At 42.8% G+C, this 144179-nt stretch overlaps 3 protein-coding genes across 12 annotated transcripts; 1 reads left to right on the top strand and 2 right to left on the bottom strand.

Annotated features, from left to right (window-relative positions):
* Positions 1-1568: 1568 nt before the first annotated feature.
* klhl11 (kelch-like family member 11) lies at positions 1569-53101 on the bottom strand. 2 transcript variants are annotated; one of them, XR_013573395.1, is made up of 4 exons: positions 52708-53101; positions 43049-47914; positions 5166-5207; positions 1569-1659 (listed from the first exon to the last, which is right to left on the bottom strand). XR_013573395.1 is itself a non-coding variant. In XM_078529466.1 (2 exons), the coding sequence occupies exons 1-2, from the start codon at positions 53082-53084 to the stop codon at positions 46330-46332; spliced, it is 1962 nt and encodes a 653-aa protein (XP_078385592.1). In that variant the 5' UTR covers positions 53085-53101; the 3' UTR covers positions 41202-46329. The 2 variants fall into 2 exon arrangements, 1 of the variants encoding a protein (XP_078385592.1); XM_078529466.1 differs by lacking the exons at positions 1569-1659; positions 5166-5207 and having other exon boundaries at positions 41202-47914.
* LOC144667893 (kelch-like protein 10) lies at positions 3409-23637 on the top strand. Of its 2 annotated transcripts, XM_078529468.1 has the most exons (4): positions 3409-3898; positions 6108-6725; positions 16562-16711; positions 23260-23637. In XM_078529468.1, exons 1-4 carry the CDS (start codon positions 3479-3481, stop codon positions 23635-23637), a joined length of 1566 nt encoding a protein of 521 aa, XP_078385594.1. In that variant the 5' UTR covers positions 3409-3478. The 2 variants fall into 2 exon arrangements, with proteins under 2 accessions (XP_078385594.1, XP_078385595.1); XM_078529469.1 differs by lacking the exon at positions 16562-16711.
* A 9914-nt stretch (positions 53102-63015) lies between the features above and the next one.
* Positions 63016-143620, bottom strand: LOC144667894 (ATP-citrate synthase). Of its 8 annotated transcripts, none has more exons than XM_078529470.1 (30): positions 143479-143615; positions 126611-126697; positions 120773-120948; positions 117414-117536; positions 115036-115098; positions 112611-112801; positions 110960-111039; positions 109819-109953; positions 108015-108129; positions 107142-107278; positions 102838-102899; positions 99695-99812; positions 97920-98074; positions 97105-97198; positions 88305-88334; positions 82832-82973; positions 81136-81304; positions 80199-80303; positions 77673-77869; positions 76768-76849; positions 75583-75693; positions 74808-74935; positions 74341-74434; positions 72584-72738; positions 71691-71841; positions 70024-70167; positions 68550-68663; positions 67850-67932; positions 66262-66338; positions 63016-64617 (listed from the first exon to the last, which is right to left on the bottom strand). In XM_078529470.1, the coding sequence occupies exons 3-30, from the start codon at positions 120929-120931 to the stop codon at positions 64523-64525; spliced, it is 3309 nt and encodes a 1102-aa protein (XP_078385596.1). In that variant the 5' UTR covers positions 120932-120948; positions 126611-126697; positions 143479-143615; the 3' UTR covers positions 63016-64522. The 8 variants fall into 8 exon arrangements, with proteins under 8 accessions (XP_078385596.1, XP_078385600.1, XP_078385598.1 ...); XM_078529474.1 differs by having other exon boundaries at positions 88305-88331; XM_078529472.1 differs by having other exon boundaries at positions 108015-108133; positions 109823-109953.
* Positions 143621-144179: the final 559 nt, after the last annotated feature.

The raw sequence follows: 144179 nt of genomic DNA, 5'->3' as shown, positions 1-144179 counted from the left end.
AGGTAAGGGGCAGGAGATTTAGAGGGGATTTGAGGAAAAAAAAAATCACCCAGAGTGTGGTTGGAATCTTGAACACACTGCCTGAGGGGGTGGTAGAGGCAGGAACCTCACAATATTTAAGAAGTATTTAGATAAGTACTTGAAACGCCATCGCATACAGGGCTACTGGCCAAGTGCTGGAAAATGAGATTAGAATAGATAGGTGCTTGATGGCTGGCATGGACACCATGGGCTGAAGGACCTGTTTCTGTGCTGTATAACTCTATGAGAACCAGTATTTTACTATAACTTCCTGGTTTTTGTATTCTATTTATAAAGCCCAACATCCCCTTTGCTTCATTAACCACTCTCTCCACCTACCCTGCTCTGATCAATATCCTAAGTCTCTCTACTCATTTTATTCCTTTGTTTTATATTCCCTTTCCTCCTACTCCCGACCTAAATGAATCACTTCACATTTCTCTGCATTAAATTTCATGGTACTTGTCCGCCCGTTCCACCAGCCTGTTCGTGTCCTCTTGGCGTCTCTCACTATCCTCCTCACAGTTCACAATAGTTCCAAGTTTTGTGACATATGCAAATTTTGAAATTGTGCCCTGCACACCGAGGTCCATATATCAAAAAAAGCAGCAATTCTGGTACCAATCCCTGGGGAAGCCCATTGTATCCTCCTCCAGTCCAAAAAAGAAGCCTCCACCACTGCAATGTTTTCTGTCATTTAGACAGATGAAGTAGCTTTTATCAATGTTTCACCGTTCCCTTTACTCCATTCGCCCTGTTAATAAACGCCGGTGAGTGGAATTCCAGAAATCTACAGTCCGGTTGGAATCTGGTAGAAAGTTTATCACGGGGAGAATTCTCTGCCTCTTGGTATTTGGGAAATGGGCGGATTCCCTCTCCCTTTCTGCTTTTTTTACACGATTTGAAGTTAGTTAACCCGACAGCCTGTAAATTGCAAATATTGTCTTTGTTATGTCATTTTAAAACGTACACTTTCAATGTTTACGTGATGAGAACAGTCAATAACAAGGTTACACACAGACCAAGGATGCCCACAAATCCACCATGTGAGTTGATAGGAGTAAAGGGTTAGTTGGCGGGCTCTGTCGGAGAATGTAAGCGGGTTACAGTACTGACTCGCGGCCCAGTAGATGCTGAATGATCACTCATTAAACCAAGGCAAGGACCTTTGATTGTCCATGTCACCAAATGGAAGTCCACCAGATCCGCTGGTGACCTTCTCCTTAGTGATGTTACAATTGGGTGTGTTCTGGAACCCTGAGCAGCGCCGCTAAAAACATAAATCGTGACAACCGCAGCTCACACACTGACCACATCCACCCAAACTCATTGGGAAAAGTTCTCTTCGCTTCTACTGTGAAGGCTTCAGTATGGAGGAACCCTCAACCTCAACCCGGCAGTTAAGGCAGAGCACCATGGAGAGGAAGATGAGCGCCATGGCTTGTACCATCTTCAATGAGCTTCGACTTGAGGGGAAACTTTGCGACGTGGTCATCAGGGTGAACGGCATCGACTTCAACGCCCACAAGAACATCTTATGCAGCTGCAGCTCCTACTTTCGGTCAGTAACTGGAGCAAATAGGCTTCCTCCTTATCCCATTCCACTTAGTGTGTGCTTTAGCCCTGAGAGTAACGATGCTGAAAAGAAGCGTTTCGAGGTAATTCACCCAAAAATATCAATTCAAACTCAACTAATTCAAATTGTAAAGTGACATTCAGAATTCATCCACATGATAAAATGCATTTTTTTAATGCAACGGGATTGCAGTAGGGTCCATCTGACACGGTGTTAATCTGAATACATAACTTGATAACATTTCACAGCAAGACCATAATATTCCCTTTCAAGACAATAAGGATATTGCCAAAACCCACTGCAAGATTGTTATCAATCCAGCCGTAGCCAGAGATTCTCTTTCCACTTCAACTCCAACTCCTACACCTTTCCCTCTGTTGTCCTTCAAGGATCTATCCTCAGCTCCCTGCTATTCCTTGTTCACATGCTTCACCTCGGCAACATCACCCCCAAAGACACAGCAGGTTCCACTGAGAACGCCCAACTGTACCTCATTACCCCACCTCTCGATCCTGGATTTATCACAACTGCTCTTGTCCAGCATCCAGTGTTGTTTGCGCAGAAATTCCCTCCAATTAAACATTTGCAAGACCAAAGTCATGGTTAGTTTGCAACCTTGACCTTGAGCTGAACTTCTTGCCCCCATATTCGCTCCATTGCCAAGACCACCTACTCCCAACTCCATAATATTGTCCCTGCTTCAGCCTATCTGTTGTTGAATCCCCCCCCCCCCACCCCCACCCCCACCCATCATACTCCTAATACTTCCAGACTCAACTATTCCAATGTTGTTCAAACTGGCCTTCCATCACCGCCCCCCCCACCACCACCCATCCCCCCTCTTCTGCTGCCTGTATCCTAACTTGCACTAAGTCCTGTTCAACCATCACCCCTGTGCTCAATTTTGAAATTCTAATCTTTGTGTTCAAACCCCTCCATGACCTTGCCCCTCCTCATCTCTGTAACCTCTTCCAACCTACAACCCTCTGAGAGCTCTGCATTCTCCAATTCTGGCCTCTCTTACATCATCAATTTCCTTCAACCCACTAATCAAAAAACAAAATAATGTAGATGCTGGAAACCTGAAATAAAAACAGGAAATGCTGGAAATACTCAGCAGGTCAGGCAGTATCTGTGGAGCAAGAAACAGAGTTAACGTTTCAGGCCAGTGACCTTTTATCACAGCCAGATCCATTATTCCATTTTTCTCTCCACAGATACTGCCTGAGCTGCTCAGTATTTCCAGCATTTTTTTGTTTTTATTTCTTCAGCCCACCATTGGTGGCCATGTCTTCTGCTCACTAGGTCCTAAGTTTTGGAATTACCTCTCAAAACCACTCTGTTTTCCTTTATGATGCTCCTTAAAACCTACCTTATTGATCAAGTTTTTGGTCACCTCTCAATATCTGTATGTGGCTCTGTGTCACATTTTGTTTGATAATGCTCTTGTGAAGGACCCTGGGATGTTTTACTAAATGCAAATTGTTGGTGGAGTAATGAAGAGTAACTGGTTCTGATAGAACCTTGCAACAGCAAGAAAATGGGAGAAAATAGAATGCCTACAAGCTATTCATTCAAGGAAGGCATCACAGCCAAATTATTCCTCAGCAGGAGGAACATCATTTGAGATTTATTGTGGATTTAAATCCTCTTGCACTGATTAGTTTTTAGTCTTTCTTATTTTAAGCACACTTGTGCCAAAGTACCCAAAGTGGATTAGTACAGCACAGCTCCAAAATGAGAGAGGTGAAATGGTTAGGTGGAATTGTACTTTTATTTATCCTAAGATTTCTCCACCTTTTGCTTTGCAGGGCTCTATTTACTAGTGGCTGGAACAGCATAGAGAAGAAGGTATACAACATCCCAGGGGTATCCCCCGACATGATGAAGCTCATTATAGAATACGCATACACTCGGACTGTACCAGTCACTGTGGAGAATGTTGAGAGACTTCTAGCTGCTGCAGATCAGTTCAACGTCCTGGGAATTGTCAGAGCTTGTTGTGAATTCCTTGAATCTCAGTTATGCCTGGAAAACTGCATTGGGATCTGCAAATTTGCAGACTACTACTTCTGTCCAGAGCTCCGACACAAAGCCTACATGTATATCCTGCACCATTTTGAGGAGATAGTGAAGGTGAGTGAGGAGTTCCTAGAGCTGTCAGCATTTGAGCTCAGAGACATCATTGAGAAGGATGAGTTGAATGTGAAACAAGAAGATGTAGTGTTTGATGCCATTCTCAAGTGGATTGCCCAAGACCCAGACATCAGGAAAAAGTGCATTGTCATACTGCTGCCCAAGGTACATTAGGAGCTAAATGTATCTTCATTTGTATCAATTAAATATTTTTGTTGTAAAAGAGAGACTGGCTGGAGCTATGGATTAACATATTGTCCCTTCATCTCACACCTGAGTTTGAGTCCTATCAAAACTGGGAGAATTACTTTTCTGTCTTGCTGGCTCTGTCAGTCCTGCAATGGGGCAATTTCAATCCAATTGCTGCTAAGCAGTGGTCCACAGCAGAAAGCGGGCAATAATTGGGAAAGCAGTTGGTTGATTTAGATGGTAATATACAATACAAATATAATATACAATACAAATATAATATACAATACAAATATCACATTTAGCTTCGAGGTTTTGTGGCCTATAAAAAATAAAAGGTTGTTATTTTACATTTGCTATCTTGGCCGGTTTGGAATCCCTCCCCACCATCACCACCACCCCTCCCCCTGCTCGCCCAACCCACAATACAAGCCATTCCCCAGTGGAGAGGGTTGAAGGGGTCCTCTTCTCGAGGATATGTAGCTGTCTTCCTCATGAGGAAGTACCTGGCAATGATAGGATGAGGAATTCAGCACTTGGAGGAACCAACCTTGAGTGCTGAATATTGGAGCTGGAGCCTGTTAACCACTTAATGACGTTGACATTATTGTGACTCTTTTATGAACATAAAAGTATGAACATATGAATTAGGAACAGGAGTAGGCCACTCGGCCCCTCGAGCCTGCTCTGCCATTCAATGAGACCATGGCTGATCTGATTGTAACCTCAACACCACATTCCTACCTACCCCTAATAACCTTTCACCCCCTTGTTTATCGAGAATCTATCTAGCTCTGCCTTAAAAATATTCAAAGACTCTGCCTGCTTCCACTGCCTTTTGAGGAAGAGAGTTACAAAGACTCACTACCCTCTGGGAGAAAAAAATTCTCCTCATCCCTGTCTTAAATGAGCAACCCCTTATTTTTTAAACAGTAACCCCTAGTTCCAGATTCTCCCACAAGAGGAAATATCCTCTCCACATCTAACCTGTCAAGACCCCTCAGGATCTTAAAGGTTTCAATTAAGTCACCTCTTACTCTTCTAAATTCCAGTGGATACAAGCCTAACCTGTCCAACCTTTCCTCATAAGACAACCCACCCATTCCAGGTATTAGTCTAGTAAACCTTCTCTGAACTGCTTCCAACACATTTACATCTTTCTTTAAATAAGGAGACCAGTACTATACACATAAAAGCAAAGTTTAAGAACAAAATTAACACTTAAAGCTTTCCTCTCACCAACCTCCAAGTCTTCACTCAGTTAGTCAGCTGCACTCCGTTTGCTCTGTAGATTGATAATAAATGGATGGAAGAATCTTCATTATTACATAATTATGTAAAATTTTGCAATAGTAACATAACAGTTCAAGTTTGACATTATATAAAGTGCAATACACCAATGTACTGTATGTGGCATTCAAAACTCTTACAATTAGAGGTTATGTTTACAATTTATGTTTACATTTCATGTCAAATATTCTCTGTTACAAACAGCCTGAGGGGTTTTGTACGGTTTCCAGCCCCTCGGTGTATTGTGGAGGGAGGACATTAGATTGTGGGTGGCCTTTCCCCACTGAGTTTTTTACCGTCACTGCCCGCAAGCTCCCTCATCACTCAGGCCGAAACCTTGGAATGTGCCAGTCACCATCTCAATGCATCATTTACCCAGTCACTATAATCTTTGATCTGTCTAGCCATTTTTTCCCCCTGTTTTCCTCCCCTGCTGTGGCCGAGGTGTGACTCTCGCTTGGGGTATGGCACGTCACCCAGATGGTCATTCCTTGTGGCTGAGCCTAGGTGGTGGGGTGAGTGCTGCAGGAGGTAAATGAGTCATCAAGAAAACCAGAGCCTAGCTCTCCTCCTGAGGTGTGCTCGCCCACAGGGCTCGTTGGGCAGACTGGTTTTACCCCCCTGCCTGTAGCCAGGGGGTCAGTGGGGACCGTTTTACCTTCATGGCTGAGATCACAAACTCACAGAGCGGAGATGAAACCGGAGTGAACCCTTTCGGATCTTTCCTCCTTATTGGAGCATGTGCATGTGTCATTTTTACTCCTTTTTCATGTCAGAGATATCAAAACTGGGCAATAGTGGAAATACTGGCATTTTTATAGCGCCTTAAGGACCGTCCCAAAGCGCTCTAGTCGTGTTCTTAGGACTGATGGTTATGAACTTTTCTCCCTTTCAGGTGAGACTGGCTTTAATGAACGCCGAATATTTCATGAACAACGTTAAGAACAATGACTATGTGAAGGACAATGATGACTGTAAACCTATCATTATTAACGCGCTCAAGGCCATGTACGACCTCAACATGAATGGACCCTCCAACTCGGATTTCCGCAACCCCCTGACCAGACCTCGCCTCCCCTACTCCATCCTCTTCGCGATCGGCGGCTGGAGCGGGGGCAGCCCCACCAACGCCATCGAGGCTTACGATGCCCGGGCAGACCGGTGGGTCAACGTGACCTGCGAGGAGGAGAGCCCCAGGGCTTACCATGGAGCCGCTTACCTCAATGGCTTCGTCTACATCATCGGCGGCTTCGACAGTGTCGATTATTTCAACAGCGTCAAGCGCTTTGACCCGGTCAAGAAAACGTGGCAGCAAGTGGCCCCCATGCATTCCCGGCGCTGCTATGTCAGTGTGACGGTCCTAGACAGCTTCATTTACGCCATGGGGGGGTTTGACGGCTACGTCCGGCTCAATACCGCCGAGAGGTACGAACCTGAGACTAACCAGTGGACGTTGATTGCGCCAATGCACGAACAGCGGAGCGACGCCAGCGCCACAACCCTGCACGGAAAGGTAACCCCGGGGAGTGGTGCCCATTTCAAATGGGGGCTGATTTTCCTCAACCTTTCAGAACCCAGGCTGGATTTTCATTCTCTAAACCCATTGAGCTCGAAGTTCTCCCTCCCAATGGGATCCGCTAACCGAACCCAGTATCTTCTGATTAGGGTCCCTCCCAGACCAGGCAGTGGGTGGGAATTGATCACTCCAGGCTACTCTGCCATCCCATTTCATCTGAAGCCCTAGCCAAAGGTGAACGAATGTGTTGTTTAAACACCCTTCCCTTCCCTTATAAAGACATTGCAAGGGTGACGTTTCCTTCATGCTCCCAGTTTAGAGATTCTGCACCGTCACAAAGTCAGGAATCTGGGTCTGAATCACCTCCAATTTGCTTTCGGGAGGATCTCTCACTTCCAACCTTCAGTTTGGATCTTGTGCCGTGAAGATGCAGATGCTGACGTACAAATTCTGATATTTCCCTGCAATGTCCCAGGCATCGCGATTACTCAGATCACAAAAGGGGAGGTTGGGTCCCAATCTGTCCCGATCTCATGGGCACGATATTTAGTTTCAGGGCTCCCCTCCTTGTTGATGTAAGTCACTCGCTGTGAAGTGTATGGAGAGAGAGGCCAGGATCACATGTGGCTCTGATGCTCTCCATGATGGACCTTTGGGGTAAAATTTCATCTCGGGTGATGGTACAAAACGGGCGATATCGGATTAGCCGCCCGTTCTACGCAGCGCCTGATATTTAGTTTCACTGACAGTGTAACGAGCGGCCGATCTGATATCGCCCCTTTTGCGTCAACGTCCCAGATGAATTTCCACCCCTGACTGTCGGGGTTCAGTATGTCCTGATTGGGTGAGATATCAGGGGGTAGCTGGAATCATGGAATTGTATCTCTGTATGAATCTGGGGAGTAAAGAATCTCATATGGAAAAGTAACACCTTTACTCAAATCACACGGTCCGTCTCCTGAAGGTCAGAAATGCTGGGGTTAAGCTCGTATTTCATGAGTAACATAATTTTTTTGTACTCAAGTTGAGGGTAACATTATTAGTGCTGAGAAATGGAACTTTTCATTTCACTCTAGCAGTTTACGAAGCCATCCAAGTCAAGCATGGTACAGTTTCCTCTACTCTTCACTCTGACTGAGATTTTCAATGTGTGCCCATGTCCATGGCCTATGGAATTGGTTTGAGATATCTGAAACTCATTTCACACGAGCCTTAGGATCAGCAAACTGAGGAGTCTTTGGCCCTTGGTCCGGGCTGGATTTGAACCCAGGTCCCAGAGGTTGAAGGTCAGTATTTAGCCCATTGCCCCACCTTCTGGCTGTATCAGTTCCGGGCCTGATGCTAATGGACTATTATCCCCTGTGTAATATTTATTGAATTCATGTAGTGATACTCCCACAAAGTGTCACACTGTATGACCAACTCTCTGACACTATCACCAGAACTCTGCAAACATTAGAGGTTATTCAGTGATGCAACTGGGTGCAATGATCAGAAAATCCTGCCAACGATTGTAATCTATCTCCAATCACTTGCTTCCTGTCAGTATAACTCCCTGCTGGAAGTGTGAAAGTTACCTGTAATACTCACACATGCCCCAGGGAGTTTACAACTAGGACTAGGGTTTCAGCTGTTTTGCAATTGTGATTTTTGGGAGGGCTCTTGATGAGGCCCAATCACTCTTTGAAGTCAACATTTATGTAGCAACATGAAAGCAAAATATCGCAGATGCTGGAAATCTGAAATGAAAACAGAAAATGCTGGAAATACTCAGCAGGTCATGCAGCATCTGTGGAGAGAGAAACTGAGTTAATCTTTCAGAACATTGGTTGTGTAAGACCATGCTGAGGTTTGGAGCTTGTTTCAAATGTGAGGATATGTCAAGAGATTGGGGTGAAATAATTAATAAAAACAGAAAATGTTAGAAACACTCAGCAGGTAAGGCAGCAAATGTAGAGAGAGAAATGAAGTTATGCTTCAGGCCAGCGGCGTTTCATCAGAAAGGGGAGGGGGAAGGGTGGTTAAAGCGATTCCTCTGCAAATGAACATTAGTGTTGCGAACATGTCCTGATAGGTAGCTGCCAACTAAGCAGCAATTGCCCTCTATTGCCCACTCACTGCTCTCTCGGTCCTCACACATTTTGGACCATAACCAAGGATGCAAAGCCGCCTCTATATTCTGAACCTTTCCCCCAATAACCATCTCCAGAGATGGCTAGAAAAGTTCAAGCTGAGATACTTTAACCTCCTTGTTGTTGAACAAAACCACTCCCTTTACTGTAAATTAACCCTCCACCCTTCCAAACCTACAGTGGCCTCCAACATTCTAACCCTCCAGTGACCTCCAACATTCTAACCCTCCAGTGACTTCCACCCTTCCAACCCTCCAGTGACCTCCACCTCCTCTTGAAATTGAGTAGAACCAATAACGCAAACACTAAAAATAATAAGTACTTATTGGTAGACAGAATTAATGAAGGGAAACAGTAACAGCCTGGAGATTAGTCATCAAAGAGCTAAGTTCCATACATGCAACCTAAATAAAGCTTTGGGTCCTCATTCTGATCCTGCAGTAGGAACTACTTTTAACCACTTTGAAAGTCTTTAAAACATAGTTGCAGATTTCTCCAGTGCTAAATGCAATGGCTGGTGTGACACTTGTTTCAATGTTTTTTGATGTTGCTGCTGAGCGTTAGTGAAATTTCACTAATACCCTGCTTTCTATTCTTACTGAACCTTGATGAGGCTTTGCTTCCTTTGGACAGATAAGATAGTTGATATAGTTTAACATCAAATAATTTATTAAGAACTATATACATGGTATTTAGGACACAGTCTGTGCTGCGTCTAGCTCTCTTGGAGCCTTTCGGTCATCTGACTACTGATGTCACAGTTACATCATTAATATCCTCACGGTTTCATTAACATATTCTTTAATCCATTACTCTACATCTCCCCCAAGTATAATCTCAAGTGGTTACATTCCTTTGTTAAATTATTTACATTACATTTTCCAACTTTTATAAACCTCCTGTACTGTTAATGATTATATCCAACTCCTAACCTTCACCCCATCCACATCACTGTCACAAAGAGCTTCAATCTCCAACAGTGTTCTCGGCTCCCTTGGAAGCAGTTGCAGACATGTGTAGTCACTTGTCTTTTCCCTATAAGACAAACATATTAATGGAGTGGGATAGCAGCTCCCTATGGTAACTGGGCTGTGATCTCTACGATGGCTTAACTGTAAAGGTTGTGAAATCCAGATATGAAAAACTGATCCAAAAGAGAAGACCTCAGGACATGGACAATCACACTTTCTTGAAAAGGAAGAGGACAAACTAACTTCTCCTCCCTCTTAGCACACTGGGGAAAGGCTTGAGAAGACGAAGCATCTTCAACTTTGAAAAATTTCACAGCTGTATCATGCACTGTATCATGGACCATGAGAACAATATTCCATTTTTGAGATTTGAATAAATCTGGAAGACGAGAAGAAGAATGACGAACATCCTGAAGACATCTCAGGATATGAAGAAAATATGACTTCCCTACTACTCTGAGTACTATTTGCACTTTCTGTAGGTAGTGGTAACATTGCCAGACTTGTTTTAGCATGAGGCTGCTCTGCTGTAGGCAATGGGATGACGATGTCAGCATAAGGAGATAAGGCTACACCATCTTCAACAATGGGAGGAATCTCCAGAACTGGATCTAGATGAAACTCCTGTATCGGACTCTTCAGCTGTCAAAGTTCTGTAGGTTTGGGCCTCCGCTTCTGCACTGAAGGACGATTTGAGTGGAAGCATGATTTGCTGATGAGATTCAAATGTGTGCTGCAACCTGCTTACACACAAACTAGTAAGCTCTGCACTTTGTTCAGTGGTATGATCCACCTGGCAATCAAGCATTTCTTTCTTGCTGGACAGCTCTGTGGTCAGCCAGTGATATACAATACGTTTCTTTGGTGGGTGCAGTGGGACAGATATACAAATTCCACTGCTCTGCAGCAAACACAGCTGACTCCATAAAAAAGACTTCAGAGACTTCGTATGCTTAGGCAGTGAAGTGAAAGAGTGTAACGATCTCTAGGATCTCCTCTTCCAACAGATCACTTATTTTTGCAATGGCCTCCTTCTCATGGCTTTTGCCAGGAAAGAGCCAACCCAGGTCAAGGAGCTCCTCTGGCAGATGGCTGCTGTCTTTTTCATTGCCTTTTATTTCCACACCTTCTTGCCTGTCTGCAAAAAGAATTGAGAGGTCTGCAAACTCCTCCTGTGGTCAACTGGATGGTGCTTCTGTGATAAAGAACGACTCACTGCATAATGAATAAACTTCACGTGCTGCTGCTGAGTCTGTCAGTTCTTCAAACAACTTTGGAAATTCATCCTTAAATGGTACTTTGCTGGCCTATACTGAGACCTCATCAAGCTTCTGTATAAGACCAAGTCTTAAACTCGCTGACCTGCTGAGCAGAAATTGGCTGATTCTCTAAAATATAGAGCATTCTATTAATTTCTTTTTCTTCATGACAAACGGCGGTGTTCATTTGGAGGTTCGTGCCCCCAGGCCTCTGAAGCTTCAAATTGAATGGTTGAATTTTGATTTCTTTAATCGATTTGAAAACCAGTTCGATCTGTCCAATAAGACAGAGATTCCTGCATCGATCTCAAGTTTAAATTCTGCTCTGTAGCCTTGAGCTTCCTACTGCATAGACCAGAACTGTTTATCGGCTTTTTGATCTCTCCTAGGGAATCCATCTGGTTGGAGAGGTATAGCTCCCATTTCTTGGACCTCCAACTGACTGGGAACATGTTCTAATTTTCTTTCCTTGAATCCTTGAATGTTGTTCTTGATTTATATAAAACTGTTAAAGTGACCTGTCCTGCCACAGAGAAAGCATTCAACTCCCCTTGCAAGGCAGTCTTCACGGCAGTGCTGTCTGTTTGCACCACATCTGGAGCACCTGACTGTAGATGGAAGAGATCTCCCCTCCCTTTCGCTGGTTTTGGTGGGCTTTCTCGTGAACCTTTCAGTGGACGGAGCTTCCAACCGTGGGCCTATGTACTGGACCGACCCCCCCCCCCACCCCCCGAGTCTTCACGCTGCCTCAAATTACACCCCAGTTTTGGTGTCTCAACTCGGCCTGTCTGGCAATCTGTTCAGCCTTCTCTAGGGTCAGATCCTCTTTTGACTGTAACGAGTCAGTCAACACATCATCGAGGATACCAACTACAATGCGGTTTCTAATCAATTGTGTTTTAAAGCTCTGTCACTGTAGGTACTTGCTAACTGATATAGGTGATTAATGAAGGAATTGATGACCTCCCCTGGCCTTTGGGTTCTCTGATTAAATTTTGCTCTTTCAATAACCAAATTCTTTTTGGAGCTGAAGTATTTCTCAAAGGCCTCCTTCACCTCTTCATATGATGCTGAGACTTGCTGCAGGGACATCATCAGCTATGGCTCCAACAGCATATAAAAGTGTACAGACCTGGTTTTTCTGAGGTTTCCCCTGAAGCCGTTCAGTACCTTTCGAACTGTCTCTTCCAGAGCTCCCATCGCTGTCCTTGCTGTGGACCTTCTATGTGTTGAAAAGGCTGTTGGAGGGCTAGTGGCTGTTCAGTGGCTAGCGACATCCTGTGTCTCTCACTGTCTCATCACCACGGTACTTTTTGGATCCAATCTTTGGCACTGAAAAGTCAATTTTCTTCCTTCACTGGTCTTCACTCATGGGCCATTGATCTGTGGCCATAGTTTGCTAGACTGTGGCCCCAGCACTGCCACTATGTTTTGATGTCATTCAATATTGCTGCCAAGCGTTAGTGAAGTTTCACTAATACCCTGCTTTCTAGTCTTACTAAACCTTGATGAGGCTTTGCTTCCTTTGGACAGACTTGAGATAGTCGATATAGTTTAACTTCAAACTTTTTTTTAAAGAACTATATACAAAGACCTCAGGGTAAGCACAGGGTATTCAGGACACAGTCTATGTTGTACGTAGCTCACTTGGAGTCTCTCGGTCATCTGACTACTGATGTCACAGTTAGATCATTAATATCCGGATGGTCTAATTAACATATTCATTAACCCATTACTTGTTAACACTAAGCCATATATTATCACCAGGTTCCAAGCCCTGTCCTCAGTTTGGTTTGATATCAGTCAAGATAGTAGTCTGGTTTTGCGATTAGTTTCAGCATAATTGGGCTAGGAAAAGGAGCAAAAAATTAGCCAGGGTTCCTCCTTCTGTCTACTTCGACAATATGTGTACTATATTTATGTGACTGTTGAATGACAATAGGATAATAGAATAACAATAGACCTCTGTTGTGAGGTCAGTAAAACATCCTCTGATACTTTCTAGATTCACACCTGAAGGATGAGAACTTGGGTAAGATGTGACGGGGTTTCTGATGCCTGATAAAAGATGTGTTAAGGCCTGTAGAAGAGAATGGAAATAAATGCAGGGTTCATAGTGGGAGACAAACTAAATTATTAATAATAGTTCTGAAGAAGAGCCATATTGGACTCGAAATGTTAACTCCCTTTCTCTCCTGATAGATGCTGCCAGATCTGCTGAGTTTTTCCAGCACTTTCTGTTTTTATTTCAGATTTCCAGCCTCTGCAGTATTTTTAGTAAATTATTAAAGCTGTCACATTTTTAAAATTAGTTTTAAAAATCTGTCCTCAAATAAATAACCTGGAATACTTATAAATATCTTCAGAGTTAGACTTAAGTTAAAGTGACTGCAGAATCCTGGAATGGTACAGCAGAGGAAACAGCCATTCGGCCCATCATATCTGTGCCAGCTCTTTGAAAGAGCTATTCAATTAGTCCCACCCTCGTGCTCTTACTGCATAATCCTACAAATTTTCCTCCTTTAATAGAACATTGCAGTGAAGCAAGGAGCAGAGAGGAATAGAGCACATTATAGCTCCAGAAAGCCAAGCAGGGGCTCTGAAACTGTGGCTGTGCCCACACCAGCAAATTCTGAGCTTGATTCCACCTAACACTCTGAGACTTAGCAGGGCCTAGTATCCAATTCCGTGGAATTCAAATATTGATATGGTAACTGTGTTTGGTTCCAAGTTATTTTAAGCAGATTTTGAAAATATGACAATGCTATTACTTAATGACATGCTATTAATATCTAGTGCCAGAGGAACAATAGTAAACTTATTTTCTCTTTATACTTGCTAATCTCCTGTGGGGTTGTGGAAGAGGAGTCCAGACCAAGTATAGTCTTCAGGTGAAGTGGGGTTAGAGAGTGTGGTACAACTGAAATATTGCACACAGGCAGAACTGGGGCCAAGGCACAGCCACCAATGGTGCCATAATTAAAATCAGGGTTGCACAAGAGGCCAGAATTAGAGGAGCACAGAGATCTCAGAAAGCTGTGAGGCTGGAGGAGATTATGGAGATAAGGAGGGGTGAAGCCATGGAGGGATTTGAAAACAAGGATGAGAATGTTAAAGTTATTATTTTGATATCATTATTGTTTGACCAGGAGCCAATTTAGGTCAGTGAGCATAGGGTCATAGGCAAACAGAACTTGGTGTGAGTTAAGACATGAGTGGTTTATAGAGATTAGAATGTGGAAGACCAGCCAGAAATTGGAATAGTTAAGTCTAGGAGTAATAAAGGCAAGAATGAGGGTTTCAACAGCAAGGACGAGTGCAGTCATAAACAATAATTATGGAAAAAAGTTGACAACAGGAAGTAATGTTTTATAGAAAGCAAGTACATGCAGATGTAAATCTTGAAAATATTTATAGACATTCTCATAGTCTCTCCAACCTGGGGACACTTTTATTGCTCTCCACAATGTTCTCCCCTCATTTTCGGAAAATATGATGAGTCTGGCTGGGGTTTTTCCACAGTACAGTCAGCTTGATATGCAAACCCTGACAATGAGTAAGGCAGATTACTTAACTTTTGGGGGCATCACAATAAAGCCTGATGGATTCCTTGGCCAACATCCACGCACATGCATGGAGAAAGCATTAAAGGGGACAGGTTGCATTGACAAAAAAGTACCTGGATGAGCACTTGGCACGTCATAACATTCAAGGCTATGGGCCAAGTGCTGGTAAATGGGATTAGGTAGGTAGGTCAGGTCTTTCTCACGTGTCAGTGCAGACTCAATGGGCCAAAGGGCCTCTTCAGCACTGTGTGATTCTGTGATTCTGTGACTTGGCTTGTATTGCCTTGACTATAAAATATAGATCAAATTGAGGTGTTTAAGAAAATTAAAGAGTTTGATAGGGAGGAGAGAGAGAAACATTCCTCTAGGGGCCGAGTCGAGAACAAGATGGAAAACCTTTGGAATAGAACTAGGCCGTTCAGGAATGATGTGAGGAAGCGTATCTTTACACAAAGGGAAGCAGAAATCTGGGATTCTCTCACCCAAAAAGCTGTTGAGAATGGTGGTCAATTAAAAAATGTCAAAAATGAGATTGGTAAGCTTTTGTTAGGGAAGATTATTAAGGATTACAGAACCAAATAGGTAGATGGAGTTAAGATACAGATCAGTCATAACCTAATTGAATGGCAAAACAGACTCTGGATTGGGGGTGGGGGGGTGGTGGATGGGTGGGGGGGTGGGGAGGTTGGTGGTTGGCGATGGTGGAGCTGAATGGCTTCCTCTTTTTCCTAAATCCGACAAAAGTAATCAGAGATCTGGAAAGGGGCCCCTGGCAACTTTTTCCCCTCCTTAGTCCAGAGGGTGCGAATCCATTGTTAGAAACTAAACTACTGCCCAGACTGAGATCAGCAAAGTTTGCACAGACCGTGGGCCACACCTGGGACCTTTCTAATCAGCAAGATTGAGTACTGCAGCAAGCCATCGGGTCTATTAACTTGAGCACTTTGAATTCTTTTCATGGTATCTAACTAGAATGTCAACTGTCCACTGGACACGAGCTCTCTCAATAATGCAATGTCTTAAGGAGTGGAGATAACCATGGGTTCATCCAGCGGTAAGTTCTCTCAGTATACTGCCTCCCACTGTATTTCTGGACTACAAGTTTCATTGATGCAAATGTCTCCATAAACAGGTAAATTTCTGCAGCTGGAGCTCAGCTTTTACTTTGACAGGATTGACAAAACAATGCTGCTAAGAGCAAAGAACATAAGAAAGATTGGGAGGAGAAAATATTAATCAGCTTATCAGGCATTCTCCACAAACTCTGTACAATTCCCCATATCAGGGATTCTGCACCAGCTATGGATCCTCTCCCACAGGCCATACATCTACATTCTACCCTCTAATGGACTCTGCCCACACTGAGGGCAAGTTGTATCTGCACTCCCTGATCCCAAAAAGAAATTGAACAGAACACCTGAATATACACCCAGCCTCACAACTCCACTGTTCAACCATGACCTGCTGAGGTCTAATTCTAGGCACAGCTGTCCACATAGGAACTAGGCTAAATGCTGAGGCTGAGTGTGCTGGGGTCTATAACAAAATAGTTTTACTCATCCCTGGTTGTGTTTAACCATCCATGTTTATGATAATTGGCCCTTTATACCTGGGTTCAGTTGAAACTTCTCTCTTATATTTGGCTTTTCCTCTGGTTTGCCTACCCTGCTTTTAAATGAATACCTACCTACAATCATTGGTTCCCTACATTATTCTAAAAACTTGCACTGTGCGTCCTTAATCTTCAGTTTTCAATAATGAGCTCTAATTGAAAGTGTGGCACACCAAGGCTCAATCTAGCTTCACCACCTCCTGCTTAAACAAAGCCTGGTGTGCCACATCTCACGCTCTAACACAATCCTTCCCGCTCACGGCCATCTAGCTGTGCTTTCCTCTTCACCTCAGGTCTACATATGCGGAGGATTCAATGGTAATGAATGCTTGTTCACAGCCGAGTTCTACACTCCCGAAACCAACCAATGGACAACCGTAGCGCCCATGAGGAGCAGGCGTAGTGGCGTTGGCGTTATAGCTTATGGTGAATGCGTATACGCAGTAAGTGAAAACAGCTTGCAATTATAGAACACTTCTAACATAGCAAAACACCCCAAGGAGTTTCTCAACTTGGGGTTAACAGAAAAGGGAAATTTAGAATGAACAAGTAGATTTTAAGGCGACTTCTGGTGTGGGGGAAATGTGGCAAGGGAAAAGAGAGTTCCAGATTTAGGGAGGCAGGATGACTGAGGGCACTGCCACTAGTGATAGAGAGCAATGCACATCACACCAGGGGTTAATAGCAGGCAATGCAAGATTGTACACAGGGCGGGAGGGAGTTGCAGAGAATGAGAGAGTGAGGCCACAGATTGGGGGAGGAGGTTGGGGATTTGAAATGGATGCTGAGGAACAGGGTAAAGCCAGTGGGAGACATGACTCCTCCCCAAACATTCTGAGGTCAGTTACCTCATGTGGCTCCCAGGAATTTCTGGCACCCTGACTTCAGCCCGGGAGACCACCATTCCAGGTCAGCCTTTAGAGTGGTTAAGTCGGCATTCTCTCAGTCCCAAACTCCCGCCATTTGGCTGTGCCGCTGCAGAAGGACAGGAAGCAAAGAGAGGTCAAAAAGGACACAGGAATAAATAGGTGAGCAGCATTTTATACGGAATGAACATCACATGTTTTCCTTATTCAGTTACGTTAATACAAAGGTCACTGGGGTTACTTGCAAACTCTCCCATTGTCCAAGTGACTTGTTTATTCTTTCTTCAATCCAATTTGCTTTGCCTTCTCCAAGTTTCACCAAGAAATTATCAGGCAACAAGAACCTCAAACTGACACTTCCATGATGTCTTGTAAACTTGCTTGAGAATGGATGCTAATATTCTCTCCCTGTGCCTAGCATCCAATCAAATGGATGAAAAAAAAGCAATTCTGGCAGCATTGAAGGTGCATGTTGGAGGCCAAACATCTGGATGTTGGACTGATAGGACAGGTGGAGTGCTAGCTAACAACTTGCTTTTATACATCACTTTTAATATTAGAAACATTCTAACATGCTTCATGGGGTGTGGGCTGGGGACCAATTAACAGGAGAGATGTCCAAAGGAACAGTTCAAAAGACCGGCTTGAGAAACCTTTTAATGGCAGGGAGGGTAGTTTCAAGGAGGAATGGTTTAAGAATGAAGTTCGAGAGATTAAGGTCAACAGCTGATCACAGAAAGGGTTGGGGGTGGGGGGGTGGGGAGCAGAACTATCTTCCTGACCCCAAATTCCTAATCTCACTCTTGGGCCTGGGGAGGTGGCAAGAGAAGACTGAAGTGATTTAACAGTGGGTGCTGTTTGAAGTCGAATTCTATGCCAGATTTCTGTACTCTATTAACTCCACTCCCATATCCCAGCAGTAGACCTGTTCACCAGGGGAGGAAGGGCAATGTGATAGATTGACAGGGAGACTGATTTTTCTAGGGAGGAGTGGAGTGAGATGTCAGCATTAACCAGTCCAGAATTCTACAGTTTGGCCAAGAGATGCAACTAACCACAAAGAACAGAGGGAATGAACGCACAGAAGCTTCTGCATATTCCTCATTCCCTAATACATTTATTTTAACCCTAAATACAATGGTTCACATTAAAAGTATTGTTAACAAGTGGAAACAGAGTAAGGAACAGTTGAACAAGCCCATGTCTTTTTGATTGATCTTAACCCACCTATCCATCTTGCACATCACTGAACCATAGGAATTACAACACAGGAGGACATTAAGCCCACCCACCCACCCTGTCTGTGCTGGTGTCACTGCTGGCTCTTCAGCTGCAGCTATCTACTCTAACCAATCTTCCAAACTCCTTTCCCCTGTCCCTACATGTTCTTTGTTTTCAGTTGTCAGCCTTGAGTAAGTGGCTAGCACTCAGAGTCAAAAGGTTGTGGGTCCAAGCTCCTTTCCAGACACTGGCGCACTGACACTTCAGTGCATTACTGAGGGGGTGCTGCACTATCAGAGGTGCTGCCTTTCAGGTGAGAGGCTGAACCAAGACCCCATCTGCTCCCAATAAGCTGACATGAAAGATCCCATGGCACTATTTTGATGAGCAGGGGAGTTCTCGTCAGTGTCCGAGTCAACATTTATTGCTCAAACAATATTGAAAACAGATGATCTGGTCATTTACTTCACTGCTGTTGTGGGAACTTGTTGCACCCAAAATGACTTCCATGTTTCCAACATTACAATAGTGACTACACTTCAAAAGTGCAGTGGCAGTGGCTTAGCGGTATTGTCTCTGGACCAGTGTTCCAGAGATCCAGGGTAATGTTCTGGAGATAAAAGCAAAATACTGCGGATGCTGGAAATCTGAAACAAAAACAGAAAATGCCGGAAAAACTCCAACAGGTCAAGCAACATGTGTGGGGATAGAAACAGAGACTGTTCCAGAAGAGAAGCAGAAACTGCTTCTCTCTCCACGGATGCTGTTGCGTTTTCCCAGCATTTTCTGTTTTTGTTGTTAATGTTCTGGGGACCTGGGTTCAAATCCCACCAAGGCCGATGGTGAAATTTGAATTCAATAAAAATCTGGAATTTAAAGTCTGATGATGACCAAGAAAACATTGTTGTAAAAACTCATCAGGTTTACTAATGCCTTTAGGGAAGAGAACCTGCCATCCTTACCTGGTCTGGCCTACATGTGACTTGAGACCCACAACAATGTGGTTGACTCTTAAATGCCCTCTGAACAAGGGCAATCAGGGAAGGGCACTGGACTTCCCAGTGATGCCCACATCTCAAAAAAATTGGCTGTGAAATGTTTTCGGCCACAGAAATGAAAACTTTCTCTTATTTTCTTCAAATAGTTATTAAATATATTTATTCATTGACAGGATGTGGGCTTTGCTGGCTGGGCTAGCATTTATTGCCCATCCCTAGTTGCCCTTGAGAAGGTGGTGGTGAGCTGCCTTCTTGAACCGCTGCAGTCCAAATCGTGTAGGTACACCCTCAGTGCTGTTAATGAGGGAGTTCCAAGATTTTGACCTAGCGACAGTGAAGGAACGGCGATATATTGCCAAGTCAGGATGGTGAGTGACTTGGAGGGGAACTTCCGAGTGGTGGTGTTCCCATTTATCTGCTGCCCTTGTCCTTCTAGATGGTAGTGCTCTTATAGCCACAGTATTTATATGGCTAGTCCAGTTCAGTTTCTGGTCAATGGTAACCCCAGGATGTTGATAGTGGGGGATTCAGTGATGGTAATGCCATCAAGGGAAGATGGTTAGATTCTCTCTTGTTGGAGATGGTCATTTCTTGGCACTTGTGTGACGTGAATGTTACTTGCCACTTGTCAGCCCAAGCCTGGAAATTGTCCAGGTCTTGCTGCATTTGGACATGGACTACTTCAGTATCAGAGGGGTCGCAATTGGTGCTGAACATTGTGCAATCATCAGCGAACATCCCCACTTCTGACCTTATGATGGAAGGAAGGTCATTGATGAAGCAGCTGAATATGGTTGGGCCGAGGACACTACCCTGAGGAACTCCTGCAGTGATGTCCTGGAACAGAGATGACTGACCTCCAACAACCACAGCTATCTTCCTTTGTGCTAGGTATGACTCCAACCTGTGGAGGGTTTTCCCCCTGATTCCCTTTGTCTCCAGTTTTGCTATTGCTCCCTGAAGCCACACTCAGTCAAATGTTACCTTGATGTCAAGGGCAGTCACTCTCACCTCACCTTGGGAGTTCAGCTCTTTTGTCCATGTTTGAACCAAGGCTGTAATGAGGTCAGAGGCTGAGTGTCCTGGCGGAACCCAAACAGGGCATCAATGAGCAGGTTATTGCTAAGCAAGTACCGCTTCATAGCACTGTTGATGACTCCTTCCTTTACTGATGATCGAGAGCAGACTGATGAGCTGGCAATTGGCTGGATTGGATTTGTCCTGTTTTTGTGTACAGGACGTACCTGGGCAATTTTCCACATAGTCGGGTGGATGCCAGTGTTGTAGCTGTACTGGAACAGCTTGGCTAGGGGCACGGCAAGTTCTGGAGCACAAGTCTTCAGTACTATTGTCGGTATATTGTCAGGACCCATAGCCTTTGCAGTATACAGTACCTTCAGCCATTTCTTGCTATCATGTGGAGTCAATCGAATTGGCTGAAGAGTGGCATCTGTGATACTGGGGACCTCCAGAGGAGGCCGAGATGGATCATCCACTTGGCACTTCTGGCTGAAGATCGTAGCAAATGCTTTAGCCTTATCTTTTGCACTGATGTACTGAGCTCCCCCACCATTGAGGATGGGGATATTTGTGGAACCTCCTCCTCCAGTGAGTTGTTTAATGGTCCACCACCATTCACGACTGGATGTGGTAGGACTGCAGAGCTTAGATCTGATCCGTTAGTTATGAGATCGCTTAACTCTGCCAATCACTTGCTGCTTATGCTGTTCGGCACGCAAGTAGTCCTGTGTTTTGGCTTCACCTGGTTGAGGCCTCATTTTTAGGTATGCCTGGTGCTGCTCCTGGCATGCCCTCCTGCACTCTTCATTGAACCAGGGCTGATACTCTGGCTTGATGGTAATGGTAGAGTGGAGGATATGCTGTGCCATGAGGTTACAGATTGTGTTCAAGTACAATTCTGCTGCTGCTGATGGCCCACAGCGCTTCATGAATGCCCAGTCTTGAGTTGCTAGATCTGATCGAAATTTATTCATCAGATGGTGGTAGTGCCACACAACACGATGGAGGGTATCCTCAATGTGAAGGCAGTACTTCATCTCCACAATGACTGTGCCGTGGTCACTCTTACCCATACTGTCATGGATAGATGCATCTGTGGCAGGCAGGTTGGTGAGGATGTGGTCAAGTGTGTTTTTCCCTCTTGTTGCTTCCCTCACCACCTGTCGCAGACCCAGTCTACCAGCTATGTCCTTTAGGATTCAGCCAGCTCAGTCAGTAGTGGCGCTACCAAGCCAATCTTGGTGATGGACATTGAAGTCCCCACCCAGAGTACATTCTGCACCCTTCCCACCCTCAGTGCTTCCTCCAGGTGATGTTCAACATGGAAGAGTACTGATTCATCAGCTGAGGGAGGGCGGTATGTGGCAATCAGCAGGAGGTTTCCTTGCCCATGTTTGACCTGATGCCATGAGGCTTCATGGGGTCTGGAGATGATGTTGAGGACTCCCAGGGCAACTCCCTCCTGACTGTATACCACATATGATTCTGTGAGTATGACTATGTCAGGCTGTTGCTTGACTAGTCTGTGAGACACCTCTCCCAGAGCACTCGCCCCCAGATGTTAGTAAGGACGACTTTGCAGGGTCGACAGGGCTGAGTTTACCACTGTCGTTTCCGGTGTCTAGGTCGATGCTGGGTGCTCCGTCTGGTTTCATTCCTTTTTTGAGACTTTGAGCGGTTTGATACAACTGAGTGCAGTTCAGAGGGCATTTAAGAGTCAACTGGAGTCATATGTAGATAGGACAGCAGATTTCCTTCCCTAAAGGGAAATTTAAGTGAACCAGATGGGTTTTTACAACAAACGACAATGGTTTCACGGTCATTGCTAGATTTTTAATTCCAGATTTTTATTGAATTCAAATTCCACCACCTGTCGTGGCGAGTTCATTCCCAGAGCATTACCCTGGGTGTCTGAATGACTAGCCCAGCGACAATACCACTCAGCCATCACCTCCCCTGGGAAGAGACTGGGAGATATGGTTAAAAGGATCGCTGTAAGAGACAGGTTTTTTGGACCTTTCCCATCTCTTCATAATCTTGAAGCTGCATTCATCACCTCAAAGCCTCTTTTCCAAAGAGAATACTTTCTTCTTAAAAAAAAAACTCTGTTCTCATAAGTTTGATTCCCAAATTCCAGAATTACCTTCGTTCGGTCCTTTTCAAAGGACAATAATTCTCTTCACAAAAACAGAATTACCTGGAAAAAACTCAGCAGGTCTGGCAGCATCGGCGGAGAAGAAAAGAGTTGACGTTTCAAGTCCTCATGACCCTTCAACAGAACTAAGTAAAAATAGGAGAGGGGTGAAATATAAGCTGGTTCAAGGTGGTGGTGGTGGGGGGGGGGGGGGGGGGGGAAGGGGGAGAGAAGTTGCGGGGGGTGGTTGTAGGGACAAGCAAGCAGTGATAGGAGCAGATAATCAAAAGATGTCACAGATAAAGGTTGAAGGTGGTGATATTATCTAAGCGAATGTGCTCATTAAGAATGGATGGCAGGACACTCAAGGTACAGCTCTAGTGGGCGTGGGGTGGAAAGACTGACAGGGCATTACAGGTATAGATTTAAAAATAATGGAAATAGGTGGGAAAAGAAAAACCTGTATAAATTATTGGAAAAAAACAAAAGGGAGGGGGAAGAAATGGAAAGGGGGTGGGGATGGGGGGAGGGAGTTCAAGATCTAAAGTTCTCTTGCTGCCTGATGATTAATTAGCTGGCCAGATGGAACAAAAGTCCTGCGGATGGCGCCTGGCCAACAACTTATTGACTTTTAAGATTGTCTGGGCTTGAAAGTAAGACTGAAATAGTAATCATTACAAACCACTTACGCTGCGAGGAAGTGAACCATTTTCCTGGTTAGTGAACAGCTGCTTTCCCCTTTTGAACGGCAGGTCGGAGGCTTCGATGGGGCGAACCGCCTTCGGAGTGCCGAGGCTTACAGCCCCCTCACCAACACCTGGCGCACTTTGCCCACCATGTTTAACCCGCGGAGCAATTTTGGGATTGAGGTGGTGGACGATCTCCTGTTTGTCGTGGGCGGCTTCAACGGTTTCACGACGACCTTCAACGTCGAGTGCTACGACGAGAAGACAGACGAGTGGTACGACGCCCACGACATGAGCATCTACCGCAGTGCCCTGAGCTGCTGCGTGGTGCCAGGGCTGCCCAACGTCCGAGAGTACGCAGCGCCCAGGGACAGTCTGCTGGGGTTACTGTCCCGCGAGGAACAAATAAAATACTCTGCCTCGACCAGTCTCTTAGCGGTATGATCTCTGCACTGACAACCCGATTACTCTTTTTTTGCTGTTACCAATAAAATATTTTCCTGAAGAATCAACAGTGTAATAACCATAAAGAAAACTTATTTTTAAATAAAATTTTAAGCACAGTGTGAAGATTGGTCTGCATATGTTCATTTGGTTACTGTGAGGACGAAGCCTAAAGGACCCCTGTTATGCAGTGAGAAGAGGATCACCAATATTTCGAGGAGGAAAAAAAAGGCACCTTTGTTGTAAGGGGTAAGTAACCATAAGCCACACAGCCTTTAACGCTGCATATATACCAAGAAGAGGGCTTCCATCCCTTGGCAACTCCCCCTGACGGACAAAGGTCAAGAGGCTGATCCCTCTAACGACAAAGATCTGAGCTCTCAGGGAAGACTGGAGAAAGTTAGACTCCTCCACTAAGAAAGGGGTCGGAGAAAGTGATCTCATTCGAGATTCAGAAGAGAGGTAAAGGAATGGAATAATGCTTCAAATTGCATTCTAGCTGGGTAGAACAGATGTCTAAATAAAAAGTAAATGTAGAACGGAAATCAGGAATTCTTCACAAGGAGTGAGCAACACTTGGAAGGAGGAATGATGACAAAAATCCAGTATCTTTGTAGTATTTGCTCTCAGGATGTGCGAATACTGGAATGTATTGATAGAAGCAAATTGAGGTGGCGAATCATGATCATCACAAGCACACCGGCAAAATAAAATGTTTATTAGTGGACTAAGTAAGCCACGTTGAAACTTCCTAGAATTCAATGCCAAAGAGATGCAAAGTGTATTTACCACTACTGGAAATTGCACTAATATTCAACTTGAGCTGAACTTTGGGAAATCCACAAAACATGTCAATAACAAGGAGAGAATGTCCGACTGTAGAGGCCACAAGGATGGATGATTTGGGAAAGGGAGATGCCATATTGGTACAGTAGCTGATGAGCGGTGAGGTAGTTTAAAAGGGGGCTTTACGTGGGGAGGCGGGGCAGATAGAGACTGGAAGTTATGTGATGAAATCTTCAGGTTTACATCCAAGCAGAGGGAAAGTGTGGGAAATGTGAGGTTGTCCAAATTGTCAAGAATATTAGAAAAGCAGAATATTATTTAAACGGAGAGAGACTGCAGAATGCTTCAATACAGTGGAATCTGGGTGTCCTTGTACCAGTCACACAAGGTTAACACGCAGATACAGCAAGTAATTAGGAAGTCAAATGGAACGTAGGCCTAGGGAAGTCTTGCTAGAACTGTACGGGGCGGTGCTGAGACTGCACCTAGAGTACTGCGTACAGTTTTGGTCTCCTTACTTAAGGAGGGATATACTTACACAGAAGCAGTTCAGAGAAGGTTCACTAGGTTGTTTCCTGGGACGAAGAGGCTGTCTAATGAGGAAAGATTGAACAGGTTGGACCTATACTCCTTGGAGATTAGAAGAATGAGAGGCGATCTTATTGAAACATACAAGATTCTGAGGAGGGCTGGACAGGGTGGGTGCTGAGAGGATGTTTCCTCCTGTGGGGGAATCTAGTATTAGGGGGCACATTTTAAAAATAAGAAGTCTCCCATGAGATGAGGGGGGATTTCTTCTCTCACAGGGTTGTTAGTCTTTGGAATTCTCTTCCATGGAGAGTAGTGGAGGCTGGGTCATTGAATATATTCAAGGTTGAGTTTGACAGATTTTTGATCTACAAGAGAATCAAGGGTTGTGGGGCAACAGGAGAGTGAACTTAAGGTCACAATTAGATCAGCCATGATCTTATTGAATGGTGGAACAGGCTCGATGGGCCGAATGACCTACGCCTGCTCCTATTTCTTCTGATCTTTGATCTGATAGCCATTACTGAACTTAAAAGGAACCAAAATTTCATGTTTTTCTGCACTGCCTTATTCCAGTCTAAAAGGTGAATTTGTACGCCAAGGGTTAAAAGACAAAAAAAAAACCCAAAAAGACTATGCTGGCAAGAGATTATGTTACTGGGCTAGTAATCAAGAAGCATGGACTAATGGTCAAATACTACCATGGCAGCTGGGGTATTTAAACATTATTATTTAAAAGAATCAGCAACAGTGACCATATAACTACTGGATTGTCTTTAAAAACACACCCAGATCACTAATATCCTTTAATTTGCCATAGGTCTGGCTTGTGTGTGGCTCCAGATCCACCGTAACATGACTGACTTTTAACTGCCCTATGAAATAGCCTTGGAGACCATCCCATTGCATTCGAGAAGGTGGCTCACCGCAACTTAATCAAGGGTAATTAGGGATGAGCATTTATGCTGGATTTACCAACAATGCCCACACCCTGAGAATGAATTAAAAAACAGAGGGGCATCACAACTTTTTTTATTCGTTCACAGGATGTGGGTGTCGCTGGCTGGCATCTCTAATTGCCCTTGAGAAGGTGATGGTGAGCTGCCTTCTTGAACCGCTGCAGTCTATGTGGTGTAGGTACACCCACAGTGCTGTTAGGGAGGGAGTTCCAGGATTTTGACCCAGTGACAGTGAAGGAAAGGTGGTATATTTCCAAGTCAGGAGATTCACAAGAATGATTCCTGGAATGAAGAACTGTAACTTTGAGGATAGATTGGAGAGGTCGGGTCTGTTTTCCTTGAAGAAAAGGAGACTTGATCGAGGTATTCAAGTTCCTGAGGGGTATGGACAGGCTAAATAGTGAGAAAATGTTCCCACTCAAGAGAACATCTAGAACTAGAGGGCACAGATTCTAAATAATTGGCAAAAGGAGTAAATGTGGTGTGAGGAAAAGTTTTTTCACCCAGAGGGTGGTAGGAGTCTGGAAGGAACTTCCTGAAAGTGTGGTGGAGGCAGGTTCGATCGAGGTATTCAAAAGGGAATTGGATTGCTATCTGAAAAGAGAGCATGCGCAAGGTTACAGGGATAAGGCAGGGGAGTGGGACTAGGTGGAATGCTCTTTCAGAGAGCCAGTGCAGACTCAATGGGCCAAACGACCTCCTTCTGCATTGCAAATATACTGTGATACTGTGTGCAACTTGGGAGAGGAACTTGCAGGTGGTGGTGTTCCCATGCATCTGCTGCCCATGTCCTTCTAGGTCATAGAGATCACAGATTTGGAGTGTGCAGTCGAAGGAGCCATGGTGAGTTGCTCAGTGCATTTGTAGATGGTACATACTGCTGCCAGTGTGTGTTGGTGGTGGAAGGAGTAAATGTTTAAGGTGGTGCACGGGGTGCCAATCATTTGGGCTGCTTTGTCCTGAATGATGTTGAGCTTCTTGAGTGTTGTTGGAGCTGCATTCATCCCGACGTGGAGAGTATTCGATCACACTCCTGACTTGTGCCTTCTAGATGGTGGACTTTGGGAAGTCAGGTGGTGAGTTACTCGCCACAGAATTCCCAGTCCCTGACCTGCTTTTGTAGCCACAGTATTTATATGGCTAGTCCAGTTCAGTTTCTGGTCAATGGTAACCTCCAGGATGTAGATAGTGTTGGAATCATATCTTTCAAGACTGAATTTTTCTTTTACAAAATGGAAGGACTTGGCACTATTTGTACATTTGGATGTTGACCTGGGATTTTTTTTTTTCGAAAAGATCATAAGTTCACTTTGGAACTGTCAACAAACAGGCCTCTTCGAAGAAATCACCTGACCTTTATTTTACTTGTGGAAGATCTTGTGGAAGATTGTTTGTTTTGAACTGTAATCACTTTAATTGATGGGGAAAGAAACTGAAGAAAAGCAAAGACTAATAACTTTCTGGAAATCACATGGGAGAAAGAAAAAAAATCTTGAAGTTGTGAACCTGCCGGTTTTGAAGGCAGCCTGGTTGGGGAACAAGCTGAGGAAGGTAGGCTACCCTAACTGGCTCTCAGTCTCTCTTTACCTTGTCTAAAATTGTATGTGGCTATCAACCTGTAGCCAGAGAACCCTCATCTAGGTATAACTGGTCTGCATTTGGACCTGCAAAGCTGAGACCAGTTGGTGAGAATTTTCAAACATCACCAGGACCAGTGGCCTGTCATCACATGAGAGAACTCCAGGTCGATAGTGTCAAGGTCCTGCGCACTTTATCCTTTATTTTATAACGCTCATCCTCTAAAGCCCATCTCTGCAGAGAGACTCTGTTTGTGCTTTACTTGTCTGTGTGTCTGTGTGTGTGTCTGTGTGTGTGTGTCTGTGTGTGTGTGTGCATGCGTGTGTGCTGGGGGAATTCTGTAGGAAGAGATAGTTATACTTCCCGATTACAATTGTTTTGTTAACCCAGTGCTTGCAACTTGTTAAAAAAAAAAGTTTTGTTTTATAATAAACAAATTGAAAGAAGCCTGGTTGAAGATTCTTTTATTCTGGGCACCAGTAGGAGAAATAGGTGATTGGCTATTTTGGTGAGAAAATTAAACTTTTAAATTAATGGTACAGCCTGCGGAGTAGTGGGGCTAGATCATACATGCACTCCTCCCATCCCGGTTGTAACATAAATTGGGGGCTCTTGCGGGATTTGAAATGCGGACAGCGGGCGATTGGACACGGAATAACAGCAATTGGTAAGGGATAAAAGGACAGAGACCAGGTCTCTTACACATTAGTAAATGAAAATAGCTATCTTTGATGGAAGTGATTTTTGAAATAGCCTGGGTTAAATTATGATTCTGTAATGATATTAACAATCTCTCAGTTGGTGAATGTGGCGGAGGAGTTACAGATAGAAGTTAGAACAAAAGCTAAGAAAGCAGAGCTTCGAAAACTAGTGGTCGAAAAGCTGAAAATGGAAGTGAAAGAACCAGAGGAACCTTTAGAATCAGAAAGAGACAAGTTTACATGGGCACAGTTTAAGTTAGAATAGAAGAAGTTGGAAAGGAAAAGGAAAAAGCAAGGGAATGAGAGGAAAGGGAAAAAAGAGGGAGTGTTTCAAAGGGAGCAAGCAGAAAGGCAGGAGTGAGATATGGCAATAGAAAGAGAATTAGAAAAGTGAAAACTTGATCTCCAGAGAGAGAAGTTAGTAATGGAAGAAAAAGAGAAGGAACGAGAAAGGGAATACAGGCTTTAAAGGCTGGACTTTAAAAAAAGAGGCCTCAGATGTAGAAGAAGGTCCTGATAATGAAAGAAACACCTCCAATCCAAAGCCCAGTGAGGACATGCTTAAGTTTGTACCAGTCCTCCCAAAGTTTGAGGAAAGGGTTGTAGAAGCGTTCTTTATTTCATTTGAGAAGGTAGCTAAGCAAATGAAGTTGCCAAAAGAAATCTGGACATTGCTCTTACACAGTAGGTTGGTGGATAGAGCTCATGAGGTTTATGCATCTCTGTCAGAAGAGGCATCTGTAGATTATGATGCAGTAAAAAAGGCTATTCTGAGAGCATATGAGTTAGTCCGGAGCCATACAGGTAGAAATTTTGGAACATAAGGAAACAGCTTGGGCTGACCTATATTGAATTTGAGAGGGTAAAACAAAGTAATTTTGACCATTGGGAACAGGCTTTAAAGGTAGATACAACATATGAAACCTTTAGGGATGTAATTCCCCTGGAAGAATTTTAAAAATCACTTCCTCCATTAGTTACAACCCATGTTGAAGACCAGAGGGCTGCAACAGTTAGACAGTGTCATGACAGTGGATTACAGCCCCGAATTACTTACGGGCATGTTAAACATTTTAAGAAAGAGGTTTTTTAAAGACATACAAGCAAAAAATGAGCAAAAGATAGCTGAGAATGTAAAGTAACCACTTACTGGAAAGTTCCTATGTACATTACGCTTGACCGACTAGTTCCGAGAGAACATGGAATATTGCACCTAAAAGGGTGTCAAGGCCTACTTTAGACAAAGACACTTGAAGGGAAGAAGTGAAATGCAAAAGACTGAACTTTAATCTCCTGTGGTTGTGGAGACAATGGAGGCTGATTTCCACATCTCAGCAGCCATTCAAGACCATCTCCTGTTGAGTTATATCTCAGAATGTGGAAATGATCTGAGTTGAAAGAAACAAGCTCTGGGCGAAGGACATGTTTGTTTTTTCCCTTCCAGGAATACAGAAAGAAATGGGTTAAAAAGCTAGCTGCCAGCTTAATCTGCATGTGCTAGTGTGTGCTGTGAGTCACAGCAGAAAAGGATCAACAAGGCATCAGCTGCAGATTGCAGACAAAAGGCTATTTTTCTCTCTCTCCCTGTTGATGGAGGCAAATCAGCAAAACCACAATCAAAAAGGAAATAGGATAGCTTCTTCAGCCAACCTGCAGAACCAAGTGTCTCTAAACCAACTGCTAAACTGCCAGTCATCTCTACTGGAATCACCCAACTTAACAGCCACAACATTTCGCCATCTACTCCTCACGGACAAGCCAAGGACCGATTTGTATTTTTTTAAACTTTTATTTGGACTCAACTTCTCACTTCTGATGTGTGTTTTTTTCTCAGCTTTTTAGTAACTAATAAACTTACTCAAAGAATTTCTTTAACTTAACAAAGTCTGGTTAAATTGGTTCCTTCTAAAACATAAATACACTTCGACTGGGAAAAGGTATCCATGGGGGAAGGGATTCCTTTTAAATTAACTTTGTAACCTTGTTGCAATCAACCAAGGGCGTTGAATAAAGAAGGGGAGCCAGTTCATTCCTCCTCATCCAGGAGCATAACAAAATTAGAGTCCCATTCAGGGAGTTAACAAATTGGGGGACCTTGCCCAGGGATCAGTCATAACAACAGGCAACAGAGATGGCTGACAATTATGAGCTAGTCCATAAATCTAAACCTTTTTTCCGTCACCCCTAGAAACCCAAGAAAAATAGAAGGTGGGAAGATGAAAGGAAGACAAGTAGCCAGGGAAAAGAAGGGACAGCTGAGAATTCCCCGGAAACTCCTCTTCAGACCAGAAAGGAGGGTGCTGAGGGAGGAAGTGATATTCGAAGGCCTAAGTGTTTCCATTGTAACAAAGTGGAACACGTTCATGCCAATTGCTGGAAGTTGTGCGGGAAATCCATGGGACTTATTGGGGTATGCAAGGGCAATTCAGGAAAAGGAATCCTGACTGAAAGTAAAACCAATCAAGTTGTAGTGTTAACTGCAGCTGTGAAAACAAGTGTGAACACTGCTGTGAGTTCAGGAGAGGTGAATAAGATACAGGAGAGTTATAAAGAATTTTTGTTGAGGAGAAAAGTAACCCCTTATCCCTCAAATGAGATAGCTAAACCTATAATATCAAGAGACACAGGAGCCATGCAAACACTTTTGCTGGGGGAAGGCATAACTTTTCCACCAGAAAGCGCATTAAAAGCCAAAGTTTTAATAAATAGTATTGGTGGGGAGTACATACCCCTACCTTTGCACAGGGTGCACCTGGAGTGTGACCTATTGTCTGGGATGGTGACGGTAGGGGTTGTTCAGAAGTTACCTGTGGATGGAGTTGATTTACTCCTGGGAAATTATTTAGTTGGAGTTAACGTAATAGTTTCTCCCATAATTACAGAAAGCCCAAGTGAGGTTAGAGATGGAGCAGTTACAGGAAAAGGTTCCAGGAATCTTTCCCTCATGTGTGATGACTCGAGCAATGGCTAAGCAAGATCCATCATCGGAGGTCAAAGTGATACCACAAACAGATATTTGGTTAGCTGAAACTTTCTTTAAAGACTTAGATAATCCAAGAGATATTTAATAAATCTTCTCTGGTTGGGGCTCAACAAGCCGATCTGGAGTTAAGTAAGATAGCACAATCAGCCCATACTGAAGCTGAGGTAGAGGAAGTTCCAGAATGCTATTACATTTAAAATGGGATACTAATGAGGAAGCGGAGACCTTCTCATTGGCCAGCAGATGTAGAGTGAATGACTGTCCATCAGGTAGTGGTACTGCCCAAATATCGTAAAGAGATATTACGGATAGGACGTGAAATTCCTTGGCAGGACATGTAGGGATATGGAAAACTCAAATGCAGATAAACCAACATTTTTGCTGGCCAGATTCTCACAAGGGCATCGTGTAGTTTTGTAAAACGTGCCAGATGGGTAGGTAAACCACAACGTCAGTGGTCAGGGTCAGAAGGGTGTGACTGCAAGTGAGGCAGGTAGAGGGATCCTGTGTTCAGGAACAGAGGAACCTCAACTCTTGACCTTGGCCAACAGGTACGAGGTACTTGCTCCCTGTGTGGATGAGGAACAGGGCTGTAGGGAGGATGAGCCAGCTGACCACGGCACCGTGGCACAGGAGGCCATTCAAGAGGGGGGAGCAAAAAGACAAGTGGTAGTTGTTGGGGATTCTATAATTAGGGGAATTGATAGCTTCCTTTGTAAGCAGGATCGAGAGTCCCGCATGGTATGTTGCCTGCCCGGTGCCAGGGTGAGAGACATCTCTGACTGGCTTGAAAGGATATTGGAGAAGGAGGGCGAGGATCCAGTTGTTGTGGTCCACGTCGGGACAAATAACATAGGTAAGACTAGGAAAGAGGAGCTGTTTGGGGATTATCAGGAACTAGGAACTAAATTAAAGAATAGATCCTCAAGGGTTATAATCACCGGATTACTACCCGAGCCACATGTAAATTGGCATAGGGATGCTAGAATAAGGGAAGTAAACACGTGGCTAAAGGAGTGGTGCAGGAAAGAGGGGTTCCATTTCGTGGGGCACTGGCGTCAGTATTGGAACAGGAGGGATCTGTACCGTTGGGACGGTCTCCACCTGAACCGATCTGGGACAAATGTTCTAGCGAAAAGGGTAAATAGGATGGTCAACTGGACTTTAAATTAGAAAGTGGGGGGGAGGGAAGGGTAAAACTCCAAGAAGTATGACTAATGGGAAACAAAGCAGCAGGTTAGCAGGGGGTGGATTCAACTTCATGGAAAATTATGAAAAAACTGAAAAGAAAGGAGAGCCCAGAAGAGGCTATTAAAGTCTCCAGAACACAAAATAGGACAGAGTGTTTGGAAAGGGCTAGGAATCTAACTTCAAGCACATCAGATAAAGGGACGACAATGAGAAAGGGGACGGGAAATACAGGACTGAAGGTGTTGTATCTGAATGCACGCAGTATACGAAATAAGATAAATGAGCTTCTGGCGCAGATTGAAATTGGCAGGTATGATGTGGTGGGCATCACGGAGACATGGCTGCAAGGGGATCAGGACTGGGAGCTAAATATCCAAGGATATACATCCTATCGAAAAGATAGGCAGGTTGGCAGAGGGGGTGGGTTGCTTTGTTAGTAAGAAATGAAATTAAATCGATAGCAAGAAATGACGTAGGGTCAGATGATGTAGAATCTGTGTGGGTAGAGTTGAGGAACTGCAAAGGTTAAAAAACCATAATGGGAGTTACGTACAGGCCTCCGAACAGTAGTCAGGATGTGGGGCACAAGATACACCAGGAGATAGAAAAGGCGTGTAAGAAAGGCTACAGTGATCATGGGGGATTTCAATATGCAGGTAGACTGGGAAAATCAGGTTGGTAATGGATCCCAAGAAAAGGAATTTGTGGAATGTCTACGAGATGGCTTTTTGGAGCAGCTTGTGGTGGAGCCCACTAGGGAACAGGCAATTCTAGGTTTAGTGATGTGTAGATTTGATAAGGGAGCTTAAGGTGAAGGAACCCTTAGGAGGAAGTGACCATAATATGATAGAATTTACCCTGCAATTTGAGAGGAAAAAGCTGGAATCAGATGTAACGGTATTACAGTTGAATAAAGGCAACTACAGAGGCATGAGGGAGGAACTGGCCAGAATTGACTGGGAGATGAGCCTAGCAGGAAAGACAGTGGAACAGCAATGGCAGGAGTTTCTGGGAGTAATTTGGGAGACACAGCAAAAATTCATCCCTAGGAAGAAAAAGCATACTAAAGGGAGGACGAGGCAACCATGGCTGACAAGGGAAGTCAGGGACAGCATAAAAGCTAAAGAGAAAGCATACAATGCGGTGAAGAACAGTGGGAAACCAGGGGATTGGGGAGCCTACAAAAACCAACAGAGGACAACTAAAAAAGAAATAAGGAGGGAGAAGATTAAATATGAGGGTAAACTAGCCAGTAATATAAAAGAAGATTGCAAGAGTTTTTTTAGATATATAAAGGGTAAGAGAGAGGCAAAAGTGGACATTGGGCCGCTGGAAAATGACGCTGGAGAAGTAGTAGTGGGGAACAAAGAAATGGTGGAGGAACTGAATAGGTACTTTGCGTCAGTCTTCATGTGGAAGACACGAGTAACATCCCCAAAGTTCAAGAGAGTCAGGGGTCAGAGGTGAGTATGGTGGCCATTACCAAGGAGAAGGTGCGAGGAAAACTGAAAGGTCTGAAGGTGGATAAATTACCTGGACCAGATGGATTACACCCCAGAGTTCTGAAGGAGATAGCTGAAGAGATAGTGGAGGAGTTAGTGGTGATCTTTCAGGAATCACTGGAGTCAGGGAGGGTCCCAGAGGACTGGAAAATCACTAATGTAACCCCCCTGTTTAAGAAGGGAGTGAGGCAAAAGACGGGAAATTACAAGCCGATTAGTCTGACCTCGGTCGTTGGTAAGATTTTAGAGTCTATTATTAAGGATGAGATTTCAGAGTACTTGGGAGTGCATGGTAGAGGGCAAAGTCAGCATGGTCTCATCAAGGGGAGGTCATGCCTGACAAATCTGTTAGAATTCTTTGAGGAGTTAATGAGTAGGTTAGACAAAGGAGAGCCAATGGATGTTATCTACTTGGACTTCCAGAATGCCTTTGACAAGGTGCAGCACAGGAGGCTGCTCAGTAAGATAAGAGCCCATGGTGTTAGAGGCAAGGTACTAGCATGGATAGAAGATTGGCTGTCTGGCAGGAGGCAGAGAGTGGGGATAAGGGGGTCCTTCTCAGGATGGCGGCCGGTGACTAGTGGAGTTCCGCAGGGGTCAGTGTTGGGACCACAACTTTTAACTTTATACATTAATGATCTAGATGAAGGAACTGAGGGCATCCTGGCTAAGTTTGCAGATGATACAAAGATAGGTGGAGGGACAGGTAGTATTGAGGAGGCGGGGAGGCTGCAGAAGGATTTGGACAGGTTAGGAGAATGGGCAAAGAAGTGGCAGATGAAATACAACGTGGGGAAGTGTGAGGTCATGCACTTTGGGAGGAAGAATAGAGGCATAGACTATTTTCTAAATGGGGAGAGAATTCAGAAATCTGGAGTGCAAAGGGACTTGGGAGTCCTAGTCCAGGATTCTCTTAAGGTTAACTTGCAGGTTGAGTCGGTAGTTAGGAAGGCAAATGCAATGTTGACATTTATTTCGAGGGGACTAGAACATAAAAGCAGGGATGTGCTGCTGAGGCTTTATAAGGCTCTGGTCAGACCACATTTAGAATATTGTGAGCAATTTTGGGCCCCGTATCTCAGGAAGAATGTGCTGGCCCTGGAGAGGGTCCAGAGGAGGTTCACGAGAACGATCCCAGGAACGAAAGGCTTAACATATGAGGAACGTTTGAGGACTCTGGGTCTATACTCGATGGAGTTTAGAAGGATGAGGGAGGATCTGATTGAAACTTACAGAATACTGAAAGGCCTGGATAGAGTGGACGTGGGGAAGATGTTTCCATTAGTAGGAGAGACTAGGACCCAAGGACACAGCCTCAGAGTAAAGGGAAGACCTTTTAGAACAGAGATGAGGAGAAACTTCTTTAGCCAGAGAGTGGTGAATCTATGGAATGCATTGCCACAGAAGGCTATGGAGGCCAGGTCATTGAGTGTATTTAAAACCGAGATAGATAGGTTCTTGATTGGTAAGGGGATCAAAGGTTACGGGGAGAAGGCGGGAGAATGGGGTTGAGAAACTTATCAGCCATGATTGAATGGCGAAGCAGACTCGATGGGCCGAATGGCCTAATTTCTGCTCCTATGTCTTATGGTCTTATACAATCAAACCGGCACCCTTAATTCCCATAACAGTTTTTGAGGAGCCATGTGGGACCATTACCAAAAACGAAAGCAGGACACCAGTATATCCTTACTATTATGGATATGACAACTCGATTTCTAGAGGCCATCTCTTTAAGAACAATTACGGCTAAGGTGGTAGTGAAAAAGTAAACCCAATTTTTTACTCGATACGGGTGACTGATGGAGATCTAGTTGGACCAAGGGTCCAATTTTATGTCTAAATTTTTTCACAACATGAGTTTGGGTATAAAACAGTTAAAATCCACAGAATATCATCCACACACACAGCAAGCTTTAGAGAGGTACCATCAAACCCTCAAAACAATGATTAAAGCATATTGTCACGAACATCCCCATGATTGGAACAAAGGACTAGATTTTCTTTTATTTGCTACCCGAAATTCTACTGGTTTTAGCCCTTTTGAATTAGTTTAGTGACACAAGACAAGACCTCCTCTGAAATTAATCAAGGATAAATCTTTAGGAGAGCGGGACAAATCCCCTATGTTAGATTTTGTGTCTGTGTTCCAGGAGCAGCTCACGGGGCCTGCAAAGTCTTAAAGTTTCTCAAAGATGAAGGGATGGGCAGATAAGCAATCTGTGACCCGAACATTACAACCAGGGGATGAAGTGTTAGTGTTATTGGCTTTACAGGGGGAGCCTCTGAAAGCATGGTTCAGTAGTCCATACAAGGTAAACAAGAGGGTTGGTAAAGTAAATTATTTGATAGACACCCTATATTGCAGGAAAAAGAATTGGGTATGTCATATCAATATGTTAAAACAATACCGTCGTAGGGGGGAAGATAAAAAGGAGCAGGTATGTCAGATAGTAGGGACAGTGGAGGACGAAAGGGACAGTGAGTGAGGCGGAAGGAGATTTACGTAACCCACAAATCGAGCCTCTTATCCTACTCGGTTAGCTAACACTGAAATATTATGACAGTTAGACACTGTATTTTCATACTTAAAGGTAGGACGACGAGGGGATCTATAAGGTTACTTACCGAATTTAAAGAAACCTCTAGGGACAAACCAGGAGGTACAACTTTAGACATGCATGATGTGGAGGTAGGGGAATCTTCACCTATAAAGCAACATCCTTATCATTTAAGTCAAGAGGAACAAAGCTCAAGTGACAGCAGAAATTCAATATATGTTAGAAAATCACCTAATTGAGCCTAGTCAAAGCAGTTGGAGTTCGCAACCTGTTGGGTCAACCAGATTCTGAATAGATTATAGGAAAATTAATGCAGCAACAAAAACAGATTCCTACCCAATCCCTCGTTTAGAAGATTGTATTGACAGGCTCGACAGTGCCACATTCCTCACTAAGATAGATTCGTTGAAAAGATATTGTCAAGTACCTTTAATGTCACGAGCTAAGGAGTTATTGGCTTTTGTCAAGCCAAGTGGGCTATACCAATGTTGAGAAATGCCATTCGGACTAAAAAATGCTACAGCCACTTTCCAAAAACGAATGAATCAAGTGATCACTAATATTACTAACTCTGTAGTTTACTTGGATGATGTATTGATTTACAGAAACACATGGAAAGACCACCTAAAACAGCTGGAAGCACTATTTGAACAATTACAGTTGGCAGATCTAGTAATAAACCTTGCCAAGAGTGAGTTCACGAAAGTGCAAGTAACATATCTAGGGTATATTGTCGGGCAAGGACAAGTGTTGCCAAGAACAGCAAAAGCACAAGCTTTGATGGAATTCCCTGTCCCTAAAACTAAACAGGAAATCATGAGATCTTTAGGGATGTCGGCTTCTACTGTAAATTTGTGCCAAACTTCAGCATAATAGCTGCTCCACTAATGGATTTATTGCAAAAGAAGGCCAAGGTAGTATGGTCAAGAGAGTGCCAGATAGCTTTTGAGAAGCTGAAGGCAATCCTAACTAATGAACTGGTGTTTGCTGCCCCTAATTTCGCTAAACCCTTCAAGGTGGTAATCGATGCTGGTGACTTGGGGATGGGTGCGGTTTTAATGCAGGAAGATGAATCGGACATAGGGAAGCCAGTGGGGTACTTTTTGAAGAAATTAAATTGGTGACAAAAGGGGTACTCTACAATAGAAAAGGAAGCCCTGGGGTTGTTACTGGCTCTTAACATTTTGAGGTATATATCAATCATGGCTGTAAAGAAACCCTAGTATATACTGACCATAATCCCTTGGCCTTTGTGGAAAAATTTAAGACTCAGAATGACAGACTATTCCGATGAAGCTTGCTAATACAGCCTTATAACTTAAAAATTGCTCATATTGCTGGAAAAGATAATATAATTGCTGATGCATTATCAAGAATGTAATTTTATTTAAAATTGTCTGAAAAACCAAGAAATTGAGAAAACTGTATAAGGAGTGAATGCTGAGTGAGTGCATGTTTGAATTGTTATATATGTTGTACATATCTTTTTCTGTATACTATGCGATGAAATACATTTGGAAATGGTATTTCATCTCTTAAAGGCAGAGGCATGTTAGAATCATATCTCTCAAGACTGAATTTTACTTTTGCAAAATGGAAGGACCTGGTATTATCTATACGTTTGGATACTGACCTGGGATTTTTTTTTTTAAAAAAGGTCATAAGTTCATTCTGGAACTGTCAACAAGCAGGCTTCTTCCAAGAAATCACTTGGCCTTTATTGTACTTGTGGAAGATCTGGTTGTTTGTTTTGAACTGTAATCACATTAATTGATAGGGAAAAAAACCAAAGAAAAACAAAGACTTGCTAGAAATCACATGGGAGAGAGAAAAAAAATTTAAGTTGTGAACCTGATGGTTTTGAAGGCAGCCTAGTTGGGGAACAAGCTGAGGAAGGAAGGCTGCCCTAACTGGCTCTCTCTCTCTACCTTGCCTAAAATTGTGTATGGGTATAACCTGTAGTCAGAGAACCCTCATCTGGGTGTACCTGGTCTGCATTTGGACCTATAAAGCTGAGACCAGTTGGTGAGAACTTCCAGACGCCCACCGGTCTTTACATGAGGGAACTCCAGGTCAACAGTGTAGAGACCCTGCAAACTTTACCCTTTATTTTCTAATGCTTATCCTCTAAAGCCCTTCCCTGCAGAGAGACTCTGTCTGTTTGTCTGTGTGCGTGCGTGCGTGCTGGGGAATTCTTTAGAAAGAGATAGATAGTTATACTTTCCGATTACTATTGTGTTAACCGGGACTTGCAACGTGTTAAAAAGAAGTTTTGTTTTATAATAAACAATCGTTCTGAGTTTACTGAAAGAAGTCTGGTTGAAGATTCTTTTATTCTGGCCACCAGTAAAGGAAATAGGTGATTGGCTATTTTGGTGAGAAAATTAAACTTATAAATTAATAATACAGCCTGCAGAGTAGTGGGGCTAGATCATACATGCACTCCTCCCATCCCAGTCGTAACAATAGTGAGGGATTCAGTAATTTTAATGCCATTGATTGTCAAGGGGAGATGGTTTGATTTTTGCTTCTGTGTTCACTATAGAGGATACAAAAAGCATTCCAGTAATAACTGAAAATCAGATGAATGGGAGAAAGGAACTTGGTGGAATTGAAATCATTGGAGAAGCAGTACTGAGAAAATTGATGGAGCTGCAGGCTGGCGAGTCTCTGGATCCCAATGGACAACATCCTAGGGTCTTAAAAGAGGTGGCTAATGAGGATGTCGATGTGCTGGTGTTAATTTTCCAAAATTCGTTAAATTCTGGAAAGGTTCCATCAGATTGGAAAGTAGCAAATATAACCCCCCTATCCAAGAAGGGAGGGAGGCAGAAAACAGGAAACTATAGGCCAGTTAGCTTGACATCTGTCAAGGGGAAGTTATTAGATTCGATCATTAAGGAGGTTATAACTGGGCACTTAGAAAAGCTCAAGGCAATTGGGAAGCGCCAGCATGGTTTTGTGAAAGGAAAATCATGTTTAACCAATTTATTGGAGCTTTTTGAAGGAGTAATATGCACAGGGATAAAGGGGAGCCTGTAGACATACTATGCTTGGATTCCAGAAGGCATTTGATAAGATGTCACATCAAAGATTATTATGGAAAATTAAAAGGATGGTGTAGTGGGTAGCATATTAGCATGGATAGAAGATTGGCTGGCTGGCAGAAAGCAGAGAGTATGCTTAAATGGATCTTTTTCTGATTGACAGGATGTGACGAGTGGCATCCCATAGGGGTCAGTACTGGGTCCTCAACTTTTTACGATTTACATCAATGACTTAGACAAGAGGAGTGAAAGCATGGTAGCTAAATTTGCAGATGACACAAAGATAGGTAGGAAAGTATGTTGTGAAGAGGACATGAGGAGGTTGCAGATGGATTATAGATAGGTTGAGTGAGTGGGCAAAGATCTGGCAAATGAAGTTTAATGTGGGAAAATGTGAAGTTGTTCACTTTGGCAGGAAGAACAAAAATGCAGAGTACTACTTAAGTGGAGGACGGCTGCATAATTCTGAGGTGCAGAGGGATCCAGATGTTCTAGTACGTGAGTCACAAAAAGTTGGCACGCAGTTACAGCAACTAATTAAGAAGGCTAATGGAATGCTATCCTTTCTTACGAGAGGGATTGAACATAAAAGTAAGGATGCTTCAGTTATACAGGGCATTGGTGAGGCCTCACCTCGAATACTGTGTGCAGTTTTGCTCTGCTTATTTAAGGAAGGATGTAAATGCATTGGAGGCGGTTCAAAGGAGGTTTACTAGATTGATACCTGGAATGAGTGGGTTGTCTAATGAGGAAAGGTTGCACAGTCTGGGCTTGTTTCCACTGAAGTTTAGAAGAGTGAGGGGTGATTTGATTGAAGTATACAAGATCCTGAACAGCTTTGACGTCGTAAGGATGTTTCCTCTTGTGGGTGAGTCCAGAACTAGGGGGCACTGTTTTAAACTTAGAGGTTGCCCTTTTAGGACAGAGATGAGAAATTTTTTCTCAAAGGGTTGTGTGACTTTGGAATTCTCTGCCTCATAAGATGGTGGAGGCGGGGTCATTAAATATTTTTAAGGCAGAGGTAGATAGATTATTGTTAGGCAAGGGAATCAAAGGTTATTGGGGTTAGATGGAATGTGGAAATCGAAACACAAGATCATCAGCTATGATCTTATTGAATGGCATAGCAGGCTTGAGGGGCTGAATGGTCTACTCCTGTTCCTATTTCTTATGCTCTTATGATTTGCTCTTGTTGGAGCTGGTCATTGCCTGGAACTTGTGTGACGCAAATGTTAGTTGCCACTTATCAACAGCCCAAGCCTGGATATTGTCCAGGTCTTGCTGCATATGGACACGCGACTCTTCAAACACTGAAGCAGACCAAGTAGTGCTGAACGCTGTGCAATCATCAACAAACATCCCCAATTCTGACCTTATGTTGGAGGGAAGGTCATTGATGAAGCAGCTGTAGATGGCTGGGACTAGGACACTACCCTGAGGAACTCCTGCAGCGATGTCCCGGGGCTGACAGGGTCATCGGAAGGAAAAAGTGAGGGCTGAGAGGATGGTGGTCCTATAGATCTTGCAATACTGTGCCACTATGTGTTCCACACTCTGGGCGTTGCAGATATTTTGCCTCATCTCCTAAGAGTTGGATAATCTGACCTATGCTAATCAATCCCAGATACGGTAGTGAAACAGGTAGTTGAGATTTAATTGTTATTATATCAACTGAGCACATTACTATCACCAGCCCCTGTACAGAAAGCAAACACACATAATTCATGGTAAACTTAAACTCTTCCTTTATTGACAAGCTACCGTATAATATTTTAGAAAAACAAAAGTGGATGACTATCACATTGCTGAACACACAGTAAACATGCATGTGCACATTAGAATTAATTTGTCAAGTCTGGGCAACCTTGCTAGTGAATGTTCGAAATGGAGTCAGGCAGAAAAGCACATTCCCTTCTATTTGAAAGATCCTCCTTCCACTATCCCCTTTAATTCAATGCAAGTCACAATCACACTGTGCCCAGCCAACTGCACAAATGCACTTCAGAGTTGGGAAAAAAATCCACTTAGACAAAGCTTTTTTTTTTAAAAAAAAAGCAACAGGAATACACAACAATGATGAAGACAAACTGGAACAGACCTCATGTTTGAGTACAAGACAGTACACAATGCTCAGAGTTCAAACCAGTCTATGTTAGAATTCAAACTCTTTCCTTACCTCACTCCCCTCCCTCTGTACATAGTAGCAAAACGCTCCATCTCCTTAAGCAGAGGGAGATAAAACCCCATACAATTCACATACACACGCACGGATAGTGAAATCTGCTTTGCTTGAAATGACGTGCATCTTAGCATCATTCCTCAGCGTGTTTCTGACAAATAATGGGAGTGAAATAACCAAGAAAGGGCTGAGTAAGTAAAAATATTTAACAAATAAAAATATACAGATCAGCAAAGGAAACAGGAAGTCAGTAAACTAATGAAAGAAATTGGTGCAGTCCAAGAATGTGGCAGCCAAACATAACTGGGAGCCATCACACTGTCCCCCCTACTTCCAACCTCTAAACAAACACATAAGGTTAGTCTTTGAACAAAGTACTGATGCAGATTTAGCTCTGCTAATTTTGCACTTTGGAACAGCAGAATGGGAAATGCCAGCAGCATGCGTGTCCATATTAAGCATCTTGTTGTTTATTAATAAATTTAAAAGAATATTAAAAATACTGTCCAAGAGAGGCAGCCCAGGGGGCACTGTATGAAGAGTGAGTCCATAGAGAAATCAAATGTTATAATATTCAACGAGCCAATCATAACGTGTGGATGTTAATAGAGGCAAGTTATTTAGGACATGCTCTGATGTTCTCCTCACTGGCCCAGGCCAGGCTCTGTACATCTCATCATTCAGTGCAGAAAGAGAGTAGATTTCACTCTACTCATGTGTTAACTTGGACACAAGATCACAGGGGTGTATAAAATGCCCAGAGTTTGCACAATGCGGTGCCATTAGATGACCAGATATCCCCTATGGCCGAGCTGCCAATATCAAGGACATGGTAGGAGTGTCAAGGGTTGCATCATATTAAAACCGGTAACTAAAAACCAATTTAAGTGATCCTCACTCCTAATAAAGTGATGCTTCTACAGCTACCCATTGTTTTCTTACATCATCGAAGGATGTTAAAATCAAAGGCAGTCTATCCTTGATCACCAATGAACTGGCATTTCAAGTCATGCTTGCTATTGGGATCTTGCTGTACACTCCAATGACAGCCATTTTTTTTCAAACAGAATAGTTAAAATTCACTCCAAAAGTGAACATGAAATGCTTTGAGGGATTTCTGAGGTGCAATTAGACACATTAAAAACAAGACTTTTTTCAAATCCACATTGTAATAGGATGTGATGTTATAAATGACAAGAGGCCACTGTACTGGACTGTTTGCAGGCAAGACTTCATGCTGGAGGTTAAACTTGAAGGAAACACAATCTTACTGAAGCTTGAACTTCCTTAGGGATTATAAAGTGAGGGGTAGCAAAACATTTCTCATTTTGTTCAGTGCTCCATGCTAAACAGGCAGAACACCTCTCCTATTAAACCATGCTGATGTATCACTTACCACTGCTTGTGACACTGCATGTGCTGAATCTAAAAGTAAAATGCCTCATTAGCACAGAGTATTTCAGTACATAAAAGGACACCAGAGCCTGGTTTCAAACTGCACAAAGCAATAATATTTGAGGTTGGACAAATGGAATTGGAATCTTTCTCCTCTGGCCCAGAACCTTACCTTTGGACAGCATAAGTTGGGCTGACAGGTCAGCACGTGAGCTAGATCACTTGTGCGGACAATGCTCATGCATGGCTTTTCCAGGGCAGAAATTCCCCACTCAACAGGTCACATCACAGTGAATGGAACTCTCTGAATAATACTCTCAACTGAGTCACCAGCATTAGCTCCAGATGGCTATGTGCCTGTCCGATAGTATGAATATAATTTGGTGCATGGAGGAAGAAATCCAAGTCCAGGATCACTCGAGTTGTGCATGAAGACTGACACAGTGGCCATGGAGTTCACAACGGTTTCAGTAAAAAGTGTAATGGAGAGAACATGAAGTTATGCATGCCTCTGTAAGACAATTACCAAACCCATCCTTCCAAACTGGCTCATGAATGTAGAGAGCATTCTGAAGTTACAGGTGGGCCACTGGTAGTGAAGCAAAATATTAGATTAATTCACACTACCAGTGTCTGACAAGCAGAGTATAACATAACACTAAAGTATACGGGCTTATGTACTATCCTATCTTTGAGAGGGTACATATACTAAACAAGCCTAGTGACTACGGATATTTGTGGTTATTATTTAATTTAAAATTTGAACAGAGGGAGAAATACCAGCAGTGTAAAACCTGGTTCCTTGGTGTCAGCCCTACTGTGGGGTTTAGTGTTAGGTTCCTGCGGCAGCCTGAGCATCACGATAAAAATGGCGAATGGTGCAGCACAAAAAACCTTCAGCTTTGGAAACCAGTTGCCATGAACAAACATTGGGACATCACCAATTGTACATCAAAGTGAATTTATAAAAGTTTCATTCAGGAAAAAAAGGAACTGTGCAGGCAGTGTGTCATCTGCAGGACATACTCCCCAAAAGACAACAGCCCTGTCAGACAGGCTGGTGAAAGAATGGCCCATAGCCCCAAAACAAAGGCATGACCATACACTCTTATTTGCATGTTAAAACTGCTTTGCCAAGTCATCTTACAAATACATTTACAAAACACAAATTAAATCTTCTACTTGAACTACTTACACTACTTAAAACAAAGTGACTTCTGATACAGAAATTAGGCTGGCCAGTTTAAATTTAGGCCTCTCCCTCCTTTGAGGATAGCTTCATACACAGAATGGAAATATATAGATCTATACAGGGAAAATACATCTCAGAATCTAATGGTCATACAAGTCAGGGTACATATATACACAGTGCAACATATATACACAGTACAGCAGAAAGTGACAGCACCATGGGAGACACTGCAACTAAAAGCTATGTTCTAACGACAATCTTCACTACACCTTGAAAACATAACTGATTGGTATGACAGAGAACTAGTTAACATCCTTATATTTCTATGTTTTCTAGATTTTTAATTAGCAACTGTGGGAACAAAGTGCTTAAATAGGTTACACAAAAGGAGTTGGTGGGGTAGTTTCTCCTTGTGCATTGTAAGGAACAAGGAAGAGCAAGGGGATTATGTTTCATCTTAATCAAAGCTCACAGTTCAGAAGTCTGAAGGGAGTCTTGATCAATTAGAACAGGGTACAAGAGTTCATTGAAATATAAATGTAACACAAAAATGCTACTGAATCCAAAGCAATGTATAAAAACTGAGTTCATCATAACTCCCAACTGTGACTAAGTGTAGGAAATAAAAGGGAGAAACAGAAAAGATGGCATGGGTCTGCAAATAATCATTCAGGGCAGTCACCCTGTCAGTCAGTTACCCCGTCCAATCCAAAATTGTTCAATTGTAACTCTGTCAAAACCCTTAAGTAGAAAGTTGGGCTCTTCCCCGCACAGCTCAAATTGAAAGCCAAAGATAAGATGTAATCGATACCCTATCAGGCCAGATACCAGGTTCCTGGACTAGTGAATCAGTCGGTATTCACTGATCTATAGTATGGTCAAAACTAAAAAGCCAATCATGACAGAATGACAAGTACTTTTAAAGGGCAAGCTTAAAATGGAAACCACCTCCAGGAGGTTTAATCATAGTGTGGTTTAATAGTAATGGTGCTCACTGTGTGCTCTGTTCAAGTTAACAGCATCAGTTTAAAGTGCTTTCTGCAATAACCAAAGTGCTCAGGGAATCCTATGCTGGTTAGTATCTGGCGTAGGTTTTCCAATTGTTGACTTGTGCCCATTCCTTTTAGTGGGTTATGACTGGAAAACCCAGAGCAAATTATCTAGGTCTCCATGTCAATTGTGCTATTTTATTAAAGTTTAGATCCAACAAATTTACCCCTAATGTTCCCCCAATAAGTTCTAGATCACTCCAAGGCTTGGTTCCATGTGCTCACAGGCACCATGCAGAATGGAATCTATCAGACTGGCTCCCCAGTTTTCCATCGTTATCATTTTTGATCAGAACAGATACAGAGGAAAGCTGTCACACAACCACATAAGAGTGGAGCGAGAAGAAGTGGCCATGTCCAAATAATTGAGTGACATCCTCAGGAAATTATTATGGCTCAACAGGATAGGTTCCCTCTGCTGCCTCATATTAAGAAAATTGGAATTTTTGCACATTTAAATAAACGTGGGGTTTATGGAACAAGAGATAAAAATTGGTCTCAACAAGGGATGAAGAAGTGAAAAACATAAAAAAGTGAAATGTTACATGGATAACACCAAAGCAAGATATTGATTGAAAACATAGTACACATCTACCACTTAGCTGGAGATGAAGTGTGGCATGGGAAGAAGCAACATTTTGGAAAAAAGAAACCAAAGAGTCTGGATGCAGTGAGCCGTCCTAAAGTGGTTTAACCCCATAGTTTCTGGAATATTTGTCTTTTGCATGGCAAAACCCAGAGAGAGAAAAACATATGAAGTTCAAGTCTCATTTGATATCTGATACAGCCCATTTGGCTGTGACACTGACCCTTATTTCCATTACAGAACAGTTGAGTATGAAGACTCTTCCCCCAACACACTGCCCCCCACTTTCAACTGCCTATATAATCTGTATTGTCACGGCAGTTTATGTTTGGAGGGGCAGGAATTCTAGTTAGCACTGACCTCAAAATTATATTAAGCGGAGGAGAATCAGACTTGTTCTGGAATTTTTGGAGGAGGTTTCTCACCAAAACCCCCATCCCCAGAAGTGCTTCTGGTTAACATTCGACTTGAGGTTGCAGCTGCCGCCTGAGGCTTAGAGATCGCCGATGCAACTGCTGCATCTGCTGCAGCCGTTCTCGCTGCCTGGCCAGGTTCTGTGGCATTGGGTACCTTTGAGCTCCATATAGGTACCTGTAAGGTATCCTCACATGGCAAGCGGTTGCTCGGCATCGTGGCTGGGGCATGGGAGGCAGCAGCATCCAGCGCTTCCTCTCTGAACAATAGCGGTATGCCTCCTTTCGATACTGCTTGTCCATGTCATCACTGTTCTTCCAGCCACCGATTATGAAGACATCATCACGGAAGTAGCAAATCGCCGCCCCCTCAATACTCAGCACTTCGGGTGGTAAGCTCTCCAGGATTTCATCAGCTGTCATGCTGGAGATTTTCTGCTTTGCTTCACCGTCTGTCACAGGGTAACACTTGGGGCAGCAGGAGGCTGTGTGGTAAAAGTTTGTGGCCGCAATAGCCATCTGGAAGGCGCAGTAGTTATCAAGGAGCGGCAGAGATTCCACATCCTGCCACTGTCTCGTGTCAGTATCATACTTTGCATTTATTGTCTCCAATCCATCCTCGTTATCGGTATCCACAGGGGTGCGGGCGGTGACATACACAAAACGATCTTCCACACTGATGGCTTTAACATCCCGTAATATTTTGGGAGCGGACTCCAGGTGGTGCCACCTGTCCTGTTCAGGTTCGTAAACATCAACATCTTTGAAACCCGGGCTAAAATTCCCATGTCCCCCGATGCTATACAAGTTCTGCTTAACTGCCGACAGGCCAAAGGAATGCTTCCTTGTGATTAAGTTGTTAACCTGCTCCCAGCTGTTTCTGTTTGGGCTGTACCTCTCCACCGTCTTTGCAAATCCAGGCTCCATGGAGCCAGCCACGTACACGTGGGAGTCTGTGATGGCCATAGCATGGCCATCTAGATGGTTGTGAATGTGGGGGAGATTTACCCATCGATCTTCATCAATGAAGTATCCTACGCACTCGCTCAGGTAATCCCCACCCTCTGACACACCGCCCACCACCATAATAATATCCATGTTTTGCCCAAAGCGAGGCTGGAATGACACAACATGGGACGCCCAGTGCTCCAGGTTGGCAGGCTGAAGATTCTCCGACCTCAGTGCATGACCTTCCACTGCTTCTGAAACGAGCCTGAGGCAGCTGGCATTATCAGCCACTAGCCGCTCAGATTTGATGATCCGGGTTAAGTACGTGGGCTTCATCTGAGGCAACCGCAGCAACTGGAACAGCTCCTCGAAGTGCTTCTCCCTCTCCTCCGGGTTCCGCTGCACCCACTTCACCACAGCCTCAAAAAGAACTTCCTCAGAGTCCACTGTGATTTCAGAGTCTGACAGCCAATCTCTGACCAGGTGGAAAGGCAGTGTGTAGAACTCATCATCCTGTACCACCTTGGAGAAGTCCCTGCGGATCATGTCTGCAGCTTTCAATGCCAGCTGGTCCAGGGAGTACATGTGGGCCAGACTGTGAACTGCCACACAGTTGGTGAGGTTTAGCTTTTTCTTTAGAAACTCCCCACAGAATTCCTTCAGTTGGAGCAAGAGGAACCTGGAACAAGGAAATGGCAGTTTTGGAAAATTTTGTAAATGCCATTAATGGAGAGTACATTGAAAACAAATACACCACATGCTTAACATTTTCTGAAATTAATTACTACAAAATTCATATTGCATGAAATAGGAGTTAGAGACCAAAGCAGTTTCATTCCATGCCTCCAGGAAGTAAGACCGGAGACATAAAAATAAATGAGTGCAAAGTAAACTGGAGGGCTATGAATAGGGAGTGGCAAGCGTGCTGGCTGCCTAATGGCGAGGTCTGCTTGGCTGCCACAGAGAAGCTGCCGTTTAGCTCTGGCAGTGAGTATGCAATGATTCGGTTTCAGCCATCAGTAAAATATCTGGCCTGTACAGTTCCTTCCATAGCATCACAGAGGTCTACGCACTCATCCTTTGTTCCTGAATGTGGGAAAAAGGGTTTATCAGGTTCACATACACAACCATTTTCGCCAAAAGTAATTCAGAAATATTAATACAGGGAATCAAAAAACACGCCTCATGTTTGTAGTGACAGTACAAACGACTCATACGATTACAGCCTCCTCATCTGCTGTTGACTGCAGGCTCCTTAAATATTTCCCCCCCACAACCCTCCTGTGCATTATCTTCTACTTCCAGTCCTAACAGACCTCTCACCTCAAATGGTTTCCCCAACCACACCCACATGGGCGCATGAGTGCCCATCCTTGGTCCTTTAGATGCTAACCCTTGGCAATTCTACCTGGAAGCATGGGGTCAACTTTCACATGTATTCTGAAGATGCCCAGCTCTACCTCAGCACCTGCCCTACTCATCCCACAAACTGTTATTACTATCTTCAATTGCTTATCCAAAATGAAGTATGCCGAGTTAGGTCACATTGTTTGTAAAAGGCAGATCTTTCTTGACTAATCTAATTGAATTTTTTTGATGTGGTAACAGTGAAGCAATGGATGTTATCCATATGGATTTTAAGAAAACATTTCACAAAGTACCACATAAAGGGCTGGTTAACAAAATTGTGGCTCATGGAATAGGAGGGTCAAAGTCAACTTGGATTTAAAAAGTTGGCTTAAGGACAGAAAACAGCAAATTGTGGTAAATGGTTATTCTTCACACTGTCCACCATCTACAAGGCACAAGTCAGGAGTGTGATGGAATACTCTCCACTTGCCTGGATGAGTGCAGCTCCAACAACACTCAAAAAGCTCAATGCCTTCCAGGACAAAGCAGCCTGCTTGATTGGCACCCCATCAACCAACTTTAAATTCGCTCTCTACGCCACTAGCACACAGTAACATTTATGTATACAATTTACAAGATGCTATACAGCAACTCGCTAAGACTTCTCTAACTGTATCTTCCAAACCTGTGACCTCTACCATCTAGAAGCACAAAGGCACCAGATACATGAGAACACTACACCAGCAAGTTCCCCTCCAAGTCACTCATCATCCAGACTTGTAAGTATAATCACCATTCCTTCACTATCAGTGGGTCAAAACCCAGGAACGCCCTCTCCAATAGCACGGTGGGTGTAACTACACAATACAAACTGCAACAGTTCAAGAAGGTGGCACACTACCACGTTCCCAAGGGCAATTAGGGATAGACAATAAATACTGGCCATGCCTGGGGTGCCCACATCTCAAGAAGGAAGTTAAAAAAAGGGGATGAGGAGTTTAAGAAAATGGCTTGCAGTAGAGAAAAGCAGGGTTGTCTTTGCTTTCCAGGACAATCCTGGACTAAAAAGGTTTCACAAATGAGAGCAGGACCCAATAGTGCTTTACATGGTCCGGGCAGATCTGGTAGTGAATGGCTAAACCAGCTGTCCATCAAATCCATTCAAGTTTGCTTCCCTTGGACTTTTTTTCATTCATTTACAGGATGCGGGTGCCAGCATTTATTGCCCCTCCCCATTTGCCCTTGAGAAGGTGGTGGCGGTGTGTTGCCTTGAACTGCTGCAGTCCATGTGGTGTAGTTACACCCACAGTGCTGTTGTGGTTGGGGTGGGTGGGGGGGGAGTTATAGGATTTTGACCCAGTGACAGTGAGGGAACAGCGATATATTTCCAAGTCAGGGTGCTGTGTGGCTTGCATGGGATCTTGCAAGTGGTGGTGTTCCCATGCATCTACTGCCTTTGTCCTTCTTGACGGTAACGGTTGTGGGTTTGGAAGGTGCTGTCTATGGAGCCTTGGTGAATTCCTGCAGTGCATCTTGTAGATGGTACACACTGCTGCCACTGTGCGTCGGTGGTGGAGGGAGTGAATGTTTGTGGATGGGGTGCCAATCAAGCGGATGCTTTGTCCTGGATGGTGTCAAGCTTCTTGATGTTGTGGGAGCTGCACTCATCCAGACAAGTACGAATGTCCTTTAGGGACAGAAATCTGCCGTCCTTACCTAGTCTGGCCAACATGTGACTCCAGACCCACAGCAATGTTGTTGACTCTTAAATGCCCTCTAAACAAGGGCAATTAGGGATGGGCAATAAATGCTGGCCTAGCCAGCGACCCCCACATCCCATGAATGAATAAAAAAGTATTCCATCACACTCCTGACTTGTGCCTTATGGACAGGCTTTGGAGAGGTAAGGGAAGCAAAGGTGAAAACTGTAACAGGGATTGGCCAGGGTGAGAGGGGAGATTATTTTAATGGGGAAGAAAACTGAGAAAAATTATTTGCTGCAGAAATGCTGTAGTGAATGCAGGGTCAAAGGTTGGAGAGGTTAGATTTGAAATCACAGCTGTAAATGAATTGGGAAAGATTTTCTTCCAAGGGAAGACACAGGGGGAAGAAAGATTTGGTGGGAGGTGTTTTTTTAATTCATTCATTCATGGGATGCGGGCTTCACTAGCTGGGCCAGCATTCATTGCCCATCCCTAACTGCCCTCAAGAAAGCAGTGGTGAGCTGCCTTCTTAAACCGCTGCAGTCCATGTGGTGTAATTACACCCACAGTGCTGTTAGGAAGAGGCTTCCAGGATTTTGACCCAGCGACAGTGAAGGAACGGCGATATATTTCCAAATCAGGATGGTGAGTGGCTTGGAGAGGAACTTCCAGGTGGCGGTGTTCCTATCTATCTGCTGCTCTTGTCCTTCTGGATGGTAGTGGTCGTGGGTTTGGAAGGTGCTGTCTAAGGAGCCTTGGTGAATGCCTGCAGTGCATCTTGTAGATGGCACACACCGCTGCTACTGTGTGTCAGTGGTGGAGGGAATGAATGTTTGTGGAGGTGCCAATCAAGCGGATTGCTTTGTCCTGGACGGTGTCAAGCTTCTTGAGTGTTGTGGGAGGTGCACTCATCCAGGTAAGCGGGGAGTATTCCATCACACTCCTGACTTGTGCCTTGTAGATGGTGGACAGGCGTGGGGAGACAGGAGGTGAGTTACTCGTCACAAGATTCCTAGCCTCTGGGCTGCTCTTGTAGCCACTGTATATGTATATTACTAGTCCAGTTCAGTTTCTGGTCAATGGTAACCCCCAGGATGTTGATAGTAGGGGGTTCAGTGATAGTAACGCCAAGGGGCGATGGTTAGATTCTCTTTTGTTGGAGATGGTCACTGCCTGGCACTTGTGTGGCATGAAAATTACTTGCCGCTTGCCAGCCTAAGCCTGGATATTGTCCAGGTCTTGCTGCATTTGGACATGGACTGCTTCAGTGGCTGAGGAGTCACGAATGGTGCTGAACATTGTGCAATCATCAGCAAACATCCCCACTTCTGACCTTATGATGGAAGGAAGGTCATTGATGAAGCAGCTGAAAATAGTTGGGCCTAGGACACTACCCTTAGGAACTCCTGCAGTGATGTCCTGGAGCTGAGATGATTGACCTCCAACACAACTATCTTCCTTTGTGCTAGGTAGGACTCCAACCAACGGAGAGTTTTCCCCCTGATTCCCATTGACTCCAGTTTTGTTAGGGCTCCTTGATGCCACACTCTGTCAAATGCAGACTTGAGGATGGGGGCAGTCACTCTCATCTCACCTCTGGAAATCAGCTCTTTTGTCCATATTTGAAGCAAGGCTGGAGAGTCGTATAAGAATATGATCAAAGATGACCTTATCTGTGATTGACACGATGGGAGTGGCGAGACCACGTTGGATGGCAAAGATTAAAAGATTTGCACTTTCCCCAATCCTGAATGCTCAATGATCGCAGAGCTCCCATGTCCTCTGATTACATGGCATTTAGTACATAACATCAGTGATTACATCTCAGAAGATGATTAACTGGATGTGGTGCGTGTTGAAATGTTATGATCACATCTCCAACCTCGCTGCCCTGATCCACACTACCCACCATGGCCAACAGTGACATGGGCCCCCCCATTACCAATGGCAGCATGGGCTCCACCATTCTCACTGTCTAATAGCGGCAGAGACCTTCCTCCCATCCCCATTTCCACCACTGACAGCATGGGCCTCCCATGCCCATTGGCCAATGACAGAACGGGGGTCCCCATTCCCAGCGGCCAATGATAGACCGGGGGTCCCCATTCCCAGCGGCCAATGACAGAACGGGGGTCCCCATTCCCAACGGCCAATAACAGAATGGGGGGGGTCCCCATTCCCAACGGCCAATAACAGAACGGGGGGGTCCCCATTCCCAACGACCAATGACAGAACGGGGGAGTCCCCATTCCCAACGGCCAATGACAGAACGGGATCCCGCATTCCCAACAGCCAATGAGTGAGGGACCCATTCCCAGTGGCTAATGACAGCACAGTCTCCACCCCCAGCAGCCAATGAAAGGGGAGGCCCCATTCCCAATAACCAATGAGTGTAGAGCTCTGGCTCTCCCGCCTTCACCTGTCGGCCAGTTCGAGGACCTCGTGCACGGTGCCGGTGCAGACTTGGATGGTGCCGGTGTACATGTACTGGATGACGGCCTCCACCGTGTCGGGGTCGGGCCCGGGCTCCGTGCTCCATTTGCGCATCTCCACCCGCTCCGAGCGCGACTCCTCGAAGTTGCCGCCGAGCAGCGGCTCGAAGTACTCGGTGGCGGCGGCCAGGACCGAGCGGTGGGCGCGGAACTCCCGGCCTCCCACCGACAGCGTCAGGTCGCAGAATAGGCCCCGCTTCCTCTGCTCGTTCTGCCGGCGGGACAGCTCCAGGCAGTGGGTCTTCGAGTCGAACACATCGGCATCGCCGCCGTCCGCCTCCTCCGGGCTCGGGGCCGCCGCCATTGCTGCCCAACCGCCGCCAGGACGTCACTGTTCCCGCCCTGCATCGCGTCATAAACATTTGCGCTTCAGACGTCATCCATTTATGTGCACTTCTCGCCCTCACCCGAACGTCATCCATTTATGTGCACTTCTCGCCCTCACCCGAACGTCATCCATTTATGCGCACTTCTCGCCCTCACCCGAACGTCATCCATTTATGCGCACTTCTCGCCCTCACCCGAACGTCATCCATTTATGCGCACTTCTCGCCCTCACCCGAACGTCATCCACTTATGTGCACTTCCCTCCCTCACCCGAACGTCATCCGTTTCTGTGCACTTCTCTCTCCCCCATTCAATTAAGAACAGAAATAGGAGTAGGCCACTGAAGCCTGTTCTGCCTTTCAATAAAACCATACTTAATCTTACCTTAACTCCACTTTATCCGTTAATTCCCTTTCCCTTCCAGGTACCATTCCCTAAGAGGGCATTGGTGACAATGGACTACCATTGGATTGGTCCATGATTATGCCTGGTGCAGTACTGCAGTGGTTTGCCATTGACTTCTGCTCTTACCACCTTCCATCAGGTCATAAATGTAGAGTTTTACAGCACAGAAACAGGCCCTTCGGCCCATTGTGTCCGTGCCGGCCGTCAAGCACCTATCTATTCTAATCCCATTTTCCAGCTCTTGGCCCATAGCCCTGTATGCTATGGCGCTTCAAGTGCTCATCTAAATACTTAAATGTTGTGAGGGTTCCTGCCCCTACCACCTCCTCATAAGAACATAAGAAAAAGGAGCAGAAGTAGGCCATTCGGCCCCTCTAGCCTGCCCAGTATTGAATAAGATCATGGCTGATCTGCCCCAGGCCTCAACTCCTCTTTCGTGCAAACTCCTCAGAGCCCTCAACTCCCCCATTTTCAAAAATCAATCTACATCCTCGTTAAATACTTTCAGTGATCTAGCCTCCACAACTCTCTGAGGTAGAGAATTCCAGACATTCACTACCCTCTGAGAGAAGAAATTCCTTTGCATCTGTTGGAAATGAGTGTCCCCTTATTCTGTAGCTATGTCCCCTAGTTTGAGATTCCCCCACTAGTGGAAACATCTTCTCAACATCTATCCTGTCAAGCCCCCTCAGAATCTTGTACGTTTCAATAAGATCACCCCTCATTCTTCTGAACTCTAATGAATAAAGGCCTAACCTGTTTAGCCGTTCTTGATAAGTCAACCCCTTCATCCCAGGAATCAGCCTAGTGAATCTCTTTTGAACTGCCTCCAATGCCAGTATATCCTTTCTTAAATACGGGGACCAAAATGAGCTCAGGCAGTGTTCCAGATTCCAACCACACTCTGGGTGAAAAGATTTTTCCTCAAATCCCCTCTAAACCTCCTGCCCCTTACCTTAAATCGATGCCCCCTGGTTATTGACACCTCTGCTAAGAGGAAAAGTTTCTTCCTATCTATGCCCCTCACAATTGTGTAAACCTCTATCAGGTCCCCCCTCAGCCTTCTCTGCTCTAAGGAAAACAACCCTAAGCCTATCCGGTCTCTCTTCATAGCTGAAATGCTGCAGCCCAGGCAACATCCTGGTGAATCTCCTCTGCACCCTCTCCAGTGCAATCACATCCTTCCTATAATGTGACGACCAGAACTATATACAGTACTCCAACTGTGGCCTAACTAGCATTTTATACAGCTCCAACATAACCTCCCTGTTCTTATTTCCTATGCCTTGGCTAATAAAGGCAAGTATCCCATATGCCTTCTTAATCACCTTATCTACCTGTGCAGCTGCCTTCAGGGACCTATGGACATGTATACTCTGATCCTCTGTACGTCCTGGGGTCCTACCATTCATTTTGTATTCCCTTGCTGTGTTAGTCCTCCCAAAATGCATCACCTGACAATTCTCAGGATTAAATTCCATTTGCCACTGAAGACGGGTACACTCTCCGATCCCGCAACTACCACATAGGCCAGTTGAAGAGAAGTTACACTCTCCAATCCCACAACAACCACAGAGACTCAGGCTTCCTTTTAACCAGTTTTATTCAAGCATATGCAAAGGAGCCGCAATCATTCCTAAGAATGAAGACCCAGATCCCAGATTGATTACATTTCATTACTTTTGTACTTTTTCTTATCATAATACATTTGAATACATCCAGTCGGTAACCGACCGACTCATGACTCAAGACTGTGTTTCATCAAAGCCCCCCTCTTTGTCCATTGTTCATCTTCCCAAATCTAAGCTAAAACCATCTGCCCCTTCCCTATGTGAGAGGGGAGTACACTTAACCTAATTTATGTCCTGCTTGTCTAGTCTGACTGTCAAGGCTGTGCAATATTCATCTGGTAATCTTAAACTCTTAATATGTTTAGCAGCCATGTCTGCCTGGAGATTTTAAGGGTTTTTCAGTAAATTCTTACCGTATTCTCTTTTAGTATTTTTAATTTTCCTCTAACAGCCACTGCACTGCCCATCTTACCAGCCCATCTATATCGTCCTGTAATCTAAGGCTTTCCTCCTCACTATTTACGACACTACCAATTTTTATGTCATCTGCGAACTTATTGATCATACTTCCTATATTCACGCCTAAATTATTAATGTACACAACCAACAGCAAGGGTCCCAGCACCGATCCCTGCAGTACGCCACTCGTCACAGGCTTCCAATAGCAAAAACAACCTTCGACCATCACCCTCTGCCTCCTGCCACGAAGCCAATTTTGGATCCAATTTGCCAAATGGCCCTGGAACCCATGAGCTCTTACCTTCTTGACCATTCTCCCATGCGGGACCTTGTCAAAAGCCTTACTGAAGTCCATGTGGATTACATCAACTGCACTACCCTCATCTACACAACTAGTCACCTTGAAAACTTCAGTCAAATTTGTTAGACATGATCTCCCTCTGACAAAACCATGCTGACTTTCCCTGATTAATCCCTGCCTCTCCAAGTGGAGATTAATCCTGTCCCTCAGAATTTTTTCCAATAGTTGCCCTATCATTGATGTTAGACTCAGGCTCGTGATTACCTGGTTTATACCCACTACCTTTCTTGAATAATGGTACCACATTCGCTGTCCTCCAGTCCTCTGGCACCTCTCCTGTGGCCAGAGAGGATTTGAAAATTAGTGTCAGAGCCCCTACAATCTTCTCCCTTGCCTCACATAGCAGCCTGGGATACATCTCATTTGGGCCTGGGGATTTATCCACTTTTAAGCCTGCTAAAACCGCTAATACCTCCTCCCTTTCAATACTAATTTGTTCAAGTATATCACAGTCCCCCTCCCTGAATTCTACACCTACATCGTCCTTCCCCATAGTGAACACAGATGAAAAGTAATCATTTAAAACCTCACCTACGTCCTCCGGCTCCATGCAGATTGCCACTTTGGTCCCTAATGGGCTCTACTCTTTCCTTGGTTATCCTCTCGCCCTTAATATATTTATAAAATGCCTTGGGATTTTCCTTTATCTTGCCCGCCAGTGTTTTTTCATGCCCCCTCTTCGCTCTCCTAATTACTTTTTTAAGTCCCCCACTACACCTTCTGTACTCCTCTAGGTGTATTGGAAAAATTTAAAGGCTGATGATTAACTTGTTTCGCCACGGCATGTACGCACCTTCGTGGCCATCAATCCTGAAGTGGGACTTGAACCTAGAACCTCTAGCCCCAGAGCTAGAGGCACTACCACTGTGCCACAAGACCTCCTAAATTTAATTCCCTGACTGCCCAAAAATCTATTGACCTCCATCTTGAATGTCCTCAATCATTGCGCATCCACAACCGTCAGGGGTAAAGAATCCCAAAGATTCACAACCTCTGATTGAAGAAATTTCTCCTCCTTAGCCCATTAGGTTCTACATAATTGTAATGAATTACAAGGCTTTCATTCTTTGGTATGGTATAGTCACAGGAGTAAAAATATTGCAGGAGTAAGCAATTTGACCCTGCTCTACAATTTAATATGATCACGATGGTTAGTGTAGATCGGTGCACTATTTCCACCCCACCCCCAATGCTATCCCTGCATCCTTTACTTCCCTTGGGAAACAAATCTATGGATCTGTCATGAACATACTCATTGACTGAGCGCCCACAGCTTTCTGGGGTAGAGAATTCCAACAATCACAACACTTTTGAGTGAAGAAATTTTTCATCTCAGCTCTAAATGGCCAACTTCTTATTCTGAGACTGTGACACTTTCAAAAACAACTTATAAAGTTCTTTAGGGTAGATAAATATGTACCAATTAAATCACCTCTTACATCTTCTAATTTTCAGACTATAGTTCTAGTGCGACTTGATTGTAACATATGAAATCCTGAGGGGTCTTGACAGGGTGGATGTGGAAAGGATGTTTCCTCTGGTGGGAGAATTTAGAACTAGGGATCAGTTTAAAAATAAGGGGTCGCCCACTTAAGACAGAGGAGGATAAATTTTTTCTCTGAGGATCCTGAGTCTTTGGAACTCTCTTCCTCAAGACGGTGGAAGCAGAGTCTTTGAATATTTTTAAGGCAGAGGTGGATAGATTTTTGGTTACAAGGGGGTGAAAGGTTATTGGGGGTAGCCAGGAAAGTGGAATTGCAGTTAAAATCAGATCAGCCATGATCTCATTGAATGGCAGAGCAGGCCTACTCCTAATTCACATGTTTATATATATGCTCATATGTAAATGCACAGTCTCTTCTCAATCTCTTCTCATAGGACAATCCCCTCATTTCAGTAATCAATTTAGCAAACTTTTAGTATATTCTAGTATATTCTTCCTTAGGTAAGGATTCAAAAACTGCACATAATCTGCAAGCACGGGCAATCAAGGCTGTTTGGAATTGTAGTAGGACCACACTTAAACTCCAATCCCTTTTGTAATAAAAATTGCATTTTGTAGACGCTTATTTTTTAAGTTTATTTGTTCACAGGATGTGGGTGTTGCTGCCAAGGCCAGCATGTTTTAACCATCCTTAATTGCAGTCCACATAATGTAAGTACACCCACAGTGCTGCTAGGGAGTTCCTGGATTTTGACCCAGTGACAGCGAAGATTGGCAATATAATTCCAAGTCAGGATGGTGTGTGACTAGGAGGGGAACTTGCAGGTGGTGGTGTTTCCATGCATCTGCTGCCCTTGTCCTTCTAGTTGGTAGAGGTCACAGTTTTGGAAGGTGCTATCAAAGAAGCCTTGGTAACTGGCTGCAGTGCATCTTGTAGATGGTACATACTGCTGACATTATTCATCAGTGGTGGAGGGAGTGAATGTTTCAGGTGGTGGATGGGGTGCCAGTCAAGCAGGCTTCTTTGTCTGGGATGGTGTCGAGCTTCTTGAGTGTTATTGGAGCTGCACTCATCCAGGCAAGTGGAGAGTATCCCACTGCATTCCTGACTTGTGCCTTGTAGATGTTGGACAGGCTTTGGGGACTCAGGAGGTGGGTTACTCGCTGCAGGATTCCTAGCTTCTGACCTGCTCTTGTAGCCACAATATTTACATGGCTAGTCCAGTTCAGTTTCTGGTCAAATGGTAACCTCCAAGCTATTGATTTAACTTTGTGACTAATGTACAAGGACACACTTAATTACTTAAAGCTGTATTATGAATGTTAAAATGTAATTCAAACTGACATTTTTAATGCAACAACCATGCTTTACTTTTGTAACAATCAGCATCTAAAAAGACTCCTGTCTCAGTATGTAAATTGACTAATTAATACCAACTTAAAAAGACCAGGTTACATTCATATTCTACACTATGGTAATTTAAAATGAATGAGAGAATCACTAGCTTCAGCCCTGGATAAGTATAATGGTTAGACAACTATTTAATTTGAAGTGGCAGGGCTAAGGTTATTGTCCTGGATGGTCATCATATCCTATATAAATCACCTACGAGGTTGATGCAGTGAAATTCAATTAAAATATCCAAGTTCATATTGGACAGATGAATGAAGGAAAAGAGGGGGAAGGGATATGGCTCTACATATAATACCAACACTGACTAGTTGCATCAAGTGGCCTGCTTCCATGGTGTAACTGCTGTGTGTCTATTCAGGAAGATTTCCAACAATGTGCTAGCCAGAAAAATGCATCTACCCTGCTGAGCCCCATAAGAATTTTGTAACTTTCAATGAATTCACCACTCGTTCTTTGAAACTCTGGAGAATCTAGGCCCAGTCTCCTCAATCTCTCCCCATAGGAGGATCCTGCCAACCCTGGAATCAGTCTGGTAAACCTTTGTTGCATTCAGTCTAAGGCAAATATATTCTTCCACAGGTAAGGAGACCAAAACTGCACGCAATACTCCAGGTGCAGTCTCACCAAGGCTCTATACTATTGCAGAAAGACTTCTTTACTCCTGTACTCAAATCCTCTTGCAATAAAGGCCAACATACCTTTTGACTTCCTAATTGCTTGCTGCACCTGCATGTTAGCTTCCAGTGACTCATGAACAAGGACACCCAGGTCCCTTTGGTCATCAATAGTTCCCAATCTCTCTCCATTTAAAAAATACTCTGCATTTCTGTTTTTCCTGCTGTACCCCACTAGTCAGTGTGCCAATCTGAAGACTCATTTATTCCTACTCTATTTTCAGTCAGTTAATCAATTTTCAATCCATACCAGTCTATTACCCTATATTCCATGTGCTCTATTTTTGTTTACTAACCTCTTGTGTGGGACCTTATCAAAAGCCTTCTGAAAATCCAAAAACACTACATTTGCTGGTTTCTCCATCTATTCTGCTAGTTCTCAAAAAAACTCCAACTGGTTTGTCAAATATGATTTCCCTTTCATAAATCCATGTCAACTCTGGCCAAACCAACATTATTTTCTAAGTGTCCAGTTGTCACATCCTTCATAATAGAATCTAGCATTTCCCTACTACTGATATCAAACTAACAGGTCTGTAGCTGACAGTTTTCTCTCTTCCCTCCTTTCTTAAATAGTGGGGTTACATTTTCTACCTTCCAATCTACAGGAACCATTCCAGAATCTATAGAATTTTGGAAGATGACTACCAATGCATCCACTATCTCTACAGCCATCTCTTCCAACACTCTGGGATGTACATCATCAGGTCCAGGGAATTTAGTAACTTTGTCCCATGAATTTCTCCAGTACTTTTTTTACTAATACTCATTTTAGTTCCTTATTCTCACTAGTCTCTTGGTTCTCTAGTATTTTAGGGAAATTTGTATTTTCCTCCATAAAGACAGACATAAAGTAAGTTTAGTTTCTCTGCCATTATAAATTCTCCTGTCTGTAATGGGCCCATATTTATCTTTGCTAACTCTTTTTCCTTTTTACATACCTATTAGAAGCTTTTACAGTCATTTTATTTCCAGCTAGTTTACTTCCAATTCTATTTTCCTTTTATCAGTTTTTTGGTCTTCTTTTACTGAACTCTGAAATGCTCCCAATCTTCAAACTTACTACTTTTTTGGCCCCTTCCTTTGATCTAATACAATCTTTAACTTCTCGTTAGCTACGATTGAATCACTTTTCCTGTTGGGTTTTTGTTCCATCAAGAGAATGTATATTTGTTGTAAGCCTTAATTCTTTAAATGCTCACCATTGCCTATTTACCATCATACCTTTTTTTGGAGTTTCCCAATCTACCACAGCCAACTTGCCCCTCACACCTTCATGGTTTCCTTTAAGATCCTAATTCCAGATTGAACTATATCACTTTCAAACAATGTAAAATTCTAACATATTATGGTCACGCTTCTTGAAAGGCTCCTTTACGAAGAGATTAATTAGCCCTCTCATTGCACACTTCTAGATCTAAAATAACCTGTTCTCGAGTTAGTTCCTCAGCACTGTTCAAGAAACCTCCTCATATATACATTCCAGGAATTCATCCTCCACAGCATTAGTGCTAATTAGGTTTACCCAATCTATATGTAGATTGAAGCTACCCATGATTGCAGTATTTCCCTTGTTACATGCATCTTTAATTTCCTGATTTATACTATGCCGAGCCATCTGGGGCGTACATTCACTTATTGTGAAACAACTTGGTTTTCATTCTAAAAAAAAATTACTTGGACATGACAAACATAACTAATGTGATCATAAACCCTCTTCCAAATACTTATTCAGCACTTATATTTTGAGCTTGTATGGTACTGGTATGACTGATGGGCATGACAGACTTATGGATTCATATCCAAAACGATTTATTGACAATGCTGTGACACATTGAAGCATCACACATCCTGATCAGACACTAAAGAACAAGAAATCAGTCATTGTCATGATTACCACTCCATCCTCCCTCAGAGGAGATATGAGAGGTATGGGAGAAAAATCCAATTACTTGTTTCAATTACTGGATTTGCTTGGAACTCATACAATTTCTCTCTGAAAATAGATCAGTCCTTCGAGTTCAGACCCAGGTAAATCAATCTCAGAATTAGCCAGTGAAGGTGAAAGGACATATCATGTGGAGATAGTTCGTTGGGAGACTCAGTGATGATCTTTAGCAAGGCTTTTGGTAAGGTCCCTCATGGCAGACTGGTCAAGAAAGTAAGAGCCCATGGGACTCGAGCAAAGTGGCACATTGGATCCAAAATTGGCTGAGAGGTAGGAAACAGAGAGTTTTCGCAGGGCTCAGTGCTGGGGCCCTTGCTGTTTGTGGAATACTTAAATGGTTTGGACTTAAATGTAGGGGGTATGATCAAGAAGTTTGCAGATGACACAACAATTAGTAGGGTGGTAAATAGTGAGTAGGATAGCTGTAAACTGCAGGAGGACATCAATGGACTAGTCAGGTGGGCAGAGCCGTGGCAAATGGAATTCAACCCGGAAAAGTGAGGTAATGCAATTGGAGGGTTAACAAGGCAAAGGATTACACTATGAATGGTAGGACCCTGGAAGGTACTGAAGATCAGAAGGACCTTGGTGTGTATATCCACAGATCCCTGAAGGTAACAGGCAGATAGATTAGGTGGTTAAGAAGTCATATGGGATACTTGCCTTTATTAGTCACGGCCTAGAATACAAGAGCAGGGAGGTTATGCTGGAACTGTATAAAATGCCGATTAGGCCACAGCTGGAGTACTGTGTGCAGTTCTGGTCACCATATTATAGAAAGGATGTGATTGCACTGGAGAGGGCACAGAGGAGATTTACCAGGATGCTGCCTGGGCTGGAGGGTTTGAGCTATGAGGAAAGATTGAATAGGCTGGGGTTGTTTTCCTTGGAGCAGCAAAGGTTGAGAGGGGACCTGATAGAGGTGTATAAGATTACAAGAGGCATAGATAGGGTGGATAGGAAGGCATTTTTTCCATTAGTAGAGAGGTCAATAACCAAGGGGCATAGATTTAAGGTAAGAGGTAGAAGACTGAGGGAAGCTGATGAGAAATTTTTTCACCCAGAGGGTGGTGGGAGTCTGGAACTCTCTGCCTGAAAGGATGGTTGAGTCAGAAACTCTCGTAACGTTTAAGAAGTATTTAGATATTTACTTGCGTTGCCATAGCCGCCGGGTTATAGGCCAGGTGCTGGAAGATGGGATTAATGTAGCCAAATCTTTGCTGACCAGTGCAGACACAATGGGCAAAATAGCCCCCTTCTGTGCTGTAAACATCCATGAGATCTCTCAACCTGTGGTGTACCAACAGATTAGACAGGCACTTAAACAGCCAGAAGCCCAGACTGCTGCTCTGTAGAAATGAACTGAGTTAAGTTCAAGGTTTAGTGACTCTCAAAAGTTTACTACAGTTTTGTTGGAAGAATTAATGTCAACTCTCCCAGAGCAAAGACCTGATCATCCTCTATTCAGATTCTGTTAAAAGTGTTAAGGATGCAGGTTTTTAAAAAATGGTCTGTCTCAAAGAGGCAGGAGTCACACCATCAACCTGTCTGAAGAAAGTATGTAGTGCAAGAAGTGAAAGTCCCCCCAGCATAGGCAACTTCAAACAAATAAATCACACAGACAACATAAAACCCAATAAATTACATACTTTAATTTATACTAAGATACCAGATAGGCTTTGTGGTTATAGGTTCAGGCCTGGGTACCTTGAGGTTGCAGAAGACACAATAAGACATTGCATATGGTTACAGTAAAGGTTTACCTTTGAAGACAGACTGAATTTCTAATGATTAATGACCCTCATCCCTTAACAGGAATTACATCTCATTCCCAATCTCTTAATTTTAAAATTACAATTCTGAAACCACAGTGAGCAGACAACGGTTTAGTACAAATGGTCCCTTAAATAAGCTTACATCAGCACAGTTACTACTTTGGATTTACACACAGCAATGTGGTCAGATGAAATGCCATTGAAGCTGTACAGCAGATCCCAGCAAGAGAAAGTAATCACGTGAGTTGGACTGATTGCGTTGCTCCAATGAATGTCAAACATGTTGCCTTTGGTGGCCACTTGAGCTACGTACAAGCCTGAGAACCACGACTGGCATTACCAGACAAACACCTGCATGATGTTTCACTGTCCACTGTTTCAACTGGAGGTGTTAATATGCATAAAAAAGGCAACATAAGCAAAAATATAGTGAACAAAGGAACATCATACAAAGATGTTAAGTACTCGTTGGCTAATATCAACAGAAATTTCTAGGCAATGAAGTTTAAATCCCATTAACCTGTAAACATCAAGCTGCTGACAATGCATTTCAGTCTGTAGATTTAGGACTTAACCATCAGTGATGCAATAGCACCAACAGCCCTTCCAAATCTCCAGCCCAGTAGAATTAGACAGGACAAATCAGCAGAGAAAAAAAGTGCAAGTGAGTGGAGTTGCCAGTGCCTCTCCAGGTGGATAACCACAGTTTGCAAGCTGCCTATGGCTTTAGTCACAGTTTGTTTGTCCTTCTCTCTGGTTACTTCAGACAGTTAAGAATTCTACAAACCCCCGAGTCTGAATTCCCAGTTTACTGATTTTGTAAAAAAAAACCCACTTGAACTGAGAATAGGCTTCAGCCCATTGAATGGAAATGTTGCTATCACAAAGCAACAAGAAAACCTTTGGGATACTTTTCCTGAAATTAATTTAAATGAAGGAACGATTCTACTTTGGGTTCTGCTGTATTCTGCAATGGCAGTGCAGACAAAGGACTCCCGACGACACCGATTCCTTGCTCACTTTGTATCCTACACTAGATTCTCAAATACTGCGTGACTTATGCACGCATGCACCCACACCCAGTCTGACACCAGGTCCCACCTACTTCCTAATGGACTCATACAGCAGCATGTATTTGGTTTTTTTTTAATTAAAAAGAGCTGCATCATTTCATGAAGCACATTGTTTGTACAATTTGTCAAGACGTGAGATTGCCATCCCCCTTCCTGTTCTTCTCTTCTCCCTCACCTACCAAGAATTTCAGTGCACAGAAGAAAAGCAATGTAAACACCTTTTGGGGTGGGCAATATTGGGATCAGGGAGATGTTTCTGCACTGAGACCCCTTTCCTCGCTAACCCAATGTTCACATGGTCATGTGTTCTGGTAAGACATACGAGATGTCATCCCACGGGTGACGGTATAGTCCTTGCTTCAAACGCTTCTGATCCAGATAGTGTCCTGGAAAATTAAAGTACATCAGTAACCACAGGAAATAATGCAAATGAAAGCCTTCAAATTTCAACTTAAAAGTAGATTTTTCTGGGAATAATTTGGCATACATCAGTTAGAAGATGATAGTCTGCATCCCTTCAGAGTGAAAACTTATAATGCAAGCAAACACCCATTTCGAGATGTAGGACCAAAGAATTGTATAGATTTTAAAACACAGAACAAAGCCATTCAGTCCTATAGGTCTTTGCTAATGTTTATGCTCCACAGCAGCCTCCCCTTCCTCCTGTATCTCGTCTCACCTTATTAACAATTCTGCTATTCCTTTCTCCCCTGTGCATTTATCTGGCTTCCTCTTAAGTGCATCTATCATATTCATTTTTATCACTCCCCGTGTGGTAACAAGTTTTGCATTGCAGCCACTTTTGGGCGCAGAGGTTTGCACTTTGAGGCGTACTCGCTCCCCTGGGTGGCAACAGGAAGGCAAGTCACTGTTGCCAAGGCCACGAGTTTCCTCGGGAAATAGGTGAGCAGAGCCTCCCTGCACACAGCCACCACATGGTCTGTTGGTGTGAAATGAGAAACTCCACGCGTGCAACTTTGGAACAAGTGAGCATTTGCAGCCGTTGCACTTCTGCCACCCACCCCACAGAACAAAACAGACGACCTGGACACTTCACTTCCAGTGGCAACAGTTGGTTAGGAGGTAGAGCAAGTCGTGCGGATGGAAGCAGAAAGTTGCAACGGGACACTCAGTTTACGCGAGTTGGGCAAATGTGCGGCAGATGGAGTTAAGCATGGGGAAGTGCAAGGCCAGCGACATTGGATGATAAAATCAGAATAGATTCTCAACAGGGAACAGACAAGGATCTGTGCAACAGCAAAGGAATTTAGAGGTTCGTGTACACAAATCACTAAAAACTGGCTCACAACTACAAAGTAATTAAAAAGGTTGGAATGTTGAACTCAAGGAGATTTTAATACAACAGTGCTTTAGTTGTACAAAATTTTAGTCAGACTAGTCTGGAGTAACTGCGTTCAGTTTTGGGCATCACACCTCAGGCAGGAGATATTGGCCTGGAGGGGGTGCAACACAGGTTCACCAGAGTGATACCAGGGCTTAGAGGGTTAAATAATGAGGACAGGTCATAAACTTGTCTTGTATTTCTTCATGCATAGGAAGTGGAGTGGTAATCTAATAGAGGTATTTAAAATCAAGGTATTCAATAGTTTCCTGTATACTTTCCTCTGGTGGGGGACCCATAACAGAGGCTTGAGCTTAAAATTAGAGTTAGGCCTTTCAGGTGTGAAATCGGGAAACACTTCTCCACACAATTTGAAACTTTCCCAAAAACTGTGAATTTCAGGTCAATTAAAATTTAGGAGGGAAACCAGTCAATTTTTGTTAGGCAGAGCTATTAAGGAATATGGGGCTAAAGCAGGTAAAAGGGGTTAAGACACTGGTCATCTGTCTACTTGCCTTGACTCCACGTTCCAGATTTCCACTATCCTTTGTGTGGAAGTGCTTCCTGAATTGACCCCTGAGAACAGCCCAACTCTAACAGAGTGTAATGGAGGGGGGGAGACAGGTGTAACTCCAGCTTATCTTTTGCCCTAACCATTTAAAAGAAAACACCACTTTAATTAACTTACCAATAAAGCCCATACTTCGTCCGAGAACAAAGATTCCATTCAGAGCACCAATCTCCACATACTCATCAGCTTCCTCCCTGCACACAACAAAGTCAAATTATCACGTTTTTTTGGGGGGAGTGAAAAGCAGACAGATTAACATTAACTAGTCTCTATTCAGACACTGGGACCTGCTGCATATTTCCACTTGGGAGGTGGGGAGTGAGAGCAAGAGCGAGGGTGAGAGCAGGGGCAGGGAACACGCAGCTGTGCAGGAAATATTCCCCACTCCACCCCAAGATTTAATATATTGTGTGTCATTGGTAGCACAATCGACAGAGTCAGAAAGCGAGTAGTTCCAGACCCACTTAAAGAGCTCAGCACATATTCTACACTGACATTTCCAGTGGTGGTGTCATTTTCAGATAAGATGCTTAGCTGAGGTCCATCCTGTCATATGCACTAAACTCCCATGCCACTATTCGAAGAAAATCAGGGGAATTCTCCTTTATCTTTTAAACGAAATCACCAAAAAAACAGATTAACTGATTGTTCATTGGGTCTTGCTGTGAACAAATTGCACCATTTGCCCACAAAACAACAGTGAATAAATTAAAACTTGCTTTGAAGCATTTTGAGATGTTCCCAATATTTAAATGCAAGACCTATACTTACATTGTTTCCCTGAATAGCAACTTAAATGGTACTTCAACCAAATTCACTGTGTGAAGCGCTTTGGAATACCCTGAAGCATGATGATGCTTCATATAAAGTTCAAGCTCTTTGTACAGAAAGTAATTGCTAAGCTCCTACCCGGCACATGTAATCTATCATGTAAGCTCCTTGACACTAATGTCCTATCAAAGTTCAGCATAACATTCTTGCTCTTGTACTTTATGCCCCTATTAATAAAGCCTAGATACTGTATGCTTTGTTAACTGCGTTCTCCACCTGTCCTGCCACCTTTAATTACTTATTCACATGTATACCCAGGTCCCTCTGCTCCTGCACATCCTTTAGAGTTGTACCCCTTGTTTTATATTGGGCGGGATTTTCCGCACCCACCCAGCGCCAGGATCTTCTGGTCCCGACGCAAGTCAACGGACTTCCGGCTGGGGCGCCGCCTCACCTGCGGGAGGTCCTGCCTGCGAGAGGGCCGGAAAATCCTGGCCATTGTCTCTCCATGTTCCTCCTACCAAAATAGATCACCTCACACTTCTCTGCATTGAACTTCATCTGCCACCTATCTGCCCACTCCACCAACTTGTCTATGTTCTTTTGAAGTTCTACACTGTCCACCTCACAGTTTACAATGCTTCCAAGTTTTTTATCATCCACAAAACTTTGAAATTATCCCTTGCACACGAAGATCTAGACCATTAATATATATCAGGAAAAGCAAGGGTTCCAATACCAACCCGTGGGAAGCTCCACTACAAACCTTCCTCCAGATCAAAAAGTATCCACTAACCATTACCCTCTGTTTCCTATTACTCAGCCAATTTTGTATCCACGTTGCTACTGTCCTTTTTATTCCATGAGCTGTAACTTTTCTCTCTCATTTGTGTGGCACTGTATTGAATGCCTTTTAAAGAAAGAAAATACCTACCTTGTAAAAGCACCACAGTTTCTTAGCAAGTCAACCATGGCAACACCAATAAAACCATCAACATTCAGGATAAGATTTGGTTTCTGAAACAAAAAAAAAATTAACCATTCAATTCTCAATCAATGTTCGATAAACACACAAGGGGCAAGACTTCAACAATCACAAGAATTCTGAAATGGTCAATTCTTCTCCAGCATGTTTGACTTCCAAAATAAACCACTAATAAGTTTCTTGAGAGCTCATCCAGCCACCTTGTACTGCAGATTCCATTCAGGAACAAGTTTTCAAATAAAGAGAGAATCAAAATCTACTTTCTATGGACACCTGCCATGTTGCCCAAATAGTTTGGATACAAGCTATTTCATGGCATGCATGTCCAGATTCCTCATTTAAAGAATCACCATTTGGAAATGAAGTAGTTTCCATAGTGTACCAACATACACAGCACAAAGACACAAGGAATGGTTTAGAATTTTAAACTATCAAAAGTTTGAAATAAAATCCAGCAAAAAATTCTGCAAATGCACCAAACTGAAGAGAGAAGAGATTGTTTCAGGTGCTTGATATGAGTTTGCAAAATTAATTTTTAAATTTCTCGAGCTGAATTAATGTTTGCCACTGAATCCTGGTAGAATTGATCGCTGTGGGAGAGACTGGTTACTTGCTGGCCAGGTTTCAACGCACCAGTATAGTTCCATACCTTGGAGGTAGTAATCTTCTCCACTTCTAGTGCATAATCAAGGAGAGGAGTAGCTGGAAAATTCTGCTTCACAAAATCTTTTAGGATCTGCACCCTCATGTCTGGATTATTAATCTGTGATCAGAAAGTTTGATTCATTAAACACCACATTACAGTGATTTAAATGTGCATTACTTACAGGTATCTCTGTATTAGCTAATGGTGTTCCCAAAGTGCCAGGCTGTCATTCCCAGCATATATTTTCATAATTACTGAAACTCTCATCACTTTTTTGTTACCTCTATATGTAACTATTCCAATGCACCCTAGAATAGCTCTGACGAACATAAACACCACTGGCAGTACCCAAACCACAGCCGTGAACCCCAGAAGCTCAAGAAGACCTGCACTTACAGGATATCCACTGTGTGTGGAGTGTTTCAGTTAGCAAAGGGCTGTTCTTTGATAAATCCCAAATCAGTTCACTAAGATCAATCAACAAAACAAGATATACGCAAACTATTGGGATTTAATTTATACATGTCCCCTGAAATTCAATGATACGGACTCAAGTCAAAAAACACTTCGGACACTCATGGGAACAGTACAGCTCATTATTTGCATGGGGGGCAAGTATTAAATAGATGCAAGTTTCACCAATTACCCTTAATGACGTACACTCCCAAACAGCACAAAATGAATTGTTGGTACGGTGGTGTAGAACAGTGGTGTCCAACATTGAAGTAGTACAGCATGGACTTGTGTCTCAGTAGCAGACAATTCTTTGCTCCTCTGACATCTAGTGGCTGGTTACAGAACAGCAGTAGAACAGCCAGGATTGTACCTCCCAGCCAGTCACTTTCATGAGGGGAAGGCAAAAGCATTACATTTCCTTTTAATAACGTTCACAGAATAATTGCAGTCACTCTAAGACTGCATTTCTCAGTTTTGCAAATATTCACTACAGCATCCTTTAAATGAAGGATCACAGAAATGTAAGTCACCAAGCATTAAAAGTACATTTCAGCTGGCCTGACCAGTAAGCCCAGGTGAGGAGTCCTTACACTGCATCAACATACCCTCTCCTTCACTGAGCAATAAGTAGCAACAACAGGCTTACCATCATGTTCATGTGAGCAGCATGAGTGAGGCTAAGGTAATATGTTAAAAAAAAAATTGAAGCTCAGACTGTTTCTCCTGAATTGAACTCCTGACTAAAAGACCATTCCAAAAATGCTTCAACAAGCACCAAGAGCCATTTTTCACACAGAAACCAAGACAGTGAGTGGCATTGTGCTATTTTATCACAGAAGGCTTCACAGCTAAGCTAATCATAACCTCATGTGAAAACGTATACCAGCAGACAGACAGACACACTAAATGCAATTCTTTCTTTAAGGCTCAGCACCAAGATTCAGTTCCGTTGTTTTGTCTTTGGTACTGTAAACAGCACAAGTGCATTGACGAACCAAAGTTAAACAGCGTTGGGACTCACCGACTTCACCCTGTGTCCAATTCCCATGATCAGCCTCCCTTCTTTCTTCATCTTATTGACAAAGTCCATCGCAATGAGGCTGCTGTCAAAGGCTTTGCTGAACTGCTTGGCAGCTGCATCTAAAGCACCTCCAAATCGATCCCCCTGTGAAAACAGACACATGCGGTACAGCAGATATATCAGTAATTTGGGAATATCGATTTCTGCATTAGCACTCTGCAGAGTAACTGTTACTAAACTAATGAAAAAAGTACTACTTGTAATGTTTACTCAGCAAACACGCAAAAACACGGTTGCCAAAATATTTGAACTTTAGCCTTGTGCTGGCAACATTCCAAAAGGCAACATTCCAGTATATGATGCTCAATGGAGGTCACACGCAGTTCTTCTTTGACAAGGCTAAGTGCCAATGAAGCCACAAGGCCGTTGTCTTGTCTTTGGTACTGGATGCAACACAACTGCAGCGACCTGCCAAAGTTAAACTATGCTGAAATTTACTGACTTTGCCTGATGGCCAATATATTATGGTGTTTGGGGGAAGCACTTATAAATGGGCTCACATACATGTACTGATAATATGCGTGGTGGGTGTGAATATTTTGCATCTGATATTACAATATCAGGTACAGAAGGCTAGCTACTTGAACCAGCGGAGCTTAAAGATTTTGCCATTATTAACATTGAGTTTGAATGGCTTTCGAAAAGATCACAATTTCTCTTTTGTTCTCCCTGGTGATACACACAACTCTTTAGCATCACTTCTTAGTAGAAAGAAAAATAATAAAAAAAACTGCTCCTGTGCCTAAACAGTGTTAACAGAATCTGTTATCTCTTGTAAGCAACCAGGGCTTATTTGCTCACCGATTTAAATCCACCCAAGGTACAATCACAGGACCGGATTTGCATCAACACAACTTGTTAGCTTGAAGCATGACTGCTTGCCTGGTCACTAACAGATGGTTGCCCAATTGCTGACCTGGGGGTCATTGGAAGCATATTCATGGCCATGGACTTGCCTGTTGATAACCAGTGCAAACAACATCCCCAACTCCCTGTACTCCCAGCTCTCAGTTGCAGCTGAAAAGAAGTGTTCACTGATTGTAGAGCAGAGGGTGTACAGTTAGGAAGAGTCGCATGTAAATGGGTACACGTGGCTTTTAAACGGTATTCTAGGTGGTGCGGGGGATGTGGTGCAGGGGGAGTAAATAAAAATTGCTAAGAGAAACAAAGACTATTACTCTTGGAGTAATTTAATACAATCAGTACTTCCTATTTCACAATGCACAATATGAAAAACAAATGTATCAGCCTGGAAGATAGGTTTCCCTGAACGAGTTGTCAGTAAAAAACATCATTATCCTGCTCAGTAATCTGGCACATTCTTACTAACTGGCAGGGATGCAGCTATAGCTTGGGGTGAAAATTTAAGTCACTGAAGGAGCTGACAAAACACAGGTACAGTTAACTCTCACTGCAAACGTTCAGGTGCGCACTGACTCCAACCTCATGAAACACACACCTGCCACAATTTAAAAAAAAACTAACTTCTGCACCAGCTGGTTGTAAAAACAGAAAAGCAAAGCAGAACTGAGGACATGCAGATTAAAAATGTACAATCCACGTTCTATTGTTTAGCACCAAGATAAATGCACTCTGCGGAGACTCACAATAGTGAGGAGGCCAGATGTGAGGCTGGAGATGAGGTCTTTTCCTGCTCGGGCACAGACAATGGTGTTGTGAGCCCCAGAGACAGCTGGACCGTGGTCTGCTGTTACCATCAGGCACATCTCGATAAAATGGCATGCATGTTTCGGCAACCTTGGAGAGAAGGGAGAGAATAACTTCACATGGGAACAAGGAAATAAACATTTATCTAACCCACCTTCAACTATTGGGTTATTTGGGATCCAGACAGCAACTCTAAACTGAAATGTTTTATTAGTTTTGGAACTTAATCCACAAATCATCACTCCGAAAAAGTTAACACCTGTCATTTTACTTCTATGGTTTTCTTTTTAAAGTTCCCACTTTTCCCCACTTGGTGGTCTCTAATCAGTGCCATCTTTCACCTTAACACATTCTGCTCTGAAGACAGGTATAACAGAGTGATGCAGAAGAAAACATTTAGCATTTGAAATACTGTGTTGGATCTGTAGATTATCAAGGGTTATCGCTCATCCCAATTAGTCATTCTCATTTCAATATTGGTGTCACAAACTGGGCAAATGTTCACTTTTGCCAGGTGGCTCCAGTATTTTCCAGTTCTGATGAAGAGTCATACGGACAGATGCTGTCAGACCTGCTGAGTTTTTCCAGCTATTTTTGTTTTTGTTTCAGATTTCCAGCATCCACAGTATTTTGCTTTTATCCCAGTATTTTCCTGTTTATAAATGCACAAGGTTGCATTTCAACTATTATCAGTGTCATTCAGGAAGTATCCCAACACTCCCATTTTTCTTGTTCTATCCAATCTTGTGGGAACAACTTGAGATGGGCAATAAATATGGTCTAGTCAGTATCAAACAATATTGCTGCCAGGCGGAATAGGTTCACATCTCACCTCCTCTGGAACCAGAGCAAGCCCAGGACACCTCCTAGGCCCATGTCCTCCTTGAAGATTTCAGTGATGGGCATTCCAGCATAGATGAGCTCCTGACCCCTCTCGTCACAGATACTGGTCATGAAGGAAGCTGGTTTTCGGATTAGACCTAACTCCTGCGATACATGTGTAAAACAAGTACAGAAAATCAGAACAATTATTTAGTTTGGGGTGCTTAGACAAAAAAATTCTCATCTGGCTGCCAAAATTCATTATTTTTTTTTAAATACAAAGAATTCCTTAACTCAATGGGGATCAAAAATACCCAGTCAACAAAAATTCCCAGTCAGTGTAAGTTTGCTTTGGGAGATGGGTTTCAAGGAACGTTTGAATAAAGAAAAAGCCATAATTTTGTATAACTCTTAAAGAAAACTTTTCAAATTGATCAATGTGGAGCCTTTGGGGATCAGCAAGTCATTGGATTTCTGTCCATCTGGGACTGGACCACATTTATCAGCAGCAACAATAGGAATCACCGGCCAGCAAATTAAATACAGACTACAATGAACAGTCTCAAGAATTCAGTTTTCTATAGTTTTTAATATAATTTTCTGCAAACAGGTCGCTAACACTCTTTTGGAGGTTAAATTTCACAGTCATTACAAATATTTTAAGGTGATTATCTAGCTCAAGTTAATATTTTAGATGTAATTTTAACTTCTGGGAAGATTAAGCTTTAACTGTAGAAAATGGGATAAATGCAACTAAAGCAGCTTGGAGTCTATTACACTTAAAGGTTGGGGTGACGTTGACTTTAAGAGGTTAACAGCTAGAAAGGAAAGATCCTAAGGCAGGAGGTGGGCTTAGTCAGCTACTTGTAATGAAGTACAGTCCAGAGAGATGTGTTTTGTTTTGGGAGCTGGAGCTAAGCTAAATGAGATGAGTGGAGCTTAAGAAGGTTCTCTGGCTTCAACTTATCTGTGTATTTGGTGGGGGAGGGGGATTTGGTCCTCTTGTGGTTTGTGGCTCACAGAGAAGCCCCGAGGGAAGTTCGGTGCAGTTCGGGCTCAGGAGAAGTCCTAGGGAGCTGAGACGGTGGCGGAAGGTCATTGGTTCTGTGTTGGAGACAGCATGAGCTCAGGGAAGCCCAGGGGACCATTCATAGCTCGGGGCAGCCAGGAGAACTGGAGTTCGGAGAAACTCAGGGGCAGTGCCAGCTTAGTGAAGCTAGCTGTCTGTGAATGAGCTGGGACTGTGCCGGTAATTAGAGGCAAGAATGCAGCTTTACGAATCCCATGGAACGCCTTCTTAGGTGAAGAGATTGAACCACTGGGAGGCGAGCAGTTGTTGAGGCAGTCTGAGTCAGAATGGCTTTTGAGGGAATTCAGAGGCTAGATCTTCAAAGGTGAAGAGTTGAAATCCTTTGTGAGGGAGACAGAGTTTTGACGAGATTGAAAGACTCAGTGGTCACTGATGTCTGGGTGGATTGCTGAGAAATCCATGGGACCTGTCTTGGCTGCATCTTCCACTTAATATGCAGTGTGGTTTGTTTGACCACAGTTTGCCTGTTAATTCTGAATGTTAGAGTATAAGATAGTTATTATAGATTGTAAAGTTTATTTTGTTTAAAGCCTCAAGATTCCAGTTTTATTCCAAACTGTGCCTACTTTAAACAAAAAGTCCCTAACTGGATAGTAACAAACATCACATTAATAAAGTAGAGAAGCAGCAGAGAAAAAGTTTCCAAACCAGAGTTGCTGGATGTGTTGGCCACTTACCCTTGCCCAGGAATAGTCCATTGGCACTGTTGGAGGAGGAACTTCTTGTGCAGGTACGATCACTTTCTTAGCAACAAGGTCATCATAAACAGTCCTATCAAATTGAAGAGATTTCTCAAACTGTAGTACTTGAGAACATTGTGATGGCATTCAATGGATTAAACAGTTCAGCTCACTCTCAACCAGCTAGCTACTCTACAATCACTAATGCCACAAGTGCTTAAAAAGGTCTGTCCACTCAATCTCTTCTTTTCAGAATACCAACCCTATCCTCTCCCTATTACAACACCAGTTGAGTCCAGTCTCTTGGCCTCATACACCCTTCACCAGTAACCCATCTCCAACTATTGGATCGCCCTTGGTGCAAAGAAATAATTCCAAACATAGGTCCTAAGTTTGCCCTTGGCATCTCTGGACCTCCACCCCTTTTCTCAATGCCCCAGCATGTCTGTAAATGACGCTCTTACTTGATGATCTCTCCCAGCTCATCAAAGTTCCTTGGCACGATGGCCCCAATCTCTCTCAGGGCCTGGTTCTTGGCTATCGCTGTTTCAGAATTTTCATTAGCACAGGCACCAGCGTGGCCAAACTGCACCTACATGGAGGAAGAAAAATAACAAAGTACCTGTTACTTGGACAAGAAACAAGAATTCCCACCACGCGCAATATTAAACGCCTTCAGATCAGATTTATCTCTGGCCACAGCCAGCATTCTATGAACTTGCTTCGTATATTGCTGGCATTTCTGCATGTTTTAGAAAGCTTATTTACTAGCTACATGTTTGCATCTTGCTACAGGAGGCTTTTTTCCACCCCTGTGAACATTTATGCTCATTAAGGTCAGGAAATGTTACTGCTGAAAAATTAGGGTCTCAGGATCTGAGTCAGCATCAAATATTCAAAGGTCAAAGTCTGAAGGAGTAAAACTTCTACTACTACACTCCACAAAGGAGGTCAGGTACACCAGAGACAGGTTAAAGCTCACTCTACCATGCGCCAAACACCAGGGTAGCCCATAATGCATCTTCCACTATCCATGTGATTGTGACTCTCAGCTTGGTGCTAATTTTGGGCTTTGGGCCAATAACTATATGGATCTAGGTTGACAAAGTCTCATCACATAGGATATTATAAAAGAGTTTTCATTTCAACCATCTGGGCTGGATTTGAACACAGGTCAACTCTTTTGTTTTAAAAAGATGCTTCACAGTAGGTTATCTGGAATGACTAATACACGCTTACCTCAGAGGCAAACATAGTTGCACAAGTCCCAATGCACCAGATGACAACAGGCTTTGTAATTCGTCCTTCCTTAATCCCTGAGCAGATCTTGTACTCCTCAGTTCCACCAATCTACAGAGAGATTTAGGTTAGATTGCTCTCTTGCTTGCCTCAGCTAATTCTCCAACTAGGATGTGCAGTGTTAAAATTCTTGTATTCTGTTTTTAAAACTTCCAATCACTGGATACACAACTCCCAGTGATAGTGTCACCAAGCATCAGTGCGTGGATAAGAGTTGGGGCTGGTGTCCAACTCCCCAGTTTTACAGACACAGAATATCAGTGGCAGTGCTCACTCCTGAGTCAGAAGGTCCCACTCCAGGTCTTAAACATCTAGGCTGACACTTCAGTGCAGCACTGATAAGTGATGCGTCGTCAGGAATAGGGATCTACTGGAGATGCTAAACCAAGGCCAATCTGCCTTCTCTGGTCAACATGGCACTATTCATTCTGCCAATACACCAATAAATGAAATGAACTGGTCTTAGTGCTGTTTGTGGAATCTTGCTGTACACAATATGACTGCCATGTTTTCCCAAAAATAGCAACTGCACTTCAGGAGTAATTTGTTGGCTGTGAAGTTCCACAGGACATCCTGAAGACGTGAAATGTGCTTCGTTTACCATTACAGGTTCCATTTTCCTTTCGGTCCAAATTCACAAAACTATTAGAAAATATGTTACCCTTTATAAATCAATATTTCCAAAATGCTGGGGGATTTGGTTTCAGTGCATCTTGTAAAAACTTTCCCACGTTCTCCAATCTCCCGTTCCCATTGACCCCACCAAAAAAGAAATTAAAAGTGAAGAAAATGAAAATATATGAGAATCAGATTTTTAAAAGAGACTTATAATTTTCCTTAGTGTGTAAAGTTAAAGAAAAATCGTAAAGGTCTATGGCAGATAAATAAAAGTATTGCTTCATCAGAAAGCAAAATATCCTCCTAAAATAGAGCATCATATCCCATAACCCAAACATCACCTCTGCCACAACTGATGTACCATTGCCCAATAGCAATCAGACGGTAATTATCAGCAAGACCTTAGTTCCCTTAATAGCAACAAACAATTGACAACAGCTTAGATAGCCAGCGAAGAATTGGAACATCGCCTCAGGACTTAAACCAATGACACCCGGAGCCACTCACCTCTCCAAGGACAACAATCATCTTAACTCCTGGTGTGTCCTGGTAACGCAAGACATGGTCCATGAATGTAGATCCTGGGTACCTGGTGAGGGGAGGGAAATAGCACCCTTTGTCATTTTTCCATGTTAATATTTACTCAATGCAAGAGATATTTTTCAATTGTTAATAGTTTTGAAAGAGATTTAATTATAATCAAGGGTGTTTAAAAATGTGATGCAGTTCCAGGTGAAATGCGATCTCAGGAACTTACACAGTAAAGGCAGTGGCACCCAGCACATTGAACAGTGAGCTGAATATCACATTCAAACAGAGGAATGGGAATATTTTACATTCTGCAGACAGGTGGTGACTTTGTTTTATTAGTGAGAGTATTTGTCATTTGATGATGGATTTGGGGACCTTTTGCAATTAAACTGTGACATTCACATTTTGTGGGGTGGATGAAGAAGCTCAATTAGTTATGGGATGTCAGGCCAGATCACTTGCATTGGGCATCAGCAGAAGGCAGAAGTGGGTGAGGAGTGGGGGGGCGGGGGTGGCGTGCGGTGAAGTATTGTCAACAGTAAGTACTGAAAGAACACTTAGTACATTGGCATGGCAAATTCAAGAGTCAGTTTTACTCTGCTGCTGCTGGACATCATCCAGTGGTGAAAGTCTGCAACAATCCACTCATTGATTTTGGAAGTTAGTCAGTCAGTTAAATTATAAATTACCTCATTTTTAATTAATTGAATGCCAATTTCACAGTAGCAGTATTAACAGAGAATATTTAACAGGCAGGCAGTAAGCTGCGGTTCGATTGCAAGCTTTGACTGCTGTCCCCACAGAAATCAGTTAGCAAAGGGCCCTCAATGAGGGGAAAATCCCACAGCTCTTCAAACAGCCATCCAGCCCACAGTTCTTACCGATCTCCACCGATAGCAACCCCTTCATAAACACCATCGGTAGTTCTGGAGATAATGTTGTTGAGCTCATTAGACATTCCACCAGAGCGCGAGACATACGCCACGCTGCCAGGACGGTACAGCTTGGAGGCCAGGATGTTATCCAGCATTCCACCAGTGTTCCCAATCTTATAGCAGCCTGGCTTAATGCCACCCACCTGAAAAACACCCATTATATAAACTATGAAACGCAAGCTGGAGCCTGTTTTAAAAGAAAGCAGCACTTTCTCTACTCAAGTTTTATTTTCCTAACACAAAGGGACTGATTCATGGAATGCAGCTCCAGAAGTACTCGCCAGCACTCAATCGCCATTTCCTCACGCAGGCCTCGGCAGCAAGGGTTGGCCAGCTATTTGATCAAGAGGGATGTCACCATCAAGTCCTCACCCAATGACCGCTCATGCAAAATTTCACCAAGAGTTCCTGGACAGTGATCAGGATCAGGAACCCTGGATGATTTTCCCCCTTGAGGTTACTTTGAATTCTTGCACTTTGAATGCTGCCTCAGCGGAAATCAGTTAGCTGCACAAAGTTGTGAGATATACACACTGGTACAAAGTAATGCCATTTGTATCGGGAGGCGATGGACTGCACCCAGGGTGTATGTCACTACTGTAATGAACATTGTCTGATGTGGCTGTAGAGGCCGATTTGAGAGTGGCAGTCTCTTCCACAGCTGGCACAGATGAATGCCACTGGCCCAAGGTCGACTGATGTTTTTCCATTTGAAACATACAAATGACTGTTTGTACAGTGATTCTACTCAAGTGAGGAACCATCAAGGAGATCAAAATATATTGAGAATATAAATTAAATGAAGGAAAAAAAAAATTTGAAAAAGCAACTGATGTGACTTAAGCCAGTCTGTGTGAAGGAGCCAAACATGTCACTTAAATGCGAATGATCTTGTTGGGCTTTAAACCAGCATGGTCACATCATTTGACTCAGAAACATGAAGTCAGCTCTCTCCAGTGGGGTCACAAGTGCCCAAAAATATCATGGAAAAGGAGGATAAAGCACAGCTGGATTACAAGTGCTGAAGTCTAAACCCTAGAAACCATTTCATACCATAGCCTACTTAATGAAGCAGACCCCTTTTTTCTACATGCCATCTTAATTAATCTCCCCATACTTGTCTCATTCCCGTCACCTTTTACCTTTCACCATTTATTCACTCCTGCATTCCACTATCACGTAACTTTTAAAGCTGTGACACCTCTAACTCCCTTCAGTTTAGGTGAAAGCTCAATGGCCTGAAACTTTAGAGCTCTCCATAGATACGGCCTGACCTGATGAGTATTTGCAGCATTTTCTATTTTTCTTTCAGATCTCCAGCATTTTGCACTCGATTAATCTCCTGCTTAGTGTTCCAAGGATATTTGCAGCATTGACAGTCAGTGTCTGGATCTGGGGGCATGCTCTCTAGATCCGGGCAACCGCCCAGCATTGTTGACAACTCAGTGGGGAGGCGCACTCAAGGGCAAGAGGCTGAGCCAGGGGTTGGAGAAGTCCCAAGTGTTACCCCTACCCACCAACCAGATCTTAGCCTCAGGTTCCCCAGCTTAAGGGAAGTGGGGGTGGGGTCAGATTGTTCTTATTCACTCTCAACCCACCCAAAAGAGAACCTGCAGGCAGAGGAGAGTGAAGGTCAGTTTTAATTAGTTACCACCATCTTTCTACAGTCTGGTTCAAGCTAGAGAACCAATTCACAATGCAGCTGGAACAAAGCCATGCCACTAATGAACTGGACACATGCATCAGTGAAGGAATTCTCATCCAGCTGTGGCATCAGATAGTTTCTTGGACCTTTGGGGGTAGAAAAACAGAGCACAAATGTTTTCAAAATAAAATGGTCAGGAGGGAGTAATTAAACTTCACACTGAGTTATGTTCTCCTTTAAACACTGCCACTCCATTTGTCTCTTGCACAGCAAGTCTGTATTTTTAATGAGTCTCCAACAGACAAAGCTAGAAGTCAATAGAAGTAACCCTCAATGAGCATTCAAATGAAGGAGTGGGGCTAGGTTACTATTGATTCAGCAGCTCCCCTTTGTTCGATGGGATGTAGTGTTAAACAAAATGCTACACACTCCTCTCAGAAGCAAAAAAACCTCATTCTTGAAGGACGCATACACATACTAATGCATACCAACAGAGCAGAGGATTACAGGACCAAAAAGAACTGGATGTTTTTGAACGGAAATAATTTGCAGGGCTATGGGTGGGGGGAGGGGGTGGGGAGGAAGGAAGTTGAGTAGCTCTACCAAAGAACCAGCATAGACATGTTTGGCTGAATGGCCTCTTTCTATGCTGTAAGGTTCAAGAAATATCCAGCAAGGAGGACATCTCACCACCCTGCGCAAGGTAACACTGAACATCAGGAAAGATTTTTAAAACACTACAGAAAAAATGCTGTTTTAAAGAAGCTTTAATCTCAATAATCTTCATACTCAGTTCCAAACAGATGTTCAAAGGTAGACTTTCTTACTGTAGCTGGCCCAATGATGGTGACACCTTTCTCATCCGCCATCTTGATTAATCTACGGGTCAATGCTTCAGGGATTCCTTCAGCAATGATGGCAATTGTCCGGATCTACAGTACAGAGAACAAGCACAGGTGGATGAAGTACAATCATTGCAATCATTCCATCTTGTATAACAGCAAGAATAGGGAGGAAGAAAGCTAGATTAATAAACCAGCTTCTTGAGTTATTAAAAGCCTCGGTATTACTCAGCCATACAAACTGGAATTACCCAAATCAATCCGTGGCCTGTACTCCGTTATCTGATCTCAGCCAAAGGTGGCAGAAGCTCCACAAGGAGGCAGGGAGGAAAGAGGAGACAGGAAGAATAAAGAGCTTCAGTCAATATCCACCTCCTAAATATTCAGGTGACACTTGTTCTCTAGCCTCACAGGTGTCTGTGGAACCATAGCTAGAGTCAACAAGCCTGGAAAGGGAAGGAAACAGAAACAACAGGCCATTCATCTCTGACCTGATCCACTGTTCAATTTGATCATGGCTGATCACTAAAGGCTTGGCAAAAATAAAAAAGGCTGGATTAAAATTAAATCTCATTACATAGCTTAGAACCCATTACCACTTTGATTAGAATGTTCACTAAATTAATAAAAATTATCCTCAACCCTCCTGTACAAACTCTCCTGTATGGGCTGTACATAAATACAAACTTCATATGTTACAGAATATATGGCTTTTATTATGGAACATATAGATGAGCCAGCATAGGTATGAAGGGCAGAATGACCCTCTCCTGTGCTGTAAGATTTTAAGAATTTACTGTAAAGCTCATTTATACCTCTTATCTGGGGACAAATGACAAAAGCAGAATGTTAAAATGTCCAAGCTGATGAGCAAGCTATATATTTTAGTTATGCTATTTGAATGTCAAATGAAATAACAAACCTGGGAGAAGCTCATGGTTTCCACAGTACTGTCATATGCTGAGCGTAATGAGGCAAAGTTAATAAGAACATCCACTTCTGGGTGCTTCTTCAGGGCATCAGCCATGTTCTTGTAGACAGGAATGAGAATTTCCTTGTGGCCCCAGTAGAATTTTTGCTTGTGATCACCACTATGGAGTGAGAATAAGCGTGGGAGAGAGGGAGAGAGAAACACACACACACACACAAGATTAGGAACCGTCAACACAAAAGGCAGACGCATTCCAGTAACCTCAAGCTTTTATAAATTTTTGTAAAGGTTCCAATTCAAACTGGATGCAGAGAAAAGTTTTTAAAAATCTTACGCAAAGTATTAAGGCTCTGATTTCACTGTTGAGTGAGATTCTTTTGTGAGAGTGGCCAGGATGAGCAACAAGCCCACAAATGAGACCCAGAGAGATTTACACATCCAGACCAGCTGCTGCCTGAACCCAGCAGAAAACAGCCTGGCCAGTGGGCAGAAGTTGGTTGATGGGGATCAGCAGAAACAAGACTCAGCAATCAGGTAACTGGTGGTGGGTGGTTGGGGGAATGGTAGCAAAGATGTAATGACTGCACTCAAAAGAGGAACGAAGACTTGTGACTTCTTGAGGTATTAAGTGACTTGCCCTTTCATTGGATGCCATTTACACAGTTAAAACATCCAGAGCAGTCTCACTGTCCAAACTCTCTAATCCCAAATGCTTGGGCCAAGGCATTTCGAGGTTTTGGAATTTTCTGGATTTCAGAATAATGTTAGAACACTAACTCCTGCCACCAATGAACAGGAAATGGAAATGAGGAAGTCAGCTCTGACTCCAGCCACTGGCACATGCGCAGTTTCTCCAGCCCTTTTCGTCATCATTGTGTCCCCCAGAACATCAGTTGTCCCAACCCTGCCACTCCCCTTGTCTCCTTGGCCCTTTCCTACCCTCCACACGCCCCTTGCCTCGTCAGCACCCACACTCCCCTCCAGTGCTCTCATCGTTCACCCAATCACTCCTCACTTTCCCCGTGGCTCCTCCCTCTCCCTCCACACTTCTCCATTCCACTCCCCGTCTGTTCTGGAAGTGAGCCAACAGCAAGGGGCATGGGGGGGTGGGGGAGCAGTGAGATGCAAGGAGACCAGCGAGGGAAGCAGAGTGGAAAGTGGCAGGGGCTGTCAGTAAACTACTTTTAAAAGCTAATGAAACTGATCCCATTTGTGTCAATTACCAGTTCTTAAGCAGCATTAAGCTGGGACAGTGACTGCAATGGAAAACTCCTAGGGCTATCCAAGTTAACTTGGAGCTGGAGTGTTGATGCAGGCAACTGGCTGAGACATCGCTGTCCGTTAAGTCGTAGACTCAGACACAGTATCAGCAAACGCGCAGGAAGGTGCTCTCCTTAGTGCTGCAGCACAAACAAACACATCCTTGACGTAGTGCCTAGAACAGTTCGAGATTTACCTTCAACAATCATTAGGACCATAACGTTAACTCTTTTGCAGCGCCACAAGTGGCCAGTCCTGGAGTTGCATGTGCACACAACAAAACTGGATAACTGGCATTTCTGGATTTTAGAGTTCTGGATTGAGAGGTTACCGTGTTTTCCCAATACCACATTGCAATCCAACATGTCAATGCCTAGCATGCATTAAACCTATAGAGTGAGCAAGGGCGATGGAAAAACACACTTACGTGAATGGGTAAACCATGGCTGAGACAGATGGTTCATCCCGTGAACAGACGTAGTCAAAGTCCAGCATTCCTTGCACAGCTCGTGTCTGCATTCCCCAAATAATGGACTTTGTGTGGCGGCTGAAGAGGGTGGTGGCTTTACCTGAAAACCAACAGCACAAGTTAAGTGACATGCCATAACTTGAATCAGGTTTTCACCATGGATCTTGAAAAAAAAAAAGGGAAGTGGATCCACAAAAGGCAAAGCAGGAGGGCTGGAGAACGGGAAAGGGGGCTGGAGGAGAGATCAAAATTCTACCTCAACAGGAAACCTGATTGAGCTCAAGATTACAAGATCATAAATGCAACAAATTGGTTGTCACAGGGGATGCTTCAAAACCAAATAGCTTCTTGGGCCCAAAGCCATTTCCTTCCCTTCCACCTCTCTTCTTAAAGTACATTCTATCACCCTTACCCAGCCCAAGAAAATACACAAATTTTAATTACAATTTTGTCACATTTAGAGTGCAATCTCACATGATTTGGGCACATGAGTTGTATTCTTTGAAAATATAGTTGTGTGAATGTTATTCCTAGTTTTAAACTTCACATCTGGACACTTCCATCCACCAGAGCTATACTGAAGGGTAGAAACAGGACTAATGTCAAGGTATCACTTATATAATTGAGTGAATAGTAAGCTTTTGATTGGTAAGATATTTGAAAAGCAAACCTGTCATTTCTGATTAGGTAGAGTTTACAGTTGGTTTGGATCAAGGATGAGGGGATGGGGGAGTGGAAGAAGGAGTTAGGAAAGGGGCAAATATTTTTCAAGATGCCTCTCAATACCCTGACATCAACCAACCAACTGGCCAGGGGTATACAAGCTTTTTAACCTTTGTGGGTCGCTTGGGTTTGTACCATGGAGCCTCAGGGGCTCCCTTGTAATTTCTAAATCCATACCATTAATTTGTGTGCATCTCAAGTTTTTATTATTCACAAAAGACAAGGGCATTACTGGCAAGGCTAGCATTTATTGCTCGTCCCCAAGTAGATGTGACTGCTCTGATTTAGGATTTATCGAAAGAGGCAACAGTGCTATGAACAGCCCTTTCCAAATTGCCAGGCCCAGGAAATTCAAAACAGGACAAACCAGTGAGCGAAATTATAAATGAAAACAAAATGGAGTTTCCTGGGCGGCTGGTGCTGGTTTGCTGCAGTTCACAAGTTGCACGTGACCCGCAGGTTGCAATTTGGACACCCCTGCAGGTAGATATTGCTATAAAGTACATGTAGGCTTCCACTATCTCACACTACCCCTTCTTATCATTCAGGTCTACGTGAAATAGCTGAGTGAATGCACATTAATATTCCAGATAAAACTTAACTCATTCCGTTGTCTTTAGGGGTAGTACATAGAGCCCTGAATTTAATGTAATTTGCAGTGTATTTCAAAGTGCCTGCATTATCCAGGGTATCCATCTTCAAGCAAGTCAAAAAAAGCATGAGCATTAAAGGTTAAAATAAAGGACTTTATTTTATATCGTTGGTTTCAGGACAGAACTGGTCCCATGGTGCCACCCTCACCTGTTTGCACAAGGCATTATCTAGCACTAGCAAGCCAAGCATTAGCTTTAAGCTCTACAGAAAATGCCTCTGTACTGCCAGAGAGCAGCAAATTGGACGGTTCACCTTTTTACCATCAAAAGAAATATAGGCAGTAGCTGAAGTTTTGAAAACCCAAAACCACCCTCAGATAAAAAAAAGCAGATCATCACAGGTAAGACCTTGGGTGAGAGGTCATCAAAGAACAGAATTCAACAAACCCTTTGAAATGCTCATTTGTTTAGTGTAGGGAGGTTTCTTGAAGATATTAAATTTAAATTTGAGAGTGATCAGGGAGAAAAAATAAAATCAAAAGGACTTCTTGCCCAGAGTGCTGGGTACCCAACAGAAAAGTCATTCAGTGCTTGTTATACTGATCAGCCACCATGCAATTTACCTGGTTCACACTGACAGCTGTAACTCAGAGCACTGAGGACAACACTGTTGTAATTGCACAAGCACAAGATAACCCCTGTACAGTTATTCAGAAGTCTGAATTGCCACTCTGTGTACCATTGTCTTCCAATCAAGATGCTCATAACTGAGCTTCAGGTCCTGGCAGGCTGACAGCAGTGCCGATGGAATAGGTTCCTTTTTGCTACCACTGGGCCTTTGCCTCCAGCGCTCTGGAAGAAAACCATCCTTAGGCGCCTGGATATGGGAAGGGTTGCTGGGATGAGATAACCCAGCATCAGGTTCAAATGAGGGGACCTGTTAGTATTTCTCATGGCCATTCTTTATCAGAACTGAAAACTGATAGGTAAGTGAACCACTTTAATTAAAGGGGTACCCTGGTTTTGCAGGGTTCTACTAGAATCCTTAGAGACCAAATAAAATGTTTAAATATCTGTTCCCATTAATTGTCATACATTGAAAATACTGATCCTATAAAATCTTGGTGTTCTGATTTATCCAGTAATGAAGCAACAGCACCAAAATCAGCCCTTTCCAAACCCTACCAGGCTGATGAAATGCATGGAATAAAAGGAATGGTAAAAAAGAAAAAGTAGCAACGTAGATACAAAATTGACTGAGTGATAGGAAACAGAGAGCAATAGGTATTTTTCAGGCTGGAAGGAGGTTTATAGTCAAGTTCCCCAGGGGTCAGTATTGGGACACTTGCTTTTCCTGATATATGTAAATGATCTAGATCTTGGTGTGCAGGGGGACAATTTCAAAGTTTGCAGACGTCACAAAACTTGGGAGAATTGGAAACTGTGAGGACAGTGTAGAACTTCAAACATTGGGGGAGTGGGCAAACAGATGGCAGATGAAGTTCAATGCGGAGAAGTGAGATGATACACTTTGGTACAAAGAACACAGACAGTATAAAATAAAAGGATACTATTCTAAAGGGTACACAGAAGCAGAAAGACCTGGGTGTATATGTACATAAGTCATTAAAGGTGGCAGGACAGGTAGAGATAGCTGTTTCTAAAGCATACAGTATTCTAGGCTTCATTAATAGGGGCATAGAGTACAAGAGCAGGGAGGTTATGATGAACTTATAAAAGACACTGGTTAGATCTCAGCTGGAGTAGTGTGTACAGCTCTGGGCCCCATACTACAAGGATGTGAATGCATTGAAGAGAATGCAGAAAAGGTTTATGAGAATGGCTCCAGGGATGAGACACTTCAGTTATGAGGAAAGATTGGAGAAGTTGGGGCTGTTTTCCTTGGAGAGGAGAAGGCTAAGAGGAGACTGGATAGAAGTTTCCAAAATTATGATGGGTCTGGACAGACTAGATAGGGAGAAACTGTTCCCGCTCATAAACGGATCGAGAACCAGAGGGAACAGTTTTAAGTGTTTTGCAAAAGGAGCAAATGTGAGATGAGAAAAAAAACTTTTCACACAGCGAGTAGTTAGGGTTTGAAATGCACTGCCTGGAAGTATGGTGAGGCAGGTTCAGCTGAGGTATTTAAGAGGGCATTGGATGATTGTTTCTATTTAAATAATGTGCAAGGGTTACAAGTAAAAAGCAGGAGTTTGGCACTAAGTTAAAATGCTCAGAGAGCTGTGTAGACACGATGGGCCAAATGGCCTCCTTCTACACCGTAACAATTCTGTGCAAACAGGACAACCAGCAAGTAAGGTATATATAAAGCGACAATAGAAATGAGACGTCTGGGCTTCAAGGGTCATACTTTGGACACTCCTGCTAGGTAAGGCTGAAAGAAAAAGGTACAGAAGCAGGGGAGAAAATGTATAATGAAAGAACTAGAGTCAAGAATGCAAAGTCCTGTCACAGGAAGGCAGTCAGCAGGGAGAACGGACAGCAAAACAAACTTGGGAAAGCTGTGAAAACTGTTACATGAAGATGTACTAGTCCCGCATGACTGTCCCCAAGAGAGGACTTAGCAGACTTGACTTTCGCTCTTTTGTTATACACTCTCCCCTGCTGCAGTTCCTTTTGTTCAGCCTTACAGAGCAAGTGGTGTCTGAAGCCCAGACAACACAGCCCTTTTACTGTTTATATACCTTATTTGCTGACTGTCCTGTTTATATTTCATCAGCCTGGGGATTTTAGAAAGAGCTGCTCTTTGTCCACAATTAATTAGGACAAAAAGGCATGAAGCTAGCCAAATAAAGCAGAAAGATACTTGCATAAATCTGCCCAAAATAGAGGTGACTTTAGAGGTTAGAGGTGACTGAAGTGGAAAGTAGAGGGAGGGAGACAGCTGTTCTGTCTTACATTAGAGCTCACTTAGCTTCCAGGCTGATAGTGGGCTTACTTTCTAAACGTTAACTTGCCTTCTCTCTGTATAGATGCTGATGGGCCTCACGTATTTCTAACATTTTATTCTTTATTTCAGATACCCAGTTTCTTAAATCTATTTCTCGACTGCCATTCACCAATTTTCCTGAAAAGGGAGTGTAGATGGTGGGGGTAAAAGGGAATGAGGAACTGTAGAGGGAAGAGCATTCCATGACGGTGCTTAAACCAACATGCAGATACAGAGAGTGTTGCCAGTATCAGCAGTGATGCAGGTGGGTTGATGGCCCAAATCACCTGCAGGGATGAAAGAAGGGGAAATTTAAAAAAAAAGTATTTCATCGTCATCTGAGCTCTTCACAAAAGTTCAAAGATTTCACCCTGGTCATATTTTCTCTCTCTCACTCCATAAAAGGTCTGAAGGGAGCCACAGGCTATCGAGTTATATCAGGTCTCATGATATGGAGGTAACTTTTAATTTTAAACAGGGAGCTGAAACAAACAGCAGTTCAGAAGACTCTGCTCACTGTTATCAATAGGCAAAATTAATATCAGATGGGCCAGCATTAATACTGTACGCTCAGTGCTGACAAAGTTCTTCAGTACTCGTGTTCAGAAAACAAGGCCTTTTGGGCAGGCTTGCTTTGTGTAAAGCTTGCAGGGGCTCTTGCAGCTGCAGAAGCAGAAGTGGTTGTGGAGATCTGGCTATAAAAGGCAGTCGAGAATTAGTCAGCCATTGCTGCAGAAATGCCAAGCTCACACACAAGCTATTTTGAGTACTTTGGATCCCAGCTGTGCCCCCGTTGAATGGGCAGAGCTTAGACCCAAAATATTGAATCATGCTGGAGTCGCCTTGCCGTATATACTCCAGTGACACCAGCCTACAAACAGCAAGCTGCAAGGAGTTAATGCTTCATTATATTATAAACTCAAACAAAAAAGGTCTGCTCCATACTGTTTAAATGCAAGGAAGGAATATGTCAAGGAAGATTTGATCCCTTTGATTCCCAGTTCTCTCAGGTAAATAAACACCCCAGGGATTTACCCACAAGTTAATTTTATCCCTAAAATCAAATGAAGCAGAAACACTACAGCTCTCTGCTGGAAAGCAGCATAGTAAATAGCAACCAAACACCTTTCATGAACATACATTTATCCGTCCGTAGCCCTCCTACCTCTTTTCTTTTCTTGCCTTGCCCTTCCTTCTGTCAAAGAGAGATCACCAACAAAAGAAATGCATCACATACAGTAGGATTTTTTAACATATCACTACCTGATACACCCTAAATGGGGCACCCTCTCCCTTCTGAGAAGCGATACCCATTTTCCCCTAACTGTGATGATACGCTAAAGAAATGAGGACAATTCCACCACAGCAACACAAGACAGTTTAATCATCTGATCAACTGTTCCCTCTGCTTCCAAATCAACCTAAATTAAACAATCCAACTTGGAAGTGTTGTACTTAGGGTGGAGAATTGTGGTCTGACAGGGAGCTGGGCAAGTAATAAGACATGAATCACAGAACCTTAAATAGCACAAAAGGAGACCATTCAGTCCATTTTGCCGGTGCTGGTTCTTGGAAAGAACTATCCCATTACTAGCCATCCTGGAAAGTCAACCAATTACTTTTAGGGATATTCCCTCAGAGAGATTAAGTGGAGCATGGTCCACATAGCATAGATTGTGTTATCTGCATTCTGAATGGAGTTTAACCATCTCTGAAGTTTAACTGAGGTTCAGAACAAGCAGGCATAACCATAAAATTAGAGCTAGCCCATTCAGGGGTGATATTAGGAAGTACTTCACACCATGGATGTGGAAATCTGCAATTCTCCCCCCTCCAAAAAAAGCTGCTGAGACTGGGGTGCAAATAAAAATCTCAAAACAAATAGATAAATTTGTTAGGCAAGGATATTAAGGATTTCAGAACCAAATTAAATGAGGTTAAGATAAGACTCTGGCAAGCTGCATAACTAGGGTGGCAGAAAGGGCCTTAAACTAAATGGTGGGGGCAAGGGATCACTTGAGGGGAGATGTGGTAGATTAAAGGGGAAGGCCAAGGCAATAGAGCAAGGTACAGGGTAAAGATAAAGATAAACAGAGCGTGGCAGGAGGGGAGTGTGTGCAAAATTATTGCGTGAGCAGATAAGACCACAGTTCGCGAAAATAGTAAAAAGACAGAACTTAAAGTTCTATATCTGAATATGCGTAGCATACATAATAAAACAGATGAATAGACAGTTCAAATAGAAAGAAATATGTATGACCTGATAGCCATTACAGAGACATGGCTGCAAGGTGACCAAGGCTGGGACCTGAATATTCAAGGGTACTTGATATTTCAGAAGAACAGGGAGCTAAAAAAAGTTGGTGGGTAGCTCTGTTATTTAAAGGTGACATTAGTACAATGTGAGAGGTGACCTTAGTTCTAAAGGTCAAGATGTAGAATCGGTTTGGGTATAAATAAGAAATAGCAAAGGTATAAAGTCACTTGTGAGAGTAGTTTATAGGTTCCATAACAATAACTACACTGTAGGACAGAGTATACAGGAAGAGATAACGGGTACTTGTAAAAAAAAAGTACTGCAATGATCACGGGTGATCTTAATCTACATACAGACTGGACAAATCAGATTGGCAAAGGTAGCCTAGAAGATAAGCTCATCGACTGCTTTCAGGACAGTTTCTTAAAACAGCACATACTAGAACAGGCTTGTCCAACCAATGGACTGCAGGCCAGATTGTGGATGCCCCTCCCCACAAAGCCACTTTACATAGCCCCCCAGAGCCAGTTTTCAAAATGACAGTCAGACAGGTAATTAGAGTGTAAGATTCTGCAAGGAGCTGCTCCTCCAATCACAGGCCGCTCCTCTTCTGCATTTGCTGCTGATAACTTCTTTCTCACTAGTGAGCCTTTGTTTGGGGTGGGGTCGGAAATCAAGAGTACTGGGACCCGGTGGGGGAAATAAGCTGGCTGGCAAGTGAGCATGTACCTATCTGCCTTACTCTCAGCCTCAGGTTTCTCACTTACTCTCACCATCACATACCCACTCAGAGCACCCTGAGACTGGGAGTGAGCCTGGCACACACGCACACTGACCCTCTTACACTCTGGTAATTTTTATAAATTACTCTTAACTTCACTCACTTTTCCAGAACTGCTTTATCCAATTCAGGGTCACAGTGAGTCGGAGCCTATCCCGACAGGCAATGGGCACCAGACAGGTACACCCCGGACTTGTTTCATCACAGGACACACACACACTAAGGGGCAATTTAACCTTAGCCAATCCACTTAACCACCACGTCTTTGGATGGTGGGAGGAAACTGGAGCACCCGGCAGAAACCGGCGCAGACGCGGGAAGAACGTGCAAGCTCCACACAGGCGGATACCCGGTGTCAGAATTGAACCCTGGAGTTGTGAAGCAGCAGCGCTAACCACTGCGCCACCATGTCGTCCTTAGCTTACTCTTTATTTAAGCTTAACTTATTGCATGACATTGCTTTATTTTTGCTCAGTAATTGTTTCTCTTAATACTTCAACTTCTTTTTGAAATTCAGTTTAATGTTGTGCTAAACCATCTCTTTCCAAAATTGACTCATCGCCCCTTGATTGAGAAAAAAAATGGAAACGTGGCCCCACAAACAAAAAGGTTGGACAAGTCTGTTCTAGAGCCAGGGAGCTGGCTATTCTAGGCCTGATAATGCACAATGAGACAGGATTCATGACTTCATGGCAGTAGTGTTCAAAGCATGATTGAATTTCGCACTGAGTTGGAGGGTGAGAAGAGTGGGTCTAAGACAAATGTTTGAAATTCAATAAAGGAAATTACAAGGATATGAAGGCAAAAGTGAACTGGGAAATTAGGTGAAGAGATAGGTCAGTAGAGATGCAGTGACAGACATTTAAGGAAATATTTCAGAATACTCAGAAAAGATACATTCCAGTGAGAAAGAAAGTCTCTAAGGGAAGGACACACCATCCATGGCTAACTAAAGCTCAAGATGGATTAAATGAAAGAAAAAAAAGTGTACAATGCCACAGAGTTGAGTGATAGGTCAGAAGATTGGACAGAATTTAGAGCATGAGAGAAAGCTAGCTAGAAATATAAAAACAGATAGAAAGAGAATTTCTACAAGTATTTAAAAGGGAAGGAGGAATTAAAGTGAACACTGGTCCTCAAGAGGGTGTGTGTGTATGGGGAATTAATAATGGGAAATAAGGAAATGGCAGAAGCGTTGAACAGATATTTTTTGTCTGTCTTCACCGTAGAAGACAAAAATAACATCCCCGAAATATTTGTAAACCAAGAGGTGAAAGGGAGGGAAGACCTCAAAAACAATCACAATCACCAGGAAAAGGGAATTCGAAACTATTAAAACTAAAAGCTGATAAACCCCAGGGCCTGAATGCTTGCATTCTAGGGTCTTAAAAGAAGTGGCTGTTGAAATTAGAAAACAGCGAATGTAACTCCTCTATTCAAAAAAAAGGAAGAGAAAACAGGAAATTACAGGCCAGTTAGCCTAACACCTGTCATGGGGAAAAAGCCATAATCTATTATTAAGGAGGTTACAGCAGGTCAGTTAGAAAATCTCAATGCAATCAGGAAGAGTCAACGTGGTTTTGTTTAAGGGAAATAGTGTTTGACTAATTTATTAGAATTCTTTGAGGAAGTAACAAACAACGTGGATAAAGGGGAATCTGTAGATGTGGTATACTTGGATTTCCAAAAGGCACTTGATAAGGTGCTACAAAGGTTACTACCCAAAATAAAAGCTCATGTTGCAGTGGTAACATATTAGCATGGAGAAATGGTTAGCCAACAGGAAGCCATGTGTAGCAATAAATGGGTCATTTTCAGGTTGCCAAGTTATTACTAGTGGAGTGCCACAGGGATCAGTGCTGCAGCCTCAATTATTCATAATCTATGTCAATGACTTGGATGAAAGAGCCAAATGTAAGGTTGCTAAATTTGCTGATAGGGAATAGAGTATAAAGTAGGAGGTTTTATTACAATTGTACAGGGCATTGCTGAGACCACATATGAAGTACAGGGTACAGGTTTGGTCTCCTTACCCGAGGATATAATTGCATTGGCAGTTCAGAGGAGGTTCACTCAACTGATTCCTGGGATGAAGGGGTCATCTTATGAGGAAAGATTGGACCTGTGTTCATTGGAGTTTAGAAGAATGAGAAGTGATCTAATTGAAACATACAAGATCCTGTGGGGGCTCGACAGGATGGATGCCAAGAGGATGTTTGGGAGAGGCTAGAACTAGGAAAGACAATTTAAAAATAAGAGGTGTCCCATTTAGATGGAGATGAGGAGGAATTTCTTTTCTCAGAAGGTCATTAATCTGTGGAATTTTCTTCTCCAGAGAGCAGTGGAGCAGGGTCGTTGAATATTTTTAAGGTCGAGTTAGATAGATTTTTAACAAGGGAGTCAAGGGTTATTGGGGATAGACAAGAAAGTAGAGTTGAGGCCACAATCCTATCAAATGGCAGGGCAGGTTCTATGGGCCAAATAGCCGACTCCTGTTTCTAATTCGTATGTATGACATAGCTCAACCAAGATCCAACTGCATGGCAGAAAAGGCTTGAGGGCAAATTGCCTCCTCCTGATCCTATTGTCTCAAATCGCCAGAATGCATGAGGAAATTGCCAGAATGCATGAGCAGTACCCTGATCACACATTAATCACAGTTGAGCAGACAAAGTTTATTCAAGATTACATATAATTGAGCTTTTGAGAGATGGGCATCAAACTGTGCCATTTAAATGCCATTTATACATTAGAAGACCAGCTTTCTATTTTCCAAGTTGGTCTCTCAGAGTCAACAGGTAACCAGAGGCACAGCACAAATGATTCTGCAATTTAAAAAATATTTCATATATAAATAAAACACAAGTTGCCAACACTGAGCTGCTGCTGGACGTCCCTCGGGCTTGTATTGCAATAGAATCATGGGCAAGGAAAATTCCTGCTGATTACCATGTGCTGCCCTCCCTCAGCTGATGAATCAGTGCTCCTGCATGTTGAACACCACCTGGAGGAAGCACTGAGGGTGGCAAGGGAACAGAATGTACTCTGCATGGGGGACTTCAATGTCTATCACAAAGAGTGGCTCGGTAGCATGGCTACTTATCGAGCTGGCCAAGTCCTAAATGACATAGCTGCTAGACTGGGTCTGTGGCAGGTGGTGAGGGAACAAACAAGAGGGAAAAAAATACTTGACTTCATCCTCACCAACATACCTGCCGCAGATGCATCAGTCCATGACAATATTGGTAGGAGTGACCACTACACAGTTGTTGTGGAGACAAAGTTCCACCTTCACATTGAGGACACCCTCCATTGTGTTATGTGGCACTACCACCATGCTAAATGGGATGGATTTTGAACAGATCTAGCAACTCAAGGCTGGGCATCCATGAGGCGCAATGGGCCGTCAGCAGCAGTAGAATTGTATACAACCACAATCTGTAGCCTCATGGCCTAGCATATTCCCGACTCTGCCATTACCATCAATCCAGGGAATCAACCCTAGTTCAATGAAGAGTGCAGGAGGGCATGCCAGGAGCAGCACCAGGCACACCTAAAAATGAGACGTCAACCTGGTGAAGCCATAACACAGGACCACTTGAGTGTCAAGCAGCGTAAGCAGCAAGAGATAGACAGAGCTAAGTGATCCCACAACCAACAGATCACATTTAAACTGTGCAGTCCTGCCACATCCAGTCATGAAGGGTGGTGGATAATTAAACAACTCACTGGAGGAGGAGACGCCACAAATATCCCCATCCTCAATGATGGAGGAGCCCAGCACTTCAGATAAGGCTGAACCTACAATCCTGTACACAAAAAGCAGGACAAATCCAACCCGGCCAATTACCGCCCCATCAGCTTACACTCAATCATTAGTAAAGTGATGGAAGGGGTCATTAACAGTGCTATCAAGCAGCACTTGCTTTGCAATAACCTGCTCGCTGATGCCCAGTTTGGGTTACACTAGGGCTACTCACCTCCAGGCCTCATTACAGCCTTGGTTCAAACATGGGAAAAAGAGTTGAACTCCTGAGGTGAGGTGAGAGTGACTGCTTTTGACATCAAGGCCGCATTTGACAAGAGCGTAGCATCAAGGAGCAATAGCAAAACTGGAGTCAATGGGAATCGGGGGGAAAACTCGCCGCTGGTTGGAGTCATACCATCACAAAGGAAGGTGGCTGTGGTTGTTGAAGGTCAGTCATCTCAGCTCTAGAACATCACTGCAGGAGTTCCTCAGGGTAGTGTCCTAGGCCCAACCATCTTCAGCTGCTTCATCAAGGACCTTCTTTCCATCATAAGGTCAGAAATGGGGATGTTCGCTGATGATTACACAATGTTCAGCACCATTCGCAACTCCTCAGATATTGAAGCAGCCCATGTCCAAATGCAGCAAGACCTGGACAACATCCAAGCTTGGGCTGACAAGTGGCAACTAACATTCGCGCCACACAAGTGTCAGGCAATGACCATCCCCAACAAGAGAGAATCCAGCCATCGCCCCTTAATGTTCAATGGCATTACCATCACTGAATCTCCCACTATCAACATCCTAAAGTTACCATTGACCAGATACTGAACTGGACTAGCCATATAAATACTGTGGCTACAAGAGCAGGTCAGAGGCAAGGAATCATGCGACGAGCATCCCACCTCCTGACTCCCCAAAGCCTGTCCACCATATACCAGGCACAAGTCAGGAGTGTGATGGAATACTCCCCAATTGCCTGGATGAGTCCAGTTCCCACAACACACAAGAAGCTTGACACTACCCAGGACAAAGCAGCCCGCTTGACTGGCACGCCATCGGCAACATTCACTCTCTCCGCCACCGACGCACAGTAACAGCAATGTGTACCATCTACAAGACGCACTGCAGGAATTCACCAAAGCTCCTTCGACAGCACCTTCCAAACCCATGACCACAAGCATCTAGAAGGACAAGGGCAGCAGATAGATGGGAACACCACCAAGTTCCCCTCCAAGTCACTCACCACCCTGACTTGGAAATATATCATCGTTCCTTCAATGTCGCTGGGTCAAATCCTGGAACTCCCTTCCGAACAGCACTGTGGGTGTACCTACATCACATGGACTGCAGCAGTTCAAGGCAGCAGCTCACCACCACCTTATCAAGGGCAATTAGGGATGGGAAATAAATGCTGGCCCAGCCAATGAAGCCCACATCCCATAAATGAATAAAAAGAAAATTAAATTGCTTAAGCGGCTCATCTACATGCCTAGTGATGGAGGTCACATATCAGACAAACACAAGAAAAAGTCTTCAGTGCACCATGGTGAGTAAGGCTGAAATCAGTCCAAGACATCTGCTTTTGAGTCTCATCTTGGGAATGGACCAAAACAGCAACTCTAGCTTATCCAACCTTGAACAATTCCTTCTGCTGCAATTGAGTGAAGTGGACCTCACCCATTGGCTTAAAGCAGCTCCCTTCAAATCCTGACCCATCCCCAAGAGGAACAGAGCAATTACAACTATTTGCCTTACTTGTACAGAACCAGGAGCAACGTCAAATAAAATGTATTTGCTTTTACTTTAATATTTCAATTCATAGCTTGCCACCCTGGTTTTGCACAAGGAAAACAGAATTTTAAGGAAATTAAAACACAATCATCAAATATATAATCATGCCAGTTCAGTGCACCTCTAAGCACCAGGCTCCAAACTACTTCTGTTTAACATCGATGCTCTTTCCATATTTAGCTCAATATTTCCAGTATAATAAATTTGATACTTTAAATCCGAAGTGTACAAGGGAGAGGTTCTTGGATTGCATAAAACTTTGCACACATTATCTTGTTTTGAAACCCACACATCTCCAGGCAATTACGACCCGTATGCAGTGAAACATTGGTGAATAAAAAGTAAAAGAAGGATGCAAGGAAATGGAAATAAAAATCAGCAAATGGTATTAGCATTTGTGGAGGTAGGATATTTTGGGGCATGGTTCTTTTGTCAAAACTGGAATACCAATGAAAAGCATTGGAAGAGCAAAGGGAAAGAGAGAAGAAAACAAAAATAAATTGAATCCATAAAGTGTTTAAATGGAAAACAAAAGATGTCTAAATGGCAGAAGTGATCAGCATGAGGCAATGGGAAGTGCAATGAGCAAAATGAGAGAAGGTATACATGAGGCAGAACATGCATATAGCTTCAGGAAATGGGGAAATGGGGTAGGTCAAATGAGAAGCATGGATTCGCAAACCTCTATTGGCTATTGTGACCAAGGAGCCTGGAAGAAGGAAAAGGCAGGTGGACACCAAGTATACTGACTACTTTGGTGTTTCAACTAAGGGTCCCCCCCACCCAAGCACAAACCTGCTCCTTCCCCACCCCAGGCCTTTAGAAATGTCAGCACCTCCTGCCAGAGAGAAAATATAGTTAAGGTTCGAGCAGTTAAGTCGGCAATAAGGCCAAAGGGCTTTGCATAAAGGTACGATGCTGTTCTGCGATCTTATGTTCAGCTTCACTGAAACAGTGTAGAAGGTGAACAACAGAGGGGCCAGAGTGGAAGTGGGTCAGGAAATTGATGGGGCAAGTGATAGAGATCAGGGTCTCACTTTCAGACAGAACAAGGGTGTTTGGCAAAGTGAACTAATTTCTCCAACGTAAATGACATCATTCTGTGATAGGCACAAGACAGTATACTAGGTAGGAGAAAGCACACTTGCACCAATGGTGGTGATCTTTTGGCAAAAGGCTGCATGGTGTATGTGCACAGGAATCAAATGCTGCCTTCAGCATTCTTAAATAAAATGAAATGGAACTAGCTATAGGAGCAATTCATTCATCAAATGCAATAATTTGGAGTCTGGCATTTCCCCTTTAGCAGAAGCTTGTCTCCTATGCAGAGATATACCAAGGTTTTGGTTACAACCGGACATTTATGGATACATTTATTGAATTACCCTGTGGAATGCTGTGCTTCAAGCACATCGGTGCTCTGTTGGCATCCTCAGACTTTGAATCAGAAAAAGAAGCAGTTCTGCTAGGGGCTGGGGTCTGGAAGGAAATTAAAAACAAAGTTAATCTACAGCTTAATTTAGAGATTCAGCACTCCTCAGTCCATCATCCACTGTAATACAAAGGAACAGACAGCATTCAAATCTCACCCCCCACCAATAAATACTTGACACGTGTTCTTTGTCTGGGGAAGAGTGCAAAACATTTCATCTCTTTTAGCTTCTTCCTCTTGGAGAGATGGTGACTGACAGCAAGCAACCTGTTCTGTCATTCAATAAACAGCTGATATGTATCTCAACACTATTTACCCGCCTTGCTTCTGTTACCCTAATACCAGTGCCCAATAAAAATCTGTAATTTCCAGAGTTCAGCTACCCTTTGTGTGAAGTACTACCTGATAACACCCTAAGCTCTAATTTTATCATACCCCCTTGTTCAGGATTTACTCACCAGTTTCCCTCTTTCTACCATCAAATCCTTTAATCATCTTAATCAACTCGATCACCCGTTAACCTTCTGCACTCGAGGGAATACAAGCCTAATCTACCAATCTGACTTTATGCTCTCTCCCTTACCCACTGTTCCCAATAATACAAATACCAATAAGCAGGACAGTCAGACTCCAGGTTACAGTACTGGCATTCATCCATTTTAATTCATTTCATAACCAAAGCAAGCTACCAACAGATAACAACAAACCAATCCTTTAAAACACATCCCTCTAGGGTATCATCTCCTGGTTTTAAGCTCCCACACTTACCGAGGGACTGCCGCTTGCATTTAGCAGGAAGTTAGCAGTGTGGGCAGCCATTGGTGGCTGGTCAGGGATGGTCCGGTGACCAAGTGCCATTCCCACAATTGCAGTCATGTGCGTTTCTGTTCCAAAAACATAGATTGGAATTCCAGTTGTCTTCCCTGCGAACAGAGGTTAAATAATTAGGATTAGAACAGATGGGACTAGATAACTTTGTGGCACAATATGCGAATGAGTCTGCTGTGAAGATATTGTCTATAATGTTATTGGAAATTATTTTTAAAAATAGAGTTTAGTGGTATTGTGTGTGTGTGTGTGTGTGTGTGTGTGTGTGTGTGTGTGTGTGTGTGTGTGAGAGAGAGAGAGAGAGAGAGAGAGAGAGAGAGAGAGAGAGAGAGAGAGAGAGAGAGAGAGAGAGAGAGAATTTGATTAAAGCCAGCTAGCCTGGGTGCTTTGATGTATAATAGCTTTGAGCTGTTAATTAGATAAACGTAAGGAAAGTAAAGGGGTAAAGTGCAAATTTGCATTTGTTAAAAGAAACCATTCAAGGCTGCGGGTGAAATTTTGCACCTTGCTAGAAGATGCCAAGCAATGTGTTTATTTTTTCTTACTAATAAAATTGGTGGGGTGAAAGGATGCTATTGTTAGAAGAGGTAAAATTAAAAGCCTAGTGATACAATGGAAAATTTACATTCAAAGAGAAAGGTATGTATAAAGGAGAAAGGAGATTGTGGGTAAGACAGAGGCATTTTAAAGATCCAACAAGTGAAAGAAGCCTCAAGTTGTTGCCTGCAAGGACCCAGAGCTGAAAGAAACTCATTTTAAATGCGACTGTCCAGGGTGTGCTTTGCCAGGTGTTTCTTTAAATCTGAGATTTATTGTTGCTTTACCAGGGGTGTAACAGAATCAAATTAATTAGGGGGTTTTTGTAGTTATAGTCACAATTTTGTAGATGTATGTATGGGTTTATAACCTTTGTATTAATAAATGTTTAATTTAGTTTTATAAAAACCCTCTTGAGACTCAGTGGTCTTATTACTACTGAATTCAAAGCATGTATGTTAAAACATACAAATTGCAAAAATGGATTATGACAGTTGTTTCAAGTTTCCCTCTGGGATTTGAACAACTCAGCCTTTACCATCAGATGTGTCATAATAGAGCCACTTCATTGTTCTAGAGTGGGTAGTGGGTATGGGGTAGACATAATAGATTTGATGGGAAAACATCCCACTTTAGAAGAGTCAGAGAAACAAGTGAGAAGAAATCCAATCTGTTCTCACTCATCTTCCAAACTGGACTGGACAAAAATTGGCACTGACTGAACATGGATAAATTTAAACAGGGAGTATAACGGGCCCTTTGCATGTTCTATACTTCCTGCAGGTGAAGCTCACATATTATGGTTAGATGAAACCAAGCCATTACTGCAATTTCTTTTCCACCTCCTCCCTTTCTCTAGGTTGCTCTTAACATCCTGGTTGGTCTTTTTACCATCCACAGTGTGGACAGGTGACCTACTCTAGTCTCATCCCTTCTAGATTCTATAGCAACTAAGCAACTTTGCAAAGGTGCCTCCTATGTGTATGTAAAGTCAGCCAGATTTGTTTGGAAGATCTGTTAAAGGAATCAGTCACAGACCAACAGGTTGAAATTGGAACATGTGGCACTGAATTGACTAATGGCTTGCTAATTTTATGTTGGATATATTGTTTGAAGTATGTAACTACTTCATGGGTAGGTGCCTTGGATTTCTTTTTAAACAAATTATCAAACCTCACCAACTTCACCCATGACACGGAGACCCTCTTGGTAATTGGGTCCACCTCTCCTGACGAAAATAGAGACGTTATGGTTCTGCAATGGGGTTTGGTAGTCCTTGATTGCACGTACTATGCCCTATGAAAGGAAATGAAAAGATTAACAGACAGGATATCAGGGGGTTTCATCTTCAATATAAAACCCACTTAATTAAGAAATTTCACTCGGAAAGATTTGTTTGACTCCTTTGATTCCTCCAAGTCAAGAATGCTTAGTTGTTTTCCCAAGAACACAGGGATTCCCGTCATATTATTTTGCCTCTCGTCAGACGAGGCCTTTCAGTGACTTATGCTGAAGCACTGGGATCAGTACTTAAGAGCAGGAAGGGTATCAATTTTTATTCGGAAGCATGTCAGCCAGTCAGATATGGGCCACTTGGGAACATCGGCAAACCAGTTTCACCATCAGGAAGCCAGTCTGGTGACATTCCAAGGAAGATTTTAGACTTGCTAGAAATGATATAGTAGTGCAGCACAGACATTGAAATCCTTAGTAATGTTTCGGAAGCTGCCCTTCACATTGAAAGATCTTTTCCCTTTCCTCACATAAGTCACACATGCATCTTTCACAAATCCATCAGTTTAATCACTGCCTTTGAAATTTATTTTCATTCTGGCTGTTTGGCGTTAGCTTAAAAGGGTTGTAACCTAAAAAAAGACAGAAGGAATGCCAAGGGGCAAAAGGACATCAGCCCAATAATTAATAGTTACATCAATGAGAGCTGAATGAACAGCTGTGGAAGCCAGCATCAAATCTATTAGACTTGATATTTTACAAAGAAAAATAATGAGTCAGTTCCATTAATCCCAGCATGAATGGATAGCACAGATAGTGGGAGAAAATATCCTGGAATTATCTAAAATAAACGAATTTTATGATAGAAGGAGTTGAGATTCTTTCTAGATGAAGGAAGTTGGGTCAGGGGCTCCAGAGGTGATTCACCAGGATGTTGCCCGAGATGAAACATTTAAGCTATGAAGAGAGGTTGGATAGACTTGGGTTGTTTTCATTGGAGCAGAGAAGACTGAGGGGTGACCTGATCGAGGTGTACAAGGTTATGAGGGGCATGGACAGGGTGGATAGGGAGCGGCTGTTCCCTTTAGTTGAAGGGTCAGTCACAAGGGGCCATAAGTTCAAGGTGAGGGGCAGGAGGTTTAGGGGGGGATGTGAGGAAAAACTTTTTCACCCAGAGGGTTGAGACAGTCTGGAATGCACTGCCTGGGAGGGTGGTGGAGGCAGGTTGCCTCACATCCTTTAAAAAGTACCTGGATGAGCACTTGCATGTCATAACATTCAAGGCTATGGGCCAAGTGCTGGTAAATGGGATTAGGTAGGTAGGTCAGGTGTTTCTCACGTGTCGGTGCAGACTCGATGGGCCAAAGGGCCTCTTCTGCACTGTAAGATTCTGTGATTCTGTGAAATATCCTCTCATCTGTATTGACCGTGTGATTAATGAATGATCAACCAGATCACAAGACAGAATTATATTACACCAAAAATAATTACCAACTAGCAGAAACTTACAAAATATTTGCAGCCAAATTAGATATGCTTCACCAATTCCATCCTCCCCTCCCATGCCACTGTTTCAATAACATGTCCTCCCTCCCATGCCATCGCAATCGCACACTTCCCGCAAAATATTTGCGGTCAAATTAGCACACTTAACCAATACCATCATCACCTCCACTCCTCCCAGGCCATCCCCATCCCATGTTATTCCATCGTTCCCATTCCTCCTTGCTCCCAGAAACATGATAGGGTCCCCCTTGTCCTCACTTATCACCCCACCAGCCTCTGCATTCAAAGGATCATCCTCCGCCATTTCCGCCAACTCCAGCATGATGCCACCACCAAACACATCTTCCCTTCACCCCCCCAGGCGGCATTCCATAGGGATCATTCCCTCCGTGACACCCTGGTCCACTCCTCCATCACCCCCTACTCCTCAACCCCCACCTACAGCACCTCCCCATGCAAATGCAAAAGATGCAACACCTGCCCCTTCACTTCCTCTCTCCTCACTGTCCAAGGGCCCAAACACTCCATTCACGTGAAGCAGCATTTCACTTGCATTTCCCCCAACTTAGTCTACTGCATTCGTTGCTCCCAATGTGGTCTCCTCTACATTGGAGAGACCAAACGCAAACTGGGCGACCGCTTTACAGAACACCTGCGGTCTGTCCACAAGAATGACCCAAACCTCCCTGTCGCTTGCCATTTTAACACTCCATCCTGCTCTCTTGCCCACATGTCTGTCCTTGGCTTGCTGCATTGTTCCAGTGAAGCTCAACGCAAACTGGAGGAACAGCACCTCATCTTCCGACTAGGCACTTTACAGCCTTCCGGACTGAATATTGAATTCAACAACTTTAGATCTTGAACTCCCTCCTCCATCCCCACCCCCTTTCCGTTTCTTCCCCCTCCCTTTTGTTTTTTTCCAATAATTTATATAGCTTTTTCTTTTCCCACCTATTTCCATTATTTTTAAATTTATACCTTTTATGTCCTGTTAGTCTTATTTCACCCCACCCCCACTAGAGCTGTACCTTGTGTCCTGCCATCCATTCTTAATTAGCACATTCTCTTAGATAATATCACCACCTTCAACACCTCTTTGTTCTTTTGTCTGTGACATCTTTTGATTATCTGCTCCTATCACTGCTTGCTTGTCCCTACAACCACCGAACCCCGCCCCCCCCCACTTCTCTCTCCAGCCCCCCCCCCGCACCTTAAACCAGCTTACATTTCACCTCTCTCCTAATTTTACTCAGTTCTGTTGAAGGGTCATGAGGACTCGAAAGGTCAACTTTATTCTTCTCCGCCGATGCTGCCAGACCTGCTGAGTTTTTCCAGGTAATTCTGTTTTTGTTCCTTTACCTTCTGCTGTTCTCTTTCTCCACCAGTGCCCCCCCCACAATCTTCCTGCCCCCTACACCAGCCGCTGGCAGCCACATGCTTCACGCACTCTGGTCCTCCACATGCACCAGGCTTCACCCACCAAATCAACCCATTGACCAAGCTGAAAAGTGCAGACAGAGAAAAATTGTATTATTGTAGATTCAAATAGTCTGGGGGGGGAGGGTGAGGAACGATTCATTACCTTAAACGTTGCTGCTACGTTCGTGAAGTTAGCGATGCTGCCTCCAATAATGAGGATTTTTCCTGAATAAAATTGAACAAATTTATTCAGGCAAGATAAAGGAGTCAGTTAAAAGAAAACTGATATAACTACCTGACAATCTACAGAGCTCCTTGTGCAAAGATGACTGAGTGTTTCACAGCACAAAGGACAAAGATGGACATCAGCCAAGAGGAAGGACAGTGTGAAAGTACAACTGGTTGGGGGTCAGGAAGAAAGTGACATGCAGAGACTTTTTTTTTTATAAAACAGAAGTAGTTTCAGAGGGTAGAAGTGCAGTGACAAATGGTGAAGCCAAGGAGAGACAGAGACAGACTAAGCAACTGGTGGAGGCACCAAGGATGAACACAATAATATAAAAGAGATAAGAGGGGTAGACGATACAGTTCGGTGAGTCTGCTTTGTCTTTCAATACAATCAAGGCTGATCTTGGACTTAAACTCCACTTTCCCACCTGCTCCCCATATCCCTGGATTCCCTGAAACACCAAAAATCTATCTCAGCTTTAAATATATTCGACGGTGGACCATCCACACCCTCTGGTGAGAATTCCAATGATTCACACCCCTTGGAGTGAAGAAATTTTTCCTTATCTCAGTCCTAAATGATTGCCCCCTTATCCTAAGACTGTGCCGCCATGTTTTTATCTGTGCAAGAACACATAAATCACCAAGGTAGGTTGCAGCAGCAGTGTGAAGGGATCTGAAAATGGTACAGAACTTGATAATCAATCTGCCACAGAGAGCCAGTGGAATTTGGCAAGGGCACAAAAGTGATGGAAGTGCAAGATTCAGGAGGAAGATGGCAATGTGAATCTCAGAATCGGTACAACACAGGAATCCATTTGGTCCACAGTATCTGCACCAGCTCTCCGAATGAGCAATTCACCTAGTTCTATTCCCCCATAACCCTGCACACTCTTCCTTTTCAGATAAGAGTCTAATTCCCTTTTGACTGCTTCAATTGAACCTGCCTTCATCACACTCAGACAGAGCATTCCAAACTCTAACCACTCACCACGTGAGAAGTATTTCCTCATCACTGTTGGTTCTTTCACTAATTATTTTAAATCTGTGCCCTCTCATTTTCAATCCTCAGAAATGGGAACAGTTTCTCCCTCTATTCTGTCCAGAACCCTCAAGATATTGAATTCCTCTTTCAAATCTCCTCTCAGCCTTCTTTTCTCCGAGGAAAACAGTCCTAGCTTCTCCAATCTATCTTCGTAATTGAAGTTCCTCATCCCAGGAATTCTAATGAATCTTTTCTGCACTCTCTCCAATGCCGCCTTCTTAAAGTGCTGCAACCAAACCTGGACACAATACTCCAGCTGAGGCTGAACTAGTGACTTATACAAGTTCAACAAAACCTTTTTGCTCTTGTACTCTATGCCCCTATTAATAAAACCCAGGATACAGTGTGCTTTATTAACTGCTCTCTCAACCTGTCCTGCCACCTTTAATGACTTATAGACATATACACCCGGGTCCCTCTGCTTCTGCATATGTACACCCTATTTTATACTGTTTCACTATGTTCTTTCCACCAAAATGAATCACTTCACATTACTCTGCATTGAACTTCATCTGCCACCTGTCTGCCCACTCCACCAACTTCTCTATGTCCTTTTCTATCACTATCCCCCTCAGTTCAAGATTTCTGAGTTTGGTATCACCTGCAAACTTTGAAGTTGTGCCCTGTACATCAAGATTTAATTCATTAATATATAATCAGGAAAAGCAAGGGTCACAACACTGACCCCAGGGGAACTCCACTACAAACTTTCCTCCAGCCCAAAAAACATCCATTAACCACTACCCTGTTACCTGCCACTCAGCCAATGTTGTATCCATGTTGCTACTGTCCCTTTAATTCCATGAGCTATACCTTTGTTTCTAAGTCTGTTGTGCGACACTGTATGAAAAGTCTTTTGGAAATCCATGTACACCACATCAACCCCCTCTTACCTCTTCAAAAGAACTCCAGCAAGTTAGTTAAAACATGATTTTCCCCTCAAGAAATCCATTCTGGCTTTCCTTACTTAACCTGCATTTGTCCATGTGACTGCTAACTTTGCCCCAAATTATTGTTTCTAGAGGTTTCCCCACCACCAAAGTTAAACTGACTGGCCTGTAGTTGCTGGGTTTATCCTTACACCCTTTCTTGAACAAGGATGTAACATTTGCAATTCTCCAGTCCTTCGGCACCATCGAAGTCTAAGGAAGACTGAAAAAATATGGCCAGTGCCTCCGCGATTTCCACTCTCACTTCTCAGTCTCCTTGGGTGCATCTCCTCCGCTCCCGCAGCCAGTGCCTAATCAACTTTGAAGTACAGATAACCTATCCAATAGCTCCTCTTTTTCAATTTCAAACCCCTCTCATGTCTGAATTGCCCCCTCTTTTATGATCTGGGTAGCATCTTCTTCCTTCATAAAGACAGATGCAAAGTATTCATAAGTTCCCTTTATCGTCCCTCATCACTTGACTCCTCCTTTTACCATCTTTTTACTATTTGTATGCCTATAGAAGACTTTTGAAGTATCTTGTATGTTAGCTACCAGTCTCTCTCCATACTCCCTCTTTGCTTCTCTTATTTACTTCTTCACTTCCCTTCTGAACCTTCTATATTCAGCATGGTTCTCAATTATAGTTTCTACCTAACAACGGCCATAAGTACACTTTTTCTTCACGAATGAATTTATGTATTTTTGCAAAGGCAGAGAAGATTGATAGAACAGAAGCCAGAGCTATACTGGGGCTGGGAGGAACCAGAGGGCAGTTTTGATTTTGCCCAGCTGAGCTGAGAGTGACTGCCCTTGACATCAAGGCAACATTTAACCAAGTGTGGCATCAAGGAGCCCTTGCAAAACTGAAGTCGATGAGAATCTGGAGAAAACTTTCTGCTGGTTGGAGTCATACCTAACACAAAGGAAGATGGCTGTGGTGTTGGAAGTCAATCATCTCAGTTCCAGGGCATCGCTGCAGGAATACCTCAGGGTAGTGTCCAAGGCCCAACAATCTTCAGCTGCTTCATCAATGAACTTCCTTCCATCATAAGGTCAGAAGTGGGGATGCTTGTGGATGATTTCACAATGTTCAGCACCATTCGCAACTCCTCAGATACTGAAGCAGTCTGTGTCCATATGCAGCAAGGCATGGACAACATTCAGGCTTGGGCTGACAAGTGGCAAGTAACATTCACAACACACAAGTGCCAGACAATGATCATCTCCTCTTGTCATTCAATGGCACCACCATCGCTGAATTCCCCCACTATCAACATCCTGGGTTTACTATTGACCAGAAACTGAACTGCAGCAACCATAAAAATACTGTGGCTACAAGGGCAGGTCAGAGGCTGGGAATTCTGCAGACAGTAACTCACCTTCTGGCTCCCCAAAGCTTGTCCAAAATCTACAAGACAAGTCAAAAGCATGAAGGAATACTCACTAATGCCTGGATGAGTGCTACTCAAACAATACTCAAGAAGCTCGACAAAATCCAGGACAAAGTAGCATGCTTGTTGGCACCCCATCCACCACCATAAACATTCACTCCCTTCACCAGCGACACAACTCAGCAGCAGGATGTACCGTATAGAAGATGCACTGCAGCATCTCACCAAGGCTCCTCCAACAGCACCTTTCAAACCTGTAACCCTAGAAGGGCAAGGGATCACCACCACCAACTGCAAGTTCCCCTCCAAGTCACACGCCATCCTGACTTGGCACTATATTGCCATTTCTTCACAGTCGCTGGGTCAAAATCCTGGAACCTCTTTCCTAACAGCACTGTGGGTGTACCTACACCACAGGGACTGCAGCAGTTGAAGGCTGCGGTGCCCTCAAGGGCAAGTAGGGATGGGCAATAAATGCTGGCCTAATCAGCAATACCCGCAACTCACAAATAAAAAAAAATTGTCCCATTCTCATCTTAATGTTGAAACAGGATGGGAGAGGAGAGCAGTGTCCTGAGGATCAATGTAGAAGGTGGAGAAGAGCTGACTTCCACCAGCACACATGTGGAAACCGATTATGTTTCCTAAGACAATGTTTCTGAAGAACAGTGTAGACATAGTATTGAGGAGAGAACCAGAGGTACTGGATAATAAGGGAGCCACTGGAGGTTTTACGTGTACAATGCAGTGAGTGAATATAGGATAGGGAAGTGCCACAATGTTACAATCAGTTGAAGAACTGTGCTCCCCTTAAATGTTGTATTATGAGCTTACTCAATTTCAAAATGATTCCAATCACTTTTGTTCTCACCCTCTGGATGTTGCTCTCTGGTCATTAGAGACAGAATGGTCTTAGCATAGTCGTACGTCTGCTGCTCGCTGGGGGCACCAGAGTACTCGCCATAATTTGCCAACTCGTTCACTCCTCCAAGGTCACAGATTGTGTCACTGTGGTCAAATAGTAAGGAAAACAGTTAATAACCAAACCAACACAAAAGCAAAATACTGCAGATGCTAAAATCGGAAATAAGAGCAAACTATACTGGAAAATCTCAGATCAGGCAGCATCTGTGGAGAGTAACAAAGTTAATGTTTCAGGTCTGATGAAAGGTCACTGCCCTGAAACATTAAGTCCGTTTCTCTCCACAGATGTTGCCTGACCTTCTGAGTTTTACCAGCAATTTTTGTTCTTATAATAGCCAAACCATACCTGACTGCAATAAAAAGTGTTCTACCCTTGCAGTTAGTTGAAAAATCTCAAAGGAAAACGGCACTCGTCTTCCTCCTCCTCCTCCTCTTTCCTTCCATTCCCAAACACACAATTAATCTTCTACAAAATTGTGGAGTGTATCATGTCTTGAAAATAGGATCACTTGGATTAAAAAACATTTAAATTTGTTCAGAACACTTCCACCATTCACTGCCAGACAGACATGCATTTTGACCAATAAAAATCAAGATGTTCAAATAAAAGCAGAACACTGAGAAAATTCCCTAAACATTTCCTTGTTTTCTTGACTGACCTACCAATACGGTGAAATTCAGCTCCCATTTCCTGAATTTACTTGTGACAGGAACCAAGTGCACCAGTGCTTAAGAGGGTGGAGCAATGGTTTTGATCGTGTTCTAAAGCTAAGGCTAAAAATTCTGCAGCTGGATTTAGTTAATGGAGAGTAAGCAATACCTGTACACAACAGAGGCACCTCCTCCAGCCACCATTGTCCAGATCCTGCCCTTAGGATTGAGGATAGTCAGCTTCAGACTGGCTCCACTCTTTGCATCAAGATCAGCAATATAAGCTTCCTGTAACGGTAAAGGCATCAAAACGCAAAATAGTAATTTATAAATAATTCAACTGCCAACCCTCAGTTTGTTTAGTCAGCAGCATGGTTCTCACATTCAGTGTCCCAATCCAGTGCAACTTTCACTCAGCAGTAACAGATACACAACCTGAAGACAAATGCAACATGACCAAAATAACCACTGGACCAGGTTTACCTGAAAGAATAACAGCACCTGACGCACATCTTTATAAATGTTCAAGTGAGGAATTCACTTTGTGAATTCTCAATTGCCACAAGATGGTGGCCAATTTGCCCCACTCTGCCATTAGTAAGCTTTATGAAGTTGCTGCATTTACACATTAATTGCCCATGAAACTTCCCACAGAATGTTAAGTCTAGTAATTAACAGTGCAAATACCTTTAACATGATAATTGATAAGAAGTACCAATCAACCTCGCTGGTCCAGAAAGCGAACAATTAAAAGTGTGGAGCCTCATTCCTTCGGATTGTGAATTAAGATTTTTTAAAAAGCATTTTTTTTCTTATTTTTCCTCTCCCAATTCAATCTTTCTTTTCCTCCCTGATCTACGCCGAATTAACTAGGTCTAATTCACCCTCCTCAGTCTTCCTTCTGTTTATTTCTCAATCCTTCAATCTATTGGTTAAGGAGATGCATTTTGTCCTGTTGTTCAACAAGGTCCCAGATACCTTGTTGTGTCATTTTAGCAACCTGGTGGGCAAAGAAAAATTTTAACTTAAACACGTCTAATTAATGCTGCAAGACGCCACACTTTAGCAAAACCTGGCCCATTATTGTTTTTATTCTTTAGTCATTCAACAACATGGCTCCAAGTGACAGATAAAATGCAACCAGGAGGAAAGAGCTCTACAGAGGCATTAGGGAGATCAAATGCAGACAAACCGTGCAGTCATTTTTTCAATGTTTGCCTCATCACCACGACACAAGGGAAACTTTAAGCAGGACGAAGAGTCACAAGTCTGACTCCTCGATCCAGGGGATTGGGGAAACTTGGGATATTTTGCTTTGAAAACTAACAAGAGGGATCCTCAAACCCAAGATAATTAGCAAAGCCTTAAATTACTGCCAACTGTGGGCCACATTTTGTCAGGATTCTGCTGAATGAAATGGATGCTTCATGTCACTATGCTTCTAAACTATTTCATGCCAATTATGCTTGCTTGCGAAGGAGAATTAACAGATGCTGGTGCCAGGTTAATAAATATTAGATGGTCAACACCCCTCAGGATCAGCCTGACCAAAATGGAACAATGTCTGGATACATGCCTTAAAATTAGCAAAAGCCAATCTGCACTAGCTCAATCTATATTTTCAAATGGCAGATCTCTTGAGCCAACAGATAGCTGCAAAGTTCAATGGAAATGCCCCCTCAACAGTTGAGCCTTACCGCAAAGGAAAGAGGATGTGGTTATGAGGCCATGGTAGACTTGTAAACAAAGGGGAAAATTGGTAATTGTAACTGATTTGAATGTTAACAGGGTCGACGACCAAGCTGCTTTTACGTCGTCATACAAAGACAGTTTCCATTTTCCTATAAACAAGTCATCTGTACAAGGTGTACAACGCCACTAGTTTGTTGGAACAGACTCGAGAAACAACTGCACAGTGAAGCCCACATCTCAATTTGAAAAAAAATCTCAAAATGTGTTCCACACAACAGTACTTGCCTCAGGGTAAGCTTCTCTCCCAAACGGTGGTGGGAAATCCACATCTCCCCATTTACTCTTACAGATGTAGTCAGCTGTGGCATCTATCTTTGCTGCCATATCAAGGACGAACACACCAGCATCGGTTATAACTTCAGTGAATTAAGAGAAGGTAAAAGGTATTCCAATGAATAATCACAAGGAAACACTAGAAACCATCACATTTCTCTCAGGTTTCAACAATAGTGCTAATATAGACAATCTATTCTATGCAAGTCTGGGTTAGAAATTTTTGCTGCCATGTTCCTCTTTGCTGCCCATCCTCCATCAAAAGACTCCTGGATTTCAGAGAATCAGAAACATAGATGTGGAAGGAATTAAAATTAAAACTTAAAAAGGTATCATGAGGCAAACAAGATTAATTAACAAGGGATAGCAGGGGACAGGACAAGACCTGGACTACAGGTTTACAACACATGAAAAAATAAATTAGTTCTAATTTTAGCTTTAAGATTTTACCCATACTTTGAGAAATTGCATTGTTCAATTTTGTCCAATGCCCCTCTATGAAACCCGAGATTGGTGGCTTGGACATGACTTCTAGCCATGGACATGACTTCTAGCCATATGTTGCAAATTCTCTCAAGTTCACGCCATCAATGCTTCTAGGCAGAGACCAAATCACATTCCTCTTCAATACTGAAGAGGACAACAGGATTTTAAGCCCTCCATTTATGAGCTCTGTTAATCTGGAAAAATGAAGTGCACTTTACCATTTGAGAAACTATAAGTAAATTCATGGCAGGACAATCAGCCAACACCTGAAAGGAAAATAAAGATTTGTTGGGGATCCTTCATCAGAACTGGAATGTCTTGAAACGCTAACCTGTCCCTTTTTTTTTGAAAAACAGGACTTCTGATCTCATTTTTGGAAGGAAAGTTCCATGCATCACTCTTCCATGTTTACACTCAATGGCAGTTGATCCCTGTAGCTTTGCTGGGTTCTACTGTACTATAAAAACCCAGAGCCTAAATCCATGGGACCAACTCTCTGCATTTCTTTGAAATAAACCATGGGCCAAGATATGCACTTACTTTAGTCAACTTGGTTTAAGCCACCCTGCAGAATAGGATACTAGATATCAAATTTTTTTTTACCTAATGGATTAATCTCGAGGTAGGTGAAGTACAGTTCTTCATACAGTGCGAAGAGTCCAACAATGAAAGAGGCCAAAATGCTGAAAAGATCAGAAAACCAAAATGTTAAAATGACAAAATGGATTACAATAACACAAATTAATTTATGATTATTACCTAAACTACAGGTAAGGATACGGAGTGATATACAGCAAAAAGTGGATAGCGATGGAAAAAAAATCAGCCATGAAAGGTAGTAGAGGGTCGAGGGGCTTAATGGCCTACTCTTGTTCCTATAGTCTGTGACTTGGGTTTGTGCAAATGGTTTCACCTGCAGAGAGTTAAGCATTGCCATAACCTAGTGGCTGCACAATGTGAAGATTTGCCACAGCTTTATGTCAGGCTTGCGGTCTTCACAGCTATTTTTCTTTAAACCATCTTGATACAGATGGATCGAAACCGATTTTACCAAATGCCGTATTGCCACATTCTGCCGCTTTGCTTTCAGAGTATGACCTTTATTTTGCTATTAACACCTGCTTTAGCTTGTAATACTATCATTACCGCTCCCTTTGTTTTGTGTCCCACAACATCTTCGTTATTTAATCTCTCCTGCCCTCCAACTTACCCCTGACCTTCTATTTTGCTCCACCTGCCCTTTCCCCTTTTAGTAACAGCATAAAGCCCATCACATTTCTACCTCTCCAGTTTCAAAGAAGAGTCATATTGGATTTGAAATGTTAACGCTGTTTCTCTATCCACAGGTGCTGACAGACATGCTGAGTTTTTCCAACATTTTCTGTTTTTATTACCAAACACTACCTCTTTCTTGGCCTAGAGTTTAAATTAAAATATTCTGTATCTTCAAGTCCACTATGAGACACACCAGGCCTCAGTAAAGAGCAGTAACGTTTGAAACTTGCTCCTTGGACAATTGGGATGCGTATAAGCAACAGCTAGTAAATGCAAAAAGAATGCGAGTGTTGGGAAGTTGTACCACCTGGAATGATAACAGGCAATCCTTCTGGCTTTGCCCTCATGATACAATCTACGAGTGCATTTTACAACAGGGCAATCAGGAGAAAAAGAAAGGATAGAAAGAACTTGCATTTATACAGCACCTTTCATGACCTCAAGATGTCCCAAGGTGCTTTGCAACTAATGAAGCACTTCTGAAGTGATGTCACTATTGCAATATAGGTAATGTGGCAGCCATTGCACACAGCAAGATCCCAAAAACAGTACTGTGAAAATGACGAATAATTTTTAATAAAATGATATATCCTCAAAATAGTGTCGCTGGATCTTTTGCATCCACGTGAGAGAGCAGACAGGGTCTCAGTTTATCATCTCATCCAAAATACTGCACCCCTGACAGTTCAGCACTCACTCGGTACAGCAGTGTCAGCCTAGATTTTTGCACTCAAGTCTTTAGAGTGGCGCTTAAACCCACAACCTTCTGACTCAGGAGTGACACAGCATTGTGTTCAGCTGTAGTGCTTTAATCACCACCATAGCTTGGGCCAGTCACCTCAGCACAGACCAGTAATTGAAGCTGGAATCTAACCATTTAGTACGGCTCCACTTCACATCTAACGGTGGAAGTATCCAATGGGGAAATGTGGATGCCATCCATGTAACATGAAGAAAAGAGAGTTTTTGTTGAAGTTACCTTTTCCTGTTTTCAGGCACATGATGCAGCAGGTGGCTACTAATATCCTGCTCACTCAGCTTTCCGTCAACTTCCACCAGGAATTTGCAGGCTTTAGAGTCAACATCACCAACATCAATCCCACCCTCATGATGAAACAACACATAGTCGCCTTCCCGAGCAGCATAGATGCAAACGTAGAACTCTTCTTCCTGAGCAAGAATTACAGAAATGTTACAGCACATGAACAGGCTGCATAATCTTTGCCTGTATTCTCTCTAGAGCCTAGAAGATTGAACAGTGACCTGATTGAGGTACTTAAAATGTTAAAAAGGGTACTGTAAATATTCTATGATTCAATAGGGAGAAACTACCTCCTCTGGTGGGGGAAATCTGGAACATGGCAACCTAATTTATAATTAAAGCTCTGTCATTCAGGAGCAATATCAGATAACACTTTTACATATAAATGCTGGTAGAAACCCAGGACTCTCCTTTACGAGATTGCAGAAGCCATGGGGTCATTTGGTGTTTAAGACCAAGACTGATAAATTTTTGTTGTTAGGTGAGGTTATAAATGGATATGGAGCAAAGGCAGGAAAATGGAGCCAAGGTGCAGACCAGTCATGATCTGACTGACTTGCAGAGCAGACTCGAGAGGCTGAATGGTCTACTTCTGTTCCTCCAGTTCCTAGGTCACCTACCGCCTAAAGTCTGTACCAATGTTTCTCTCCAAAAGCCCTTGATTTAATCCTAATTTCCTGCTGCTAACCATGCCCTTTAAAATTCCTCTTTTCAAGCAAGAAATTTTTTTTTTTTTTGGAAACAATTCCACAATTGTTCATCATCAAAAATTACACACTGTAACCAGCTTCTGTGCAGCATTTTGCCTAATCTCTCAAATTCTCTTATTGTACATCCAATCAGGAATATACATTTAAAAGCTTGCTGAGTCGAGCCACGTAAAGCAGGCAACAGACCAGTTCTCCAGTCACGGTATCACCATAGCCAGGATTCTTCCCCAAAAGTTAAGAAATTCATCTAAAATGAATGAGGCAGTTCACAACTTCTACCTCAATCCTTGAACTTGCACTTTGGTGTAAATATCTGGTACTTTGGGAAAGGAGATGGAAATCCTAAGTGATTCAGAAAGCTGAACCGCTGGGAATGGATTAATGGAATTCTGTACTTGATATATACAGGGTTAAGGCAGTGAAGGGCAGTTTTCTGTAGTAGAATTCTTGCACATTCAAGAGAAAAACACAAGAACACAATAGAAAGTGGTCATATGGCTCATCAAGCCATATGCATAACATCATGGCTGAATTTCTGCAGCAACTCCACTTTCATGTAATTACCCCAAATCCCTCAATTCCCTTAGTGTCCAAAAATTCAATCAATCTCAGTCTTGAGTTCAGTCAACCAAGCATCCACAACCCTCTGGGGTAGAGAATTCCAAAGATTCACAACTGAGTGAAGAAATTTTATCTCATATCAGTCCTAAACGGCTGACTCCCTTATCCTAGGCTCCCCAACTGGGAGAAACAGCCTCTTAGCATCTGTCAAGCTCTCCACGAATTTTCTACGTTTCAATGAGATCATCTCATTCTTCTAAACTCCAGAGAATATAGGCCATTTTACTCAAGCTGTTCTCACAAGACAGCCCTCTCATGCTAGAGATCAATCAAGTGAACCTTCATTGCAACCCTGTGCCCACCACTTAACACCCTTCATTATCTGAGAGAACCAAAATTATACAAAATACTCCAGGTTTGATCTCACCAAAGCCCTGTACAATTACAGATTTACTTAATCATACTCCAACTCCCTTGCAATCAAGACTAACATACAATTTGCCTTCCTAATAACTTACTGTACCTGCATGTTAACTTTGTGATTTTCATACAAGGACACCCAAATCCCTCAGAACACTAACATTTACTAGACTTTCACGCTTCAAAAAATAAAATAAAATAAATTCTGCTTTTCCCTATTTCTTTCCAGTTTTCCATGCTACCGAAAGGATTGAGAAATCTTGTGAACCAAGAGTATGCCTACTCAATTCCATTCAGGTGTCATCACTTCTAAAACGTGCATCTACTGATCAAACAGGACACCTCAGTGATCAGACATGAATAAATTGCAGTACTTTATCCTGATGCAGAGTTTTAACTGCCATTCAAATTCTAAGCTCCTGACAGCTTCCTGCTCAGGGTCTTCAGAAGCGCCCCTGTCAAGACTGTCAGAATTTTTAAACAAAAAAAAACTATTGAACTGTGAGCAGTATTCAACGCCAGGATTAAATAAAATATTCTTAACTCTGTCCATGTGCAAGTTAAGGAATGCAGAGAGGTGCTTCAACATGATGAGTAAACCCCAAATTTCTTGCTATTGCTCAAGTAACAAAAGGTAAAGTAATTTCTTTAAAACCCGTGGTTTGACCAACCTGTCGGTGAGGTACAAATGGCTCAATCAGGAAGTTTTTCAGAACACCCTTTGCCCGTCCAACCTGGTTAAATTTTAAAAAATTAAATCAGCAAGGAAATGTCAAAAACCTACTGTATTCTACCAGGGACAATTAACGTGTATGTATATAAGCACTTTATGTTGCTCAGAAATGTCTTGCAGGTAACATATTTTGAATCACAGTCACATTGAGGCCAACAGTGCAGCTTTTTGGGGGTACAGCAAGATCCCACAAACAGCTATGAGATGCTGGTTGTGACAGAAATATTGTTGCACACATTAAAATTCATTTCTACTGCAATGCTTCTCCACTTACCAGCAGGCTGTATTAACAACTATCAATCTAACAGCATTGAGGTAGCACGAACCAGAGTCTGTAGTGACACAGCAGCTGAGAATCAGGTTTGATCCTGTATCTCATTCAAGCAAAGCCACCCACACTCCACCCAACAGGCTGAGAGAATCACTGCTATTGTGCATGTTTTAGCAAACTGGTCCAAAAGTCACAGGTGGAGCACAGGTTTCCCATCTACAGCACTGTCAAGAAAAAGAAGGGAGTAATGGCCAAAAAGATAAACTCTTCGAAAAAATACTCTCAATCTTTGCAGTATTTCATCCAAAAGGTGAACTCATTTTCTGATTTATCTCCTGCGTATTCCCAGTGCATTTGGTTTTCATTTCAGATTTTCACAATTCATCATTTCCTTTGTCACCCCTTCAGATCAGGTGGAGTAACACAAAACCCTGGAGAACTAATCTTAAAATAGACTTCAAACAGACATAAATGCTTAAACTTATTGATTTGCTGTACAATGGCTGCTTGTGATACAACAACTGATCTCAACAACTCTTCTGTCCCCTCTGGCTGCTGGTCATCTTCTGTATCAAGCATTATTTCATAGTGTCTATCCTAAACTTTTACCTTTGCAACACCAAGTCTGCAGCCCTATACCTTGTCATATCTGAAAGCATTGTTCGGAGTTTACCGCTCTCTCTCTGGCATAAAGCAGTTGGGCCAAATGGCCCATTTCTGTGCTGTAGATTGTATGTAATACCACATTAAGCTAGGCCAGTTCTGCATCAACTGGTGGGGAGAAAGTAATCCCACTGCAGTTACATCACATCTCAGTTCCATTACGTTGATTTTATAGAGCGTGATAAACTATGGAACAAACCTTGGAAGTTTTCCTCTATGTTTAGATATGAGCACAATAATTGAACATCTTTGGAAGAGGCTGCTGTAGTTGGCATTTTGGTAAATTACATTTCACATGTCAAATACATCAAACAAAATGCAAGCAGACAACTTCATTACGGCTGTAATGCTGGAAGCAGGCAATTGCTTTACATTCCCTAATGGACTGTCTCTTCGGTCTGGCATTTAACAGACAGCTGTGATTGTATTCGAGAGGAAGGGCTGCTCCAGGGCAGCTCACCAAGCAGCAAGCTGTCTGCGTCAGGCATGTTGTAAAGCCGAACTTTCACACTGCTTTCAAATTCCAGCCCAGGAAAGTCAGCGGAGCAGTGACAGCTTCCAAAACACTGAAATTCACCAAAGGCTTCAGTCAAACAGTGTTTTCAGCACCTTACCAAGTATGCGTCTGAATTGAGCTAAAGGCAAACATATCCCTTGCTTGAGTTAAGAGTCTGGAATGCCAGGTTTTCACAGTATAATAATTATTGTTTGAATTGCTCAAGATGCTCTACCAAGGGGGCAATAAAGAGTGTGCCTGCAAATATGCACCCAGTATCAACTACGACAGATATGTAACTACCTGAATTGGGGGCTTGGCAAGGGAGTGAAATGCAGCCTGAAAAAGGAGGAGCTTTCCAATATTTTTAACTATATTTATCTACCCTAGCAGTGTGGGGATGCAAACACCAACTAACATCATCTTCCATCTTCAACCTGCTTTCCACTCCAAAAAAAAACTGGTGTCAGTGCCTTCAAATTCTGATGTAGGCCCATTACCAGAGTTAATTTTAATAACAGTTTTTTTTATTACATGAAGAATTACTGACTTAAATCAGCCCACCTATCTGAACCATAATCTATATTAATGCTGCAGGTTGCAACTCTTTATTCTAACACGGTTTCCCTACTTGTTGAAGGATGATGTCAGCCCAACCTTCTACAAGGACAAGATAACTCCACCTGGCAGGTTTCCTTGCTGCAAAGCTGCTGCAGCAATTTAATTATCAAACGGAAGATGAATCATCTTAATGAATCAGCGCTGTCATAGAAATAGAAAAGTTAAATCTCCTCTCAGTTAGGATCAATCAAGCAATACATTTCCCTGCAGTCATGTTGTTCACACACCGCTCCCTCCTGCCCCCCACATCAGTTACAGCACTCACCGTTGTTTCCTGTCCTAGTCGTGGCTTTAACCATTCCTTTACCCCATTCAAATCCAGGTTAACTCCAACCAAGCCCAGCTTCCCACGACGTTTAATCAGCTGATCTGGCTTCACCACCAGGCGCTAAAAAGTGAGGGGGGGAAAAAAAAAGGTAAGGTTGAGGCAATTAAAACAACATTTCTAATGAAGCACTTGGATATTAAAGGAACTGAGAAAAACCCTTCTGATTTTAATGAAAAGATCCCTTCAACCATTGCAGTTAAATAGTTTCCCTTGACAGAAGGACTTGCATTTGTAAAGAACTTTTCCTATCCTAAGATATCTCAAAGTGCTTCACAGCCAATGAACCACATCTCAGCTGAGTGTAAGTGGCAGGGGATCTTTTACAAATCTGAAGAGCAGGGGAGCAGTGTATTTATCCCTCAACCAAATCACAAACAGATTATCGGGTTATGATTTTATTTGTTTGAGAGCGCTTAATATGTGCAAGTTGGCTGCTGCACTTCCTACGTGACAGTGACTATATTTCAAGAGTATTTCATTAGCTGCTTTGGGATGTCCTGAGGTTGCGAAAGGCACTATGCAAATGCAAGTTTTTAAAAAAATCTTTCATTAAATGGATTTTAATTTGTGAGAGAGAGATTAGCCAGACCTATCCAGAAAGGCCTCAACTGAAGTACAATTCATTGAAGATAGGGCAGTCATTTGCTGCTACACATGAAGGCCGTGAAAGATTCCAATGTTAAAAATGGATCTTTATAAAATTTTGATTTACGTGCTTTGTAGCTAAATCATATGGTAGCACCAACTTACAACTCAAACCCCAACAAAAGCTGCATCCACTGCAAGTCTCATTAGGGCTCCTTTCCACGACCATCTTCCTGCCCTGACAAAAACAGATTTTTTGTATAAGAACCTAGGCAATTTTGCTGTTTGGTTATTTGGATTACAGCCCAGATCCTTTAGATTCCAACTTGTGGAAAATGATGTAGAAACAAACTTAACCTTGAGAAGGTCTCAGCTTCAGAATTGTCAATATAAATTGAATTATGCTTTCAGACTACAACATGATGTTTCTGCCAAACTGGTCGGGCTCAGGAGCCGCTTAATTGCGAAAGTCAATTTTATCAAAAGATTTATGTAAAATGACGTTACTGGCTGTCCAGAGTTTAAACAGAGAAAATTTAATTAGTCAAACTGATTTCCAAATATCTGGCTTGCCAGTGCATGATACGAAACTGTTAACCTTTAGAAGCTTTCATAAGTCACTGCTGCATGCTTAATTTGAGTACAGTAGGCAGTGATCAATTGAGCTACATATTTCAGAGAGCAATCGACTCTGGTTATGGACATAGGCTGGTGTGCAAGCTAGAGTTCAGTGGTTTTACGTGCACACCTATACCTACAGATTTTCTGGCCTCAGCCAGAAGGGGTGGTGAACGGGAGAGATAATAAACATGCTAAAGAGGGACAAGACTTCTGCATGCTTTTCCACATTTTCAGCTACCTTCCTGGTACACGTTGTACCTCAACAGATTTATTTTATTTATTTATTTACCGGCCACCCTTAATTGCCCTTGTTCAGAGCCAGACCAGGTAAAGATGGCAAACTTCCTTCCTAAAGGAAACAACAATCTACAGTGGTTCCAAGGTCATCATTAATTTTTATTGGATTAAATTTTCACCACCTGCCTTGGTGGGATTCGAACCCAGGTCCCCAGAGTATTACCCTGGGTCTCTGGAATACTAGTCGAGTGACAATACCACAATGCCACCACCTCCCTTGAGCGGAGGTACAACTTGCTCAAGACAGAAACTGAGTTCAAAAGAAATGCTCAGCCCAAAATGGGTAGCATTACTGAACAGTAGGCATGCAAGCTGAAAGGGACAAGAACAAGACCAGGAATTAGCTGAACGCACATTACTTAGTTAGCCTCAGCCTCCTTGTACTTGGGAAGAAATAGAAGTCAGTCAAGGGTCCTGCTCTTCTTGAAATGCCAGTAGCTTCTTCGTTTTGTTTTTTCCTCAGCATAAGGGCAATGCCAACAAGGCTGCCTTTATTCCCTATAACAACTTGCCCCCAAAAAGGCCTCAGTTTTACTCGCCACTTCAGACAGGTGTTAAGATTCTAATTAACACTGTGACTCGAGTATTAGGTCAAACCCATTGGGTTGGCAGCGCCCTTTCCTGAAGGGCATTCAAAGCAGTCAGATTTTAATTTTTTTTCCACATCTTCCTAGTTTACAAACAGCCAGATTTATTGAATTCAATTTCACAACTGCAATAATGAGATATTCAAGAACAGCACTTGATCTGTCTCAGTTTAATAGTCTAATTTATCTGGAATGGCCATTTAGGCGAGATACCAGGTGACATCTGGCAGCAGTGGAACCAGCAAGTCAGTGGCTTTTGGGAAAAGGGTGAAAGGCAAGGGAAACCATGTATGTAATGAACACCATATGCTCATTACCCACTACAGAATGCAAACATCTGCTTATTTGCAGAAACAAAGGTTTTGGAGCATTTTCATGAAGTGGGTTTTTGTTTAAAATTCCTTTCATGGAATCTTCTGTATGAAACACTTGAACTTCCATCCGCACCAACAGCCTCTCGAGCTTTAATATAATTAGTCTTTAAAAGAATGCATGGGAACCAGATGGCATAGTATACGACGTACTAATTTTTCACCTCAAAGTACTGTCACTCAAGTCTATCCCAGATCTTATAGGATAAGTGCCCCTTCTTCCTGTTGACTACAGGGACCCCTCATGAAGTGAGTCTGTGCAGGGCTTGGATCTAAATCATGAAACAGTCCGTAATTTTAATATTTAATACTGTTACTCAGCTGGTTGTTGTGGGAATATGGGACAGCTGTGGTACAGGAAGCAGAGATAGATTGCTTAGCAGAGTAGAGACCCCTTTCCTCTCCATTTAAGTGCAATTATGCATTTGACCTGGAAGCATTTGACGTAGATACTGGGTGCCTGAAAGTCCAAGTGTCTCAATCCCAGCACTGTATCTGTCACCTGGGGAAGTACCATGAAATAATAAAACTGGACAAGGAGGGAAAAGATTCTCTATCCTTTCGACTTAACATTAACAGGAACCCTTCCTAAATTAAACACTCCCCCAATCACATACAATTCAAATCCTCCATAAGCGAAGCATTACAATTATGGATTTGAGGTTTGGGGATCCAAATTCCTTCTGTAAATAAATTCTAAAATTGACATGGAGTTGTGCAATTATTGCATATTTACAAGATAACTGATCACTGAAGCCGGCTCACTCTCTCGCATTTACATTTCTAAAACCAATTCATTTTACAACATCACTATCAATATGTCCTACACAGTCACCTCAGTCTGTAGCCAGGGGTGCTCTTGGACTAGAAGGTCCCAGTCGGTTTCCTGTCGCAGTCTAGCATATTTGAACTTGTTCTGGATTGGAGCCTTTGTGCAGATGAATTTGTAAAGGAAGTCTTTACCAGTCTGCTCAGATATGGCTTTAGCGGACATGACTGTTTAGCTGGTTACTGTAAAAAAAAACATTAAAAGTAAATCAATTTTAAACAAAAAGGAGAGAAAAAAATGTACCGTGACTTCAACTCCCATGTAGCGCATCTATTCCAAACAAAGTTCTGCTCTTTACAAAATGCTGTCAACCCATGGGTGAACACAGGTTGGATCAGTAGAATGTATTGTGGACTTGGATCGCTACAGACTGTGATTTTACTGCTCTCACCCTCGAGTCTTTGCAACACAAGATCCACAGATTCATCTTCTCAAGAATATCTTCATGATTGTTCCAAGTTATATCATTACGATGAAAGCAGAAGGGGTTTATTTGACTCAAGACTGAATCTGTAGTGGTGCATTATAGTGAATGCTGTACACTAAGCACTCAACATCCATGATCAGAATCATGTGAAATTCAATTTAACTGCTTCACCAGAATGCTTTTTGATCAATAAGTTAAACATAGGATGGTCAACTGTGCATATCCAGGGTCCAGTTACACTCCCAGCAAAAGCGGCCATATGACTTCAATTTTAACCTGTCCGAGAGATACTTTGGAGGTTGCTACACACTGCTAGACTTGACATTGCACTTCAGTCAAACACTATTTTTTAAGAAGTGCCCAATTAAGGTGCGCCAAAATATTAAAAGATTCAAGCTGCTAAATTTATTATTTCAAGAGTAAACCAGGGATGCAGCTTGCAAGTGCAGGGCTACCCAATTGCTACAGTATTAATCACATTTAGATGCTTTGGTCTGAGAATTGCACGGTGCAGCTATTGGTCTGAGATCACAATGTAGTGATGTCTGTGAATGTACAGTTCATTGTTGTGTAATTCTCTTAAATTTATCCCCTCAGATTGTTCCCACCCCCAGGAAAAGACATGTAGCCCCCAGTACTTCATCTCAATGCTTCTCAGTTCAATGATCCCAGTGAGTTTTAAATTGAAGTGAACAGGCAATATACTCCCCCACATTAATGTCCAAAAGATGCATGGTTCAAACCCGACTGTAGGCAGCCCTATTGAGTAGGGGCAGAGCTCTGGCTCAATTCTAGATTGGCATCCAAAGGGATCCTTGCATTCACCCAATGTGAATAATCCCCAGCACCCCACCTCCTCCCCACCCATCATCGTTCAGCTTATTTGAACCTAGAAAATGTCCGTGCACAAAGCACTAACCATCCTATCGACTAATGAAGTTGATTAAGGCTCATGGAAGGAAAGCTCATGCTCATGAAACATATAAGATCCTGAGGGGATGAGGCAGGGTGTGTGCCGAGAAGATACTTCCCCTCGTGAGGGGGTCTGGAACTAAAGGACGCTGTTTAAAAATTAGAGGTCGCCTATTTAAGACCGAGAGAGATTTTTTTTTCTCTCAGAAGGTAGTTAGTCTGTACAATGCTCTTCCCCAGGCAGCAGGGGAGGCCAGGTCATTGAATATATTCAAGGCCGAGTTAGATAGTTTTTTGATCGACAAGGGTCTTGAGGGTTGTGGGGGGGGCAGGGAGGGGTGCAAGTACGCACAGGAAAGGAGTTCAGGTCACAATCAGATCAGCAATTATCTTATCAAATGGAGAAAGCTCGAGGCCTTCTCCTGCTCCTAATTGTTCTTAATGTCATGGCCTGTCAGACTGTGGGTTTAAGGGAAAATCGTGTTTAACTAACTTAGTGAAAGGTGCAAAGCAACATGAGGAAAAACTTCTTCATGCAGCAAGTGGTTAAGATCTGGAATGCACTGCCCGAGTGTGATGGCGGCAGGTTCAACTGAAGCATTCAAAAGCGAATTAGACAATTATCTAAAAAAGGAAGAACGTGCATGGGAAGAAGAGGGGAGAATGGCACTAAGTGAATTGCTCATTCGGAGAGCTGGTGCAGAAACAATGGGTTGAATGGCCTCCTTCTGCAATGTAACATTTGTGAATCCTTCCACGGTTTCATTCTACTCTCAAAAGGGAAAAGCATGAAGATAAAGTTTTTTTTAATATATTTGCTGAATCAACTTTTCCATACCTCTCTCTGGTAATTAGCAGACAAAGTGTAAGTGTAAGCAAGCAGACAGGTCATTAATAACCAAAGCACTCAGTGGTATATAGTACAGGGGGAAGTCAGTGGAGGAAGAAAATACTATTTGCTGTCACAGGAAACTGACATTCATCAGACAACGCACACACTGCACAAACATATAAATTAGAAGCAGCAGTAAGCCATTTGGCCCCTTGGAGCCTGATCCACCATTCAGTAAGATCATGGCTGATTTGATTGTGGCCTCAACTCCCACCTACCCCTGATACCCTTTGACTCCCTTGCTAAGTCAAGTATCTCTGCTTTAAAAATATTCAATGACCCTGCCTCCATCACTCTCTAAGGAAGACAGTTCCAAAGGCTCTCAACCCTCAAGAGAAAAAATTTCTTCTCATCTCCATCTTAAATGAGCAGCCCCTTATTTTTATCTGTGTCCCTTAGTTCTAGTCTCTCCCACAAGAGAGAACATCCTTTCAGCATCCACCCGGTCAAGTCTCCTCAGGATCTTATATGTTTCAATAAGATCACCTCTCAGTCTTCCAAACTCCTGTGCATACAGGCCCAGCCTGTCCAACCTTTCTTCGTAAGATAGCAACGCGCACCCCACCACCACCCCAGGTATCAATCGAGTGAACCTTCTTTGAACTGCTTCTAATGCATTTATATCCTTTCTTAAATAAGGAATCCAAAACTGTACACAGTGCTCCAGATGTGGTCTCACCAACACCCTGTACAACTGTATCAAAACATCTCTACTTTTATATTCCATTCCCTTTGCAATAAACAACAACATTCCATTTGCCTTCCTAATCACTTGCTGTATCTGCATGCCAACCTTTTGCAATTCATGTACCAGGACACCCAGATCCCTCTGTACCTCAGAGTTCTGCAATCTCCCCCCATTTAAATAGTATGCTGCTTTTCTATTCTTCCTGCCAAAGTGGACAAGTTCACATTTTCCCACATTATACTCCATTTGCCATATTTCTGCCCACTCACTTAACCTAACTATATCTCTTTGCAGACTCCACTTCAAAACTTACTTCCCCACCTATCTTTGTGTCATCAGCAAATTTAGCAACCATAAATTCGATCCCTTCATCCAAATCATTGATATAAATTGTAGATAGTGGAGGTCGCAGCACTGATCCCTGTGGCACTCCACGCGTCACATCTTGCCAACCCAAAAATGACCCGTTTATGCCTACTCTCCATTTCTTTTTAGCTACTCTCCGTTTCCTTTCAGCTGAGCAATCCTCCATGCATGCTAATATGTTATCCCCAATGCCATGAGCTCTTATTTTGCATAGTTAACCCAGTTAATTAATCACAAATGTGCTTTGGCAATCATGGAATAAAAAGATAAAAAGGCAATTTTGACACAGATCCTACGGTCTCCAGATCAGAGACATGCTACAGGACGCTTGGAAGTCCCAGTGCAGTCACTCCGCAGCAATTGCCTGGGAAGTCTGAACTTCCAACGGACAATTCCTCTGCTCCCCAGGATCCTCCGAAAAAAGTTTCCTACTCGGAGTTAGAGTCAGAGACTTTGGATGGTTCTGGCTTACTTACCCAGATAGTTACACAGGAAATATTAGCCAGAAGAATCCTAGTGTAACTCCTGGGTAACTATACAACTGAGGCTCCTGCCATCCACCACAACCCCCACCTCCCACAACTGACCTGACCAGCCACCACCACCCGACACTCCACTGGCCTGGCCTTGCCAACCCCTTGCCACTCTACCCCCTTACTTCGCCCACCCTACAACACTCATTCACTAACACACTGCAAAGCTGCTTATTGTCTCAAAGATTACAGTGTGTTAGCGATCACTTACCAGAATACGGCAGCAAAAACAAATGGTTTCTGCATGGATTCTCTTCACTGGCATCTCCAAGCTTTCCTGCACTAACCAAGCTCAGCAGGATACCCCAGCAGAAGATTGGCCAGAAAAATTAGAGGAAGGTAAGCGGATGCTTTCTTTGGTTGGATCAGGATCAAAACAGGGGTGCCGACCCTGATCGGAATATTTGGGCTTTTTAAAAATGTAATTCAGAGTTTGACAGCTAAAATAAACTTAACAAAATTAGGTATAAGTTTATATAATCACAAGACTATATAAAGACCCACTAGTTAACATTTCTCACACTGCTGCTGGTTCAGAAGTAGATAACCAAACTTTGAAATGTGAACTGAAAACAAGTTATTTTTACCACAATACTTCAACATAAAATTTCCCCAAAGAAGGCATTTCAAATAAATTCACTATGTGAAGCATTTTAAGATGTTTCCATGAGATATAAAAATATTATTTATATAATTGTAACATTTGTGCATGTCAAACAACTGAGGCCAGTTGTTTAAAAAAGAATTCTATGAAATTCGATAAATATCTTGCCTCCAAAGAGAGAGATAAATGTTGCACTGCATTGCGTGTCCGTCCTTGTAGTATCAATATTATAGAGCTGGGAGCATGCAGTCATAGCTGTTTAGCCTTGAATGATAAGGAGATACATACTCCCCTCTTCCAAGTGGCTACTGCTAAATCATTCTGCTGGTTTGTTCAACTTATCAGTCAAGTTACAGAAGCCACAATCATTCAGAGTATCACTTCCAACAGCAACAGTTGTGTTAAATACTTGTAGATAAAAGGAAAACAAATACTGCTAAGAGGAATAAGACAGAACTGAGTCAGCCTAAAACACAGAAAATGGGTTAGCATTTTGTATAAAGGATGCACAATATCAAATAGTTTACACCTGAGCACAATTGGTGAATACTAAACTGGTTATTACTAAATTGGTTGAAGTCAAGACCAAGCTCAAGGCATTCAATCACCAAGTTATACACCTTGTCCTTTTTCTTAAATATTTTGATTTTATATTTCTAGCTAAATAACAAAACTTAAGTAATTTGGGAAGCAGCGAAAGAGCTGATTGCATTGCAAGGGTTCTTCTCCAGTGCTGGTCAAGGATTTGAGGCACTACAGCATCACCACTGTGGGGGGGGGGGGGTCTTATTTACAGCAAAGGGGCAGTATTTCATGCTAGCGAATGAAAATTTCCATTACAGACACCTGGTGTCAGAACTAAGCAATCCCAGGTCAGATATAACAGGCTAGGTCTCCCTCAGGTCCAACAGTTAGCTCAGTCCCTAACTCAAGATCAGCCCCTACTGCTGGCTGGCTTTTCCCCCTCCATTTGAGATTGACTATCCTTTAAGATAAAAGCAAAAAACTGCGGATGCTGGAAATCCAAAACAAAAATAAAAATACCTGGAAAAACTCAGCAGATCTGGCAGCATCTGCGGAGAGGAACACAGTTAACATTGAGTCCGTATGACTCTTCAACAGAATGAAGAGTCATACGGACTCGAAATGTTAACTGTGTTCCTCTCCGCAGATGCTGCCAGACCTGCTGAGTTTTTCCAGGTATTTTTATTTTTGTTTTGACTATCCTTCAGCCTGACTGGCTTATCAAATTTCTAATATGTCAATGATTAGCAAAGGGTATTCAAAATCATGAGGGGTCTGTCCAGAGTAGATAAGGAGAAACTATTCCTACTCATGAAAGAATCAAGAATGAGAGGGCACAGATTTTAAATAATTGGCAAAAGAAGCAAGAGCGATAGGAGAAAAAACTTTTTCACGTACCGAGCGGTAAAGGTCTGGAATACACTGCCTGAGAATATGGTGAAGGCAGGTTCAATTGAAGCATTCAAAACGGAATCAAACTGTTACCTGAAAAGGAAGAATGTGCAGGGTTACAAGGAGAAGGTGGTGAGAGAATGGCGCTAAATAAATTGCTCATTCCGAGAGCCGGTACAGACACGATGGGCCGAATAGCCTCTTCTGTGCTGTAACAATTCTGTGATTTAAGGCTAGATTTATTCTGTAGGAAGAACTTGAAAGAGAATACTCAAGACTAATTTCACATAAGCACCTTTATACCAAGACAAAACATACTTCCGTTTTGATTTTGACACTAGTCAGAGTCCTTATTAACTCACTGTGATACCCAATCTCCCATCTTGGCTAATTATTACTTCCTCTTTAGCCCAGGAAAGCAGAGATTAATTGATGCACTTCACTAGCCGATATTAGCTAACAGCATCGACCAAGGATGTAACCTTGGATCTTCCGTTTATATATGACCCAGTACCACAATAAGTTGTCAAGACAGCTCAGTGAACCAGCATTCACCTTGCAATTGCTCCCTTATCAAGAGGGAGAATGCTCCCTTATCAAGAGGGAGAATAAGCAGTTATTGGAGCAAACAGAACAGAACAAAAGTAAACCAGAAAATCTCCTTGTCCCCAGGGCCATTGCCAGTTTAATAAGGCAAGATTGGCTTTTGATAAGCCAATGTACCAAAGGGCTATCTGTTCCTTGTTCACAGGCTGCTGACCCTTGTTCTGCTATTCACACATTCTGCTTTCTACCTTTATGCCACTATCAGCACCTTGTTTAGCCCTTACCATGGCCTTTAACACTCCCTTTGCCTTGTGTCCATGACATCTTTGTCAATCTCTCCACAGCCCCCCCCTATCGCTGGCCTATCCAGCTTCACCTGCTCCACCCCCCTTAAACTGTATAAATTTCATCACATTTCTACTTCCCTTTAGCTCTGAAGAGTCATACAGATGCGGAAACGCTAACTCTGTTTCTCTCTCCTGACCTGCTGAGTTTTTCCAGCATTTTCAGTTTTTATTTACCCGATTTCCAGCATCCGCAGTATTTTGCTTTTACCTATTGTTACACCCTGTCAAGTTACATTTTATTCTGCCCTACCTTCTACCATGTAAATGCTTCAACAAATAGCTCCAAAGCACATGTATTTCATTATGCAGTATAGATTTGCCATTACTTATTTGTGCACAATGATGTAAATAACGCTCCAATCAAAGGGAATGGACTGAACGGGGAGCATGTTAACCCTTTATATGCAAATGACCTTATTGTAACTTTAAATCATAATGATGTCGTCCTATGTGTTATTCCTTGGGTCATCACACAAAGCTTGCCAACTAAGTGAATGATCAGACCACTACTCAGTCCCTCAATGAAAGACTAGATAAAACAGACATCCACAGCCAAAACAGCCTTGCAACACTAACATGACAGAGCATTTGGGAAAGCTGATGGACTTCTATACAAATATGAAAGCAAAATATTGTGGGTGCTGGAAATCTGAAATTAAAACAGAAAATGCTGGAAAAGCTCAGCAGGTCTTGCAGCATCTGTGGAGAGAGAAACAGAGTTAACGTTTTGAGTCCATATGACTCTTCTTCAGAGCTGGACCTTTGTGCAATTCTACCAGCATGAGTCAGAGCTTTCAAGACAGAAGAAAACAATGGAACAGGGAAATCTGATATACGACAAGTGTGGGTTTCAAAAAACAAAGCAAAGATCAAATTAAGCTTGTGGTATTTCGCAAGGTGGTAGGGATGTGGTTTAGGAAGGCAGAAATCTTATATGTTTACATGAGGAAGAAAAGTCACTCAAGGACCAGGGGATCAATATTGCAGCAGTAATAATCCTACTGTTAAAAGGCAGGTTAGCTGTTAGAGAGGGCTTTAAACTAAATAGTGGGAGCAAGGGATCAAATGTGGAAAGATGTGGTATATCAAAGAACAGAGACAAGCTAAGAGAGGAAAATAATATGGGGAATGAGGGTCGGAGAATGGTAGGAAGGGACAAAGAGAAAAAAAACCTAAGAATGCACCAAGAATCAAGTCTAGATATCACAAAGATAACAAAGAGACTTAACTAAAGGCTCTACATCTGAATGCGTGTAACATTCATAAAGTAAACAGATTGATAGTGCACATTGAAATAAATAAATCTGATCTGATAGCCATTACGGTGATGTGGCTGCAGGGTGACAAGAATTGGGTCCTGAATGTTGAGGGGTATATGATCTTCCAGAAGAATAGGAAGCAAGGTAGAAGTGCAGGGGTAGCACTGTTAATCAAGGATAGCATTTGTGCGATAGTTAGAGATTACCTTGGTTTAGGAGATCAGGATGTAGAATCAGTTTGGGTGGAGATGAGGAAAGAAGTCACTTGTGGGAGTAGTCTACAGGCCCCCTAACAGTAACCACAACACAGGACAAACTATACAAGAAGAAATATTGGGTGCTTGTGATAAAGGGACGGCAATAATTATGAGTGACTTTAATCTATATATAAACTGGAAAAATCAAAGATTGGCAGTAATAGCCTGGATGAGGAGTTCATAGGGGTGCTTTCGAGATAGTTTCTTAGAGTAGCATGTTGTGGAACCAACCAGAGAGCAGGTTATATTAGACTTGGTATTGTGTGGTGAGGCAGGGTTAATTAATGACCTCGGAGTGAAGGCACCCCTAGGTAGCAGCGACCACAACATGATTGAATTTTACACCCAGTTTGAAAGGAAGAAGAGTGGGTCTAAGACTAGTATTTTAAACTTAATTAAGGACAACTATGTGGGCATGAAAGCTGAGCTACCTGAAGTTAACTGGGATACTAGACTAGGGGATAGATCAATAGAGAAGCAGTGACAGACATTTAAAGGGGATTTTTTCAGAATACTCGGAATAAGTATATTCCTACTATAAAGAAAATTTCTAAAAGGAAGACCTACCATCCATGGTTAACTAAAGAAGTTAAGGAAAGCATCAAACTTAAGGAAAAAGCATATAACTGCACAAAGGTGAGTGGCAGGTCAAATGATTGGTCAAAATATAAGGAATGGCAGAGAATGACTAAAAGGTTAATCAGGAGAAAGAAATTAGAGTATATGGGAAAGATAGCTGGAAATGTAAAGTGGATAGCAAGAATTTCTACAGGTATTTAAACAGGAAAAGTAGGTAGAGTCAGTAAAAGCAAAAAACTGCGGATGCTGGAAATCCAAAACAAAAACAAAAAATACCTGGAAAAACTCAGCAAGTCTGGCAGCATCTGCGGAGAGGAACACAGTTAACGTTTCGAGTCCTAATGACCCTTCAACAGAACTAAGTAAAAATAGAAGAGAAGTGAAATATAAGCTGGTTTAAGGGGTGGGTGGGACAAGTACAGCCAGTGATAGATGGAGATAACCAAAAGATGTCACAGACAAAAGGACAAAGAGGTGTTGAAGGTGGTGATATTATCTAAGGAATGTGCTAATTAAGGGTAGAAAGCAGGACAAGCAAGGTACAGATAGATAGCCCTAGTGGGGGTGGGGTGGGGTGAAGGAATCGAAAAAGGCTAAAAGGTAGAGATAAAACAATGGATGGAAATACATTTAAAAATAATGGAAATACATTTAAAAATAATGGAAATAGGTGGGAAAAGAAAAATCTACATAAATTATTGGAAAAAAAGGGGGCGGGTGGGGGAAATCGGAAAGGGGGTGGGGATGGAGGAGAGTTCATGATCTAAAATTGTTGAACTCAATATTCAGTCCGGAAGGCTGTAAAGTGACTAGTCCATTATTTGTAAATGCATTTCCATCCACTGTTTTATCTCTGCCTTTTTCGATTCCTTCACCCCACCCCACCCCCACTAAGGCTATCTATCTGTACCTTGCTTGTCCTGCTTTCTACCCTTAATTAGCACATTCCTTAGATAATATCATCACCTCTTTGTCCTTTTGTCTGTGACATCTTTTGGTTATTTCCACCTATCATTGGCTCTACTTGTCCCACCCCCCCCCCCTCCCCCTTAAACCAGCTTATATTTCACCTCTCTTCTATTTTTACTTAGTTCTGTCGAAGGGTTATTCGGACTCGAAACGTTAACTGTGTTCCTCTCCGCAGATGCTGCCAGACTTGTTGAGTTTTTCCAGGTATTTTTGTTTTTGTTTAGGTAAAGTGAGTGTTGGTCCTCTAGAGAGTGAGAATGAAGAGTTAATAGTAGATAATAAGGACATGGTGGATGAAATGAACAAATATTTTGCTTCTGTCTTCACTGTAGAGGATATAAAAAACATTTGAGTAATAGCTGTAAATCAGGAGGTGGAGGGGAGAGAGGAACTTTGAAATTATAATCACTAGGGAAGTGGTACTGAACAAACTGATGGAGCTGCGGGCTGACCAGTCTCCGGGCCCAAATGAGCTTCATCCTGGGATCTTAAAAGAGGTGGCTAAAGAGGTGGTAGATGCGTTGGTGTTAATTTTCAAAAATTCCCTACATTCTGGAAAGGTTCCATCAGACTGGAAAGTAGCAAATATAACCCCTCTATTCAAGAAGGGAGGGAGGCATAAAACAGGAAACTATAGATCAGTTAACTTGACATCTGTCATAGGGAAGATGTTAAGAGATGATCAAGAGGTTATAGCTGGGCACTTAGAAAAACACAAGGTAGTCAGAAAAAGTCAGCATAGTTTTGTGAAAGGAAAATCTTGTTTAACCAATTTATTAGAGTCCTTTGAAGGAGTAACATGTGCTATGGATAAAGGGGAGCCTGTAGATGTACTATACTTGGACTTCTAGAAGGCATCTGATAAGGTGCCCCATCAAAGGTTATTGAGGAAAATAAAAGCTCATGGTGTAGGGGGTAACATATTAGCCTGGATAGAGAAGGGCTGGCACAAAACAGAGCATGCATAAATGGGTCTTTGTTTAATTGGCACGATGTGACTAGTGGAGTCCTGCAGGGATCCATGCTGGGGCCTCAACCTTTTACAATTTATATCAATGACTTAGATGAGGGGAGCAAAGGCACAGTAGCTATATTTTCAGATGACACAAAGAGAGGTAGGAATGTACATTGTGAAGATGACAGAGTTTGCAGACGGATATAGATAAGTTGAATGAGTGGGCAAAAACCTGGAAAATGGGCTATAATGTGGGAAAATATGAAGTTGTTCACTTTGGCAGCAAGAATAAAAAAAACGGTGTTACTTAAACAGAGAATGGCTGCAGAATTCTGAGGTGCAGTGGGATCTAGGTGTTGTCATGCATGGGTCGCAAAACATTAGTATGCAGGTACAGCATGAAATCAAGGCGGCTAATGGAAAGCTATCCTTTATTACAAGAGGAATTGAACATAAAAGTAATGCTGTCATGCTCCAGTTATACAGGGTATTGATGAGACCTTATCACAAATACTGTGTGGAGTTTTGATCTCCTTATTTAAGGAAGGATGTAAATGTGTTGGAGGCGGTTCAGAGGTGGATTACTAGATTGATACCCAAACTGAGTGGGTTGTTTTATATGGATAGGTTGGACAGGCTGGGTTTGTTTCCACTGGAGTTTAAAAGAATGACTTGACTGAAGCATAAGATCCTGAATGGTCTTGACAAGTTAGATGTGGAAAGGATGTTTCCTCTAGAAGGTGAGTCCAGAACTGGGGAGGGCGGGGGGGGGGGGCACTGTTTTAAAATTAGGTGTTGCCCTTTTAGCACAGAGATGAGGAGAATTTTTTTCTCAATGGGTTGCGTGACTTTGGAACACTCTGCTTCAGAAGGCAGTGGAGGCGGGGTCATTGAATTTTCTTTTTCTAAGGCAAATGTGGACAGATTCTTGTTAGGCAGGGGAACCAAAGGTTATCGGGGTAGCTGGGAATGTAGAACACAAAAGGCAAACAGATCAGCCATGCTCTTATTGAATGGCAGAGAAGACTCAAGGGGCCAAATGGCCTACTTGAGTTCCTATTCTGTATGTTTGTAAGTAGTTCTAGGTCTGTGACCATTGGCTCACAAGGGCAACTGGCATGCATTTAGCACCTTTAGTATAGTGGAGTACTGTGTACAGTTTGGTCTCCTTATTTGAGAAAGATATAAATTATTTAGAAGCAGTTCATAGAAGGTTCACTTGGTTTATTCCTGGGTTTAAGGGCTTATCTTAAGAAAGGTTGATCAGGTTGGGCCTATACCCATTGGAGTTTAGAAGAATAAGGGGTGATATTTTTGAAACATACAAGATCCTGAGCAGGCTTGACAGCTTGGATATAGGGAGGATGTTTCCTCTTGCATGCGTGTGTGCGTGCCTTGGGGACACAATTTAAGAATAAGAGGGCTCCCTTTTAAGATGGGGAGAGGAGAATGTTTTTCTCTCAAGAGGCTCAATAGTCTATGGAATTCTCTTCGCCAGAAAATACTGGAGGCTGGGTCATTGAATTTATTCAAGGCTAAGTTGGATAGATTTTTGATAGAGTCAAGGGTTATGGAGGGCAAACAGGAAAGTGGATTTGAGACCACAACCAGATCAGTAATGGTTTTATCACACGATGGAGCAAGTTTGAAGGACAGAATGGCCCACGCCTGCTCCTAACTACCACGTTCCGATAACACACAAAAGGTGTTTCACACCTTCGTCAAACAAAATTTGACACATCCATCTAAGGAGATATTAACAGAGGAGCCAAAGCATTTAGAGAAGGAATTCCAGAGTTTATGGCCCAGGAGCAGAAGGCACAGCCGCCAATAGTGCAGCTGTTGAGAGCATGAGGCACCAGAATTGGGGGAGCGCAGAGATCTTGGAAGGCTTTAGGAGGGAGGAGAGAGGCTTTGGAGGAATTTGTAAATGAGCTCAGAGGTGTGAAAGAATACCCTCCACTCGCCTGGATGAGTGCGACTCAAACAACACTCAAGGGGCTTGACACCATCGAGGGCAAAGCAGCCTGCTTGATTCGCACATCATCCACAAACATTCACTCCCTCCACCACCGACACACAGTAGTAGCAGTGTGTACTATCTACAAGATGCACTGCAGGAATTCACCAAGGCTCCTTAGGCAGTGCCTTCCAAACCCTCGACCACTACCATTTAGAAGGACAAGGGCAGCAGACACATGGAAGTTCCCCTCCAAGCCATTCACCATCCTGATTTGGAAATATATCACCATTCCTTCACTGTTGCTGGGTCAAAATCCTGGAACTCCCACCCTAAAAGCACTGTGGGTGTACCTACATCACATTGACTGCAGTGGTTCAAGTACTAAGCTCACCACCACCTTCTCAAGAGCAATTAGGGATGGGCAATAAATGCTGGCCTATCCAGCAAAGGCCACATCCCATGAATGAATAAAAAAATAGAATAAAAATGTTAACATTGCTGGTGCAATGAAAGCCTCTTCACTCATTAGGCTCCTCATGATAAATTACTTTGCAATATTTACAGGAAATGGGCACAAATTATTCCTAATTCAGCATGAAGCAGAAAAGACTGGTTTCGTGCAAACCTCAAGACTTAGGAAATGGAAATGCCATACTGATGCTGGGTTGGGGTGGAGGGTGACAGAGGAGGAAAAAGAATCACATTTGTATTCAAAAAAAATATTCGAGCAAAAGCCACAACTTTTCACAGCTGCCCTACCCAAAGAGGCAACTCTTTATTTACACTCCAAAAAATACCAAATATGGAAATGAATCTGGAGCCATAATCACTCATCGAAAAGCAGATTACTGTGGATTCTAGAAATCTGAAATAAAACAGGTCAGACAGCATCTGTTAAGGTGTCATTGGAAAATTTAGCTGCCATACACTCAGTCCCCTCATCCAAGTCATTGATATAGATTACAAATAGCTGAGTTAAAGCTGCAATAGGTTTTGAGCAAGGGCAGGGTGAGACAAGGACAAAAGGAAAGTCTATGATAGGGTGGAAGACAGACAGATTGAACGATGGAAGAGTTAGTCTTACAGGGTCAAAGGGGATGGTGATGGGGCAAGAAAAAATGTGCCTAGAGCAGGTGTTCTACTGTCTGAAAGCGAAAAAGAAAAACCAAACATGCAAAGAAACGGAGACAAAATAGGGGGATAGAGATAACTCTGCACTCCCTCCAAGACCAATATTTCCTTCCTAAGGTGTGGTTTAACCAGAACTGAAATAAGACTTCTACCCCTTGTATTCTAGAAGATTTGAAGGCCAGCATTCCTCTCATTTTTTTGATTATGCTCTGTACCTCCACGGCATTTTAATGATTGATATATCTGGACCCCCAAGTTTATTTGGATCACCACTGTTTGTAGATTTTCACCATTTCACCTGTTCTATCCTCAGGGTTCAAAGAGGAAGGCCTCACAGTTACTTACACTGAAATCCATTAACCCATTCACTTAATGTATCAATAGCTTTGTAATTTTATGCTTCCATCTACACTGTTTACAATACTGCCTTTGTGTCATTGGCAAATTTGGATGTGTGGGCTTTCTATTCATCTTCTAAGGCTGGATAGTTGAGGCCCCAACACATTCTTGCAGGGCACCACAAGCAACATCCTGCCAATTAGAGTACCTGCCCTTTATCCCTGCGCTGTGTCTCTGCCAGGGTTACTTGAATATCGAGTATAAACTTCTCTAGCTCTGCATTTTATTCCACAATTTAGATAATCAATGATTCAGACTGGTTTAGGATTTATTACTAGGCCCTGCCAATCATATGAGCTTGACAATACACATACAATCAGATGATGCCCATATTGCAGATGATGGCAACAATACTTTACAGTGTCACATGATGCAGATTGGGCCTTAGCCAGAATCTACGTTTTGGTGCCCTTCAACATCTTGGCTGCTCAAGAAATTCAAAGCTTTTTCCACGTCCATATTCAGCACCCCTTAACAAATCAAGACAGCAGATTTAGCAAAAAAACTTTCCCAGACAATCCTTTGAACCAAGCCACACAGAATTATTGCTTTTCTGGACCAAACGGTACCAGTCTCCAACCCAAGAGAAGGAATTACATCATGGAAATCCTCGTAATTCAGCAAAAGATCAAACGCTCAAGACATTTCAAAAATAATTCCTGGAAATGGACATTGGATTGAAAGCAAACACTTCATGTTAAACAGTTTGCATTGTTTGCATTAGTAATTGGGAGCAAGAACCCTAGTCAATTATTCATCTTTGCCCACAGGTATTAGCCATTTCTTGTCATTTCTGGCCAGGAATTGAACGTGGTACTCAGCTTTACTTTAGGCAGTGCCTTCGTTAACTGAGCCTTCAGAAACTCCTTTGCATTCCCAGCATTATAGCATACAGTATATCTGCAATAAGTTAATAAATTTAGTAATGTATTTAGGAAATGTACCAATCACTTCCTTTGGAAAGGGAATGAGAACATACCACACGACTAAGATTGCTCTGTTGACTAATCTCCAGAGAAGACAAGTACTTAAGAGGTCTGTTGTGCAATGTCAAGTCCAGATCTGGGCAGATTTTGCTGACCACCTCAGCTGGAGCTACAGACATTGCAGGTCATGTCAGACCAAACCAAGCCAATAAAACAAGAATGCTGTTGCACAGCAAGATGCAAATAAAAGATGCAAAGCTGCAAACATGAAACAAAACATGAACAACTGACCAGGATTCTTGTTCCCACTAAATTTATTAACTTATTGCAGATATACTGTATGCTATAATGCTGGGAATGCGAAGGAGTTTCTGAAGGCTCAGTTAACGAAGGCACTGCCTAAAGTAAAGCTGAGTACCACGTTCAATTCCTGGCCAGAAATGACAAGAAATGGCTAATACCTGTGGGCAAAGATGAATAATTGACTAGGGTTCTTGCTCCCAATGACTAATGCGAACTATGCAAACTGTTTAACATGAAGTGTTTGCTTTCAATCCAATGTCTGTTTCCAGGAATTATTTTTGAAATGTCTTGAGTGTTTGATCTTTTGCTGAATTACGGGGATTTCTTTCTCTTGGGTTGGAGACTGGTACCAAACAAAACACAGCAAATGTTGTATAGGCAAGACAGATCAGTCAACAGCTGACACAGAAGACAGTAGGGCTTCACCTGAAGTATTAACCTAAGATTCCATCTGGAAGATTAATCCAGTTGTTCTCTTCCAGGTACTAACACTTAAAAACACAACCCGTACTTTACAGCCCCCACCCCCACGCACCCCCCCCCCCCCCCCCCAAACACCCACACACAAAGTGTTTTATTCGAACAAGTGCTTTCTATAAAAGTCTATTCCTCCAATAAATACTTTATAAACATATACCTTTATAAAATTAATTCTTGGAAGCTGTGGGAACGTTAATTTGAAGGGAAGTGAGAGTGATATTTTCCTTAGTAATGCACTGAAATCAGGTCCATGGATTTAACAGCCAATTTTCTGCTAACAGGCTGACTAATTTTACTAAACAACATAACCATGACATTGAATTATTATTAGCAGTATCCACAAACCTATGTTCATAAAAAAAAATTGAGACAAACAGGCAATTATTTTTTCAAACACAAACAAAAATAGCTGGAAAAACTCAGCAGGTCTGACAGCATCTGCGGAGAGGAATACAGTTAACGTTTCGAGTCTGTATGACTCTTCATCAGAACTAAGGAAATATAGAAATGAGGTGAAATATATAAGTTGGTTGAGGGGGGTGGGACATGTAGAGCTGGATAGAGGGCCAGTGATAGGTGGAGGCAAAGAGATTGCCAAAGATGTCATGGACAAAAGGACAAAGGGGTGTTGACAGTGGTGATATTAGCTAAGGAATGTGCTAATGGTGACGTTAAGGGTAGAAAGCAGGTTGAGCAAGTGACAGATAGCCCTAGTAGGGGTGGGGTGGGGGGAAGGGATCGAAATAGGTCGAAATTTCAATCCCTTCCCCTCACCCCGTCCCCACGAGGGCTGTCACTTGCTCGTCCTTTCTACCCTTAATGTCACTATTAGCACATTCCTTAGCTAATATCATCACCGTCAACACCCCTTTGTCCTTTTGTCCATGACATCTTTGGCAATCTCTTCTTTGCCTCCACCTATCACTGGCTCTCTATCCAGCTCTACCTGTCCCACCCCCCTCAGCCAGCTTATATTTCACTTCATTTCTATATTTCCTTAGTTTTGATGAACAGTCATACAGACTCGAAACGTTAACTGTATTCCTCTCCACAGATGCTGTCAGACCTGCTGAGTTGTTCCAGCTATTTTTGTTTTTGTTTCAGATTTCCAGCATCCACAGTATTTTCCTTTTATCTTAATTATTTTTCAAAGTTGCATGCAAAGACCACAAGGCAACCAGGAACATTTATGCAGGAAAAATGATCATTGCCTTCCCTTTTAAGTTCACTCTTGTAGTTAAACCATCTATTGTAAAGAACACAGAAGACAACAGGAAGTAATCAGTGGCTCCAAAGACCAGTGTGCATTCTTACCGAAAACGCCCTCCAAAGCAGTCAAGGAAGAGGGTGGAAGAAATTATAAATAAGGTCTTCAAAATCCTAGCTCCAAATTTCAACAAACTATATTAGTGACAGAATTGAATTTTAATGAATCTATTAGTTTTTTTTTATATTTGTTTTCAAACAAGAAAATTAGAGGGCAGCAGAAATCCCAAACTTTTGATTTTGGATGGATGGCAGCATACATCAGCACTTGTAGAATCCTAGCAGCAGTGACACAGGACAAAGCAAAGGAAACGTCTGCTGTAAATTTATCATTCCTCCAAACAACCGGGCACAGAAAAACAGAACATGGAAGTGGAACAAAATGGGAATAGAATGCCCAAAGTTGAAAGACGACTAGGGTGGTTATAAATATAATCCTTTCTTAAAGAGATATTTGGGAAAAGGTCAAGACAGCAGGCAACAAGTTACACTGCCTTGGGTTCATACAAACAGCAGGAAGCCATTCAACTCCTCGAACCTATTCTTCCATTCTATCAAACCATGGTTGAAAACATACTTCAATCTATCAAACCATGGTTGAAAACACACTTCAATCCATAACCTTGGATATTCTCACTTAAAAAACTATGACTCTTAGGATGTTACTTGAACCCACTGCCTAAGATTTCAACTGTCCCCCAGTATCCATGGCCTTCTAAGGGATGAGATCCAGATTTCCATTAACCACTGAGAAAGTGATTTCTGATTTCATTCCTAAGTGAAACTAAAATTTTGGGATTATGCCCCCAAATGAAAGTACCTCTCTGCATCTACTTCATTAAATCGATTTATCATTTTAAACATTTTGATTAGATCCCCTACCCTTCTAAACTCAAGGAAACACAAGCCAACTTTATGCAACCTATCCTCAATTTAACCCTTTCAGCCCTAGTGTCATTTTGGTGAGTCTGTGCTGCACTTCCTCCAAGGCCAAAATATATTTCCTGAAGTTTATACTCTAGGTAGGGTCTGATCAATACACGTTGCAGTAAGCACACTTCAATCCATCCCTAATGTTATTAGCTCAAAGTGGAACCAAAGGATCTACAGCTCTTCTGATTGGTCAACGACCTGATAGATAACACTACCTTCCTCTTCCCAAAGATTCTGCCTGACATGTTGAGTATTTACAACAGTTTCTAGTTTAATTTAGGATTTATTCAACTGTTCCGTTTGTCAGTTCAAATGAACATATAGTAAACATATTAAATACCCACTGATACACTTCAGTCAAATCCCAGCAACACAACAGTAACAATACAACAGCTGCAGAGAAAAGTTTAGGTGATAGGCAACTGATTTTAAAGCAAGGAGTAGCAAGGATACACACATGGTTAACCACTCGTCTAGCTTTAAGTTTCAAAATCAGATAGCGTTTACGGTACAGATACAAGCTATGCAAATCATCAAATTGTAAAATTTATTCCAAATTCTGATAATTCTCTTAGATGTGGAACAGCAACTATAAATAAAAAAACTGCTGGCAACTAGTTGCAGAATAGCAATTCTCAAAGCTACCAAATTCTCAGACAGAAACACCTCGTAAAGAACAGGTTGGTCTGGGATACCAGTCCAGTCCACAACAGAAAATGACACGAATAGACCCAAGGTTACAGGCATCAAGGCAAAGTACAGGACTCCTGAACAGTAAATCCTACCTCCTCGGGAGTTTTCAGAGCAGCTGCCGCATAGAGCACATCACAGAAATGAAGGGTTACAGTATATCTCTGAGGAGTGGAGGGAAGAAAAGAGGTTGCAGGGCAAAGAACAAAATTTCAAGTAGAAGCTTAAGAAAGCAACACTATACTGGTCCATTTTCCAATCATTCTTTCGGGTGTGAGCATCACTGGCGAGACTGGCATTATTTTCAAACCCTAGCTGCTGTTGGAAAAAGGTGGTGCTGGATCACCTTCTTGAACTGCAGCATCTGATGAAAATGTTTCAATATTGTTAGAGGGAGTTTCACAATTTTGACCCAGGAATTATGAGGGAATGATGATATATGTCCAAGTCAGGACAGTGTGCGACTTGGAGGTGATGTACCCTTGCACCTATTGCCTTTGTCTTTCCAAATGGTGGGGGTCAGGGGTTTGGGAGGTACTGTCAAAAAAGCCTTGGTGCCTTGCTGCAATGCACCTAACAGATGATTAGACACTGTCATCAGTGCGCCAGTGGTGAAGGGACTGGGTGTTTGAGCTGGTTGATGAAGTGCCACCTAAGCAGGCTGGTTTGTCCTGGATGGTCAAGTTTTCCAAATGTTGCTGGAGCTGCACTCATCCAGACAATGGAGGGTATTCAAACACACTCCTGACTTGTGCCTTGTAGGTGGTAGAATGGCTTTGGGGAGTCAGAAGGCAAGTCATGCACCATAGAACCCTTAATAAAAACAAAAAACTACTGCGGATGCTGGAAATTCAAAACAAAAACAGAATTACCTGGAAAAACTCAGCAGGTCTGGCAGCATCGGTGGAGAAGAGTCGACGTTTCGAGTCCACATGACCCTTCAACAGAACAGAACCCTTAATCTCTTGCCTATGCCATGTAACCACAGCATTTATGTAGCTTTTCCTCCGTACGAGGTGTTTCTGTCTGAGAATGTGACAGCTTAGAGGATTGCTATTCTGCACATAGTTGCCAGCAGTTTATTATAGTTGCTGTTCCACATCTAAGAATTATCAGAATTTGGAATAAATTTTACAATTTGATTTGCATAGCTTGTTTCTGTACTGTAAATGCCATCTGATCTTGAACCTTAAAGCTAGACAAGTGAGGGAAGAAACTACATGATAAAAAAGGAATTTGATGATTTCAAAGTTATCAGAACCATTTGAACAACTGTTTTTTGCTGTCTATTCCTCAGGGGGATAAGCATCAATGGGAAGAGCTGACAATTGTATTGTAATGTACTAGCAGGATATTTGTAGCCTCATTATATATAATCCTTGTATATTACAATATACACATGATTCAACCATTGCCAATAAGAGGGAACTTCTACAAAGCTAAGTCAACAATACATTCTCACTCATGTACAAGTCCAATATTAAATAAAGCAGTATGGTTTGGTGGCTGCCATGTCTAAAAATAGAAACAAACTGAGGCACATTTCATTCCAAAAGGATTACAGAGCAGCTGCACTTGCTTGCTGCCATACAACTTCATGAAATACTGAATGCTAGCAAAAGCAACAAACAAAGCAGAAACCTTCCAGCAGAAAACAATTCAAAACAAATAAGCAGTGCTGATTCCCTGCTGATTTTACAACCCTTCTCAGAAACAGCTCCACATTTTATATTTAAAAAGGATTCAGCACCTCATTTAGGTATACTGAAGCAACAGGAAACAACCTGTAGATAAAAGCAAAAAACTGCTGATGCTGGAAAGCCAAAACAAAAACAAAAATACCTGGAAAAACTCAGCAGAAACAACCTGTTGCTGGCTGTTATCAGAAATCCATTTCAACGAGCTGCCCTGGATCCCACTCTGTTTACCGATTTCAGAGTACTGGTTGTTCTAATTATGTGCAAAGTATAACGCATAAAGAACAAAGGTTGCAGCCTGCCATGGTGCAATATTTATTTTTCCTCTTAAGTTGTTCATGACTTACTTGGCAGCTCCCTGGGCAGATGTGTGTTGAAACGGCAGTGACAGAGTGTACGCTAAGCAGCCATAAACTACTATCCTGTATCAATTGATGAAGGGGATGAGTGTTTAAAGCTCAGTGCATCAACTACAAATCATAAAATCAAAAAACTGCGGATGCTAGAAATCCAAAACAAAAACAAAAATACCTGGAAAAACTCAGCAGTTCTGGCAGCATCTGCAGAGAGGAACACAGTTAACGTTTCTACAAATCTACAAATCTTGGTCAGTGATGAACTCCTACTGCAATTTGTGCCACACCTCCTTGAAATCTGAGATCAATCTTGATACTAATCAGCTATACTAATCCACATAAAAATAAGAGACACAGTAAACCAGAAGAATGCAAGTTTCACCCATTAGTATATGCTGTATTGCATAGCCTATGTTCCCAATTCCAAACAAAATGATGCCCCCAACATATTTTTATGGAGCAAATGCTTTCAACATCCTGCAGCAAAAACATATGACTATCATTTTGCTCAGCCTCATCTGCACAGAATTCCTAGTATCCACAGCTAATCAAATATTTCAGCATACTTTTTTTTGTGAACAGGCTCAGTTAGAATGAAAACATGAATCCTTAGCATTGATTGACTGTCATTTTAACCCTTACAAACCAAATACTTTCATTTATATTGTAGCTTTTTCAAGTTCCAGTAATCCCAAAGCACGCTACTTTAGGAGTGCAATCATTTTTGTTAAGTAGTGAACACAGTAAGCAATTTGCGATAACAGCCAAGTAAAATTAGTAATTTATTGGCCAGAATACGCAGAAGAAATAGTGCCATAGGAACTTTACAACCACCCAAGAGGGAAGACAGGGCATTTGTTTAACATCTCACCTGAAAGTCAGCACCTTCAACATTGCAACATTCACTATTACATTGGAGTGCCAGCCTCAAGTCTCTGGAGTGAGGCTAGTACCCACAACCTACTGACAGACATGAGCATGCTCCCACTGAGGCACAACTAACAATATGCAGCACTCACATAAAAGATTAGAAATAATTTTTACCAGAAATTAAACAACATAACTTTGAGCTTTTACATTACAGTCAAACTTAGTTTCTAAGAGGGTTCAATATTCACTGAAACCCTGTGTCTAAGCCAAATAAAAACTGAAATTCTCCTCTGGAACGAAATTTTAAAAACACTATAATTAGGATGAATGGGTTCTTTTTTCTGCCAACTGGAGGTATTAAACTGTACAAGTGATAAAGCACAGAAATTACATTGAAGAGAGAATCACACAAAAGGACCCATCGTGTCTGTGCCAGCTCTTTTGTAAAAAAAAATAGTCTCACCCTCTCCCCCTTGCCCTGTAAATCTTTCCCTTTCAAATGGTTATCCAATTCCCTTTCGAAATTTGTTATTGAATCTGCTTCTATCGCCCTTTCAAGCAGCACATTCCAGATTGCAACTCACTGAGTAAAAATAATTCCCTCTATTTTCCCTCCCACCTGGTTCTTTTGTCCATTATTTTAAAATGTGTGCGCTCTGGTTAAGCTAGAAACTGCTTCTAATGATCAGAGAAATTCTAGAACAAAATCACAGGAGCTACTGAGCCCCCAAAAAAACTGCAAGGGTTTATAGTCAGGCTGCACTGGAGTTGGCTTCTATCCAGCCCAGTGCTGCTGCGGCACACGGCGGTGGTCCCTTCCCGGGGGCTGTAGCCATGGCAGCCCCCAGGCTCCGGCCTTCCACAGGCCGCGGCCTCGCCTCACACACCCACCGGGCTCTGCACCGCAAGTCGCTGCCTTTTCTTGCCCGCCGCTCTGGCCTGCCTCACCTGCTGTCTCCCCGCTCGGTGCAGCCGCTCTGAGCGCAATCCTTTAGCAGGCTCTGGAAGGCTGAGGCGGACCCGGCCTCTCGCCTCACCATCTGCTGATCAGTCATTCCGGCCCGCTGATTGGCTCACGCGGCATCACGTGAACGCCCACCGCCCGCCTGACTGCCCCCACCCCCTCTCCATACACGCGCAGGAGCCATCTTGGATCAGATGCACGCTGGGAGTTGTAGTCTTTCTCTCGCGGTGGGCCTGCGTGGGGGCTCACTCCCTGAACTACAACTCCCACAGCGCACTGCGCGAACGTCCAGGGTTTGTGGAAAATTACTAAACATCATACGTTAGAGTCCGGGAAAGATCCTGGATATAATGTAGGACGTCATTCAGCCCATTGTACCTGTGCTGGCTCTTTGCAAAAAAACGATCCAACTAGTCGCACCCGCCTGCTCCTTCCTAATAGCCCTGCAAATGTTTTCCCTTCGAGCACTTATTCAATTCTCTACTGAAAATTATAATTGAATTTGCTTCCACCCCCTTTCAGGCAGTGCATTCCAGATCACAACAGCTCGCTGCGTAGATTTGTTTTACTCCTTGTTTATTTTATCAAAAACATTCATGACTTTGAACACATATTAATCTCCCCTTAACCTTTCTCACCCAAGAAGAACAACCCCAGTGCATCCATTCTCTCTCCATAATTGAAG

The sequence above is a fragment of the Cetorhinus maximus genome, chromosome 25, assembly GCF_964194155.1.
Source record: "Cetorhinus maximus chromosome 25, sCetMax3.hap1.1, whole genome shotgun sequence".
In the NCBI taxonomy this organism is placed as follows: domain Eukaryota; kingdom Metazoa; phylum Chordata; class Chondrichthyes; order Lamniformes; family Cetorhinidae; genus Cetorhinus; species Cetorhinus maximus.
This window is presented reverse-complemented; position numbering and strand designations above follow the sequence as displayed.

Bases quoted from the DNA above. Each gene is read 5' to 3' on its own strand.
- klhl11 (XM_078529466.1), bottom strand. From the start codon at position 53,084: ATGGCGGCGGCCCCGAGCCCGGAGGAGGCGGACGGCGGCGATGCCGAT. The intron at 47,915-52,707 runs GTGAAGGCGGGA...TCCTTGTTCCAG, and splicing joins GTCCTCGAACTGGCCGACAG to GTTCCTCTTGCTCCAACTGA.
- LOC144667893 (XM_078529468.1), top strand. From the start codon at position 3,479: ATGATGAAGCTCATTATAGAATACGCATACACTCGGACTGTACCAGTC. The intron at 3,899-6,107 runs GTACATTAGGAG...TCTCCCTTTCAG, and splicing joins TTGTCATACTGCTGCCCAAG to GTGAGACTGGCTTTAATGAA. The intron at 6,726-16,561 runs GTAACCCCGGGG...TCTTCACCTCAG, and splicing joins CCACAACCCTGCACGGAAAG to GTCTACATATGCGGAGGATT.
- LOC144667894 (XM_078529471.1), bottom strand. From the start codon at position 120,931: ATGTCCGCTAAAGCCATATCTGAGCAGACTGGTAAAGACTTCCTTTAC. The intron at 115,099-117,413 runs GTGAGTGCTGTA...AAATTTAACCAG, and splicing joins GACTAGGACAGGAAACAACG to GTTGGACGGGCAAAGGGTGT. The intron at 112,802-115,035 runs GTTGGTCAAACC...ATTCTTGCTCAG, and splicing joins CATTTGTACCTCACCGACAG to GAAGAAGAGTTCTACGTTTG.